General features: G+C 46.9%; 2 protein-coding genes and 2 long non-coding RNA genes across 4 annotated transcripts; 3 read left to right on the top strand and 1 right to left on the bottom strand.

Moving 5' to 3' along the window:
* Positions 1-9,553: 9,553 nt before the first annotated feature.
* LOC129636275 (uncharacterized) lies at positions 9,554-17,828 on the top strand. Its single transcript, XR_008706847.1, has 3 exons — positions 9,554-9,664; positions 14,663-14,781; positions 17,471-17,828. It is a non-coding gene; the product is annotated as an uncharacterized LOC129636275 (long non-coding RNA).
* Positions 17,829-21,349: 3,521 nt separating this feature from the next.
* Positions 21,350-75,071, top strand: ZCCHC2 (zinc finger CCHC-type containing 2). The gene is made up of 14 exons (XM_055559738.1): positions 21,350-22,681; positions 46,444-46,555; positions 49,061-49,137; positions 51,356-51,427; positions 52,988-53,100; positions 54,993-55,087; positions 57,636-57,719; positions 59,257-59,314; positions 61,526-61,661; positions 62,739-62,803; positions 63,190-63,284; positions 67,454-67,582; positions 70,615-71,919; positions 72,983-75,071. The coding sequence occupies exons 1-14, from the start codon at positions 21,731-21,733 to the stop codon at positions 73,048-73,050; spliced, it is 3,360 nt and encodes a 1,119-aa protein (XP_055415713.1). The 5' UTR covers positions 21,350-21,730; the 3' UTR covers positions 73,051-75,071.
* Positions 75,072-81,313: 6,242 nt separating this feature from the next.
* Positions 81,314-83,205, bottom strand: LOC129635998 (Golgi apparatus membrane protein TVP23 homolog B-like). Its single transcript, XM_055559266.1, has one exon. It carries the CDS (start codon positions 83,039-83,041, stop codon positions 82,436-82,438), a length of 606 nt encoding a protein of 201 aa, XP_055415241.1. The 5' UTR covers positions 83,042-83,205; the 3' UTR covers positions 81,314-82,435.
* A 3,059-nt stretch (positions 83,206-86,264) lies between these two features.
* LOC129636219 (uncharacterized) lies at positions 86,265-88,658 on the top strand. The gene is made up of 3 exons (XR_008706812.1): positions 86,265-86,387; positions 86,676-86,756; positions 88,532-88,658. It is a non-coding gene; the product is annotated as an uncharacterized LOC129636219 (long non-coding RNA).
* Positions 88,659-109,652: the final 20,994 nt, after the last annotated feature.

A 109,652-nucleotide genomic window follows, 5' to 3' on the forward strand; every position in this document is an offset into this window, starting at 1 on the left:
TTGCTTTATTTTATCTATCTATTGGTCACGCTGCACGGCTTGTCAGATCTTAGTTCCCCAACCAAAGATGGAACCTGGGCCCCCAGCAAAGAAAACAGAGTCCTAACCTCAAGACCGCCAGGGAGGTCCCTGAACTCTATGTTTTCACATGGTTACTTTTTTGTTATGTGAATTTTACTTCAATAAAATAAAGGGAAAAGGTGACAACACCCGGGCCCTCCCTCGCCACTCTCCCAGACTCCTCTGTGGAGCTGCCTCTGTGGGAGCAAGCCCCCGGCCCCACAGACTCTCCACTCAGTCCTCCCGGTGCTGAGCTGTCCTCGGGCGTGGGCAGCACAGGGCGGCCCTGTCCCGACGTTTCCTGGCGCTCGGGGAAAAGTCACTCCCTGCCGGGTAGTGCCCCGTCTCCCTGCATCCCCGTCTTGGTGTCCCCCAGCTCTCTGCTGAGCAGATCTTGGAAGCCATCTAAGGATTTGCTACATTGTTTGGGGAGCCCAGGGCAAAGGGAAATTGCTGTGCAAAGATGAAGAATTTCAAGATGGGGACAGAGCGTCCAGACAAACTAAGGGCTCTTCATTCGTGAGCAGGGTGTTCCGTCTGCCCAGGTCCCACGCTCTGGCGGTTCCCCATCACGGCTCCTGTTTCTGGCTCTGTCGTCGCCCTATAAGCATCATAACAGAGTCCCTCTCTGACAATGATGACTGCTGTACCCTGTGCGAGCGGCCTGGGACCACTCAGCCAGCGCGACAGGACCGGCTTCCAAAGCCACGTCAGTGTAACGTCTGCCTGGGCTTTCTCCTGCCACCCTCTCCTGCACATTACTGGGCACCCACTTCGCCTCAGCCTTCAGTGAGCCCAGCAGAAACCTCAGTTGTCTCCAGAACTCACTATCGGAACAGGAGAGATGGGCCCTGAATGTGAGGGGCCTGGGGGGACGCATGGCAAGACAAGACTGGGGCCCTGCCCCAGTGCAGGGGGTGGGCTTGGTGGTCTCTAGTCCTCTTCAAGTCCTAAGAGTCTATATTGAATCTCAGTCAGTCAGTCAGTTCAGTCGCTCAGCCGTGTCTGACTCTGCAGCCCCATGGACTGTAGCATGCCAGGCCTCCCTGTCCACCACCAACTCCCAGAGTTTACTCAAACTCATGTCCATTGAGTCAGTGATGCCATCCAATCATCTTATCCTCTGTCATCCCCTTGTTCTCCTGCCTTCAATCTTTCCCAGCATCAGGGTCTTTCCCAGTGAGTCAGTTCTTTGCATCAGGTGGACTAAGTATTGGAGTTTCAGCTTCAGCATCAGTCCTTCCAATGAATATTCAGGACTGATCTCCTTTAGGATGGACTGGTTGGATCTCCTTGCAGTCCAAGGGACTCTCAAGAGTCTTCTCCAGCACCTCAATTCTTTGGCGCTCAGATTTCTTTATAGTCCAACTCTCACATCCATAAGACTACTGGAAAAACCATAGCCTTGACTAGATGGACCTTTGTTGGCAAAGTAATGTCTCTGCTTTTTAATATGCTGTCTAGGTTGCTCATAGATTTTCTTCCAAGGAGTAAGTGTCTTTTAATTTCATGGCTGCAGTCATCATCTGCCGTGATTTTGGAGCCCAGAAAAATAAAGTCTGACACTGTTTCCCCATCTAGTTCCCATGAAGTGGTGGGACCGGATGCCATGATCTTCGTTTTCTGAATGTTGAGCTTTAAGCCAACTTTTTCACTCTCCACTTTCACTTTCATCAAGAGGCTTTTTGGTTCCTCTTCACTTTCTGCCATAAGGGTGGTGTCATCTGCGTATCTGAGGTTATTGATATTCCTCCCAGCAATCTTGATTCCAGCTTGTGCTTCTTCCAGCCCAGCGTTTCTCATGATGTACTCTGCATATAAGTTAAATAAGCAGGGTGACAATATACAGCCTTGACATGCTTGTTTCTCATATGGAACCAGTCTGTTGTTCCGTGTCCAGTTCTAACTCGACCTGCATACAGGTTTCTCAAGAGGCATGTCAGGTGGCCTGGTATTCCCATCTCTTGAAGAATTTTCCACAGTTTATTGTGATCCATACAGTCAAAGGCTTTGACATAGTCAATAAAGCAGAAGTAGATGTTTTTATGGAACTCTCTTGCTTTTTCAGTGATCCAACAGATGTTGGCAATTTGATCTCTGGTTTCTTAGCCTTTTATAAATCCAGCTTAACATCTGGAAGTTCTCAGTTCATGTAATGTTGAAACCTGGCTTGGAGAATATTGAGCTTTACTTTGCTAGCCTGTGAGATGAGTGCAATTGTGCAGTAGTTTGAGCATTCTTTGGCATTGCCTTTCTTTGGGATTGGAATGAAAACTGCCCTTTTCCAGTCCTATGGCCACTTCTGAGTGTTCCAAATTTGCTGGCATATTGAGTGCATCACTTTCACAGCATCATCTTTTAAGATTTGAAATAGCTCCACTGGAATTCCATCACCTCCACTAGCTTTGTGGTGATGCTTCCTAAGGCCCATTTGATGATGTCTGGCTCTAGGTGAGTGATCACACCATTGTGATTATCTGGGTCATGAAGATCTTTTTTGTATAGTTCTGTGTATTCTTGCCACCTCTTCTTAATATCTTCTGCTTCTGTTAGGTCCATACCATTTCTGTCCTTTATTGAGCCCATCTTTGCATGAAAATTTCCCTTGGTATCTCTAATTTTCTTGAGGAAATCTCTAGTCTTTTCCATTCTACTGTTTTCCTCTATTTCTTTGCATTGATCACTGAGGAAGGCTTTCTTATCTCTCCTTGCTATTCTTTGGAACTCTGCATTCAAATGGATATATCTTTTCTTTTCTCCTTTATCTTTCACTTCTCTTCTTTTCACAGCTATTTGTAAGGCCTCTTCAGACAGCCATTTTGCTTTTTTGCATTTCTTTTTCTTGATGATGTTCTTGATCCCTGCCTCCTGTACAATGTCATGAACCTCTGTCCATAGTGCTTCAGGTACTCTATCAGATCTAATCCCTTAAATCTATTTCTCACTTCCACTGTACAGTCATAAGGGATTTGATTTAGGTTATAAGTGAATGGTCTAGTGCTTTTCCCTACTTTCAATTTAAGTCTGAATTTGGCAATAAGGAGTTCATGATCTGAGCCATAGTCAGCTCCCAGTCTTCTTTTTGCTGACTGTGTAGAGCTTCTCCATCTTTGGGTGCAAAGAATATAATCAATCTGGTTTCAGTGTTGACCATCTGGTGATGTCCATGTGTAGAGTTTTCTCTTGTGTTGTTGGAAGAGGGTGTTTGCTATGACCAGTGCGTTCTCTTGGCAAAACTCTGTTAGCCTTTGCCCTGCTTTATTCTTTGCCCAGCTTCATTCTGTACTCCAAGGCCAAATCTGCCTCTTACTCCGGGTATTTCTTGACTTCCTACTTTTGCATTCCAGTCCCCTATAATGCAAAGGACATCGTTTTGGGGTGTTAGTTCCAAAAGGTCTTGTAGATCTTCATAGAATCGTTCAGCTTCAGCTTCTTCAGGGTTACTGGTTGGGGCATAGACTTGGGTTACTGTGATATTGAATGGTTTGCCTTGGAAACGAACAGAGATCATTCTGTCGTTTTTGAGATTGCATCTGAGATGTCTGAGAGTCCTGAGAGTCTATATTGAATTTCGGCTGGCATGAATTGTTATCCCTATTTTCACAGATGAGTAAACTGAGACTCAGAGAGGTTAAATGACTTCAGCAAGGTCACAAGCTGGTGACAAGTTTCATTTTTAGTCTAAATGTAACCTAGGAAAACTAAAGACATTCATTTCTTTTACTTTTGGTAATACTGGCTCATGTATAGTTACCTGCTAGAACTCTGTTAAGATCAGGAATTCCTTTTTTTTTTTTTTTAATAGCTTTGCTGGCTAAGTTTCAGTTTCGTTTCACTTTCTATCATTTAGGTTTCAGTTCTGTTCTCAGAATATCCTCTTTTCCTTTGTAGTGATCTGATCCTGTTTATTATAATTGTACCTTTGTGCCCTTGAACTTAATTAAGACACAACAGTTATTCTATGGCAGAAATTCCTAAACAAAGAGTTGCAACAGATTAAAAGCTTAGTACCATGCACATTTATTCTAACCCTGAGAAAAATGCATCTTCTTTATTAATACCATAAGTTGACCCAATAGCTGCTTTGGTATCTATGCATTCATGGCTTAACTTGTCCCATCTGTACATTCCTTGATGTGAAAAGGCCACCCAGAATCCCTGCCGCCCTAATCAGTCTATGGTGAATGAACCATAGCCGGGGTTTCTGCCTTTGCCAGAAAAAGAACATAAGGAGAACTTCCTGAACTCGCTGGTATTCTGGCCGCAAAGTGGAGGAAAGCGCATCTGCTCTTCCTCATTCACAGCTTATCCTCAAATCTTTCCAAGCCAAACAGCCCAGGGGCTCCGCCGGACAGAATATGAGGAAACAACTCAAAATAGTGACCGCCTGCTTAGAAAGTTCTTCAGACTTGACAGCACTTAAGGAAAAAAAAGATCGGACTTCTACTGAAACCACCACACATACTTCAGACACTGAATCACTAAGGTATTTAAACTTTAAAAAGTTTCTGCTTTAAACTTAAATCCTTGATGGCCCTGTATTTGGAAGTACATTGTTTCCCTCTCCAAAATTAGTGCATGCTCCATTTTGACAACGTGGAAAACAGGAAAAAGTAGGAGGAGAAAAAAATTCAAATTTCAATTTCATCTTTGAAAGAGAACTCCTCAATATTTTGGGGTATTCTGTATTTCTTTTTTTGACTCGTATTTTTTGGTGTCTTATTCTGACTATGCTACATATAAAATTTTATAGTATATATGTATATTATCCATATATATATTTATATATGTATACTGTTTTTTTTTTCACTTAACGTTATATTATAGCATTTGTCTGTGTTGGTGCAAATTTTACCAACCCCATTTTTAGTTGATTACATAATATTCTCACTGGCTCAATGGACATGAACCTGAGCAGACTCCAGGAGATAGTGCAGGACAGGGGAGCCTGGCGTGCTGCAGTTTATGGGGTTGCAAAGAGTCAGACATGACTGAGCAACTGAACACCAGCAACCACAATATCCTCTCATTTGTATGTAATGCATTTATCCATTTACTTATTTTTATACACTAATATTACAAATTATTCTATTATGAATTTGTTTACATATAAATTGCATACCTGTGCATGCATGCTCAGTCGTGTCTAACTCTTTTGTGACCCCATGGACTGTGGCCCACCAACTTCCCTTGTAGCTCAGTTGGTAAAGAGTCTGCCTGCAATGCTGGAGACCTAGGTTCCATCCCTGGGTTGGGAAGATCCTCTGGGGAAGGAAATGGCAACCCACTCCAGTATTCTTGCCTGGAGAATCCCAGGGACAGAGGAGCCTGGTGGGCTACTGTTCATGGGGTCACAAGAGTTGGACACGAGTTAGTGACTAAACCACCACACATATAAAGGTTGCTTTTTTTTTTTTAAGAAATTATTTCCTTAGGAATTGTTCCCAGCAACAGGTATAATAAGGCACTCCCTATCTGCAGGTTCCGCGTGCACAATTCAACCGACCCCCTCAATCAAAAACATTCAGAAAAAATAAATTCCAGAAAGTTCCAAAAAAGTAAAACTTGAATTTGCCATAGGCAACTGTTTACATAGAATTAACGTTGCATTGAGGCTTCCCTCAGCTCAGTCAGTAAAGAATCTTCCTTCAATGCAGGAGACCTGGGTTTGATTCCTGGGTTGGGAAGATCCTCTGGGGAAGGAAATGGCAACCCACTCCAGTATTCTTGCCTGGAGAATCCCATGGACAGAGAAGCCTGGCGGACTACAGCCTGTGAGGTCACAAGAGTAGGACACGACTGAGCGACTAAGCATGCATTGCACACAGCACTGCGTTAGGTATTCTAAGGGTTTAGAGGTGGCTCAAACAGTGGACAGTGCAGGAAACCTGGGTTTGATCCCTGGGTCGGGACACTCCCCTGGAGAAGAGAATGGCAACCCAATCCCAGTATTCTTGCCTGGGAAATCCCATGGACAGAGGAGCCTGGTGGGCTACAGTCCATGGGGTCACAAAGAGTCAGACACGACTGAGCAACTAGCACTTTCCCTTTCTTTGCAGAAGTGATTTAAAGTATACGAGAGGATATACGTAGGTTATAGGCGAACAGTGTGCCACTTTATATAAGGGAACTGGGCATTCTGAGATTTTTAGTATCCGAGAGCATTCTGGAACCTGTCCTAAATGGGACAAAAAATATTAAGATTCTTGACACATATTGTCAAGTTGCTTTACAAAATGATTGTAGTAGTTTACACTCTCAAGCAACCCATTTGATGTCAATATTCCTAGCAAAATAAACTACTTAAAATTGTTTAAGGCAAATCATCCCTTAAAAGAAGTTTGCCCCACATCTAATGTCTACAAAAATGTCCTTTATTTTGCCTATGCCTTTGAAAGGTTTTTTGGCAGTTCACTAATTTGAAGCAGCACAAGCTGGAATCAAGATTGCCGGGAGAAATATCAATAACCTCAGATATGCAGATGACACCACCCTATGGCAGAAAGTGAAGAAGAACTAAAGAGCACCTTGATGAAAGTGAAAGAGGAGAATGAAAACATTGGCTTAAAGCTCAACATTCAGAAAACTAAGATCATGGCATCTGGTCCCATCATTCCATGGCAAACAGATGGGGAAACAATGGAAACAGTGGCTAACTTTATGTTTTTGGGCTCCAAAATCACTGCAGATGGTGATTGCAGCCATGAAATTAAAAGACGCTTATTCCTTGGAAGGAAAGTTATGACCAACCTAGATAGCATATTCAAAAGCAGAAACATTACTTTGCCAACAAAGGTCCATCTAGTCAAGGCTATGGTTTTTCCAGTAGTCATGTATGGATGTGAGAGTTGGACTATAAAGAAAGCTGAGCACCAAAGAATTGATGTTTTTGAACTGTGGTGTTGAAGAAGACTCTTGAGAGTCCCTTGGACTGCAAGGAGATCCAACCAGTCCATCTAAAGGAGACCAGTCCTGAATATTCATTGGAAAGACTAATGTTGAAGCTGAGACTTCAATACTTTGGCCACCTGATGCAAAGAACTGACTCACTGGGAAAGACCCTGATTCTGGGAAAGATTGAGGGCAGGAGGAGAAGGGGATGACAGAGGATGAGATGGTTGGATGGCATCACCGACTCAATGGACATGAGTTTGGGTGGACTTTGGGAGTTGGTGATGGACAGGGAGGCCTGGCATGCTGCAGTTCATGGGGTCGCAAAGAGTCAGACACAACTGAGCAACTAAACTGAACTGAATGTGACTGTATTTGAATTTAAAAACCAAGCTTTAATCAATTTATTTATGTGACAGAGAGACATAAAGTGGCAAATAAATTTGGTCCATGTCCCATTGGATAGACAAGAATTACATACAGAAATAAAGGGGGGAGGGACTTCCCTGGTGGTCCAGTGGCTAAGATTTGGAGTTCCCAGTGCAGGGGCCCCCGGTCCAATCCCTGGTCCAGGATGGAAATGAGACTCAGCAGGAAAACATGGTGAGTCATTTCTCTCTGGAGCTGGTGTAATCTTACACCGAAGGATGGTGAGGCCTAGAGAAGTACTGTCAAATTGCTTTACAAAATGATTGTAGTAGTTTATACTCTCAAGCAACCTTGAGGAGGGCCTTCTAGACTGGGGAAACAGGATTTGCAAAGAAGGTTTGTCATAATAGGAAATAAGGAGACAGTTGGCTATAATTAACAAGTGATGGAAGCTACATTTGTACACTAAATTCTGATGTTCCATCCCTTGATTTGTATTCAAAGAAGTCAGTCCACGGAAGCACACCTGATTTTAGAGCAAGAGAGACCTTAGCTCAGCCCAATATCTTTCCTATTCTATATTTTTCAAAGGAGGAAGTGGAAAAGAGTAAAGGATTGGAAGGTTTATGTCCTAATTCCTAGGACAGTGCTCTTTCTATGGGGTCCTGCACTCAGGCATACACATCAGATGAAAATCTGACAGAGACCAGTTTTATTTATTGCCTTATATTTACATGTTTAAACACACATATACACATGGCATTCTTACAGAGCCTGGGAAAATAACTGGGGGGAAGGGTCCCACGTAGGCATGATTATATAGATGTGAAGAGGAGACTGAGTTTTGAAAAACTTTTAAGTTTAGTTTCATACCTGTATTAGAATATTTTGTGTGGAATGATTAAATAGTATAACTAACTATTGGAACTATTGATGTCTTGCATACTTAAGTATCTTTAAAGAAAATCTAAAAATATCTCCACCATACAAATTAAACTTTTCCTTTAACTCTTTTGGGCCATCTGCCCAGCTTGTGTGATCTTTGTTCCCCAATCAGGGATCGAACCCGTATTCCCTGAAGGGGAAGCCTGGAGTCCTAACCACTGGACCACCAGGGAATTCCCTTCCTTGAAGTCTCAATAGAAGTCACTCTGCTAAATTTTTTGAGGAATGGAGTAAGTAATAAGATTGAGGGTGTAGCCCCAAGTAATTCACAATTTAACTGAGAAAATAAGATTTAGAAGCATGTATCTACAAGTGTGCAAAACTATTTGATGTAGATAACTTTTACTTATCTTCTATTACCTAATCAGTGTCTTAGAGAGAGTGGGTACTCCATAAATATTTGCTGAACAAATAAATGAAGGAAGGAGAAAAGACCATTTCCAGGTGAGATGGCCATGGGCGAGTCCCTGAAAGAGGGAAGGTTTGCGCTTGGTCCTTGAGAGTGTTTAAGATTGAGAAGAATTAGGAGATAAGATGCTCCACAGACAGGAAGTGAGGCAGAGCTCTCATGTGCCTGTTCTTGGCAGTTTTTTAGATAAGCGTGCTTTCTGATCACTAAAAACTAACATTCCAAAATAGATCAATGTGATATAACCAGGCATGTGAACACACAAATAGCGTAATATCAACAGTACACCTCACCAAGACATAAGCTTTAGGGCTAGGGGAGATAATGTATTTTAAACTATAGAAAAGAGAAAGAAAAGAAACAAACAAAAAAAAGAAACAAAAACACACCTTAAAACTTTTCCTCAATTAAATTGCTATGAACTAGAACAGTCTGTAATGGAAAATATACCATTTCCTGCACAGTCTAAGGGATAGTAATGATCAGTGATCACATAGTCACAAAACACTGCTGGATGCTGACCCTCTCTGAGTATAAGAGTCACGTCGGTTCAGTTCTGTGTGACTGCACAGGGCAAAGGTGTTACAAACACGCAGATCAGGTCGCTCGCTGCACACACGACCTTTGCTCCAAATCACCCTTTGCGCCTTTTACCCAGTGAAAGAATTAGCCCTCGTTCCCAAAGTATAAAGGGTTTCTTTCCTCTTTGAAGAAATTTAAACTCTAAGAAAAGACACATACTGTTTATAGATCCAGGACACAGGTAAAGAGTTTTTGTTATAACATTTTTTCTCCACTGAAAGCATTTACACTATTTTGAGTGAAAGGGGGTTAATAGTTATTTAATCTAAATCCTGAAAGTTGTTTCTACATGTATGTAGATATATGATAACACAATGTAAAGGAGATGGGAAGTGTTTCCAGTCTCTAAATGGTACATGAATCTGCATGTTACGAGATAAATGAAACTGTATGTGAACCTGAGCAGTGGTAAGTCAACCTATATATAACAAGGTTTCTGCATTTGGCACGATGGGGAAACATTAACTGAAGTAGAATGGCAAGTTAAGGGTGTATATTGCACCCGTATAGAAGAACTGGGGGCGGGAGGCGGGGCGCGGTGCTCAGACAGGGGCACGATCGCCAGGGTGACTCAGGGAGAAGCACTGCAAATCTTTTTCCCAAAAGTCAACATTGAAATTGGACAAAACTGCCAAAAAACAACCATCTCAATACTCTCTAAATACAAAAAGCTGAGACAAGTTTATTTGAGACAAGTACTGAATTTCAGTAAGATCAGTGAGGTCTGTGGCGGTTTAGTGGGGACTCCCCATCCACCCCCGTCCTCGGCTACAGTTCTACTCAGTTCTACTCAGGCTGAGGATGGGACGGGAGGCAGCTGCCCGCACAGGGCAGCATCCAGCAACGCAGAGAAAGGATGATACAGTAGGGCCAAGCGGGGTTTATCCAGAGAACACCAGACTGGTTCAAGATCTCAGTGTCATTTAACATAATGCCCCATACAATAGAATCAAGTACATAAAACACATGACCACCTTTAAAAGACCCAGAAAAAGCATGCTATCCATGTCTATCCATGTTTATCTATTCATGATAAAACAAAGAAACAAAAAAAACCCGACTCTCACCAAACAAGGACTAGAAAGGAATTTCTGCAATCTATCAGAGGGCCTTTGTGAAAAGTGCACAACTAACTTCATACTCAATGATCAAAGTCTGAATTTTTTCCCACTGAAGTGGGAATAAGGTAAGGATGTCTACCTCACCACTTCTATTCAACACGGTACTAGAAATTCTAGCCAGCGCAAACAAGGAGGAAAAAAAGGCATATGGATCAGAAAGGAAATATAGAACTTGTCTTTATTTAGATTCATGATTATGACGTATTCTGATTCTAAAAATGCACATGCACACAAGTACTAGAATGAACAAGTCAGGAAGGTACGGAATACAAGTTCAACCTACAAAAACCAATTTTATTTCCATATATTAGCAATGAACAATTCAAAAACAAAATTAAGAAATCAACATAGTCTTAAGTTAAAAATGCACCCCAGAACCACAGTGTATAACATATACACCCTGAACAAATACACACACATATATTTGTGCATACTCAAATCCATACAATCATGGGAAAATATTGGAAATAAATTGTATAATAGTCACCTATAAGCTTATTTAGTGTTTAATAATACTATTTAGTGTTTTAATTTTAATCCAATTTATTTTATTAATAAAAAATTGAACAGTGAACATGCGTGGCTGTTATAGTCAGGGAACACATGGTAAATTATTCATTATTTAAATGGTGTTGTTAAGTCACCCAGTCGTGTCTGACTCTGCGACCCCATGGACTGCAGCATGCCAAGCCTCCCTGTCCCTCACCATCTCCCGGAGTTTGCCCAAGTTCGTGTTCATTGCATCAGTGATGCCATCCAGCCATCTCATCCTCTGATGCCCTCTTTTTCTGCCCTCAATCTTTCCCAGTATCAGGGACTTTTCCAATGAGTTGTCTGTTCATATTAGATGACCAAAATACTGGAGCTTCAGCTTTAGCATCAGTCCTTCCAGTGAGTATTCAGGGTTGATCTCCCTTAAGATTGACTGGTTTGTTCTCCTTGCTGTCCGAGGGACTTTCAGGAGTCTTCTCCAGCACCACAGTTCAAAGGCATCAATTCTTTGGCGTTCTGCCTTCTTTACGGTCCAGCTCTCACAACCAAACGTGACCACTGGGAAGACCACAGCCTTGACTATACGGACCTTTGTCGGCAGAGCAGCGTCTCTGTTTTTCGGCACGCTGTCCAGGTTTGCCATTGCTTTCCTGCCAGGAAGCAATCGTCTTATGATTTCATGGCTGCAGGTACCGTCCACAGTGGATTTGGAACCCAAGAAGGGGAAATCTGTCGCTACTTGCAACTTTTCCCCTTCTATTTGCCACGCAGTAATGGAGGCGGATGCCATGATCCTAGTTTTTTTTAATATTTAGTCTTAAACTGGCTTTTTCATTCCCTTCTTCACTCTCATCAAGAGGCTCTTTAGTTCCTCTTCTCTTAAAATGGTTGAAAACACTGTTGGGTGGCCAAGCAGGATTTGAATCCTGTCTCAGTCACCTTCTAACACGAGACCTTGAGAAAATATCTTAACCTTCTAGTCTCAATTTCCTCATCTATAAAATGGCATATATCTGAAGAATGTTATGGAGATTAATAGAAACTTTGTATAAAGTGGTTAATAGAATAGCACAGTGCGTGTTCAGTCACTAAGTCATGTCTGACTCTTTGCGACCCTATGAACCATAGACTGCCAGTCTCCTCCATCCATGGGGATTTTCCAGTCAAGAATACTGGAGTGAGTTGCCATTTCCTTCTGCTGGGGATCTTCCCAAACAAAGAATCACACCTGTGTCCCTTGCCTCAGAAGGCGGATTCTTTACCACTGATCCAGCAGGGAAGAAGCCCCAGTAGAACAGCACATGATTCAATTATATTCAATTCAATAAATGGTCTTTATTACTGTTGTTGTAGCTCTGCTTAGAGAGACTTATTATACTTTGCTGTTGGGACATGATTTTTTTCTCCTGGCTATTATTTCTTTGCTCTGCCTGACCTTTTCAAGTAATTATTAATATGATAGGGAACACACTGGCCAATAGAATTAGGTGCCATTGCAGATAACCATGGTAACTCTTTGCATTACTGTAGCAGCTCTGTGTTTTGCTCATTCCAGTCTTAAAGTCACTGCTCAGGTTCACAGGAGGATGTGCCAGAAGTGAGCTCTGATGCAGATGCTGCCAGAGTGTCCCAGGGAGGGATCAGAGCTAAGGTGGACCTGTAGTGCGGTCTCCTTTCTTGCCCCTGGACGGTTACAGCTGGTGAGAACTTGCAGCCAGAGGGCTAGTCGTAGAGCAGAAAGGGTGCTGGGGAGGGATGTTAAGAACTTGATGGTGTGTCTGTGAATCTTAATGTAGCACCCTGCAGTCACTTCCTCCAATAAGGCTGACTGCCTGAGCCACCAGCTCCAGCCCAAGGCTCTTCAGAGGTTAGAAGTCAGGCAACAGGAATATAGTCAAATATTTCTATCATTTCTAATCCTTCTATTATTATCACCCAAAGCGGATAAAACTGAAATGGTTCTGTAGGTTATCCAAATTTCAATAGCGACGATGGCATACATCATAAGCTCGCTGATCTTACACAAGCAGTTAGACCTGAGAAAGTGATAATGAATATTTTACAGAAAAAGCTTACATTTTTATAAAATAAAACTGTTCTTATGCCTTTTTAAATAGTGAGATATGAGACTTATGATGGAAAAAAGCTTTAAAGTTGTAAATGTTGATGGAACATTTAAAATACAAATTGCATTCAAAAAATTTTTTTGACTTGAGGTTTAAGAGCAAAATAAATATTTTGGAATATTTCAAGTAAGACTATAAAACCAGTGTTCTGATGTACAGATATGCTCTGAGATAAATATGGCAAGGATACTGTTTAATTTAGGTTATATTTGCTTAACTAGTATCCACATAGTTTCATCATAATCAGTTGGAAAATTGCAAAATAAAACAAATATTTTTCTACATTGTAAACAAATTGGTTGGTTTTTAACTGAGTAGTATTGAAATGAACTCTTGAGAGTCCCTTGGACTGCAAGATCAAACCAGTCAATCCAACAGGAAGTCAACCCTGAATATCTATTGGAAGGACTGATGCTGAAGCTCCAATGCTTTGAACACGTGAAGAGAAGAGCTGACTCATTGGAAAGGATCCTGATGCGGGAAAGATTGAAGGCAGGAGGGGAAGAGGATGACAGGGGACAAGATGGTTAGATAGCATCACTGATTCAATGGATGAATTGGAGCAAACTCTGAGAGACAGGGAAGGACAGGGGAGCCTGGTGTGTTGCAGTCCAGGGGTCGCAGAGTCAGATGTGACTCAGCAGCTGAACAATAACAACACAAAATGAACTAAAGAAATGTATCACTTATTTTAGCAAAATTTAAGCTTAATTTTTGTTTCTAAAGTAAATTTTTTAATGTTATATAAAAGGGTAAGAATGGCAGGGTGTTCAAGTCACCATATCTAGGCCAGAATCCAAGAAATCGATGATATTTGTTTGCTTAATATTGATAAGATTCAGGGGGAGTGCCCCCTTTAACCAAGCTTACAAGGCGCTGGTAAACCAGACTGCCGCTCTGTTCACTTTAATGTGGGGTACTCTTTTCTTGGCAGTGAGTTCTGTGTCTCCATTTTCCAGGGTATTTTGCTTCCCAGCACTGAATCAAGGGGAGACCGAATTGTTAATCAAAATCACCTTGTGAAAGTTGCTTATCAGAATTACAGTGAGAGAACCGCTTGGTCTCAGAGACTTTCTGTAAGGATGGGCGAAAAGCCCAAAGAACTAAGTCTTCTCCGGGACAGAGTCTCTTTCTATTGATGGAAAAGTCATATCTACTGGATATGATTGCTACTGATATTGAAAGTTCTGCACCAGCTTTAACAAATACATGTGCTAAGTACTAAGTCACTTCAGTTGTGTCTGACTCTTTGAGACCCCATGGACTGCAGCCCACCAGGCTCCTCTGTCCATGGGATTCTCTAGGCAAGAACACTGGAGTGGGTTGCCATTTCCTTCTCTAGGGGATCTTCCCAATCCAGGGATTGAACCCTGGTCTCTTATGTCTCCTGCACTGGCAGGCAGATTCTTTACCACTACCGCCCCCCGGGAAGCCCATTTCCCCTATTTTGAGATTACGAGCAGCCCTCTTAAATCATGTTCGAAAGAAGGCAGATGATACAACATAATTAACTAGTTAAGATTAATCATAATACACTCCACACCGAAAACCATCCTCCTCCTGCTTCCTCCTGACTCCCTGTAGTTCGGTCCAGTGTGATCGCTTTGCACTCTTGTTCAGGAACGTTTGTCTAAAGATGACCTTGCTTGCCTTTGGCTGCGCCACAGGTTTCCTTCAGATCGCACTGATAGACTGACTCTGACGACACCTCATGACTCGGCAAGCCATTTCGAGTTGATTCTAACCAGCTTCACGCTCCAATTTTTTGAAAGATCAACATACTGAGGTAACAAATTCAGAAAAGCCATTCTCTGTTAAGTTTCTGTGTTCCTTTTACAAATCTTATTATTCTATTTCAGATATAGTTTTAAAGGGACTTTAATGTTTTGTCCCATTGACAAAACCAGTTAATTAGGCAACTTTAAGTGTGCTGAACTCCATTCATAAGTTTAGCAAATTTTTTTGTTTACTCATCCTGTGGATGTATATTTGCAATTGCTGTTTTGTTTTGTTTTTTTTTTCCAAATAAAATAGGTGAAATTTTACAATGTTCACCTATATACCCTTCACCTAGATTGGTCTGTTGTTGATATTTTGTCACGTTTGCTTCATTTTTCTATATACAATTTTTTAACAAAAATTAAGTTGTAGACATGATGACATTTCCACCTTCAGTACTTTGGCATGAACCAACTGAAAACATTTTTCTATACAATTACAATGTCATTATCTCACCCCAGAAAGTTAGCATTGACACAGTAACCCTATCTAATAAGAAGTCCATATTCAAATTTATCTAACTGTTCTCAGAATGTCTTTTTGAGTTTTTTATTTTTTAAATCATGATCCCATCATAGATCGTGAGTTGCGTTTGGTTGTTAAGTCTGTCTCGTTTTCTCTAGGATGCAGCAGCACCTGCCTGGGTTTGCTTTCGTGACATTGCTATTGTGGGTGATTCAGGCCAGTGTCTTCTGCGAACAGTGAGTGTTAGTCGTTCAGTCAAGTCAGACTCTGCAACCCTATAGACTGAAGCCCACCAGGCTCCTCTGTCCATGGAATTCTCCAGCCAAGAAGACTGCAGTGGGTAGCCATTCCCTTCTCCAGGGGGTCTTCCTGACCTAGGGATTGAACCCAGGTCGAACCCCAGTCTTCTGCATTGCAGGCAGATTCTTTACCATCTGAGCCACCAGGGAAGCCTGGTGGTGTCTGTAAGGTCCCCCAGTCCAGATTTTGTCTCATTTCCCCATGATTAGGTTCAGTGTAGACATTTTGGGAAGAATACTGCGAATAGTGTGCACTTTCAATGACATCCATGACATGAGGAGCAACGTTAGGCGGTCTCATTACTGGCGATGCTAATTGTGGCCACAAGGTTAAGGCGGCAGCCATCAGCTCTATCAGTGGAAAGTACCATTCCTCCCTTGTAATTAAGTAAGGTGTTACTTTGAGGACCTGTGAATGTTTTGCTTCCTAACATCTTTGCACCTAGTGGTGCAAATACCTGGATCAGTTATTGCTTTTGGTGGTTGCAAAACAATACTGTCCATCTAGGGCTTCCCTGGTGGCTCAATAGTAAAGAACACATCTGCCAACGCAGGAGACGTGAATTCAATCCCTGGATCAGGAAGATCCCCTGGAGAATGAAATGGCAACCCACTCCAATATTCTTGCCTGGGAAATCCCATGGACAGAGGAACTTTGTGGGCTCATCAATAATATGATGTCACCCTATAAGAAGTCATAAATTCAGCAAATTCTATTCCAGAGAAAACTGCGGGAGCAGAGGTTATTTTTCTATCTAGCAAGTCAACCTTCCAAGAATTCAGTTCTACCTTTCCACAGGTCCCTTGAAGGCAGTGTTCTGTTTTTTCTTTTTTGGTGGGGTTGGGAGAGGGACTTCCCTCATAGCTCAGTTGGTAAAGAATCCGCCTGCAATGCAGGAGACCCCAGTTCGATTCCTGCGCCATGAAGATCCACTGGAGAAGGGATAGGCTACCTACTCCAGTATGCTTAGGCTTCCCTTGTGGCTCAGCTGGTGAAGAATCCGCCTGTAATGTGAGAGACCTGGGTTTGATCCCTGGGTTGGGAAGATTCCCTGGAGAAGGGAAAAGCTACCCACTCCAGTATTCTGGCCTGGAGAATCCCATGGACTGTAGTCCATGGGATCAGAAAGAGCTGGACACAACTGAGTGACTCTCACTTGACTTCACTGGGGGAGGGACAGCCCTTTCCTTTTTGAGCTATTGGGCAAAGGGTCTATTTGCCAAGTTACCAAAGAACCGCACGATGCCTCAGGTCATCCAGTTCCTTAATTTCTAACACAAATCAGCAGCCTGAGGATTTTCCAAACCAAGCCACTTTAGAATCAAATTTATGTCTGGACAGGCCCCAAAGATGGTTGGATTTCAGGGTTTCTTCAAAAGTTTTGATGTACAAGTGGGAGAACTTAGGCCACCTGGTCAATCTAAGGTCCTAAGAAGCTGACAAGTGGAACCGTAACTCCAGGGAGACTCTGAATTCTACCCAATGCTGGTCTTCCAGAAAAGGCATCATACACCCTGTGTTGGGCATGGACTTCCAGCTGTCACAGCATCAACACTGAGGATTTCTTTTTATCTCAAATCTGTCATATTGGGTATTTTTTATAAACCTTACCAAAAACTTATCCTTTTAAATATGCACTCATTTTTTCCCTTAAGTCAAATGTCAATGATTTACCCGTGTTGCTTGCAAGACCTATAGACCAGCTTAACTGTCATCTCTAAAGACAATTTAATATTTAATCTCTTAAAATAAATGCGTGATGTAACAAAAGGAAAACATGTAGCCTAACTAAACAGAAGTTTGTTTTTGAGGTGCCCTAAAGCCGTGACGACTGATGTGATCAAAACAACAGATTGTGAGTATACTGACACGGGGCTCGTGCTGGGTGGCCTCCCCAGCACCCATGTTTCCCTTCTTTCCAACGGCCCTAGGCTTCTTTTGGGTGATCCGCATGGTTCTGAAGAAGCTGCCTCCACTTCTCTGGTTCCAGGACTGATCAGGAACAGACGTGTAACCTCAGCCAGTTCAGTTAGAAGAACTCTCAGGACGAGCCTGGCAATGTTGGAATGCCGATGTTTTCTCTTCCTTGCTAGAGATGAAAGGGGTTCAGGTGACCCCAGGAGCTGTGAGTGGTTACTTTTGGTTCCTGGAGCATTATCCATTCATTGTTTGCTCAACAAACATTTAGTAACCACTACTGAGTGCCAGATGTGAAAATAGAAAACTGAATACGACATGGTCACTGACGTTAAGGTGCTTATACTGTAGGGGAGGAGACGGGAAGGCATAAAGGGCGGGGGGGGCAAAGCAGCCAGAATTCACAAAAAGAGAGCACAGATTTCTGGTCTGGATCCAGTTAGCTGTCGCAGGATACCATCCGAGGTGTCCTCAGATGTCAGAAGTGGCTGTATCTGGGCATTCTGTATGTGGGGCTGATATCTTTTCAGTCTGCCTTGAACCATCCAGTTAACTGTGGTTTTAGTGAAATTTCTTGCAGTAACCAAATTGCAAAAGCATTGCAAAGTTTCCTCAATCTTCAACCACTGGCTGGTGTCTTAATCCAAAGTATAACCTTAACTGGAAACCAGTTTTCTGGGTACATATAAATATTTGGACAATAATGTCAGTAACGTCATCTTTCATTATTAATGAGGCAAATAAATCAGAGTATTTTTTTCTTTTTTGGCCGAGCAGTGGCATGTGGGCTCTTAGTTCCCCAAACAGGGATTGAACCCATGCCTGCTGCAGTAGACGCTCAGTGGTAACACTGGACCAGCACAGAAGCCCCACAAAGTATAGTGAATATGCATTAAATCCACCACAGAAGCCCCAACAAAGTATAGTGAATATGCATTAAATCCACCACAGAAGCCCCAACAAAGTATAGTGAATATGCATTAAATCCACCACAGAAGCCCCAACAAAGTATAGTGAATATGCATTAAATCCACCACAGAAGCCCCAACAAAGTATAGTGAATATGCATTAAATCCACCACAGAAGCCCCAACAAAGTATAGTGAATATGCATTAAATATCATCTAGGAACAAGACACAATAGCACTTTATGTCCTTAAAGATGTCTTTTACAGGATGTATTCCTCTGAAAGATCTGGATACAAACACACAACCATTATTACCACAGTAATGTTATTTGGCCCATCTAAATGATTATATAGGGAATATATATAAATATATATTTAAGAGGGATTGGGGGCAGGAGGAGAAGGGGACCAGAGGATGAGATGGCTGGATGGCATCACTGACTTGATGGCCGTGAGTCTGAGTGAACTCCGGGAGTTGGTGATGGACAGGGAGGCCTGTCGTGCTGTGATTCATGGAGTCGCAAAGAGTCAGACACGACTGAGGGACTGAACTGAACTGAACTGATAAAATATATATATAATTAAATATAAAACACTAGAGAATCTGGAGCAAGTGTTCCCAATAGGTAGGCCCTGGTGGGAGGAATATCTTCCCAGCATGTCATATTAGAATTATCTGGATAGTTTTTTTTTTCTAATAAATACACCTACACCTCATCCTGGGATTTCCATCTGGGCTCCTCCCTGTTGTAATACATCACTCTATTTTTTTATAAACTACTTCATTATTTTTTAAAACTTTATTTTTGGCTGCGCTGGGTCTTCGTTGCTGTGCTTAAGCTTTCTCTAGTTGCACCAGCAGGGGTTACGCTGTAGTTGCGCTACGTGGGCTTCTCATTGCCGGGGAGGGGTGCTTCTCTTGCTACAGAGCATGGGCTAAGTGCATGGGCTCAGCAGTTTAGACTGGACGGCTTAGTTGCTGCGCCCCGTATGTGGAGTCTTCCCAGACCAGGGGTTGAATCTGTGTCCCCTGCATTGACAGGTGGATTCTTAATCACTGGACCCCCAGGGAAGTCCCTAGTACAACACTCTTCACTGAAGATGTATTCTCACTATATGCTGGGAAAAAAACACTGTGGCCCACTCTAAAGAGCGGCAGCATGGACAGCGAGCTCTGAAACAAAGTACTGGGCCCTAAGTGGCAAACTGTCCAGCCAATGGATGATAACCAGAACCATTAAAGCACAGTGCATGTTGCTGCATTTTCTAATATGGGCCAAAGATAGAAGAACGAAAGTAATCATTACTGATTATAAACCTGAACTCAGACCCAAATTTATGGATCAAGTATTATGGAGAGTTCATACCAAATGGCTTCTTGTTGCCAAGGAAAATGTAAAGATCATATGCCTGGATCACATGTAAAAATCATCTCCAAGGATCTAGACAGGTGACTCACTATGGATCTGTGAATATCTAGCAAGGTTATTATTGGTTGCCTAAAGTATGTCACCCTAAGCTTCACAAATGATAAGACAGAAAACTCCAAGACACTTGAAGTTGACAGCAAAGGGGCAAGGATTGTAATAAATGTTCCTGCAAAGTTTTCTCCTGATCATGATTTTAGATGACACCTAAAGAACACAAGGAAATAGCAAAGTACAGGAAGAATGGCTTTTATATATTTGACATATTCTCAAGTGTGTTGACAACTGAGCGACTTCACTTTCATGCATTGGAGAAGGAAATAGCAACCCACTCCAGTGTTCTTGCCTGGAGATTCCCAGGGACGAGGGAGCCTGGTGGGCTGCCGTCTATCGGGTCGCACAGAGTCGGAGACGACTGAAGCGACTTAGCAGCAGTAGCAGCAAGTGTGTTGAAAACAACTGTCTCCCCATTTTATCGCTGAAGCTGATTCAGGCTTCAGTTCAACCTTTTATTGAATTATAAATTAGCTTCTTAGGGCATAAAATTGTAAAGAGGGCTCAGCATATGCTCTACCAACAGATGTTCAAATATTTTCAGGAAGAGTTTCGGAAAAAGTGATTTTTTTTTTTTTAACATCCTGCCATTACACAGCTGTAGTAGGACTTCCTAATTTAAAACCTGAAGGGATTTTTAGTCCCACCTTTTAAAAATTAACCCTCAAAAGATCCAGCTGGGTGTTAAATTATAGACTTTATTTTTTTTTAAAGCAACAGTGAGAAGAAAGGTCTTGCAACCTTAAAAACGTAACAAAAACATAAAAAAAAAAAGTCAGTTCCTCAAGTGACAGAGAATTCTCAGGGGCACAGGAATTCAAAATGCTAGCGTCAGGCACAGAAACGTCATGTAGCTAATAGGACAGGCCCCCGAAGATGGTGGCTCCAACGGGGCTTTGGTAACTGTCGCGGCAATAATTCCCAAAGACCGTTACAGAACGTTGAGCCCGGGGCCTCCCGGGTCAGGGGGTCCCTGAGCCCGGGGCCGCCTTCCGCGTGGGCGCCCGCCCGCGGAGCAGACCGTACACGGGGCGGCAGAGCCGCGGCGGCAGGGCCCGCGCACTGACCTCCTGACACCCGCGGAGGTCGGGCCGGCGCGCCCCCTCCGGAGGGAGCCCGGCTCCGGGACGCGTCCCGCGCGGCCGCGACGGGAGCCGAGCGGCGCCAGGGGCGGCGGCCCGCCCGGGGCGGCGGCACTGCGTCGGGAATCAGAAGCCGCGCCGGAGCCCGGAGAAGGTGCGGCCCCCTAAAGGGCCCCGCGCCGTAGGCCGCGCGCGCCTCTCGCGGGTCGCTCCACGGCCGGCCCCGACCCCGGGTCACCGCCAGACGCCGGGACCGCGCGGGAGCCGCCGGCAGGGAAGGCGGCCGCAGGGCGGTTGGGCGTGGCCTCCCGGAGGGGGCGTGCCTTGGGGGCGGGGAGACTCGCGCAACCAGCCGTTCGGGCTGCTGATTGGCTGAAGCGCCTGCGCGGAGCCCGCAAGCGTCTCCGCCCGCCCGGCCGCTCCTCCTCTTGTCGCCGCCGCCCGGTCCGCATCGGCTCGCGAGGGGACCGCTCAGGCGCCGCCGGCCCGGCCCAGCGCGGACGACCAGAGAGAGGGAGGCGGACGGAGGACACGCTCGCTAGCTCGCTCCCGACCGCGCCCGGGCTCCCAGAGGCTGTGTGGAGCCCGGGGGGAGGAGCCGCCGCGGGCAGCCCCGCCCCCGGCCGGGGACGACACCGCCCGCGGCCGCCCGCGCCGGCCGAGACCCGCCCCCGGCCCGGCCCGGCCCCGGCGGCATGGAGGGGCCCTGCTCCTGACGGCCGCCCGCCGCTGCCGCGGCCCCCGCCCCGCCCCCGGCCCCGCCCTCCTGCCCCCGCTCGCATGTCCGCGCCGCCGTAGCCGAGGATGCTGAGGATGAAGCTGCCGCTGAAACCGACGCACCCCGCGGAGCCGCCGCCCGAGGCTGAGGAGCCAGAGGCAGACGCGCGGCCGGGCGCGAAGGCGCCTCCGCGTCGCCGCCGCGACTGCCGCCTCCCGCCGCCGCCGCCGCCTTCGGGCGCGCCGCGGGGCACCCCGCTGCCGCCGCCGCCGCCGCCGCCGTCTCGGGGGCTCGGGCCGCCTGTTGCTGGCGTGGCGGCGGCGGGGGTGGGCATGCCGGGCGGCGGCGCGGGGCCCGCGGCGGCGGCGGCGCTGCGCGAGCAGGAGCGGGTGTACGAGTGGTTCGGGATGGTGCTGGGCTCAGCGCAGCGTCTGGAGTTCATGTGCGGGCTGCTGGACCTGTGTAACCCGCTGGAGCTGCGCTTCCTCGGCTCGTGCCTGGAGGACCTGGCGCGCAAGGACTACCACTACCTGCGCGACTCGGAGGCCAAGGCCAACGGCCTCTCGGACCCGGGCCCGCTGGCCGACTTCCGAGAGCCCGCCGTGCGCTCGCGCCTGATCGTTTACCTGGCGCTTCTGGGCTCGGAGAACCGCGAGGCCGCCGGCCGCCTGCACCGCCTCCTGCCCCAGGTGGACGTGGTGCTCCGGAGCCTGCGCGCGGCCCGGGGCGAGGGCTCGCGGGGCGGCGCGGAGGACCAGCGCGGTGAGGAGGACGGCGGCGGCGAGGAGGAGGACGCCAAGAAGGACGGCTCCGGCCCGGAAGGCGGCGGCGCCGCGCCCCGGCCGGGCGGCGGGCTGGGGCTCAGGGCCCAGGAGGAACTGCTGCTACTCTTCACCATGGCCTCGCTGCACCCGGCCTTCTCCTTCCACCAGCGCGTCACCCTGAGGGAGCACCTGGAGAGGCTCCGCGCCGCGCTCCGCGGGGGCCCCGAGGACGTAGAGGCGGCGCCGAGCCACTTGGCCGGCGCCCTGGCCCAGGTAAGGCTCGCCGGCCTCCCCGCGCCCGCGCGGCGGTCCCCGCGGCCTCCGCGCCCGGCTCCCGGACGCCCCCCTGCCGGGCCGACCCTGACTGCGGCCCCGGACTCATGTGCGTTCGGCCGGGCCGCTCAGCCCCGCTCCCCTCACACACACACACACACACACACACACACGAGCACCCGCCATAACAGAATGCTCGGGAAGTCTCGTCCCGCCGGGGTTGCCCCGGAAGCCCGGCGCTCAGCCCGGCCCTCGGACGCGGGCTCTCGGGACCTTTCGGCCCCGACACCTCCGTCGGGGCTGCGGAGCCCGGGCCGGCCGCCGCCCCGCCGCCTGGCGCTCCGCCCGCGCGTCCCGAGGCCCAGCTCGGCCCCCGGGGGAGGCGGCCCCAGACGCGCTCCCGGCGCGCTCCGCGGTGGCCTGAGGTAAAGCGGGTCGTTGGCTCTCTGGGCTCCTGCTCAGAGAACTTGAGGTTCTCAGAAAAAGAGGTGCGAAATGACTCAATCAGTTAGGTCGTCGCGCAGGTTGTCTGGGTGGGGAAATGTGCGCTCGGGCGGTTCAGGCGCCCTTTACCCCCGGCTAGTCCGGCTTCTAACGGGTTTGAGTCGTGTCTACACGCTTGGGTCCAGGGATGTTTGTGGGGCCTTTACTGAAAGCATAAATGGTTTCTAAAAAGTTACTGAACGCCAAAATGTAGTAGATGAGACTAAAAGTAAGTCCCTTGTCGCAAACATGAAAGAAAATTTTATAAGGCCACGAAAGCAATTTAATAGTCTAGGCCCAATATAAAGCCCTTGAGTGTGACAATTTAATGGAGCACATAGCTTTCATTTAAAGACTGTACAGTAAGTTTATTTTCGTGGTTCGCGATTATTTAAAAAGTATTTATTTGGATGCCATGTTTTTCAGTTTAGGAGATCTCCAGGATGATATATTGGAAAGCGAGATTTTTTTCACTCCTTGCTTGAAAGTTCTTTCAGCTTATACATCTGCTGGCATTCAGACTAAAACTGGGCATTATAGCTCTGCAATGGCTGTGTGGACTCAATACCCATAGAATCAAAGGAACCTGGGAGCTGGAAAGGATTTAGTGATAATCTAGGCTGAGCCCCTCCTCTTAAAAAGGAGGCTTCAGTGAAGTGACTAACCCACTTTAGGACAAACTGGATCAAACTGGGACGTAGTAATACTAGTATCCAGAATTTTGGCGAGCATGAAATATTCCAGTGTCTATTTACATAGCATGCAACTGTGTATACTGCACTCTTCAGCCTACTTAGTAATTCCAAGAAAATCCTATGTGCCCATCAGGTTTAAAGAAGCAAGCCTGAACTCCAAAGCAGTACTTAAAGATCTTACCCCCAAAAATTCCTGTATACATTGTAAAGATAACTTTAGCGTGTAGATATAATGAAAATGTCTCATAGTGGAGCAGTTTATATTATTCCTTTCTTACCATTCCAACATGGGTAACCGACTAATGGTTTTAACTGCAGTGTTGTTTTTTCCCCCTTTAAATTTTGCTTATAATGCGAGTGTTGTAAGGGGACGAGAAAAGGGGAGAGATGCGTTCAGAGCACAGCAGTGAAATTTTTATGTTGACCGCGGCGTGTGGCCTTTTCTGGCCACCAGTGAGTGCCGGAAAGAGTGGACCGTGAGGCTGGGCGTGCTGCCGCGAGTTTGAGCGCATCGTTACTTCTCAGACGGCGCCTGTGTCGTGGCCGTCCGCAGGAGCGGGGGTCGATCGCGGGGCACACGCCGACAGGTGACACTGGACGCCATTTGTGGACGGCGGTGGCCTGGTGAGCGTCTTCTCTCCCGTGGTTGAGGGTTGCCGTGACAGATCACCCCGTCTTACTCGGCTGCTGCTGCCCCACACTTCGCTTGTCAGCGGGACTCCGAGCCCCTCAGCCGTGGCCGCTTCTGGCCCTGAGGACGTGCCGGTGGGTCTTCCTGCTGCCAGGCTGCCCCGAGAGGCGGCTCGCGGCGGGTCTCTACACTTCAGCCCCGCCGCTCGCGGTCTTGGCCGCGGTTGCCTGAGGAGGGAGGGCCCACCCGGGAGTCCGCAGGGAGGCGCCGGGGCTCGCGCCCGAGGGCCGCGCGGGCACGCGCCGCCGGGGACCGGCGGGGGCGGGGGGGGGGGGGGCGTCCGCGGGGCCCCGCCCCTCCCCCGCCCTGCAAGATGGCGGGCGCGCGCCGCCCACGTGACCGGCGCTGGCCCCGCCCCCGGAGGTGCGCTGCGCCACCTTGCGGGGGCGCTGGGGGTTCCCTTTGGCGTCAGCCGGGCGAGGTGGGGACCGGGGTCGGCCAAGAGCCGTGGGGAGGGTTTGCTCTGGGACTGGCAGAGGCGGATATCCTGGCAGCTTTTGCCCGGAAGTAACCTTTTAGGCCTATCCTTGTAACTTTTTAATTGCCCAGTAATAATTCTATTTCTCTACTTTCTTAAATGTCATCCATACTATCAGTAAATGGATGAAGTAGAACTAATTTTCTTTTATCTTTCTCTTAGAGCATACTAGCCCAGAATAGTGTTCCTGGCTCTTTCAGGATTTGTATCCAATTCATAATATGCTGCAGTTTCTCGTTAAAATTTTAAAAACTAAAGACATTTACCGGTAGAACTTGTATTTCAGTGCGGATTTTAATTCTAGTCGTATGCTTTCAAGCTGACCCAGGCTCAGCAACTGTTGGTTTAGTGGCATAAGGTAGTCACGATGTCAGTAAAAGTGGCAAGGTCACAAACACTACTAGAACTTACTACTAAGTAGGTCATTTTAGAATAATAGAGATTTAACAAGTGTATTTTTATTTTTAAAAGAAACATTTCTAGAGTTTTCCTACATGATTTGGACGTTTTCAGAGTAAATGTTACATGGGATTACAACTTAAATGTTGGCCTTGCTTTTAGGAGACTTATGGGTGAAGTTCATGTTCATCACAGCTGCAGTGAATTGCCAATCACTGGCATAAAATTCAACAACTAGCCCAGTTGGCAGTAGTGAAAATTACTCACAAAAATGTCCTAGGAAATTTGTGTGATTGATGCATGTCATTGTTAATGAAATGAAGTACTGCATGTATAGCATAGCTGAAAAAAACTGGTATTAAAATGGGCCCTTTACTATTAGGAACACAAGGTATAAATGATGTGTTAGCAATAGCAGCAAAAAACGAATGTGTTTTTAAGTTACATACTTAATGATTAAGTTTTTGTTTTTTTGGCTGTGCTGGATTTCCCTTGAGGCGCAGGCTTTCTGCGGAGCAGTGAGCAGGCGCTGCTCTAGCTGTGGTGCGTGGGCTTCTCTTGGGGCAGAGCGGATGCTCTGGGCTGGAGGCTCAGTAGTTGTGGCGCACAGGCTTAGTTGCTCCACTGCATGTGGGATCTTCCCGGATCACGGATGGAGCCCATGTCCCCTGAATTGGCAGTCAGATACTACCAGGGAAGTCCATGATCAAGTGTTTTTAAAAGATACTGGTCTTGTTACTGTTTCATTGAAAAGATGAAAGACAGCCCCTATCTTTGTTTCCTATCTTTGCATACTTACTAAAGACCCTCTGTTTATGAAAATGGATCCTCTAGTTCTGGAGGTTTAGCCCCCAGTTAGTGACACAAAGATGAAAAGAGCTAAAATTACCATGAAAGAGGAGAGTGAAAAAGTTGGCTTAAAGCTCAACATTCAGAAAACTAAGATCATGGCATCTGGTCCCATCATTTCATGGGAAATGGATGGAGAAACAGTGACAGACTTTATTTTTTGGGGCTCCAAAATCACCTCAGGTGGTGATTGCAGGAAAGGTATGACCAACCTAGATAGCATATTAAAAAGCACAGACATTACTTTGCCAACAAAGGTCCGTCTGGTCAAGGCTATGGTTTTCCGGCTGTCATGTATGGATGCGAGAGTTGGACTGTGAAGAAAGCTGAGCGTCGAAGAATTGATGCTTTTGAACTGTGGTGTTGGAGAAGACTCTTGAGAGTCCCTTGGACTGCAAGGAGTCCTGGGTGTTGAGATTGTTTTCAGTATCCTCAAAAGTTAATTGTTTGGCAAATAGTGCTAATATTTGAATTAAAGATAGAAACTGAACATTTATGTTAGTAGTAGTATAGCAGATAGCGTTTAGTGTTATTTGAACTCAGACACAAAAATGTGACTATGTGTCCTTTAAAAAAAGATCAGTGAAGATACTTAAAAGGAAAACTTGGCAAAATTGTTACTTTTTTATAGCATAGGTTAATTAGATATATTGTACTTGACAAAACAAGTACCTCAACTAATTTTAATAATATAGATCACATACTGGTAGTGTTAGGACATAAAAAAGAAAACTCTTTTGGAAAGAGTGCTTTTTTTGGAAATAAGTGCTCCTGTCCTGGATAACGTGTCTGTGGCAGTCAGAATCCTAGTGAGAGCTCTGAACTGAAATGAGACCGGGGAGGTTCGTGTCCAGATGTCAGCTGTTGTTGGATTAGGCCCTAAAAAGATGCTTTCCAAAAATGACATTTGAAAAGAACAACTCCACTGCTCACAGTAATAAAACCTTTATTTAATTTGTTGTCCACTGCTGGGAGCTCTTACAGTGACTCGGGTCCCTGAGCAGTGGGCACTGTCTGAGAAGGCTTTTTTCACTCCTATTGGAGGGATAATAATAGTACTTACGGTAGATTGCAAGGTTTAAATGAATGAGTACTTGTGGAATGATGTCTAGTACATGATTTTCAATAAGTGTTAGCAATTATTAATGAAAGTTAAACTTTGTTTGGAAGGTGCTGAAGAGAAGTGAGTGTAGCATCTACAAACTGAGAGTAGGGAGTAGAGCTAGTCATGACTTTTTACAGGAAATTTTAGGTTGTTTTGGCTGCATCGAGGAATAAAAGCAGTTCAGCTAATAAATGCCTTCTGGGAGAGGCTTTTAGAAGATCACAGTTAAGCAGTAATTATTTTCATAGCAAATGGCAGCTATTGGGTATCCACCCCCAGTTACTTAATTTTTTTCAGCGGTGGTTTTCTGAGGCAAGAAGAATTCGGGAAAATCTCACTTACACTGTAAGTTAATATACCATTAGTTCAGTTCAGTTGCTCAGTTGTGTCCGACTCTTTGTGACCCCATGAATTGCAGCATGCCAGGCCTCCCTGTCCATCACCAACTCCCGGAGTTCACTCAAACTTATGTCCATTGATTCGGTGATGCCATTCAGCCATCTCGTCCTCTGTTGTCCCCTTCTCCTCCTGCCCCTAATCCCTCCCAGCATCAGAGTCTTTTCCAATGAGTCAACTCTTCGCATGAGGTGGCCAAAGTATTGGAGTTTCAGCTTCAACATCACTCCTTACAATGAACACCTAGGACTGATTTCCTTTAGGATGGACTGGTTGGCTCTCCTTGCAGTCCAAGGGACTCTCAAGAGTCTTCTCCAACACCACAGTTCAAAAGCATCAATTCTTCGGTGCTCAGCTTTCTTTATAGTCCAACTCTCACATGCATACATGACTACTGGAAAAACCATAGGCTTGACTAGACGGACCTTTGTTGGCAAAGCAATATCTAAGCTTTTCAATATACTATCTAGGTTGGTCATAACTTTCCTTCCAAGGAGTAAGCGTCTTTTAATTTCATGGCTGCAGTCACCATCTGCAGTGATTTTGGAACCCCAAAAAATAAAGTCTGACACTGTTTCCACTGTTTCCCCATCTATTTCCCATGAAGTGATGGGACCAGATGCCATGATCTTCGTTTTCTGAATGTTGAGCTTTAAGCCAACTTTTTCACTCTCCTCTTTCACTTTCATCAACAGGCTTTTTAGTTCCTCTTCAATTTCTGCCATAAGAATTCTGCAAATTAGCTAATGTAATATATATATATATATATATATTTTTTTAATTGACCTTTTGTCAATTTTTGTGGGTTTTGTGAGGGGGGGGGGATGGGGCAGGAATTGTGTTCACTTCAGTCGCTCAGTCGTGTCCAAGTCTTTGCGACCCCATGGACTGCAGCACGCCAGGCCTCCCTGTCCATCACCAACTTCCAAAGTTTGCTCAAACTCATGTCCATCAATTTGTTGATGCTGTCCAACCATCTCATCCTCTTTCATCCCCTTCTTCTCCTGCCTTCAATCTTCCCCAGCTTCAGGGTCTTTTCCACTGAATCAGTTCTTCACATCAGGTGGCCAAAGTATTGGAGATTCAGCATCAGTGCTTCCAATGAATATTCAGGACTGATTTCCTTTATGATGGACTGGTTTGATCTCCTTGCTGTGCAAGGGACTCTCAATAGTCTTCTCCAACACCACAGTTCAAAAACATTACTTCTTTGGCACTCAGTTTTCTTTATGGTCCAGCTCTCACATCCATACGTGAATACTGGGAAAACCATCACTTTGATTAGACTTTGTTGGCAAAGTAATGTCTCTGCTTTTTAATATGCTGTCTAGGTTGGTCATAGCTTTTCTTCCAAGGAGCAAGCATCTTTGAATTTCATGGCTGAGCCTCAGTCTTATCTGTGAAATGGGAACAACAACATCTCTTTAAGGTTGTGGTGTTTGCATTAGGGAGACAAAATGATTCAAATTGTCTTGAGCACAAATTCTTTGAGAATGATATTCAGTGCCTTTTCTTTTCCACTAAGATGCAGCCATTCAGATTGCTACATAAATTGTTTTCAGGAATAGGTTTTCTTTTTTTTTTCCTTAATAAAAAGTCTATATGGTATAGTATAGAAAATACTATGCTGCTGCTGCTGCTAAGTCACTTCAGTCATGTCCGACTCTGTGCAACCCCATCGACGGCAGCCATCCCTGGGATTCTCCAAGGCAAGAACACTGGAGTGGGTTGCCATTTCCTTCTCCAGTGCATGAAAGTGAAAAGTGAAAGTGAAGTCGCTCAGTCGTGTGCTCAGACTGTTAGCAGCCTCATGGACTGCAGCCTACCAGGCTCCTCCATCCATGGGATTTTCCAGGCAAGAGTACTGGAGTGGGGTGCCATTGCCTTCTCCGAGAAAATACTATAGACTATAGTAATACAGAAAATATTCTCTATTACCATATCTCTAAATTGGTGTTCCAAGAAGGTAATTAATTAAGCTGGTGTGTGAGACACATTTCAGACAACTTTGTTAGTTCTTAATGTTGTTAAGATCTGATAAGCTACAGATAAGCCCAAAGGAAGCATTTCTCTGGGTCACAGATCATTAAAATATGTATTTTCCCCGTATTGGATTTGGGGATGGGAATGGAGAAAATACATAGTTTGAATTTGGGTTATCATGAACTCCCTTGCAAACGTAATCTACTTAAATTTTTTTCACATTTAGTTAGGGTAATGTAAAGGGCTCAGACGGTAAAGAATCCTCCTGCTATGCGAGACTTGGGTTCCATCCCTGGGTTAGGAAGATGCCCTGGGGAAGGGAATGGCTACCAACTCCAGTATTCTTTCCTGGAGAATTCTGTGGACAGAGGAGCCTGATGGGCTACAGTCCATAGGGTTGTGAAGAGTCTGACAGGACTGAGTGATTAACTCTTCAAAGATACTTTGCAATTCTTTTAAGTTATATAATTTTTTCATTTACTTCAGGGTACAGACTGGAATCCATAAATAATTTAACTTTTTTATACTTTTTTAAAGAAGCTATACATTGGCTGGTTTTTAAAACTATTTAATATTTTTGATCTTCCTGAGTAATAGTAGCTTAATTTTTTTTTTTTTTAACAAAAGCAAATAAAGCCTGCACTACCCTCAAAGCAGACTGAGCTTCACTTTTATCAACTCTCTCTTCCATCATGGAGGACCATGTCGTCACAGGGCTCCTGTTCCTCACAGAGTGCTTTGTCACACAAGTCACCATCATCCGGGCTGTGTAAACAGTCACTCCAGAGGGGCAGTGCCTAGGCGGGTGTTTGTGTTTCAGGTGCGACAGTTGCTGGGCGCACAGTCGTCCTTCTCCTTGTGTTCTTCCTGTGCTCCAGAGAACACTTGGTTTGATGCCCTTCGAAATGTCTCAGTTCATTAGGCATGTTTAATGCTCATTCAGGAAATAATTTGAGATCACTCTGGCAAGTTGTTTGGTCTTTCCAAGTTTCAGACTTCTCTGAATAGAACAGGGATCCCCTCACCATTTATTGTAAAGAACTGCTTGAAGATGAACACAACAACCTACATGAAACACTTGGTGAACACACGGGAGATAGGTCATCTCATCTGTGGGTGGTTCCAAGAGTGGATAGCGCAGTTTGATTGCAGTGGATGAACAGAAATACAGAAGCTTTAAGAGAAAACAGGGGTTGGGTTGCATAGGAGCTTGAAGGTCAGATCAAAGAAACTGGTTTGCAGTGAGAGCAGGTGAGAATTTGTATGTCTTCCTGAAATGTTAACTGTCCCTTTACATTCATATGTGTGAAAAGAATGTATCACTGATTTGTTTAAAAAAATAAATAAAAGACATCTTCCAAACGCATCCAGTTTTCTCAGTGGTTCCATTACATTTCTGGTCACTCTTATTTGCTTGGTAACCTTAATCCTCTATCCTTCATAAGCTGAATCTACCCTTTTCGCATCCTTGTTGACACCATTCTCTTTGAGGACTTGACCTCCGATTCCCTTTCAGCCTCCCACCTCTTAGCTGCTGACATCACTGCCAGGCCCCCCTTCCTGAAGCAGTGTCCCTCACACCACGTGTGCTTGCGGCGACCGGTGGGGCCTGGTCTCTAGTGGGTCTCGGGACTCAAACGCCGCCTCCAGCTCCTCCTGCTCACCCTGGTCTCCAGTGGGTCTCGGGGCTCACGCCGTCTCCCGCTCCTCCTGCTCACCCTGGTCTCCAGTGGGTCTCGGGACTCACACGCCGTCTCCCGCTCCTCCTGCTCATGGTCTGTGGTTTTATTCAAGGCTGACTCATGCCGTCACCTCTTGTGTGGTGGTGTTTGGAATTGTCCTTGTGGTAATCTTGGAAGTCTTTGCTGCCTCTGCCTTCCAATAGCCTGTATATTCTCTGTTACGATTTTGGTACTTATCCTGTGATTTTTTTTTTCTGTTTTTTTTTTTTTTTTTAATTTTACTTTGAATTATTTTTAACTTAAAATCCAGGAGGGAAGGTCAATCTTACAGGTTCCACAAAGACTTATGTATCACATTTCATTTTTTTTTTTTGGTCAGCGTTGCATATATCATAAGTGCTCATTCAAAATGTCCTATCCTTAGAATATTTCAAATAGTGCTCTGAAAAATACCATTATGATTAATTACTGTAAGACAGAGTGCATCAGGCAGTGATTTTTTTTTTTCCCTTGGTCTTGATGAAGTATCAGCTACTTTGCTATTTGCAGCCATACAGTATATGTGCACAATATAGATAGGCACAGTTGTTTTGGAAATAGTACAAGGAATTGTTTGTTTAGATAGAAAGCATGGACCAGTATAGATTTGAACTGAAGCTTCAGTGAGTGAATGCTGAATAGTTGTGCTTATTATTCTTTCAAAATCAGGTCATGCTTACTCTACTCCATAAGTTAACTAAGCTTTTGTGTGTAACGGTGGTGCACGTTTTGCAAACCTATGGGTGATGTTTTGATAGGATGAAAAAAGTCACAAGTTACAGGCTGTTGTCTTCTTATTGGGGTTGTTGTAGTTATTGCTGTCTAGTGCTGCTCTCCAGTTTGTGATTCGCTTGAGGGGTGGTGGGAGCCTGATAGGGAATTGAAGTACAGTACCTTGCTTATGGGGCTTCCCAGGTGGCACAGTGATCAAGAATCTGCCTGTCAGTGCAGGAGACAAAAGAGACGCAGGTTCGATCCCTGGGTCGAGAAGATCCCCAGAGGGGAACGGCAACCCACTCCAGTGTTCTTACCTGGAAAATCCCATGGATAGAGGAGCCTGGCGGGCTACAGTCCAAGAGTCACAGAGTCAGACACAACAGAGCACACACGTGATCTTGCTTATGATCTGAAAGTTAAAAACTTTTTGGTCACTCAAGTGAACAATTTTATAATCTAAAAAGTATGGAGTTTTTATGTTTCTTGTTAGGAATGTTTAAATTGGGATAGTTAAGAAACATAATGTTTCCTCAGTATGATTGATTTTTGTTTTGGTATCAGATGATTTTAAGTTGTCTAGTGGTCCTGGGAGGAAGAACGTGATCGTGCGTGAGCCGAAGTGTTTGGAGAAGACATCCTCGGGGAAGAGGCCATCTGCTGACGGGGGGTGGTGGTGGTTTGGGGAAGGTGTCATTTGTACTTGGTGGGGTTAAACACAAGGCCTGATTGAGTATTTCCTGACACTAATCATCATTGACCTTTCTGTCACTTTCTGTCAAGGATCCTTCATAGGCTTTGTGAGCATTTCGGTGGAGAACCCTTCTCTGGGGATGAAGTTCAGTTAGGAGTCCCTGCAGTGCCGTTGGCTGTCGGGGTCCTGGGCTCACCTCCCAGCAAGACACGCTGGTGTCTCCTGTGGGGAGGGGTTGTAAAGGAGAGGGCAGCTCACTTCTACGCAGGCTGGGAAGGCGAGACACAGCCTCACTAGATCCTTTGGGTCTCATGCTCACGGGTGTGTGCTTCTCAACTCACCCAGAAACATTCTTGCAAAGTGGGGATCTAAAGGTCTGGGAGCTGCCAGCCCAGGGATGCAGCAGTTCCTGATTCAGCCTCCTTGTTGTTGTTCAGACTCTTAAGTCGTGTCTGACCCTGCAACCCCACGGACTGTAGCCTGCCAGGCTCCTCCTTCCATGGGATTTCCCAGGCAAGAACACAGGAGTGGGTTGCCATTTCCTCCTCCAGGGGGTCTTCCCCACCCAGGGGTCGAACTTGTGTCTCTTACGTCTCCTTTCTTGGCAGGCGGATTCTTTGCCACTGTGTCCGGAAACACACCGGGCACTTCATGAGGGAAACATCAGGCTGTTTCTGGGTAAAAGGGCTGCCTGTCTTCTTTACTTCTCCACTCCCTGCCTCCCTGGTCAGCTTCCGCATCAGCATTCTTTCTGCTAGTTCTTCCCCAGTTGTGCATCATGCAAGTTCAGTTCTCTAGAAAAGACAATGACATCGACAATATTAATGTTTGGTTTTTGTTTTTTGTAATAAATTCAGAGTTCCCCCAAACACACATAAAGTTGCAGTGAATCAAGTTTCCCCCTTCCATCCTATTCGACCACCCAGCTCCAGCCATGCCTGCTGTGGTCACACAGGTGCCGGCCCTCAGCTCACCCGATCGTCGTGGGAAGAACTGGGAGCTGGGGCTGGGCTGTGGGCTGTGGTGGCCGGGTGTGGACACGGGGTCAGTGCATAGCTTAGTCCTTCCCCCACTTTCAGTGACTAGAGCACATTTACCCATACTTTTAACATAGTGAATCTGCCACACTTGTCTTGCTGAATCATCTTTCCCACACATTTCTAGTTAAACAGTAAGTTACATAGGGAGTGAGTCCACGGTCATAGCAGAAATCATGGCAAACTGTTTCTAAGCTGCTGACTCACTGGTCTCCCTCCTTTCTGTCCTGTTGGGTCGATTTTGTTCTTTGCGACATAACTTGAGTACATTTGGCATCCACATTTCTCTCCCACCAGAATTTACCCTTTATCAGATGCTCTAGGTTGATTCAGGACTTTCCTTTGGGTTGGGTTACACTGTTTTCACTGAGGAAAGATGAGACAGATGTCTGCCTTTCCCCCACATCCTCTCAATTGAAAAGACAGACAGTAAATAGTTCATGTCTTCGCCTGAGCGTCTTCCCTCTTCTACCAAAATAGATGAAATTTGACATCTCAGTAGTGTTTCTAATAGTGAATCATATTCTGACATTCAAAGAAAGACTTTCTATGAATCTTGCTTAGATAATAGCATATACTTTAGGTACAACCCTGGTTATTTAAAGAGAATTTACCATGTAGAACTGTAACAGATTACCTCCAAACTTAGTGACTTAAAGCAACAATAACACTTTTTTTCTTAGTGTTATGTCTCATAATTCTGTGGGCCAGGAATTCAGACAGGGAGCTAACAGCAAGAGTGACTTGTGTCTGCTGCAGAATGTCTGGACACACAGCTGGCGGCTGTGGGCCTCTCTCGCCTTGCCTCTCTCTGCGTGTCTATGGTGCGGCGTCTCCGGGGAACCACTGTTCCTATAGGCCTGGGGTCCCAGAGCAAGTGTTCCCAGAGGTCCAGCGGCAAGACTTCTATGACCTATCTCGGCCATTCCAGAATGGCTCTCCATCCCATCCTCCTGGTTAGGCCTGTCTCTGAAGTCAGTCCAGATCCACTGGCTGGGGAATTATACCCACATATCAGCAGGAGGAGTAGGCACAGTATTTTGGGCTGTCTTTACCCCAGAAACTTCCTAGGGTGTTGTCATATACTAATGTTAAATTCTCAGTCTGATTTGATAAATGTAAAAATTTGACATTAGTAAGTTTAGTATAAAAACAATTTCTGCGCTTTTTTTTTTTTTTGCCTTTTTTCTTAGAATGTCTTGGTATTTTAAGATGTGCAGTCTGCATCAAAGGATGAGAGAAAACGTATAGAACATTGGTAGATGTGCTAGGATAAAGTCTGTCCAGTTAGACCTTTGTTAAAGTAACCTGAGACCCGCGTGATCTTTGCTCTAATGATGTGTTCTCGGAGAAGGGTCTTGGGACTGCGCAGTCGACTTGACTGTTTCACAGACTTTCCTCACATTTAAGAGATCTCCAGTAATTGTGATGGATCTGCATGTGTAAAAGTGAAGTCTGAGCAGTCTTTTAGAATAACCGAGATATGTTACATGACACATGGATTTGAGTTAACCAGGAGCATGCCACGGGTCAGAGGAAGCTTTCTGAACTCAAATGAGCTACCTCAGTAGGAAGGAGAAGGGCACACACATGCCAGGGCTCTTTTTGTTCCTGCGCATATTTTTGCCAGCTTAGGGTTTTTAAAATTTGTCGTCATCTTCCAAGCAGAGAAAAATTCTCCCATTTTCCACTTGGTCCTGACCCTTTTTCTAAAATGCTGATTCTGATGTCATCTGCATCGCATTTGCATAGGAATCTGAACTTAATAGAGAACATGGGCACTATTCCTTCCTGCAGGATCCCATTAAGCCAGTGGTTCTCGGGTTTTATGGTGCCTTTCCCTGCACATAGTAAAGGCACATGTGCCGGGGGAGAGGAGACGGTGGAGCCAGGAGCTGTTCCTGCTGGGGCCGGAAGGCCCCATGATTCTGATCTCTGTAGCTCCTGAGATGTTAAATTCAGTTTTGGTTAAATTAATAAAATAAAAAATTTTCTAGTTTTTAAAACGTAGTCTAAATGACTGTATAGCAGTGATACATGCTGGGATTCAGTGTTGGGAGGAGGGGCAGAAAGCTTAATTAGTAGACATTTCATGGGTCGATGAACTTTGGTCCTTGGTTAGAAATTCAGATTCCATTTTTCTGCCTACCTTATTAAACTAGGAGGCTTTTGACTTGGTTCTTAAATTATGTGCTTCAAAGTAACTTCAGACTTTAAAAATGATTCCATACAGCTGTTTCAAAATTTATGGAGGCAATGTGATACAACTATTCTTATTTTTTTTTTATTGTGGTGAAATATATATGCGTCCTAAGTCACTTCAGTCGTGTCCAAGTCTCTGCGACCCTTTGGACTGTAGTCCACCAGGCTTCTCTGTCCATGGATTCTCTAGGCAAGGATACTGGAGTGGTTGCCATGTTCTCCCCAGGGGATCTTCCCCACCCAGGGTTCAAACCCAAGTCTCCTGCGTCAGTAGGCAGGTTCTTTACCACTATAGGTAACAAAGTGTACTGTTTTCACATTTTTTGAGTATACATTTAAGTGGCATTCACGTTGTGCAACCACCACCACCATCTGTCTCTGGAATGTTTCTTTTATCCCAAACTGAGACTGTATCCGTTAAGCCGCTACTCCCATCTTGAACTCTCTGAAGCCCCTGGTTAGAATCACCATGCTGTCCACGAATTTTACTACTCCAGGGTGCCTCATATAAGTGGAATCATACAGAATCTGCCCTTTTGTGCCTGGCCTATTTCACTTAGCATAATGCCCTCAAGATTGACCCATGTGTCAATTTTATGCCTTCTTAAGGCTGAGTAATACTCAGTTGTACATATACCTCATTTTGTTTATCTGTTCATCCATGGACTTTTGAATAGTCCACCTTTCAGCTGCAGTGAACACTGGAGTACTAATTACCTGCTTGGGTGTCTGCTTTCAGTTCTTCTGGGTATATGGCTAGGAGTGGAATTGCTGGATCATATGATAATTTTGTTTATTTTTTTTTTTTTTTAGTAACTTTTACTGTGGCTGCATTGTATACACTCCTACCAGCAAGGCAGAAGGGCTCCAATTTCTCCCCATATTCACCAATACTTATTGTCTGTTTTTGGATAATAGCCTTTCTAATGGGTATGAAGTGGTATCTCATTGTAGTTGTGCTTTGCACTTCCCTAATGAAAACTGTTCTTTCTTGTATAGTTTTGCATTCATTTATTTTTAATGGTGAGTGTTATTTTTAATTTATGAACCACATATGAACAATATGGAATATACCCTTAAGAAATGGTGGAGTTGGGGGGGGGGGGCGGCGGTCCTAAGATGGCTGAGGAATAGGACGGGAAGACCACTTTCTCCTCCACAAATTCATCCAAAGAACATTTGAACACTGAGTGAATTCCACAAAACAACTTCTGAATGCCAGCGGAGGACATCAGGCACCCAGAAAAGCAGCCCATTGTCTTCGAAAGGAGGTAGGAAAAAATATAAAAGACAGAAAGAGAGACAAAAGAGGTAGGGACGGAGCTCCATCCTGGGAAGGGAGTCTTAAAAAAGAAGTTTCCAAACACCAGGAAACACTCTCACTGCCGAGTCTGTGGCGAGCCTTGGAACCACAGAGGGCAACATAACTGGGAGGAAAAATAAATAATTAAAACCCACAGATTACGTGCCCAACAGTAACTCCCCCCAGCGGAGAAGCAGCACAGACGCCTGCATCCGCCACTAGCAAAGTGGGGGTTGGGCAGGGAGGCGTGGGCTACATTGCGTAGAGTAAGGACCGGGCCTGAATGCCCCAAGGGCAATCTGAAGGAACTAACTTGGGATGGCAAACTAGACTGTGGGATAGCTACCACAGGAAAAACCCTAACCTAAGACACTGCCAGGCCCGCTCACAGAACAAAGGACTGAACAGAGCTAGCCAGCTGCCTGCCGGCCCATCTTCCTCCTGAGACAGGCAGCCAGATCCAGAAGGGGGCAGTCACGGCCCCAGAGAGGCATTATCTACCAAACTGCAAGCAGGCTTCATTGCTAACCGAGACTTCTTGGGGGTTCTGGACGGTCAACATCTGTCTGAGAAGGTGCGCCAGGTGTACACCCAGAAAACTGAGCGGCAGGGATGGGGGAGGTGATGAGTCGCAGTGACTGCGCTCACCAAACACCTGATCACCTGAGCTGCTCGGACCTGGGAAGGGCACAAAATGCAGGCCCAACCGAGTCTGCGCCTCTGAGGACTACTTGAGTGCCTAAACCTGAGCAGCTTAGACCTGGGAGGTGCATGCAGCCCAGGGCCGGCCTCGGACGATTCCCAGTGGAGCAACCTAGAGCCTGAGCAGTGTGGGCAGAGAGGGCACACGTGCTGTGAGTGGGGGCAGGCCCAGTGTGGCTGAGACAGTGCAAGCACATGCCAGTGTTATTTATTTGCAGTGTCCCTCCCTCCCCACAGCACAACTGAACAAGTGAGCCTAAAAGAAAGTGTCCACCACCGCCCGCCTAGTGTCAGGGCTGAAATCAGACACTGAAGAGACCAGCAAACAGAAGAAGCTAAAACAGAGGGAACCGCCTGGGGACTGACAGGTAGTACTGACTACATAGGAAGGGGCCTATAGATGTTGAGAAATATAAGCCAGATCAAGGAACTATCCGAAAATGAACTGACCCCATACTGCCCACAACACCAGAGAAAGTCCTGGATATATTTTGACTATCATTCTTTAAATTTTTTAAAAAAAATTTTAATTTTAAGTCCTCTATTACTCCTTTAATTTTCATTTTTATAACCTATTACTTTGCAAAAAAAAAGGGACCCTATTTTTTAAAGCAAACTTTATATATATATATATATATTTATAATTTTTGTGACTTTGTTTTTTTCTTTAATACTGTATTTTTGAAAATCCAACCTCTACTCTAGATTTTTAATCTTCGCGTTTTGGAATTTGTTATCAATTTTGTACCTTTAAGAACCCAATCTTCAGTACCCATTTTTACTTGGGAGTGAGATTACTGGCTTGACTGCTTTCTCCCACTTTGGACTCTCCTTTTTCTCCACCAGGTTGCCTGTATCTCCTCCCTCCCCCTTCTCTTCTCTACCCAACTCTGTGAATCTCTGTGTGTGTTCCAGATGGTGGAGAACTGATTACTGGCTGGATCTCTCTCTCTTCTTTTGATTTCCCCCTTTATTCCCCTGGCCACCTCTGTCTCCTTCCTCCCTCTTCTCTTCTCTGTATAACCCTGTGAACATCTCTGAGCGGTCCAGACTGTGGAGATCACATAAGGAAGTGATTACTGGCTAGCTTGCTCTCGCCTCTTTTGATCCCCCCTCTTCTCATCCTGGTCACCTCTATCTCCCTCCTCCCTCTTCTCCATGTAACTTGGTGAACTTCTCTGGGTGTCCCTCACTGTGGAGAAACTTTTCATCTTTAATCTAGATGTTTTATCAGTGGTGCTATATAGATGGAGAAGTCTTGAGGCGACTATAAAAATAAGACTGAAAACCAGAAGCAGGAGGCTTAAGTCCAAATCCTGAGAACACCAGAGAACTCCTGACTCCAGGGAACATTAATCGACAGGAGCTCATCAAATGCCTCCATACCTACACTGAAACCAAGCACCACCCAAGGGCCAACAAGTTCCAAAGCAAGAAATACCACGCAAATTCTCCAGCAGCACAGAAACACAGCCCTGAGCTTCAATATACAGGCTGCCCAAAGTCACTCCAAACCCACTGACATCTCATAACTCATTACTAGACACTTCATTGCACTCCAGAGAGAAGAAATCCAGCTCCACCCTCCAGAACACCGACACAGGCTTCCCTAACCAGGAAACCTTGACAAGCCACCCGTACAACCCCACCCACAGTGAGGACACTCCACAATAAAGAGAACTCCACAAACTGCCAGAATGCAGAATGGCCACCCCAAACACAGCAATATAAACAAGATGAAGAGACAGAGGAATACCCAGCAGGTAAAGGAACAGGATAAATGCCCACCAAACCAAACAAAAGAGAAAGAGATATGGAATCTACCTGATAAAGAATTCTGAATAATGATAGTGAAAATGATCCAAAATCTTGAAAACAAAATGGAATCATAGATAAATAGCCTGGAGACAAGGATTGAGAAGATGCAAGAAAGTTTTAACAAGGACCTAGAAGAAATAAAAAAGAGTCAATATAAAATGAATAATGCAATAAATGAGATCAAAACCACTCTGGAGGGAACAAATAGTAGAATACAGAAGACAGGATTAGTGAGGTAGAAGATAGAATGGTAGAAATAAATGAATCAGAGAGGAAAAAAGAAAAATGAATTAAAAGAAATGAAGACAATCTCAGAGACCTCTGGGACAATGTTAAATGCCTCAACATTCGAATCATAGGAGTCCCAGAAGAAGACAAAAAGGAAGACCATGAGAAAATTCTTGAGGAGACAATAGTTGAAAACTTCCCTAAAATGGAAAAGGAAATAATCACCCACGTCCAAGAAACCCAGAGAGTCCCAAACAGGATAAACCCACAGTGAAACACCCCAAGACACATATTAATCAAATTAACAAAGATCAAACACAAAAAACAAATATTAAAAGCAGCAAGGGGAAAACAACAAATAACACACAAGGGGATTCCCATAAGGATAACATCTGATCTTTGAATAGGAACTCTTCAGGCCAGGAGGGAATGGCAAGACATACTTAAAGTGATGAAAGAAAATAACCTACAGCCCAGATTACTGTACCCAGCAAGGATCTCATTCACATATGAAGGAGAAATCAAAAGCTTTACAGACAAGCAAAAGCTGAGAGAATTCAGCACCACCAAACCAGCTCTCCAACAAATGCTAAAGGATATTCTCTAGACGGGAGACACAAAAAGAGTGTATAAACTCGAACCCCAAACAATAAAGCAAATGGCAACGGGATCATACTTATCAATAATTACCTTAAACGTAAATGGGTTGAATGCCCCAACCAAAAGACAAAGACTGGCTGAATGGATACAAAAACAAGACCCTTATATATGTTGTCTACAAGAGACCCACCTGAAAACAGGGGACACATACAGACTGAAAGTGAAGGACTGGAAAAAGATATTCCATGGAAACAGAGATCAAAATAAAGCAGGAGTAGCAATACTCCTATCAGATTAAATAGACTTTAAAACAAAGGCTGTGAAAAGTGACAAAGAAGGACACTACATAATGATCAAAGGATCAATCCAAGAAGAAGATATAACAATTATAAATATATATGCACCCAATATAGGAGCACCACAATATGTAAGACAAATGCTAACAAGTATGAAAGGGGAAATTAACAATAACACAATAATAGTGGGAGACTTTAATACCCCACTCACACCTATGGATGGATCAACTAAACAGAAAATTAACAAGGAAACACAAACGTTAAATGATACAATAGACCAGTTAGACCTAATTGATATATCTATAGGACATTTCACCCCAAAACAATGAATTTCACCTTTTTCTCAAGTGCACATGGAACCTTCTCCAGGATAGATCATATCCTGGGCCATAAATCTAGCTGTGGAAAATTCAAAAAAATTGAAATCATTCCAGGCATCTTTTCTGACCACAATGCAGTAAGATTAGATCTCAATTACAGGAGAAAAACTATTAAAAATTCCAACATATGGAGGCTGAACAACACACTGCTGAATAACCAACAAATCACAGAAGAAATCAAAAAAGAAAATGCATAGGAATGAATGAAAATGAAAACACAACAACTCAAAACCTGTGGGACACTGTAAAAGCAGTGCTAAGAGGAAGGTTCATAGCAATACAGGCATACCTCAAGAAACAAGAAAGAAGTCAAATAACCTAACTCTACACCTAAAGCAACTAGAAAAGGAAGAAATGAAGAACCCCAGGGTCAGTAGAAGGAAAGAAATCTTAAAGATTAGGGCAGAAATAAATGCAAAAGAAACAAAAGAGACCATAGCAAAAATCAACAAAGCCAAAAGCTGGTTCTTTGAGAGGATAAATAAAATTGACAAACCATTAGCCAGACTCATCAAGAAACAAAGGGAAAAAACTCAAATCAATAAAATGAGAAATGAAAACGGAGAGATCACAACAGACAACACAGAAAGACAAAGGATCATAAGAGACTACTATCAGCAATTATATGCCAATAAAATGGACAACGTGGAAGAAATGGACAAATTCTTAGAAAAGTACAACTTTCCAAAACTGAACCAGGAAGAAATAGAAAATCTTAACGGACCCATCACAAGCACAGAAATTGAAACTATAATCAGAAATCTTCCAGCAAACAAAAGCCCAGGTCCAGACAGCTTCACAGCTGAATTCTACCAAAAATTTAGAGAAGAGCTAACACCTATCCTACTCAAACTCTTCCAGAAAATTGCAGAGGAAGGTAAACTTCCAAACTCATTCTATGAGGCCACCATCACCCTAATACCAAAACCTGATAAAGATGCCACAAAAAAAGAAAACTACAGGTCAATATCACTGATGAACATAGATGCAAAAATCCTTAACAAAATTCTAGCAATCAGAATCCAACAACACATTAAAAAGATCATACATCATGACCAAGTGGTCTTTATCCCAGGGATGCAAGGATTCTTCATTATCCGCAAATCAATCAGTGTAATATACCACATTAACAAATTGAAAAATAAAAGCCATATGATTATCTCAATAGATGCAGAGAAAGCCTTTGACAAAATTCAACATTCGTTTATGATAAAAACTCTCCAGAAAGCAGGAATAGAAGGAATATACCTCAACATAATAAAAGCTATAAATGACAAACCCACAGCAAACATTATCCTCAATGGTGAAAAATTGAAAGCATTTCCCCTAAAGTCAGGAACAAGACAAGGGTGCCCACTTTCATCACTACTATTCAACATAGTTTTGGAAGTTTTGGCCACAGCAATCAGAGCAGAAAAAGAAATGAATCCAAATTGGAAAAGAAGACGTAAAACTCTCACTGTTTGCAGATGACATGATCCTCTACATAGAAAACCCTAAAGACTCCACCAGAAAATTACTAGAGCTAATCAATGAATATAGTAAAGTTGCAGGATTTAAAATCAACACACAGAAATCCCTTGCATTCCTATACACTAATAATGAGAAAATAGAGAAATTAAGGAAAAAATTCCATTCACCATTGCAATGAAAAGAATAAAATACTTAGGAATATATCTACCTAAAGAAACAAAAGACCTTTATATAGAATACTATAAAACACTGGTGAAAGAAATCAAAGAGGACCCTAAAAGATGGAGAAATATACCGTGTTCATGGATCAGAAGAATCAATATAGTGAAAATGAGTATACTACCCAAAGCAATCTATAGATTCAATGCAATCCCCATCAAGCTACCAACGGTATTTTTCACAGAGCTAGAACAAATAATTTCACAATTTGTATGGAAATACAAAAAACTTTGAATAGCCAAAGCAATCTTGAGAAGAATGGAACTGGAGAAATCAACCTGCCTGATTTCAGGCTCTACTACAAAGCCACAGTCATCAAGACAGTATGGTACTGGCACAAAGACAGAAATATAGATCAATGGAACAAAATAGAAAGCCCAGAGATAAATCCACGCACCTATGGTCACCTTATCTTTGACAAAGGAGGCAAGAATATACAATGGATTAAAGACAATCTCTTTAACAAATGGTGCTGGGAAAGCTGGTCAACCACTTGTAAAAGAATGAAACTAGAACACTTTCTAACACCATACACAAAAATAAACTTAAAATGGATTAAAGATCTAAACGTAAGACCAGAAACTAAAAAACTCCTAGAGGAGAACATAGGCAAAACACTCTCCGACATAAATCACAGCAGGATCCTCTATGACCCACCTCCCAGAATATTGGAAATAAAAGCAAAAATAAACAAATGGGACCTAATTAAAATTAAAAGCTTCTGCACAACAAAGGAAACTACTAGCAAGGTGAAAAGACAGCCTTCAGAGTGGGAGAAAATAATAGCAAATGAAGCAACTGACAAAGAATTAATCTCAAAAATATACAAGCAACTCCTGCAGCTCAATTCCAGAAAAATAAACGACCCAATCAAAAAATGGCCCAAGGAACTAAACAGACATTTCTCCAAAGAAGACATACAGATGGCTAACAAATACATGAAAAGATGTTCAACGTCACTCATTATCAGAGAAATGCAAATCAAAGCCACAGTGAGGTACCATTTCACGCCAGTTAGAATGGCTGTGATCCAAAAGTCTACAAGCAATAATGCTGGAGAGGGTGTGGAGAAAAGGGAACCCTCTTACACTGTTGGTGGGAATGCAAACTAGTACAGCCACTATGGAGAACAGTGTGGAGATTCCTTAAAAAACTGGAAATAGAACTGCCACACGACCCAGGAATCCCACTGCTGGGCATACACACCAAGGAAACCAGAATTGAAAGAGACACGTGTACCCCAGTGTTCATTGCAGCACTGTTTATAATAGCCAGGGCATGGAAGCAACCTAGATGTCCATCAGCAGACGAATGGATAAGAAAGCTGTGGTACATATACACAAGGGAATATACTCAGCCATTAAAAAGAATACATTTGGATCAGTTCTAATGAGGTAGATGAAACTGGAGCTTATTATACAGAGTGAAGTAAGCCAGAAAGAAAAACACCAATACAGTATACTAATGCATATATATAGAATTTAAAAAGATGGTAATGATAACCCTGTACGCGAGACAGCAAAAGAGATACAGATGTATAGAATAGTCTTTTGGACTCTGGGAAAGGGCGAGGGTGGGATGATTTGGGAGAATGGCATTGAAACATATATAATATCATATGTGAAACGAATCGCCAGTCCAGGTTCGATGCATGATACAGGATGCTCGGGCTGGTGCACTGGGATGACCCAGAGGGATGGGATGGGCCAGGGAGGTGGGAGGGGGGTTCAGGATGGGGAACACGTGTACACCCATGGTGGATTTATGTTGATGTATGGCAAAACCAATACAATATTGTAATTAGCCTCCAATTAAATAAATTTATATTAAAAAAAAAGAAAATGGTTGACCCGTTCAGCTAAACTTCCAATTAACACAAGTATTTAAGAGGATTACAGTGCTTTATTTATATTGATTTTTGAAGTATTTATAGCAGTTTAGGCCAATGTGGTTGTATTATTTTGTAGTAAATGATTATATGGTTTGGGTTGGGAAATACATGATTTTGTTACTGTTAGAAGAATTCTTATGCCTGCCTTTTTTTTATTCAATAATATTGAAAGTTGGTGAGTGCCATTCAAAAGTTGGTTGCTGACTTAAGAGGTCGATGCTCTCCTTCTTCTTAAGTGTTTCTGTGTAGACAGCCTTTATTTCCTTGGGTTTCTAGAAGACGACACACCATGAGGCTGAAGCTTAGCTCCCAGGGGTATCTGGTATGATGCCTTATTCCTAGGAATAGAGCCATCAACTGACAGCTCATACTCACTGACAGGTCAAGAGGCATGGTCAGACTATAGAACAAAATATTTTAAATTAGAATTCTTGGAAAGTTTAAGGTCTTCTGTTGACTTCATTTTTATATACAATTAAAAAATTAATGTGTATTATTTATTGCAGATTTGTAATATTATAATTAGCTCCTGTAACTGAGATAATTTTGGTCTGAATAGTGTTTTGAGATTCTGAACATGAAGTGGGGGAGGATAAGGTATGAATTCTGATATAGATCCATTATAAAGCTATTTTAATTTTTGGCTTACCCAGTGGGTTAGAGTAACAATATATTGGGTTGATCAAAAGATTTGTTCATATTTTTCCATAACAACTTAACAGAAAAATTGAACTTTTTGGCCAACCCAATCCATGACAGTGTTTGAATTCTGAGAGCCATGTATAAGATTGGCAAGCTCTTCATGACTCCCAAGTAGTGTTTGTAGGGATAAAACTTAACTCTAGGTCACTAATGGTAGAGCACCTAGTTGATATTAGATGGTTTAGCATTAATGTAAACTCATTGTCCACACACATTCTTGTTTAGATTTGTGTATTGATGATAGTCTTAAAAATTTTTTTCCTAACAAAGCGTCTTGTTAGACTGTCACTAAGACCAAGTAGTGAATTAAAAAACTGCATGAAAACATAAAAAATACAGATGCCCTTACATCTGGGGAATAACATAAAGGGTACCGTCTTTTTATATGTGATCATGGTTCACTTGGGTAAGGAATTGACATCATTGGCGATTCTGAATAGCAGTATGCTGTGTGTGCCCCCCAAACTGGGACAATTAAATAATTGATAGAATATTGCTGTTAAATGAAGATAAATATGGCTATCTCTTTCCTGCTCTGGCACTGTGCCTTTCTGCTCTAAATGTGTAATCACCTATTTTATCTCTAAAATTGCTGTTGAAATTACTGCTGTTAAAAGTATCACTTTAATCTAGTTTATTTTTGTGGCGTTCATTGTTCTTAGTCTCAGATGTAGATTAACCTGTGCCCCCCTCTCTCCTCTAGAATGACTCTTCTCATGGTGATCATATGCAAAGTAACGAGGCCAGTTTAATAGAACAAGCCCCAATACCTCATGATGGACTTACTGTGACACCTCACAGAACCCAGCGAGAAGGTATGTTGTATTTTTCCTAAACTGTAAACCGTCTGGACACAAGGTTGCAGAGTGCTACTGACGCTGACTAATTCACCCCCTTTCCCCTTTGTGGAATACAGAGCTCTGTGGGTCCTGGGTTTGGCTCAAATGCTGGTTCTCTCACTTCCTTGAGTCTGCATCTGGGCTCCAATTCTGCAGCCCCCTGGCCCGTCCCAGCCCACGCTTACTCGGTTCTGCCTTTCTTAAATCAGGCTGCATACTTCTGGAGGGCAAAGACTTTAACCTCCCCCCAGAGTATTAGTACAGTGCTTTAGCTGTAGAATGTGCTCAAGGTCTGCTGGAAAAGTCAATTTTACTGAAGTGCACTGTAAGAGAGAAGAGATTTCTTACAAGCACGTGCTTCCTGCAGTGATGCAGTTTTCCAGAGGTCTGGGTGGGGGAATGGAAGGACATTGCCACCCGAAGAGAAACAGGTTCACATGTTCTCTTCCCTTTACATTTGGGGGTCCATTAACCTGCTGAGGGAAAATTTGGGAAGGGTGAAAGATAGGCGGTAAGCATCATACTCAGTTATAACAGCTTTGAATTGATGTCTTTCTGTTTCCTTTTAGTTCCAATAATAATCCTTTTCATGTAATGCATTTTTCTTCACGGAGGAAAAATAGATGTGAATGTTTAAGGTTTAGAAAATGTTTACATAATTAACTGCTTCTGTTCAAGATTACTGAATCTTGAACGGTAATCTGGAATCCTGCCTGGTCTGCTTCAGCCAGGCTCAGTGAAGCAGAGTTTGGGTTTACAGTGAAGGTCCGTTGTGGTTTTGTTTTGTTTTTTTTTCTTTAAGAGAGTTAAAAAAAAATAAAAAGACTTCATCAAAATGATAATAATTAACTGTAAGGTGGTACTTATAGATGGTTTTTCCTATATCTTTAACTTTTAAACAAATGTCCATAGTCATGCTCTGCAGTTCTTTAATTTGAGAGTTGCAGGGCCTCCCATTATCAGCCATCCCTCACCCCGTGCCCTCTGTCTCCCTCACCTCGATTCTGATAGATCACAGCAGGTAGAAGGGAAATGGAGCCGAAGCCACAGCCATGCTCCTGTGCCACACTGCTCTGCGGCCCCCTCTCAGCCTGCTTTCAGAAGTAAAGCTGCTTCATATTTTGGAACATTGATTAGTTCAGATCATTTTTATTGAATAGCACCATCCTTCCCATAATTGAATAGAGCAGCTTTTGGAAACAGCAGGCCCCTCCCCTCCTCCAGCCTTCGTCGTGTGCAGCAGTGCTCAGCCACTGCAGGCTTCTCACCCCACCTGGCGTCTGCGGTTGTTTCGTCTCCATCCTCAACGTTCTCATCCACCAAGGGAAACTGGCCCAGAAGCAGGCCACCAAACACTAGACATTTGGAAAGTTAACACAAAATTCTGGTAATGGTGTCTCCTAATGTCTGTTTACCAGCAGATTTCTGTAATCTTAGGATTCCTGCTTTCTCAGTGCCCACCTTCTGTGATCTATAGCAATCTTACTTCTTCCTGCACACTTTTGTTCCTTTGTATATTCTACTTCACCTGTTTTAACTTCTTCCTTTAAGGCAAAGTCCTTCCCTTTTCTTTTCCATCTCCTGTCCCCTGTGACTCGAGCGGTGACCTTGTGTTGAGTCCCTTTCCTAACTTCTTCCCTGTGACCTTTATCATCTTCATTACGATTTCTTCTACTTACACCTGAGCAGCAAATTTTTTTTTCCTTAAGTCCTTATATTATGCTTAGTAGACTGGCTCTTTTTACTTTGTAAAGAGATTTACTTGCTAAGGTGGTAACTTCTATTGAAGGATGTATGAAATGAGGACTTTGGGGGTTTGCACTTTGACTTACTTCATGAGTGAGCTGATCATCTTACCTAGTTCAGTTCAGTGTAATTGTTCTTAAGCCACCAGTGTAATTGATGACCACTATTGTATAATAAATTGTGAGGAGTTTTACTACAGTGAACCATCATAATTCATTATAATGTTAAGTTGTGTTACCATTGTATGATATTAAGGGTCACACTTGAGGGAAACAGTTTTTAAATTCTGAATTGGAAAGAAGTCTTTATCGCTTTCCTATTACTTTTGAAGAGTTCCCCACCTCATTTAAGAATTTTTTCTAGTTTATACCTAATCTGCCTAAATAACTGAAAGACTCTAAAGTGCTGTATTTGTGGTAATGTGAATTAACAGTTTTGAAGATTCCTCTAGATAAGCAATCTTCACTGCAGGCACCTCTTATTATTTATCTTTGGTGCTTAGCAGAGTGCTTGAAACGACTTTAGGCACTCAGCATACTCATAGATGTAGAAAGAAATTACTTGATGGATAGACAGCACATTGCTGTGCTTCTGGGGTTTTTGGTTTTATTCCATGATTAAGGCCAGTAGTAAAGATGAAGATAAATAGCTTAACCATTTGGCTGTGTCAGGTTGAATAACTGAAATGTGTATCTAGTCTCTGTAGAACAAGTCAGCATGTTTTCTTTCTTTCAGCTGTACACATTGAGAAGATAATGTTGAAAGGAGTCCAGAGAAAAAGGGCTGACAAATATTGGGAGTACACCTTCAAAGTAAGCTACTCTCACCCAAAAAAGATACCTCACACTGTGTTCACTGATCTTTTGGAAGGAATGAAAATTAATCTTTGGAAAAACTAAATGGCAGGTTTGCTAACTTAAGAAAAGCTGTGCACATATCTGTGTTTGTCTTAATTAAGGGGATGTGCTGTTTCCAGTATATACTGCATGGTTTGCCCAGTTTAAAAGATGTATCACATTAAGATTGCTCTGCCAGTTTGATTAAAAAGAAATAAGAGGCTTAGATTTAAGGTGTAAACAAACCTTTAGAAAGTGAAAGTAACCATTCAGCAGTGTTGAGTGTCGGGAAGACAGGCGTAGCCTTCCGTGGCAGTCTTCCCCGGTGTCTCTCCTCTTCCTCCGAGGCTGCTGTTTCCTGGCCCTCGTTGCCTGCTCTGGTCTCTGGTTGCTCTGCTGCCCTTCTGTCCGTCACACGGTGTCTGACTGAGCGCAGAGCCCAGCGCGGTCGGTCCCCGCGGCTCCTCTCTGCCTGTGGCCTGGGCTGTGGACCCTTGCCCGCGTCTCCCTCCTCCCTGCCGGGCCGCACCGGCCAGCGCTGCTCTTCAGGCGGGCCGCCTGTGCTGGAGCTGCAGGGCGGAGGCATCTCTGTGCGCCCGCCCCTCACTTCCTTCTGAAGGAGCTGTCCGCCAGACGTCAGCGGCCCTGCCTCACGAAGTCACTTCTGATCCTGCAGCAGAAGGTCTTTTCCTTCATCCCGGGTGTACCGCCATCATCCCTTTCCCAGGTTCTTGTACTTGGGTTACATGGTATTTCTTTCCAGAAGGCTGTCATCTCCGAGAGAGCAGGAATCATCATCCTCTGCATCTCACCGTGTCTGACTTGCCTTGTTTTGTTGAATAAGTTTTGGGACTAGCCTCTGCCTTCTGTAGAAGTATCCTCAGTTTTCAAATTTTAAGTCCTTATCTCCACATCTCATCTACATTTGACACCAGCCATTCTGCGCTCTTTACTCAGCTAGTCCAGCTCTCCTTGCGTTGCTGGAGCTCTTAGCTCGTTCATTCGATAAGGCCTTTGTGTTCTCTGGCTGGAATCATCTATCGGCCCCAGATTGAGCCGCCACTACCCTCCCCGCCCCTGCCCAGGTCGTTCTTGGCGCCTGTCTCACGTGCTGCTCGCAGCCCCTGCTCCGTGCCTAGTGCACTGTCTGTGGAGCCCTGGTCACTTATGGAAGACTCTCTCTGCTCACGGGCTCTGGTCTGATTCCTGCACTGGGCTCTGCCCTCAGCCCACAGAGCCTTCACTGTCTTGCCCTCTCCGTACCCTTTCATAAGAACAGTGTCTGACTCCAGTAGCTGCTCAACGACCATTTGAATAATTAGACGTCATTTAAAAATTTGCCCCCTTAATAAGGATATTTGTTTGAGGGTTGCTGGGTAAAATGCTGAAGGTATTGTTAAGTATTTGGTTAATTGTGGCTTGACTAGTTGCTAAGGCTTATGTGTTACATAGTTCAAGTATTTACTCAGCTCAGATAATTGTGAAGTAGAAATGATTAGTGGGCCACCATTGAGTCCACTGAATTAAAAGTATCCAAGAAGTAAGTAGGTAATCAATTTTAGTTGTGGCTCTTCTGCTTGCTTAGAGTTTGAATCTGTCAGCCTTTTTGAGTTTTAGTTTCTCCATCTGCAAATGGAAGTAGTCATATCTGCCTCATCCACCTTCATAGGACTTTAAAGCATTAAGATAAAGATGATGAAATCTTTTCCTAAACTATAAATTCCCATAAAAGCACAATACACTACCAAAGAGGGGCAGTGAACCCGGTATTTCTCTTAAGAATGTGTATTTAATAAGTTTAAGGAGATAGAATTTTTCTTTTTCTTGGGGCTTATATATCTATACTCTCCAAGTGTCATTTTAGAGTCCTACAACTTCTCCAAAAGGAATGTAACACATTTCCCTTTCTGAAAAATTACTAAAATGTAGTCACATTTATAGAAGACAGCTTGTTTTGAAAACCATGCAATTTGAAAGGAGTTACTAAAATTTTTAAGTAACATGTCAATATACAGTTAATTTTAACAATTTTGAAGAAATTATGATAACAGATTAACTTTATATTTGTAATTTGTTGATACTGATAAAGTTTAAGTAAGGTCATCTGTTTTACACATGGCTTTTTTCCAGTCAGTTCTTGCCTGAGAAATAACTGTATAGTATGTGTTGTTGTTTTTTTTTCTTTTTAAATCAGGTAAATTGGTCTGATCTTTCAGTCACAACAGTAACAAAAACCCACCAAGAACTACAGGAATTTCTACTGAAGGTAAAAATACAGATTCTATTGTTAAAATGATTTTGATATAATACACAGAATCCAAAAACTTTAGCACCAAAGTAAACACTATGTAAGAGGTTGACTTACAACTATTCATGAACATGAGCTGTAGAAAATGTCATATTATTCTAAGCATAGATTTTCTTACGTTATATTGCTAATATAAGGAATTGAAGGCTTTCCACATTAAAAAAAAAAAAAAAAAGGAACAGTATCATTCCTAGCTTCTTGGTGAGACGTATGTTGCTGGTGGCGATGTGCCCAGCACCCAGCAAGGTCTCTCCTCTGGGTTTCCTAAGCTTTGACTGTTCTTTTTCTTGACAGATTTCATTTTTTAGTAATACAACTTCTCTAAAGCTTAGATTTTAAAAAAATATATATATATAATTATTAGTCCCAAATAGATAGCTTATCCTTCAGAATCACAGTAATTAATGACCCCTGTTTAGCCAACATTTGAATATAGTGTTTTTTTCTGTAAGACCAATGCCTTATCAAGTTATATGAAATAAGTGGCAACATAATGTACTTCTAGGAATGAATTTCCTATTATAAAATACCCTTTCAAGTTTACCATATGTCTTTTTTAAACTGTTTACCTTCCTTTTAAAATCATCTGCAAAATGTAAGAGTAAAAACTGTTTCCTTCACAACCTGTGCTCCCTAACACTCTCTAACTTTTGCGGAGGCTGATGGACGGCACTTACAGTTGGCTGAAATGTGCAAGAGTGAGGTCCGGCCTTCCAGCCCCTTTTCCGGTTCAGTGGCCGCCTCCCCGCTGCTCCGTGGCAGCTGTGTCTGGCCCCTGTGTTGTTCCTCCACCCCAGAAACGCAGCTCCATGGAGGCCAGGTGTAGGTTTCCTCCTCGGTGCTGTATTCACAGCGCCAGACAGAGTACTTAGGACACAGTCGGAGTTTGAACTGTGTGTTGACTGCACGAATGAACTAATAATTCATGAGAAGAGTTACAAAAACTAAATCGTTACGAGGTTTTGTAGATGGTTATCCATCAGGCCTCACTGTTTTTAAAGAAGAGCTTCTAGCACACTGAGCTCGGCCAGGGCTGAGCTGAGGCTCCAGAGGGTGGGGACTGTTTGTGTAAAACTTGGGGTTTTGCCCCGTCGTTCCCACCTAGCTCTTCACTAGGAGCGTAGCATTGGCAGTCTGAGGTGGCCTGAGGTTCACGTGTGAGACAGGAGCCACAGAGGTGGTAACGACAAAGACAGGCCACACTTTGCAGAATGCTATATGAGCTCTGGGAAATGCTCCATTTAACTGAAGCTCCTCGCTGTGGGTGTCCGGGAGTGGGAGGGAAGCGGGGTGAGCGCTGCGGGTCCCACCCCCCCCCAACCCCGCGGGGATGCCCCCGGGGACCCCACCCTGCTCGGCGGCTGCTCCAGGCTGCGGCCCTGTATCGGGAAAGTCTAGAAAGGGGACGGCTTTGGGGTGATGTCTGAGCAGGAGGCACTTACGTTCCTTTTATGCCCCTGGTTTGTGCCCCCAGTGAGTGAGAGACGTGACGCTGGCCGTGCGGTTTTTGTTTCCTAGCTTCCCAAAGAGTTGTCTTCAGAGACATTTGACAAGACCATCCTCCGAGCCCTGAATCAGGGCTCGCTGAAGAGAGAGGAGCGGCGGCACCCCGACCTGGAGCCCGTGCTGAGGTGAGTTCTGCGCACCGCGCGCTCCCGAGGCGGGGGTCTGCGCCTAGGGCTCCTGAGGCGCGCTCCCGAGGCGGGGTCTGCGCCTAGGGCTCCTGAGGCGCGCTCCCGAGGCGGGGTCTGCGCGCACCCAGGGCGCCTCAGGCTGCACGTGGTCGGCCGGGGCTGAGAACCGGGGCGACATCTCTGCAAAATTTATATTAAAGAAGTGATTTTTTTCTTATACTTCCCTTTAAAAACACCCTTGGTGGTTCTCTGAGGCTAGGCTGTGGTCTCAGGACCATGAACCGGATTCGGGGCCCTGACTCCCAGTTTGTGGGCTTTGGGTTAGTGTCACTGTCATTCATGCCGTTAGGAAATGCAGCAGTTGTAAAGGAGGGGGAAGACGAAAGAGGGAGGAAATGAGTGTGTAAGTGAGGGAGGAAAGTGTGTAAAGAGGGAGGAAATGAGTGTGTAAGTGAGGCGGCAATGGGGCCGGTACAGGGCCTGGTGTCTGCATTCCCTTCCGCCTGCGCTATGGATTAGGAAGATGACGGTGTGGTACGGAAAGATGCATTTGGGGTTGGATGACGTCATGTCAGATGCAATCTTGTTTTTCTTAATTGCGCGAGTAGTTGATGGCCACTTTGTGTCCTGTTTGGGTGTAATTGTTCTCTGGTGGCCCTGCAGCAGTGAATCTGACGAGCCTGTATACTGATTACAAGTCCCTGCCTTGTACTCAACAGGACTGTACTTCTGACCAATTGGTTTGTAAACATAACTGGATAAATAGAAGCCTTTGGATTTTAATCCCCAGCCTTTGGTAATGTGTTCAGACCTGGAAGTTTAGATGAGCGCCATACGTGGTGTCTGTTTCTCGCCCATCTCTCCCTTTCCCGCTTTGTCTTCCTGTCGAATGTTTACCTCCACATTTTGAGTTCCAAGAAGAAGTTTTGTCTAATGCATTAGAAAGCTTCGGTCCATAAGGGTCAGCTCTTGGTATGGTATTGGATGATTTTGTAACTAATCAGAATGGTAGGTCTGAACCCTTGGGGAGTCAATAAGAACTAAATTTTTGAATGAGCACTTAAAGTATTCAAAAGCAATGAAAAGGGATTTGTATGTTGAGTAGGGTGACAGTTTAATGTGTATGTACTACTTGAGTATCATAACCTTGAAGAATGTTGAAATTTCCTAAGAGGAAATTGGAGCCAAAAGGCCACATGCCTTGTTTAGGGTGATTCAGCTTGTAAGTGACTGAGCTGGTGTTCACATCCCAATTAAACTTTCCATCAACTTTCCATCAGACTGTGCTGTAATTCTGCCCCTTTTGTAGGGAAGACCTCCACTTGGAATCCCCTAATGACATTAATACAACACGAGGAAAGCTGTTTTTAAAGATAACAGCTTAGACTCATGGTGTGATGCATACCGAGGTGACTCATCAGCCACGCGTGCCTGAGTCTGCAGCGGTACTTGTGACCAGCCTAGCGGCGTCTTGTAGCTTCCGGAACTCCCGCGCTCCAAACTTCCCAGTGTCTGTATTTTCAGGGGGTGGGACAGTTCCTTCATGGCGCCGCCAAACAGTGAAAAGTAACACCCGTGAAGAAGGGTGAAGAACCTGCAGTTGTTTTTCTGAGCAGAAAGGTGACTGTTAGTAATACGTGTTGGGTCAGAATTGAAACCTTATCACTAGATTATATAAAGTTGAAAATAAGCCTGTTTATTAGATTCTTGTAGATAAGTCTTTTATTCATTTCCTCCTATGGGAAATACATTAGCAAACAAATATTCTCTTCCTTAGGAAAACAGTTTTTTGTACCTGAATTAAACTGCCACGTGGTTTGTTTACCAGCTCACCTATCTTATGGGTTTATTGCATGAAATTAACCAGTCTCTTTTCTTTTTACATGCAGGCAGCTATTTTCAACTTCATCACAAGCTTTTCTACAGAGTCAGAAAGTACACAGCTTTTTTCAGTCCATATCATCTGACCCTCTACACAGCCTCAGTAAGTGTCTCTGCTCCTCCGTAGAAATCTGACATTTTTCTGGCCTGGATTTCTTGCTTTACCATGCCATCCTGTATATGGGATTGCCATTTTAGTTAAGGTCAAGTAGCATACAAATTAGAAACATTGGTAGTATTTAGTGAATTTTCACTGCAGTTTTAAAGAAAGTAACTTATAAAAGCTAATGTCACAAAACAGTAATGATCTGTATGTGAAAAAAATTTATAAAAGAGTGGATATATGTATATGTATAACTGATTCACTTTGCTGTACAGCAAAAACTAACAGCTAAATCAGCTGTACTGTAATGAAAATTTTAAAAGAAAAAAACGCTAACATCACAAAACAGGGGCCAAGTATCTCAAACCCATGGGCCTTCTGGATCCTCAGGCCCCTTGATAGACCTGACTCACAGGTTGCCAAGACACTCTAGTGCAGCCTGGATGATGGATAACCTCTGACCTCTGCCCCTGTTCCCATAAGGACCTCCCCAGCCTCCCAGGCTGGAAGCTCGGGCCTCACCCTCTTCACGTTTCCCTCTTCATATCCAGTCGTTTAAGGACCAAGCCACGCCAGACAGAGGACGTCTTCCTTCTTACCTTCTCATCAGTCCCATTGCCGGGCCTGTTTTTCATGCACAGACTGTACAAAGCCTCACTTTTCTCTGACTCTAGTTTCTTGCTCCACTGTAACCTGCCCCAGGATTGTCTTGGGGATCAGTTTGTTAATCCTCTTGTTGTTGTTCAGTCATTAAGTTGTGTCCAGCTCTGTGACACCATGGACTGCAGCACGCTAGGCTCCCCTGTCTTTCACTGTCTTCTGGGGTTTGCTCAAATTCATGTCCATTGAGTCAGTGACGCTGTCTAACCATCTCATCCTCTGTTTTCCCCTTCTCCTTTTGCCTTCAATCTTTCCCAGCATCAGAGTCTTCCATGAGTCAGCTCTTTGCACCAGGTGGCCAAAGTACTGGAGCTTCCATCCACCCTCTATTCAGAGCGTTAAACACCTGCTGTGAAGCTCAGGCCCTGTCCTGAGCATCCTTGAGCCTCCTCTCCCTGGCTTAAAGGATTGGCAGCCACTCAGTACACCTGGCCATTTCCTATTCCAGGGTCTTGCTCTTTTGCACCCTTTTGTCACAGTCTGTTAAGATCACACCTGTTTTTTGGAACCCAACTGGAATAACCACCTCACAAGGATATTTCCTGCCTCCTTGTATGTTCCTGTGGTCTGATTCACCCTCACGTTTCAGCATCCATCACAGTCTGCTTTGCTTTTGGTTTTGTACACATCTATCTCAGCTGCCTTTTCTAACAAATATTTTGCCAGTAACATCAAAATAGTCAGTGCTTTCTTCTTGAACCAAGTGTGATTTTTTTAAATGAATATCTATAAATAGCATCTGTTTAGTTCTGAAGAAGCATTGAAGCCTGAAGTTAAGCTTTTAATTCAGATTTTAGCAAGGCTGCCTAGGAAAATGTGCTCAAGTGAGTAGTACACACATAAATAAGAGGAAACTCATCTGGAGAGTTCGGCAGTTTGTAAATTACATGAGCAATGCTAAAGAGGCTGGTGGGTTTTTAAGATCTCCAATTGTATGAAATCAAGATAGTGTATTAAAAGACATGTTTTGAAATTGTGGAAAATCGCAAGTTATTTCACCAAAGAACATATTGTTGGCAAAGTTCATTTTGCAGCCACTCGTTTAAGAAAGGGCTTCTCTAGTAGCTCAGACGGTAAAGCATTCACCTGCAACGCAGGAGACCTAGGTTCTATCCCTGGGTTGGGAAGATCCCCTGGAGAAGGAAATGACAACCACTCTAGGATTCTTGGCTGGAGAATTTCATGGACAGAGGAGCCTGGCGGGCTACAGTCTGTGGGGTTGTACAGAGTCAGACATGACTGAGTGACTAACACACACACTTCTAAGAAACAACAGTTCCATACTCCTCCTGCCTCCCTGCAATAGCAATATTCCACATTCTGACATCCGAGAAAACAGATGTTAGACACCCAAATAAATGACTTAAAATGGTAACCTCTGCAAGCCCACTGCTCTGTCTGTAACGGAGAAGCGATCCGGCTCGTACAGTGTGTTCCGAGGGCCCGGGCTGGCCCGCGAGCACTGAGCACGCATCTGGAGGAGGAGCAGGAGCGGGAGCTGTTGTGCGCTGCTGTGGCAGCCTGACGTCACCACACTGTCCTGTCATTCATAAAAAGGGCACGAAACTGACACAGCACAGACGCTTAGAAGCGCCAGCCAGCCCATCTCCTCATTGTGCACCGGGCACACGGGCAGGCAGACTCGCCCAGTTGCTCCAGTCCTGTGGCTTCTGGGGGGAGAGCTGGCTGCGTGGCTCAGGGCCCCCACTCCCAGCCCGAGGCTCTGTGCCAGGTCCCCTTGCTTTCTTCAGAGTCCCAACTACTGGAGACGCTCTCTGTACCATTAACTCCAACTCTCAGCTTCTGTGGGAGAAAAGTAATCATTACACTGGTTTATCTCACTATGATAATTTCCCTAAAAGTTAATGATATTTAATACTTCCTGCAGATAACTTACAGTCCTCTCTGAAGACCTCCAAGATACTAGAACACTTGAAAGAAGACAGCTCGGAAGCATCAAGTCAAGAAGAAGGTAAGCGTTGATTCCCTGGGATGAGTCATTCTGCACGGTGTTGTTGCAGGGGTAGGTAAACAGGCCGTCAGCACAGACCAAGGATCTGAGAGACAGACGTGTGGGGACTTGGTGTGTGAAAGGTGGTGTTTCAGAGAACAGCGAAAGTGTGTGTGAGCAGTGGTACCGGCTGGCTTTCCAGTTGGGAAAAATTATATAATTAGATCCCTACTTCTATTGCACACAGAACATTTCAAGTGAATAGCACATTATATGTAACATATGTAAACTTAATGTAAAATATAAAACTTGAGTTTTTAAAGGTTAGTACTCTGGGACAAGAAGGCTTTCCAGACAAGACAGAGCAGCATGGCCATAGGGGAGATCTTTCTGTTCTAAGTCAAAGCTTAACATGTGACAGAAAGCCACACTGAAGACATTTGCTGGGTATTTACAGGTGAAGACTCCAGCCAAGACTATACAGTCTTCAAAAATCCTTGAGAAAATCAGTCTGGTCAACAACAAAGGGAAAGATAAAAATAGGCAATTCACAGAAGAACCTTGAATGGTTCCGCCCCCTGAGTAGTCCAGAAAATGCAAATGAAAAACAATGAGAGGTTTTTCTCATTGTCATCTCATTATCATCAAAGAGATATCCAGAGATATCCAGATTTCATACCCATCAGACTGGCAGACCTTTTTCAAGTTTGGGAATTATCAAGGATATGAAGTAAGGGGAATTCTCACCCACTGTCAGTGGAGTTTAAAGTGTTTTGGACAGAATTCGACGCTGTCGTGCAGTGGGAGGCGGTTCCTGCTGCTCCCCAGCATTTCTGCTTCTGTGAACATTGTCGCCTGTGGGCTCAGGGGCCAGGACTCGGGCCGTCCCGGCAGCCTGTGGGGGAACAGCAGAGCCCTGAATGTGACCCGAACGTTTCAAATGTTGATAAAGTCATGAATAGATTGAGGCACGTTCATGCTCGGTGGCAGTTAAAATAAAGGATATTTAGAGTATATTCAAACATGTGGCACCACTGTGTGTGTGTGAATACACGGATGGGTGGTTAAACACACGCGCCTCAGCTAACCTCTGGGGGGAGGGACTGGATGCAATGGAGGGAGGCATGTAATTGTTCCCGGATGTTTCCTTTCTTAATAAAAAGAGGAAAATACAGAGATATCCAGGAGGTGGGTACATGGGTGTTGGTTTTATTAATATGTATTTTTATGATATATGAGGCACTTCATTTGTCTTAATGGTTAAAAAAAAAAGGCCTGAAATTCAATGTTGTGGTTTTACAGTTTAATGCTTATAGTCAACTTTTGTAGTTTTGGACAAATTTGATCTGCTGTTAGGTGGAACGTGTTTGAGAGGCTATTTAAGGACGTTCGTCACTGATTGTGTCTTTGCAAATTGTCTCTTTGAGGAATTTTCCGTGAGCTTGGAAGCGCTCTGGGTGGTCTGTGAACACTGTCATGCTCATAAATCAGCTGTGGCCTCCGTTTGCGTTTTGCAGAAGGGTGTGGTGTAATAAAGTGTTTTTTTCCTCCACTCTAGATGTGTTACAGCACACCGTAATCCACAAGAAACACGCCGGCAAAGGCCCCCTCGTGCAGTAGGTATCCTCTCCTAAGCCCTGAAGGCTGTTGCGCGTTTGTGAATCGCTGTCCTGTTTGCTTACTGAGATTCAGTTACCGTTCTGCCACTTGACTGCTTGCTCGTTATTTGTATCAGCTTTAGCTCGCTCTCCTTGCTTTCGGGTGTTTTTTTTGTTCTGCTCTTCTCTCGTATCAGCCGCGATGGTTGTGCGTGCGCTGTTTCTCGATCCTTGCGGTGGTTACCTGGGGTTTTGTTCTGCGTTGGCCGCTTATGAAGGCCTGACACCAGCTGTGCTTGTACCACTTCCCACGTGAGGACCTTGCATCACTATCTTCACTTACCTCCTCCTAGCTTACAGACTGTGCCTGTCATGTGTCTTAATTCTCTTTTAAACCTCATGAAGCCTTTTTTTCATTCATCATTTAGATACTACCATTCCATTGTTCTTCATTCCTTCAGTGTGTCTGAGCATTCTTCTAACTAAAGAACACTTGAAAATCTCCTATTTCATTGTCTGCCAGTGATGAGTTCACTTTGTTTTTCTCAAGAAGAAATGTCCCTCTCGCCTTCCTTTTTGAAAGACAGTTCGCAGATAGGACATAGGACTGCAGGCGGGTAATCACTTCCTGCAGCTCCGAGCGCCTGGGTCACCATCTCCAGGCCTGTGCTTTTGGTCCCTCACTTCATCTCCTCTCAGCCTGGTTTGATTTCTGCCTCAAAGCACCTAAAATCGTCTGTGTGACTTCTGACCCCCTCCCACAGCCGTGGTCCTCTCCAGGCTCCTGCCATGAGCCTGTTGCCTCTTGGCCCAGGGTTCTGTGTGGGTGCTCTGGGTCTGCGTAGCCCTGGAACCGGCCAGCTCAGAGCGGGAAGTTCCTTCACCCAGGGCTGTGCCCTCACTGGTGGGGAGCTCTGGTTCCTGCCCCTGGGGAGGTAGCTGTGGGAGTCCCAGGGGGCTTGAGCCTCTGCAGCTCGTGGCGGTGGCCCCAGTGACAGCCCCGCAGGCTGGCTTCTTCTCCTCCCATCTGACTTGCCCCTCTCCTTCCTTGCTCCTGCTTCCCAGATGCCTGGCCATGTCAACCACGTCACCCAGACTGTGCTTCTAGGGGGAGCTTAAGACCACAGGTAGCCATTGTCTCCACCCTGTTACTCTCTGAAGGTTAGGGTGCTTCTCCAAACCCGGACTGTGTGTTTGAATTTTCCCATTGTCTGGTTTTCAGCAGTTCCCTGTGATGAGTTTGCAGCTTTCTTTGAGTGAGCCCCTCCTCTGCGGCCCTGGGCGCCCACAGGCCAGGCTTTCTGCCACATCCTGCGTGCTCTCTCAAGCTTCTTCTGCTGCTGCATTTTTCCCCTTTCCACGCCCCAGTCTATTTTCTCATGACCAGATTTCCTCTTCACTGAGTTTTTTCATCTGTTTCCATCCATTGAATTCCTGCTGCTAAGTCGCTTCAGTCGTGTCTGACTCTGTGCGACCCCATAGATGGCAGCCCACCAGGCTCCCCCGTCCCTGGGATTCTCCAGGCAAGAACACTGGAGTGGGTTGCCATTTCCTTCTGCAATGCATGAAAGTGAAAAGTGAAAGTGAAGTCGCTCAGTCGTGCCCGACTCTTAGCGACCCCATGGACTGCAGCCTACCAGGCTCCTCTGTCCATGGATTTTCCAGGCAAGAGTACTGGAGTGGGGTGCCATTGCCGTTCCTAATTTGTTTATTTTATAGTTCTAGAATTTAAATTTGATTCCTCTTTCTATTTTCCAGTATTCTTCCAAAGTTCTGTCATCCTGTAGCTCTTAACCAGTGTTGAGCACTGTTAGTTTAGAGTCCATGTCCAGTAATTCTCTGGATTCTCTGAGTCTGTTTCTGTGGCCTGTTCCTCTTGATTTCCAGTCACATTATGCTGTCCCTTCCCTTGCCTTAGACACACACAGTCCATAGCGATTCTCTCAAGATCAGGGTTAGTACCCCAGCTGTGAGCCATGTGGAATGAGTCCAGAGATAGACTGTGCCTTTGTCAGGCTCTTCAGAGACAGGTATTAATTAATAAATAGGTAAGAATGCTATGTACTGGCTTATTTTCATAGTTTACTTTTTTCCTTAGAGCTATTGCAAAGCATTCTATAAAAAACTAACGTACTGAAGGGAGGGTTGCCGTCGCTCTTCATTGTGTGCTCAGTAGTTGGGGCTCTGAGGACAGAGCTTCATGCTGGCGCGGGCTCTCTCTCTCGCTAGCACTGGCAGTGCAGGTTGCTCCCCGGTGGACGCGCTCCCCGTGCAGTATGCTGAGCAGAATGGAGTCGTGGATTGGAGGAAGCCCACCTGTGCCACCGTTCAGCACCAGGAGCAGTGTGTGGCCTTAGTTGACCAGGTACGGGGGTGGTTTTGTCTTCTGCCATGCTGATCAGGCGGTGTTACTGCATGCGAGTCAAGTTCCTTAAGCACTGTGAGGTCCGCTAGTGTATCTGGTAGGAAGAAATGAAGGAACATTTCAATGTAAGACTTTGAAGTTAATTGGTATACATGACCTAAGCTCCTCTGGCACCTGAAGAAGTGTATTTATATCAGTTTTATTACTCAGAAATACTAATACATTTTATTGTGATGATGCCGGAAATGAGTCACTAGGGATACACCGTTATGCCATGTTTTTTGCTTTGAAAGAATGATTCACATTTTGGTCCCTTTCTCGCTGTGGAGATGTGAACTTTGAAAAGTCTCTTCCCTCGTGACTTGTTGGGCCAGTTCCCCAGCACTCCCAAACGCGATTAGGAAGCACTCGCTTTGCAGCGCTGTGTCGTCAGAGAGCCGCATGCTCCCCAGTGAGTTTAGGGCCACGGCACTGCGAGTACAGGGGCGATGCTTACTGGGACCGCTCTGGAGAGAACCACCTTCTCTAGAAAATGCATCTGTATTACTGGCTAACACTCAGGTCCAGATGTGAACCTTTATTGGGATGTGTTTTAATGAACTAAAGCACTAAAACATACTTTGAGAAATTGTGTTATTAAAGTCATGCTCACTGATGGCCGATTCTCAGGTCCACCTGACTGTCGTGTGTCTTCATCTGCCTCAGGGCCTGTACCTTTTCTTCTTAGAGTCGACACAATCATGTGTTCTACCGACCTGAGCTTGACGAGAAAGACGAGTAAACCTGTAGCAAATACCAGTTACTTGATTGTATTTTTTTAGTGACAAAAAGAAAACAATCCATTTTATTAATAAAAGCAAAATACAGAATAGGTATTTTCCTCATGATTGAGTATTTGTCAGAAAATATGCAAATTTTAGTGGACCAAGTAGGTAACTTCAAAAAAGATAGAAAATAAAACTGTGTTAGATACACAGCTGGGCTTGCGTCATTTTAGTGTCTTGTATCGGAATACGAGGATGCCTCCTTGAGCATGGCTGTGCTTTGGTCCAGTTACTTTTTTATTCTTTCCCGTAGCATTCAACTGAAAAACGAAGTTTATCTTCAATAAGTAAGAAGAAAGGAAAGCCACAAATAGAAAAGTAGGTTTAATTTAATGTTTCTAGTAATAGAAATTGGTCAGAGAAGACAACATCTGATAATAGACCTGTTTAGTTTATGTAGTATAAATAGTATTTTTATATTAGTTTTCTTTTTATTTTTACTCTGGACTTCTTTTTTTTAGTTCTAGATAATCAACACATGTACATAATAAAAACAAGGCTGTTGTCATGTATCATATTCAGTTTGGAGGGGCAGAGTTTCCAGTCCTGCACACTGAAGGGGTAGATCTTGTATTCACATATACCTTACTAAACTTTTTTTTTAATTATTAAAAAAATTGAGGGGAATTTTATTAGTATTGTACTTAATGTGTTCTCTAGGGACTGTTAAAAAAATGTTGGTAACATGTATACTTTTGGCTTAGGGAGAAAATTAAGAAAACTGACAGTAGATTGAATAGTAGAATAAATGGTATTCGAATCTCTGCTCTTCCGCACACCCACGGTGGTTCTGTGAAAGGTAAGGGAGTTTTTCTTTCAATTACACATCACCTAAATATATTTAGCAGGGTACCTATTAGAGTGGGTGTTGAGCTGTTGTGTCAAAGCCTCACACACATTTTCCCTGCATTGATGTGAGTAGTAATTTCTGAATTAACTCCATGAATACTTCAGACGTATTTAATGCAGGAAATCTGGTCTGGCCTCGGAGGTGAAGGGACCTCTGCCGCAGCTACACTCTGGCCCCTTTCCCTCCCCGCCCCCGGCAGCAGTGGTCTCGTCATGGGTTTCCTCTTCAGCTACTCCCTGCTCCAGAGCAGAGGCCACAAGACCTGAGGGGTCTATCCAGCCTCACAGAAGCCTGTACTCTTGTGTTAAAGTCATCGTAAAAAATCTTATTGACTCTTTCAAGCTTTAATGATTGTCCTTTGTGGAGGTTTATGGGAATCACAAGCTGAAGTCAAGATTTTCGGCAGAAGTATCAGCAACCTCAGATATGCAGATGATACTACTCTTAGGGCAGAAAGTGAAGAGGAACTAAAGAGCATCTAGATTGAAAGAGGGGAGTGAAAAACCTGGCTTGAAACTCAGCATTCAAAACATGAGATCATGGCATCCTGTCCAATCACTTCATGGCAGACAGAAGGGGAAAAAGTGGAATCAGTGACAGGTTTTCTTTTCTTGGGCTCCAAAATCACTGCAGATGGTGACTGCAGCCATGAAATGAAAAGACACTTGCTCCTTGGGAGAAAAGCTGTGAAAAACCTAGACAGCATATTAAAAACCAGAGACATCGCTTTGCTAGCAAAGGTCTGTCTAGTCAAGGCTGTGGTTTTTCCAGTGGTCATTTATGGGTGTGAGAGCTGGACCATAAGAAGGACCTTGAGAAGACTGAGCACTGAAGTATTGATGCTTTCAAACCATGGTGTTAGAGAAGACTCTTGAGAGTCCCTGGGACTGCAGGGAGAGCAGAGAAACGTGGGGGGCCAACTCATTGGAGTAACTTTTCGTGTTGTAACACTGCAGTGTCTGAGATTGCCGTGGTGATGGCAGCTGAAACAAGGGGCAGGAGTCCCCGGTGGATGACTAGACACGGCCCTGCCAGGGCTCCCTGTCCGTCTGCCCCTGGTTCGCTCTCTGTGCTGCCTTCTAAGCCACGTGCTAGATCAGGCCATCTCGAGCTAAGATTCCCGTCAGGTATACACCACCCTCGTAACATCACTCTGGTCTCATATGATGTGGGAACTACATCCAAAAAGTTAGTAACACTTTCTTCCCTTTTAGCTTCATATTTTCAGAGATGCATGTGGACTTTGATCTTAGACAGGTGTAGGTTTGCATCTATACCACCCTCCTAGTTTCTTAAATTTGTAAAAGAAGAATAATATCCACCTCATCAGATTGTAAGACTTAAATGTGACAACATATGAAAAGCATTTGGCTTGCATCAACTACCAAGGTGTTCGTTCAGTCATGTAATTCCTTTTGCCTCTTATAATAAGTTAGAAGAAAACATATGCTGTCTAGGTTAAGAACTTTGGATAACCGATCAGACTCTTAATTCCTTTCTTTATTTTCAAATATTATGAAAGTACAACCTCAGGATTTTTAATTCAAAATTAACCTTATTCTATCTTTCTTGTTCTCTCTCTATGCCACTGATTCATATGTGTGTGTATATATATTTTTTTATTTATAGAGTAAACTATAAATAAAAAATACTTTCTGAAACTATTGTCAGGTGTAGCTGAGATGTTTGCTGACCGCAGGTTAGAGATAAAACCCTCTGTTTATTAATCCCTTTGAAATACCAAGGAATTACCTTTAAGGGTTTTTAACAGAACAAGCACACAGTTAGTAAATGTAGATGCCATATTGACGCTGAAAATATTGGGTCCTTTGATTCATGGATTGTCCAGATTTTTAAATAACTCAGTTTGAGATAAGTGTTTGTAACTTAAAATTTAACTTCTATTTTGGGTAAAATACATTTATGTAGTTCAAAATTCTGAAGGTACAAAAGGGAACAAAATAAGTCCCCCCGTCCCCCTGTATGTTGTCTTCTCCCCGAAACAGTCAGTGCTGTTCATCATCTGTGTTTTCACAATATTTGCTTTTAAAATCTCAAGCTTTAAATCTTTCTACTAAAGAGAAGGATGCCTTACCTCACTTACAATATGAAGAACTTTATCCGATTGCATCACCCATGTTTCTTCCACCCCATTTTTCTGTTGGCTGATTGTGGCACCAAAAATTTGGGGTTGACCTCTCAATTTATTTTAGATTATAATGATTTAAAGACCTTCATCTTCCTTTAACAACTCATTGTGGGCCTGTCGTCTGATGCGTCTAAATGGTTCTTAAGTCTGTCTAGCTTCTTTTTATCCATAAATACTAATAACTAGATTTTTATCATTAGAATAGTGGCTAGCCTAAGTTTTTTCCTCTTTGTTGTCTTAATAACATGGCACCCTGTCCCATCACTTCATGGCAAATAGAAGGGGAAAAGTGGAATCAGGGAAAACAATAAGTAAAAAAGTTTATCAGTTTAATTCAGTTGCTCAGTTGTGTTCGACTCTTTGCAACCCCACGGACTGCAGCATGCCAGGCTTCCCTTTCCATTACCAACTCCCAGAGCTTGCTCAAACTCATGTCCATCAAGTCAATGATGCCATCCAACTACCTCATCCTGTCGTCCCCTTCTCTTGCTGCCTTCAATATTTCCTACCATTGGAGTCTTTTCCAATGAATCACTCCTTTGCATCATGTGGCCAAAGTATCAGAACTTTAGCTTCAGCATCAGTCCTTCCAAAGAATATTCAGGACTGATTTCCTTTAGGATTGACTGGTTTGATCTCCTTTCAGTCCAAGAGGCTCAAGAGTCTTCTCCACCACCACAGTTCAAAAGCATCAATTCTTCGGCACTCAGCTTTCTTTATGGTCCAACTCTCACATCCATACATGACTACTGGAAAAACCATAAACTTTGACTAGATGGACCTTTGTTGGCAAAATAATGTCTCTGCTTTTTAATATGCTCTGTAGGTTGGTCATAGTTTTTCTTCCAAGGAACAAGTGTCTTTTAATTTCGTGGCTGCAGTCACCATCTGCAGTGATACTGAAGCCCAAGAAAATAGTCTGTCACAGTTTCTATTGTTTCCCCATCTATTTGCCATGAAGTGATGGATCGGATGCCATGATCTTAGTTTTTTGAATGTTGAGTTTTTTATATTTCTTTTTAAAAGGGCAGTTTGTGGAATAGCCTTTGGCATAGTTAATGATCCTTACCTTCCTCACCTTCTGAATTCAGAGGATCACATTTCTTTTTTATTATAAAAATTCCAAAGAATCCACACAATTCTAAAGCACCTGGATTATCAAAAACAGGAAATTATGTTCACTATAGATTTAGATTTATGTATGTATTTCTTTGAAAATTGCAAATTAATCTATGACAGTTGAGTGATTAAAATATTTACTAGCTATATAATGTAAAGAAATTAATGGAATAAATTATTTCATTCTGAGAACTAGCTGCCTCACCTCCTTTTTTTTTTTAAGCATTCTGAAGCTTACCCTGTGAAGTATCAAAGGCTTCACTGCCTGATAGTGAGCTCACTCTACCCAAGTGGTTTGGTGGTGGTGGCGTTTTTTTTTTTTTTTATTCCCAGTCCATCATTTATTTCTGCTTAGAACTCAGGGGCTACTCAGTCTACTTCATGGGAAGCAATTTAATCTTTTCAAATATTTCAGGCATGGAAATTTTAACTGAAAGCCATTTTTGGCAGTCAGTTGTATTCTTGAGTTGTTGTTTTATTTTGTGTTTTTTTTTTTGTTGTTGTTTTTTAAGAAAGAATTTTATAGTATACTCTGAGGAGTTTTTATTTAACTTAAGAAGTGGTTCGATGTGGTAATATTAGGCAGACCCTACAAAGAACGTTAATTCTGATTTTTAAAGTCAATAAGATTGACTATTTTCTCTGCCTTTGTTTTACAAATGTATTTGTCAATTATTTTCAGTTAAAATTGTGTTTCAGTAATGGATTTTTACCTTGGTCAAGGGCCAGTTTTTATTACATAATTATAGAAAAACTGGAAAAAAAATTACAACTGTAATTTCTGATGGTTCAGTTCAGAAATGTATTTAACTGAACAATTCTACTTTTTATAAAATCATGTAATTTTCAGATGTGAGTTTGGACATTGGATCTGGACATGACACGTGTGGAGAAACATCTTCAGAGAGTTACAGCTCTCCTTCCAGCCCCCGACATGATGGAAGAGAGAGTTTTGAAAGTGAAGAAGAAAAAGACAGAGGTTTGCTCTTTGGAAGGGTGTGGGGGAGGCAGAGGGAAATGTGTGCTCTTAAAATCTGTCAAACAACTATTTTTATGGTACTGAAAATGTCATTATTGACTTTAAATTTAATTGGTATAACAGGTGTCTTAAAGACCATTAACTTAGCAGTTTCTAGTAATGTTGATTTTTTAAACCTGTTTCACTGGAAATGATATTAAAGAGAAAGAAGACAGAGTCATAACAAAATACAGAGTCGGTGTAGAAAGATTGAAAATTGCATATTGTTAGATGGACATATAATTTTTATGTCTTCCTGATTGACCATTTTTATCATTATAAATATCCTTTGTCTCTAGTGGCAGATTTTGCCGTAACGTCTGTTTTATCAGATGATAATACTGTAGCCACTTTAGCTCTCTCTTGGGTGTTTGCAGGATACCTCTTTTTCCATCTTTTTACCCTAAACGTTATTTGTGTCTTTGATTCTAAAGTATGTCTCTTAAAGACATCTTATAGTTGGATTATGGTTTTTTTAAGCCATTCTGCCCATCTCTGGCATTTGGCTGACTTGTTTATGTATTTAAATTTACTGTAATTAATGATAAGGTAGGATTTATATCTGCCATTTTGTTTTCTGTATGTACTGCATCTTCAAATTCTCCTTACATGAAAGCTCAGAGTCAGCCAGAAGTAAGAACTGAGAGCCACCTTAGGTCTTTACTGGACGGGCCCACAGCCCTGCATATGAGCGTGGCCTTCTAAATTCTCAGGGATATATCCAAGCCACCTTAGGTCTTACTGGACGGGCCCACAGCCCTGCGTATGAGCATGGCCTTCTAGATTCCCAGGGATGTATCTAAGCTTTTCAGAGCTTCCTGTGGACATCTCATTCTTCAGTTTTTTCTTTTAAGTTTTTTGGTCAGACTCTTGTTAGTCCCAACTAGTAACGCTACCTCAGGCAGCCATATTGTTGAACATGTGCCGCCGATGGTGACAAATGCCATGGGTCAGCAGTTGCTAACCTGGCAGATTCAGCTGCTAGTCACTCAGTCGTGTCTGACTCTTTGCCGCCTCATGGACTGTAGCCCACCAGGCTCCTCTGTGCATGGGATTTCCCAGGCAAGAATGCTGGAGTGGGTTGCCCTTCCTTCTCTGGGGGGTCTTCCCCACCCAGGGACTGGACTTGGGCCTCCTGCACTGCAGGTGGCTTTGTTGGTGGTGGTGGTCATAATGGGGTTTTGTTAATGAGACGTTATACTTTTCAAAGTCATCTCAGAAAAGGAAAACCTATCTCTAAATTGCTAGATGAGTCCTTCTAATGAATGCTCAGAAAACCATTTGAGATCAGTTAAAATCATGGGGCCATTTGCTATGACTTAAGATGATTTAAACAAAGCCCAGTTCATTTAGAAATTTAACTGATCATCTGAAAAATGTTAACAGCTTCTTTGGAACTTAAATATTATTTTTAACTCCTACTCATGTGAAGGTACAGATATAGATATAATGCCTTAAGTAAGTTACTAATTGAATACTTTTTGTTTTGCAGAGTTTAACAAGGAACTCCTCAGTTATTAAGGGGAGTCTATATTAGAACCATTTATTCATAAGTTGAATCTCTTCTAATAAAAATTGAGTTACTAGTATTGTTGTTTACATTCTAGGTCACGAAATAGGTTCTATTTAACCTTTCTCCAGGAAGCATAGTATGATTTGTTTTTAGAATTGTTTCTAAAAGTTTGAGCTTCTTAGCTGAATATAGCTAGTTACTACCTTAATAAATATAAGCATTTTAACTACATAATGCAATTCTGCTTATATTTGTGAGCAAAAAAAATGTTAAATCAGGTGCTGCATTTAATTGGGTGGTCTCCATACACAGCACTGCAGGATCTGGGTTATGAGAGTTAAAACTGAATTAAATCTTGCACTTTGCCCCCTTTACACCAAAAATCAAGAAACCCAGGGGAAGTCTATATTGAATTTATTTCTGTTTACAAGCATAAGAGTGCGTAAGAAGGATGCAGTAATAAAAAGAACTGTGATACAGTTTTGTATCTGCCACTTGGCTGTTCGCTTTTAGAAGGAACTGCAGCGCTCTCGTGTGTTTCTTGCCTCTTGTGCTCTAGCCTCTACTTGATGACCGCACTGGCAGTTTCACATGCTCTTTCTCCACCGAAGTGTTTAAAAGGGAGACTCGTCCACTCTAGGAAAACTGTCTTCCCTTCTCTACGTCTAGATGTTTAAATTAAATATAGTCTTGATTGAACTCCTTTAAATTGTATAATTTATGAGAGACAAATGTGAAGACCTCACGTTTGGCAGGCAGTACAGCATATAAATCAAATGAATTGCCTAAAATTGATTAAAGGTAAAAGATACCTGATCCCTTGTAATAAAGGTCTGTGTTTATACTGTGCTTCATCCAGGCGCCATTAACCTTTTGTTTCTTACCTGTCCAAGGGTTTTTTTGAGATTTCATTTTTTTAGAGCGGTTTTGGATTTACAATGAAACTGAGAGACAGACACAGAAATTTCCTGTGTAGCCCCTCTTCTCACACGGTATGAACATCACTGACTGGAATGGCACATTTGTTTACCAAGGATGGAACCAACTTTGACACAAAACTGACTTTGACACGTGATATGTCTAAGGGCACAGTCTTGGTGGTGTACCTTCAGTGGCTCTGGTCAGATGTGTAAGGATACAGATTCACCTTCACGACATCATACGGTGTTTCCACTGCCCTGAAAATCCTCTGTGCTCTGCCTCCTCATCTTTCCTTCCCGGGCTCCACCCCTGGCAACCACCAATCTTTTTATTGTCTCCTTGGTGTCTTGCCTTTTCCAGAATCTCCATAGTTTTCAAATAAAGTCCATAGAAAGCCGAAAATTAAAAGAAGGTTAGCTCAATAGTCAGGACACTGAGGGGGATACATTTATTGGTTTTAAAAGTCAGGATATATTTTTAGGTATACTTAAATTTTATTTCTAGCAGGATGGACGGGAGAGGATGCTTGTGTTAACATCTGTTGACATGTTTCCCTCAGACACGGACAGCAATTCCGAGGACTCTGGAAATCCCTCGACAACCAGGTTTACAAGTTACGGTTCTGTCGGCCAGACGGTCACGGTCAAGCCACCTGTTCAAATCGCTTCCTTAGGAAACGACAGTGCAGACCTTTTGGAAGATCCCTTAAGCTCAGCCAAGTATCAGCATATTTCTTTCATGCCAACTCTACACTGTGTCATGCACAATGGTGCCCAGAAGTCTGAGGTCGTGGTGCCTCCGCCCAAGTCTGCTGATGGCAAGACGATCGGGATGCTGGTCCCCGGCCCTGTGGCGCTCTCCGCCCTCCGGGAGCCTGCGGACCCCGCGCCCCTGGGCGCGCTCGGGCCGGCGACGTCCGCCGGGGACTCGGAGAAGCCACTGGAGCTGCTGGCGGCCCCGCTGCCGCTGCCCTCCGGCTTCCTCCCGCACGGCGGCGGCCCCGCGCTGCACCTCACCATCCAGAGGCTGAAGCTGCCGCCGGGCCCCCCCGAGGGCTGCGCCCTGAACTTGGCGCCGCCGCCCGCCGCGGGCCTGGGCGCGGGCTCTGCGAGCGCCGCCTTCGGCCCCGGCCCCGGGCCCTTCCCGGGCTCCCCCGTCGCTGCCACGGACCCCGTCCCGAAGGCCGCCTCACCGGCGGCGGGACTCTCTCCAATGGTGCCTCAGCTGGAGGGCGGCGCGGCAGCCGCGGCCCCGCCCGCCGGCGTGAAGGTGGTGGTCCCCGCGGCCTCACCCGCCGCCTTCCCCGGGCCGGCCGCCACGAGCGCGCCGTCGGGCGCCCCGAGCCCCGCGCCCAGCGCGAGCCCCGCGCCCAGCACGGCGCAGGGCGACGGCGCCGCCTTCCTGGGCGCGGGCGCGCTGCTGGCCCCGGCGGGCGCCTGCGGCTCGTGCGGTCGGCGCTGCGGCTGCGGGGCCGGGCTGCCACTCGGCGGCTACTACTACCCGGGGCCGGCGCCCGGGCCGCTGTACCGCGTCTCGCCCTTCTTCAGCCTGCCCTCCCTCTGCAACGGCAGCTACCTCAGCCAGGCGCCCCAGGGCAGCGGCGGCCAGCTCCCCTTCTTCCTGCCTCAGGCCCCGTACGCCAGCGGGCTGGTGCATGACCCGGTGCTGGGCGGCCAGGCCGGCTACGGCGTGCAGCCGGTGGCGGGCTTCGGCCGGTTCTACCCCGCGTACGCGCACAGCGTGGTGGCCGGCTCGGGCGGCACGGCGCCCAAGAAGAGCGGGAGCGCCTCGTGCTACAACTGTGGCGTGAGCGGACACCATGCGCAGGAGTGCAAGCAGTCGTCCATGGAGGCCGGCCCACAAGGTAATCACGAGAGTGCCCGAAGGACTTGTTTTTGAGGGGCCGGAGGCGTGCGGCTCCGTGGGAGCAGCAGGAGCCGCGGTGTGTCCGCAGGCTGCGCGCGCAGCGACAGCCGAGAGGTGCAGGCGGCCAGACAGCGTAGACACAGGCCCCGCAGCTCAGGGCAGTTCAGAGGAATCCAGTTGCCAGGGAAGGAGGAAACCGGAAAGGCACTTTTTAAGGGATATAATGGGAATTTGCAAAATCTCTTTGCTAGCAGCACTTTTTTTTTTTTTTTTTTTAACAACAATCCCGTTTCATAGAGTAAGCGAAAGTTTTAAATACTGAAAAATTAGGAAGTGGCAGTCACCTGACTCGGGAGATCCTTCGTTACTTGGGTCTGCCTGTGCGCAGGCGGATGACCTCAGGCGTGCGCCCTTCTTTCCCAGCCGACGGTAGTTTCCAGTGCTGTCACGTTTTAAGGAACAGAACAGTTAAGCACTGCGCTTTCCTGGTGGCTAAGAGGGTAAAGAATCTGCCTGCAATGCAAGAGACCCGGGTTCCATCCCTGAGTCAGGAGGATCCCCTGGAGAAGGGAATGGCAACCCACTCCAGTGTTCTTGCCTGGAGAATCCATGGATGGAGGAGCCTATGGGGGTATAGTCCATAGAATGGCAGAGTCAGACACGACTGAGCAACTAACACTTTCACTTGGGAATAAGAAAATTACAACTTTCTTGTGTTACCACCACAATAAAGAAATTCTTCTTAAATAAGTACAAGTAGGATACCAAATTCAATGGAGGCCTCAAACTGTTATGTTTCAGCTCACACGAAGCTTTTGAATTTTGCCAGATCTCAATACAGGAAAAGGGTCTTGAATTGGGAGTGTTTGCTTGGAGTTTTTAAGGGAAAGTTGAGTTTGATAGCTTTAGGTTGAACTTAAAGCGCAAACTTCCCGTTGCTAGGACTGTTGTGGGTCACGGCAGTGCAGAAGGCGCTGCCTGGACGCAGGGGCAGCCCGTCTGATGTCGTGGGTGATGCCTTACAGTGCGCAGTGACTTAGCAGCTCTCTTTCCCGTTTTAGGCTCTTTCAGACTGAGATACGCACCTCCCCTCCCCCCTTCTAGTGACACGTTGGATTCTGCAGACTGAAACAAGTAAAGCTTGCCTCCCTAATACACTGAAGCGTGGGCAGTCGTGGTGGGGTGTGGAGGGGAGGGAAAGGAAAGGTGTGTGTTTGTGTTTCTCTGTCTGCACATCTCCTAGACTTCTATGCAGTTGAGGTTTCTCATTTCTCTTGTACGGATGGCCAAAACAAAACAAGAATGCATTGCTTTTGAGCCTCTGGTCTCCTGGTTCAACAACAGGCTTATCTGTATGATACGTGTAATTTAAACCTTCAAACAATCAAAAGGAAAATCTTGATGTGTGCTTTTTTTTTTTTTTAACACTGAATACTTGCTGTGTGCAATGTTTACTGAATCTTTGAAACTGTGTATTTGACCTTTTTTCATAACACTGGTGACGGTCATATGGTTTTGGGGGAAAAAAACAAAAAAAAACAAAAAAATTTGCTTCTTCCCCAGCTTTTCTCACTTTGGCCCTAATCGCCACGTTTTCGTCCCGCCTCCGCTCTTGACAGTGGCTGCCGGAGCGGCTGGGCCTGCACCGTCCACACTCTGAACCGCTCTGCGTAGTATCATTCACTGGTAAAAGGTTTCACCTTCACAGTAAGAGAGAATCCGATTCCCCAAGCAGTGTGTATATATGTAATAAACACTTCCACACACCACTTCCACACACTAACGCAGCGCTTGTCCAAATAAAAATCAGAGTGGAAGAGAGAGGAAGAGGTAAAACCATATGAAACTGAGAAAATGTGACATACAAAGTGGACAAAGAGCTTTTTCTTTAAAAACAGAAACTTTTTTACTCCATCATACGTTTTTAGCCTGTTGCTTCAGAGAGACATAAAGTGAACAAACTTGTGTGAGTGTGGTTCTCCTGTGTGTTTGTGTTTGTAACGAAAGCCAACAGCCAATTTTACATGTAGTCTACCACAGTCTACCACTGTGTCACATAAAAGACACTTAAGTCAAGATTTCTTTTCCTTACACCAACTGTCAGTGTTCTGTCATGTTTGAAATGTATACGGTTTATTGCGATCTGAACAGAAGCTCTGCATTTCTACAAAAGTCAGGTATTTGTTCCCTATCCTGTCTCTCGTAGCAAAGTCACTTTGGTAACAGTTTACCACTATGTTTGATTATAATGTGAAAGACTGAATTCTGAGTGTGTTATGATGGTGTTAATCATGTCAGTGTCCCGTCACTAAGTTTAATGCTGCTGTTTAAAACGACTGTTTGTTTTTAAAGCCGATCTATGTACTAAATTGCTTCCAGGTAATTTTTGATTTCCTAAAGTGCACTGAGGTTATCTGGAAGATGGGGTGTGGGTTTGGACCGCTGCCGTTGGCGGCACGGAGCAGCCCCCAGTGTTGAGCCGTGGGTGTGAAGGCTGGGGGTTGGGTGTGCTACGCCCCACCGTCAGTACAGAGCAGAGACGGCGGGTGTTTCTGTGGGGTCACGTTGGTGTGCGGCAGAGGAACTTAAATATCTGGCCTTGGTTCAGAAACCTAACAGATTGCCAGACAAAAGGAAACACTTGAAGTAAGAAGCTTCCTGTAAAGCTTCATAGGTAGAATTTATATTTATAGCACCAATGTACATTTTGAAACCTTCTTTCAGGGGTGGGAGTAAAAGGGGAAGAAAGGTGGGGTGGGAGAAGGGGTAGGCGAAAGCTTTAATTTAAAAAGAAAGTTCAACGAAAGGAAATTATTTTGATTAAATATATTTTATTTGGGTATTTTTGGACCATATTATTAAATTAATTGTTAAGCTGCAATCGAGCTGTGGAAGTGAGAGTTTTGATAAGCCCTGTATGGACCGCATTGTGAATCACTTGCCAGTTGTACTTTATGGAGCTTATTTTATGATTTAAAAGACTGTACTGTATATAGGAGGTATGTTACCTTCTCCTTATTTGTATGTTTACCATATACTTTGATATTTGAAATGTATGTACTGGAAAGGCCACTTATATTTCTAGAAAAGATTGGATTTTATGCAACCTTTTTTCCTTGAATTAACAGCAATAAAAAAATGAAAAATGGCTTCAGAATTGTGCTTTATTGCAAATGTTGTAGCAGTGAAGAGAGGGGGACATCATACCTGGTGGGTTTGGAGTTTTTCCTTTTTAAAGAATCAACCAGTTATTTCCCTGTAATGTGGGCCGTGAATCCCCTAGTTATTTACCATCTGGGAATCCCAGCCACCCCAAGCAGCCTGCCTGACTGTACAGGTCACCTGCGTGCCCACTGCGAGCAGAGCCTTGCCCAGCCCCGCAGGTGGTCCCGCGCTCAGAGTGCGTGTCTGGAGCCACTCGTGGAGGCTCCCTCTGTGGCCGCCGGGCGGGCCACGGGTTTGGAGAGAGCACGGCGCCCCCTGGTGGTCCGCAGGCGCCCGCTCCGTTAGCCGGCGGGCAGGCGCCTCACGCCTCGCGCGGCAGTTCGCCCCAAGGTGGAACTGCCCGTCGAGGTGACGCCCGTCTCCGGGTCGTCTGCTGCGTCCCTGCGCTCCTTCCGCCGCGCGAGGTCCCCGCTCTCAGTGCCACTGTCCTCTCGCTGCTCCGCTTTGCGTCCTCCTTCCCCAGCACGCAGTGTATTCTTCCTTGGCTCGAGCTTTAGAGAAAGGGTGCCCTTTACTTCGGTTTTTGAGACTGCGTCTTCTCATCCGGTGTCAAGCAGACACCTGGGTGGTTTTCACTGCTCTGCTGTCGTTAACAGCAGCATTTTTGCCCCTGTCTCCCGGTTTCCACGTGCAGGAGCGCCCTTGGGAGACACATCCAGGCACGCAGGTGCGGGGCCGTAGGCCGTCCTCCCAGACTGGCCGGCGGTTTTCCAAGTGGCTGGCGCTCGGTCCGTGTCCTGGCCGCTCCTGAGACCTGGTGACAGTGTCCCGGGCGCCTTGGCGGGGGTGACTTCGTGTGAGGCTTCGTGGAGGAGTGCCTGACTGCACGGGCGGGCGCGGACGGCCCTGCCAGGGCCGGGGCGCGCTGCGGGCACCTCTGGGTGACAGGCGGTGTGGTTAGGAAGTCGGGGAGGGGGCAGACACGGCCCACTGTTGTGGGAAACGTCCTGAAAGAGTTACTGGATTTGTGGTTCAGTTAGTAAAACAGCCAGACTGCAGAATTGGGAGTTGTTGAAGGAAAAATTGGAAGTTGCCAGGTTTTAAATAGAGACAAAAAGAAAAAAATGTGTTGACATGGTTTTTGAAACTGTCAGATGGTTGAGAGAAAGCCTGGAAGTTGAGAGATGGGTTAGGGTGAGGGCAGGACAAGAGGGGGATGGTAGAGGCGGGCGGAAGGACCCCTGGGCTGCAGAGCTGCGTTTTACCACGGGGATGACAAGCTTAAGTTATGGCTCCGAGGATTAAATAATAATGGGCAGGGTCCAGCATCATGAAATAGCACCAAGGAGGCACTCAGATGTTAGCAGAATTCTGTTTCCATGAACAGAATTGTCTGCCTGAAGGCAGCGGTTGGTTGTGGCGGTGAGGAGGTTAGGAATGTAGTTCTTCCTTATGTTAAGCTTAGTTGTTTGAGCTCTCTCCATTGATAAAAGATAAAATATTGCTTGTCCTCAAAAATTATTTGGGATTTCCCCAGCTGGTCTAGTGGCTGACTCTGTGCCCCCAATGGAGGGGGCCCAGGTTCGATCCCTGGTCAGATCCCACATGCTATAACTAAGACCCAATGCAACCAAATTAAGTATATATTAAAAATTATTTGGAGGCAACTCGGGGGTATAATATCCATGGGCTAAGTCTTGCAGAACCGAAGTAGAATAAGGTCTTACAAGGCAAATCCACATTGTAGGTTTTTTTAAGTGCTAAATACCTAAACTTTCTGAAGGTTCCCTAAAGATTAAAGCACAATGCAAAATAATCTCTCTCTTTTTTTTTTAACAGGGAGCATCTAGTACTCAGGAGCACCACCCATTAGAGCCTGGAAAACACCTGTTTTCAGTTCTATGTATTGATTACAAAAGCATTCTAAGGTTAAGGCAGTGAAAGCAAATGGAGGCAAGCTGTGGTAGCAGTTAACCCCATAACACTTCCATCTCTCCTCTCGAAGGAATGAAGAAAAATACTGACACCCCACCTACCGCACCCACAAAAAGGATGCACTTATTTCTGGAGAAATGAATTGAGGTCTGGGGGATGGAGGAAGAGAGGGTGCGCTTTTAAACATGGTTGCTGCATTTCTGGTCGTTCCTGTGGGGCTGGAGGAAAGTCTGCAGCGGGTCCTGTTTGGCGAATGAAGGGCCCTGGAGTCCAGGCTGAGAGTCCGGTGTCACCGCAGGTGAGGGTGTTTCCCCTACAGTGCCCGCGCTCTCCTGCAGAGGGCAGCACTGTCCTTTTCCGGAGCGTGCACGGTTTTAACACCTGAGGTCCATCTAACATCAGTATTTCAGTTTATCGCTACTTACGGGTCACGTTGTGCCCATATGTGCAAAAGTAACTGTGCCGTATCTCCAGAGAAACTGACCTAGTTGTTAAATGCTGTCCTCTTTTGGAAACTTGGCCCCTTTGGAGCATGGGCACCCATGGCGTGACCTCTGTGTGTATCCAACTGTCGGTCCACCTTGGAAGCAGGGTGGCTTTAGGCTCCCTATTCCTGCCCTGGAAAACGGGGCCCATCACAGTGGAGACGAGGAAAAGCCTTCCTGCCGTCGCAGCTCGGCTGCACTGACCGCTGGCCTCAGCCTCCAGAGCTGCTAGTCCCGAGGTCCTGGTTTGCTACTTGAGACCCGGGGGTAGGGGTGAGGCGTGTGTGTGTGTTGACGGGGGTCCTTCATTGTGCTTCTTTGTCCTCTTGCAGCTCCAACGCAGTCCACTGGAAACGGTCTCACCCGCCTCGAGACCAAGAGATTGCTCGTTGGGCAGCAGCGCCACCTGGTGGGGAGAGGACACCGCCAGCGAGTGGCCGCTGGCGGCGGGGGGCGGGGCGGGGTGGGGCGGGACGGAAGGCGCGAGGCATTTCGGGTGGTGACCTGAGCTCAGGGCCTTAAAGCATGCCGGCGGCTGTCCGCGGAAGCAGTGTGAGCAGCCTCCCCTTTCAGCCTCCGCAGTCTCAGTAGGGCATACACATCTTACACGCACCGATGGTGCTTCACAGTCTCCCGTGCGAAGGGGTGCTTCTCCCTGCCCCTCCCCCCCTCACCGTTGCTCAGGGGGCTTCAGGGCCACCGGCGGTGAAGGCCCGGCCCCAGGTTCAGAGGAGGCTGCCCCTGCTCGTCCACGGCCCACAGCGCCTCCCGGCTGAGCCCAAGGCCACGGCCTTTGAAGCCGCATAAAACGGTGGATACCCGTGGTCTTAGGAGCCTGGGGCTTCTGGACTCCCTGCAGGAGCAGAGGGCCGGCTCTGGGGGGCCCGAATGTCTCTTCGCTGCGTCTTTGTTGAAGGATTTGAAGACGCGGGGTGAGTGGAGGCGTGTAGAGGTGGACGCCTCAGGACTTCTGGATGAGGCTTTAAGTGTTCTGTCTCCGATGAATTCAAGGAGCGGCATTTCTCGCCTACACCCAGGGTTTTAAACAGGCGCCACTATCCTCCGCTGAAACACCGACTTTTGCTCTGCAGAGGTTTTTATGATCCCCCAGATGTCTCGGTAAATCGAGCATTTAGTGACTCGTCAAGACTTAGGAACTTCGGAAACGCAGCGGCAGGGCACACACAAGACACCTGACTGCTGACGCTGGAAAAGCTCTGAGAGTGACATGTGGATGGTCGCAAGCACTACCCCTCAGCCCGCGCGGCTCAGACTCCCCAGGCCGGAAAACGGCAGCAGCAAAGGCACCTTCAGGCAGACACAGAGGCGGCCACACCCACCGCGGAAGCCCCTCTGGATGCTCTAGGGAGGCCGCCCGCTCACCAGGGGCCTGGGGCTCATTCGTGCTCGGGTATCAAGGACTGGACTCGGGACGTGGTCATCCCGCGTGCCTCGTACGCCTTCATCAGACGAACTTGTGCAAGAGAGGAAGTCTTGTTCCAGCACCACCCCCGATTCACACCACCTTTCTCGGGCTCATCTACAGAGTGGGGATAACGGTCACTTTGTTAGAATAGTTACAAGACTTAACTCCGGTGAAATGAATGAAGAACTCAATATCAGATACACAGCAGGCGCTCTGTAAGTTCGTGAAGGTGGCAAACACCTGAGTGCCCATTGGGGCGGACTGGTCACAGCCACACCACCGCCCCTGGAGGCGGGTGCGCTGCGTCGGCTTACAGCTGGGGAAACTGAGGCACGAAGGCGCCCCCCCCCCCCCCACGCGTCCGAGGGCGCAGAGCAGGTCAGCAGACAGGCTGGGACTGGCCCCCGAGCCCCCCCCCCCAGCCCCCCACCCAGTTCTCTGTGCCGGGGTCCCGGGATGCCGCAGGCGGGGCGTGGACGTCCAGGGCGCCCCGCGCGGGGCCCAGGCCAGCTCTGCTGTGAGCCCTGCCGTCTGGGACACCTGGCCCTCCTGGACCTTCATCTCTCACCCAAAAGCTGAGTGCTTTCTTGGAAGAAGGTGGTAGACACTGAGCAGAATGACCGCAGAATTCTGACTGGAAGCTTGCCTTTTCTCTTTAAGTGATTTATCAGGTTTCTGTAGTTCTCTTTGATTTCACCGATGTGCGGTCCTTCGGGGGCGTGGCTAGGCGCACGAAGCCCAGCTGCGCCCACGTGCTGATGGAGGGCACGTGGCACTCGGGAGAGGAGAGGAGGCGCTTGTGGGACCGGCCGGGCACCCGGGGCAGCGCCGAGCAGGCGGTGCCTCCTGTCGTCAGAGTTCTAGGCTCTTCTCTCCTTGTACCGATAAGGTTTTCACCTGGGGGGCCTTCCAGTCAAAGAAGCGAAGCTCACGTCCCAAGTCCTGTGCTGAAGGACACAGGGTCAGCCGTGGTCAGCAACACGACCCACAGCCAACCATGCTTTTACATCTTTCAGTGGTTGAGAAGAATACTTATATCACGACACACAAAAATCATCCAGAATTCGTGTGTCAGTGTTCACAAAGTTTCTTGGAGTCCAGCCGCTCTCGTTCCTCTCGTGAAGGCTGCTTTTGCCAGAAAGTTGAGGAGTTATGAGAGACACCACATGACTATCAGAGCCCGAGATACTATCTGTGTTTTTATGGAAAAAGCTTGCTGAGCCCAGATGCCTATCAACTTTCTCTGAGTAAAGACGCACTGTCCGGTGCCTTTGAGGTCCTCTGTGTGAGTAGGAATCTCTCTCTCCTTTTTGCTGCAGAGTCGTCTTAGCACAGCGAGAGGGCCTCTGGCGTGCCGGTTCTGTGGGCCATGCAGCAAACATCTCTCGGCTGGGAGCTCAGTGTCACGGGGGGCGTAGCCATGGGGTCCCAGGGGTGGACGGGTGAACTCCGCCTGCTGAGAACTGGGGAACGATTTGCAAAGGACACAACATTTCCAGGGCGGAGGGGCAGAAAGGAAGAAGTGAGACATTCTTAGTGAAGAGGCAGAGAGAGGACAGAGAGTGTCATGGAAGACGGGCTTCAGAGAACGCCCTGGGACGCGGGGAGGTGCGGGCGCGGGGCTGGCGCGGACTCCAGCGAGACAGACACGGCCTGAACCACGCAGAAGCCAGGACGGGCAGCTGCCTGGAGGAGAAAAGCGGACTCTTCTGCTCTTGCTGAGTCTGAGTGACACCTGGTTGTCCAGGCCCCAGAGGGCAGCCTCGCCCCACCTGCAGCAGAATCATCCGAAGGCTCGACTGAAAGCACAGACGTCTCAACCCTTCCCCATTCCCGGAACACCCCCCTAGAGAAGGGAGCTCCCCGGGGTTCACTGGGTGGGGGCCGGGAGGACGCAGCAACCCACCAAAGAAGGCTGAGGAGGAGGCCGTACGGGAGGAGGTACCCTGGAGACACCGGGACTGAGATGGTGGTCACCGACACATGCAAGAGACCAGGAGTCACGGCTGCGAGCTTGCCAGTCATGAGGTCCTGGCTACTCTAAATGACAGTTTCAGAGGAATGGTGGGGTGGGGCGGGGGCAGCGGGCAGAGCCGGAGGAAGATGGGAGACCCGGGATCCATCCCTGGGTTGGGAAGATGCCCTGGAGGAGGGCATGGAACCCACTGCAGTGTTCTCACCTGGAGAACCCCACCGACAGAGGAGCCTGGCAGGCTACAGTCCACCAGGTGGCAAAGAGTCAGACACGACTGAGCAATTAACACTACTACTATCTTTAAAGTATTCCTTAAATGAATGTAACTAGTGTTAAAAAACTATTTTTAATATTTCAGATTTTTAACATTTTAAAAATAGTTCAAGGCTATTTTTAACACTACTACTTTTTTTTTTTGTAAACAGTAGAGTTTTATACAAATATAAAGTTTTGCACCTTCAAAGCTCTCACTCCAATAAAGACACGCATTCAATTAAACAAAACATCTTCAAAAAATTTTTAACAATGTATAAATAGTCACAAAATAATCCATTGATTAAAACAAAGTTTACAGTACCTACGACAGAATTCACAGATGCCTACAGTATTTTGCAGATTGTTACATATGATGTTTTAAGAAATACCGTTAATACAAATGCATGATTTACAATATCCCCATTACAGCAAGACAAAAAAATAGATTCGTAAAATAAAATGTCTTTTAGGCATTTACAATGCCAAGTATCGAAATAATTATTCTCACTATTATATAAGAATAATACTCTTTTAGTGGAGAAAGACTTCATTAGGCCGAGGACCACTGAAGAGCTTCTGGGGGCTTCAAAGTAAAATCTGGCTATTCTCCCCCAAAAATAAATAGAACAGTAGGAATCCCATGAAAATACACTATGAATGTTCCTGTTATGTTAACTGGGTCTTAAGTACAAGACTCATCAATAAACCAAATTTTAGAAACTAGTTAACATCAACAGCCCAAGTGTGGTTTTTACCTGCCTGTGAATGCCTAGGATAAGAAGTTTCACCATGAAAGTATATATTAAGTGTAAAATTAACCATTATTTCTAACGTATACATTAGCCAAAGTGCTCACTCTTACCATGGAAGCAAAAACTTCTAAAATAATCTACAGAAACAGTACGTAAACACAGAGAGTTTTGCGATCGACTAAGAACATCCTTCTGTGTTCTATGGACCAAGATGCAAAGGTCTCCATTTACATGGACGTGAACACAGACACTTTAACTTAACACACAGGGATCTCACAAGACTATGGACAGACACCTATGTATACCATAAACCAAATGCTGACAATGTTTCTAGCCATACCACACCTTCAAGGCCCAAGTGCTAGAAAGAAGACAATATGAAAACTACTTTTCCTTTTTCTTAAAGTAAATTTTTAAATGGAAAAACAAACCCCACACTCCTCTTTGCAATAGCTTCTGAGTTCTGAAGGTTCAGTCAAGACCCCCCTGGGCGGTTCCCCTTGAAAAAAGCACGCAGGCTTTCACTCTCCTGAGGAGGTCTGAGTGTTGCCCGTGGTTTGTCTTAAAAACTGCCTCCCAAGGTACGTGGTGGCCATGCTGGTTAGGTTCTTCCTGCTGCCCACTTTGCACCTGATGTAGCCATACAGGTTGGCCCCTTGCAGCACCACACCCATGATAACCACCGCCAACCACTTTACTCTGAAAGAGAAGAGGGCACTGAAGGCAAAGACCACCCACAGCACGGGACAGGCAACGAGTCCCAACCAGAAGATCCTTGATTCAGCCTCGGAGACGGTTTTACCCTCTTGAGGGGAGGCCTCTCGGGACTCAAACACCCAATGGCTTTTTCCGTCTTCATCAATATGATTCCACCAGCGCAGGCCAACCATTAGTCTACCTGTGACGTTCTGATTCTGGGTTTTTTTCGGTCTGTTAGTTGTCTCCTCTTCCGCGTCAAACAGTGAAACATCTTCAGCATCGTCATTACTGTCCTGCTGCAACATGACGGCTAGGCGCCAGCCCCACTTCCGGGAGCCACGTCTGCGCCGCAGCCTCGGGGAGCGACCGGCCAGACGCGGAAAGCACTCCACCAGCCAAGAGCTACTACTTATTTTTAAAGGCAGCATATATAATGCAGTATTTTGAATCCCAAGGCTGTCCCACTTGAACTGGGGCCCCTGAGCAAGTTCCCTGACTGTAAACAAAAGTTTACAAGAGTGTCCACCTCTTAGGGTTTTCGTGCGGGTTAAAACGTTCCAGGGTGGTGCGAGGCGTACAGGGAGCACTAACACGGTGTTCTACTTCCTTTAAAAATACTTTCTTATTCAGAACCTGCCCTCCTATTTCAGGGCCTGTCAAAATTAGGGATGCCTCCCTTCTTTGAATTATGACTGCATTGTTCTCTTGTTTGTGTCAGCTACTGCTTTTGCTTTACATCACTGCAATCATCCTATACACACATTTTCTTTTTTTTTTAATATATATAGTTGGTGAGCCAGTGTCGATCCTTTACTATTAACTAAAGCCCATAGTTAACGTCAGGGTTTACTCCTGGTCTTGCGCGTTCTGTGGGTTTTGACTGATGCATAATGACACGTCTCGCACAGAGTAAGCTTCACTCCCCTAGAGATCCCACGCTCTGTATACTCACCCCTCCCTCCCAGCCCTGGCAGCCACTCATCTTTTTACTGTCTCTGAAGGTTCGCCTTTTCCAGATTGTCGTATAGTTGGAACCACACGGTATGCAGCCTTTTCAAATCGGCTTCTTTCACCCAGTAATGTGCATGGAAGTTTCCTCCTGTCTTTTCATGGCTCAATAACTTATTTTTTTACCGCCCCCCCACCCCCCAAATATTCTACTATCTGATGTGCCAGTTGTTTCTCCACTCACCTACCAAAGGACATCTTGGTTGCTTCTAGGTTTTGGCAATTATGAATAAAGCTGCTCTAAACACCCGCGTGTGGGTTTTTGTGTGGATATAAGTTTTCATCTTAGTTGGGTAAATACCAAAGAGTGCAATTGCTGGATCATATGCTAAGATATGTTTAGTTGTCTAAGGATCTGCCAAACTGTCTTCCAGAGGGCCTGTCCCGCCTTCATCCCCGCCAGCAGTGAATGGGGCTTTCTGTCGCTCCACAGCCTCACAGCGTGTGCTGCTCTCCTGGGTTGGGTTTGCGCCATTACAGGAGTGCGCAGCACCTTATCGCGTGAATTCACAGTTCTCCAGTGACACATGCCGCGGAGCGTTTTTTTCAGGTGTCTATTGGGCATCTGTTTTGGTAGGGTGTCCAGATCTGCTGATTTTTTAAGTTGTGTTGTCTGTTTTCTTATTGTTGAATTCTAAGCATTCTTTGTACATTTCGCATCCCTGTCCTTTGTGTTTTGCAGACGTTTTCTCCTTGTCCTTTCATTCTTTCAATGCTTCGTTCTTTTTATTGCGATGAAATGGGGGTGTGGAGACACCGAGGGACAGAGAGGAGCCAGAGGCCCCCTGTCTTCATCCTCCTTAGATGCAACACCAGGTGTCTCCAGTGGCACCTGCTGTGTGTCCGGTAACAGTGTCAGAAACGGGGTCCCCAGTGGTGGCCAGGCCCTCAACCCTGTGGGGGGGTGGTCAAGTGGCTGCTGGAGTGGGGCTAGGAGGCTGTCAAGCCCCTCTCTGAAGGGACAGGCGGGCAGGCAGGCTGAGCCGCTTCAGCTGGGCCAACTGTGCGATCCCATGGACTTAGTCCTCCGTCCGTGGGGCTCTCCACTCGAGGATACTGGCTGGGTGGCCATGCCCTTCTCCAGGGGATCTCCCTGTAGGGACAACCTGGCACAGTTGGGCGGCTGGGACACCACTGGCCGTTTGTGTCACTTGCCCAGAGGATAGAAATTGTGGGCCTACAACGACATCCCCTCATAACTTGTTCAACCTTATTTGGGACACAGGACCGCGTTCCTCCCCAGTGTACAGAGACACACAGGGAGAGGAAGCAGACCGTTTCCCACGGGGCCTCCAGCAAGGCTGCCTGCGCTCCTCCGGGCTGGGCCTCATTCTGCAGGACACACACAGACCTCATGGGGCCTCGGGGGAGCAAAAGACAATAGTGCTTCCCGGGATGGGAAGCGGTCCTACCGTGGGGACCGGAAGTAGCTCCTCGGAGGGCGGGGCCTGCGGTTGTCAGAGCGGCCCTCCCACCCCACCCACCTCGGGAGAAATGGATGCGAAGTGAACGCTGCCAAATAGCCAAGGATCTTCTCTGGAGTCCAGTATGAAAATAGGCATATTTTTGGCTACAATGAAAGCCTGGGGAGGAGGAAGTGAACTGCCCTAGAGAGCATGATCCCCGTAGAGATAAGCCATTGTGCCCAGCTCGTCCTGAATCCCAGTTTCCTCTTAAGTCAGATTTTCCACTTAATGGAAAGTGAAGGTGTGTTTACTCAGGCAAAGATGGTTGTCATTCTTGACCGAAAACACTTGGAGGGAAATCGGTGCAGTGCCGCCTGGGAAGCCCCTGGGGGCCTCCAGCGTCCAGGTCCCCCGACCCCTGCACTGAATGCTGGGCAGAAGGCCCAGAGGGTGCCCCTCAGGCTTTCCAATGCAAAGTACCATCAAGCTAAAAGCAGGGCTTCCCAGGAGACCCTGGTGGTAAAGAACCCGCCTGCCAGGGCAGGAGATGTAAGAGACGCGGGTTTAATCGCCAGGTCGAGAAGATCCCTGGAGGAGGGCCTGGCCACCCGCTCCAAGATTCCTGCCTGGAGAATCCCATGGACAACGGAGCCTGAAGGGCCACAGTCCATGGGGTCACAGAGTCGGACACCACTGAAGTGACTTAGCATACAAGTTGAAAGCAGAAACTTGAGAAGCCTAAAAAGCTGGACTTAGATCTTCACACCCTCACCCAGTAGCCGTGTGACTTTGGCTTCATTCTTATCTGTAAAGTCGAAATAGTAACAATGGGGCTGTGCAGACCACTCACTGCCTGCACAGCTGCTAGAAGCTAAAGTACTTGAAACCCAGCCTGAAACACACTGGAGGCCCTCAGAGAGGAGGCTGGCTTCACAAAGTGTAGGAGGTGCCCGCTCCATGCGCTTCACGTGAGGAATGATGACTAGCTTTTATGGAGTCTTATCCTGCAGCACACATATCCTAAACTCCTCTGTGTATTGTTAAGCCAATCCCATGATATAGGGTAATTGCGACACCTGTTTTACAGACGGAGAATCGGAGGCAAGGACAGCCTAAGGAACTCACCGGCTAAGTGGCCAGGCTGGGATCTGAACGCGGGACCGCGGAGCCTGGATCGCTGTCTTCTCCGTGGGCCTCCGGCCAGTAGGGCCCTGATGGTAAACTGACAGAGAGGCATGAAGCCCACTGACCGGGAAACGGCGAAGTCCATCGGCTCTTCACGACCACACGGCTCCAGTGACCCCGCTGTGGCTCCAAGACGGACGGTCCCGACGAGCCTACGCGGCATCCTCGAGACGCTGTGAGTCCCACGTCCGGTCTGCGGCCAGAGGGTCACCAGGGTCACATCAGTCTGTCCCACACAGGCTGATTTTAGACAAAGGGCCCAGGGCAGAGAGGCTGCAGGGCCCGGCGCAGGCCAGGGCCCTCCCTGCGACCCCCACCCCGGCCGCGTGGACACCGCTCTGCACTTCTCCGAAGCCGTTTTAGGGCCGAGAGAGCCGCCCGGGGTCTGCCCCCTGCGCGCCAGCCCCAGGGGAGCTGTCCGGCCAGGCCTGGGGCTCACGTCCTGACGAGGCTCGCCCCCCAGGACCGTCTGCCCGGGAGGAAGCAGAGACCCCGCCCGCGCCCCCCGCCCGCCGGAGCGTCCGTGGGTGCCGCCTGGATGACGGTGAGCAAGGGGCCCCAGGCTCGGTCCAGAACGTGTCCCCGTCCCCCCGGGGTCCCTGCTCTGCAGCTCGAGCCGGCGGGCCGCAGGGCCAGGGGACTCTCCCTGGCCGCCCCCCCCCCCCCCCTCCTTTGTCCGCTTCTGCTCCAACCGACCGCACTCCCGAGCCTACTGCCTCCGGTTTAGGCTCCGAACAGGGAGAGACTTGCATCTGGGAGGACCAGGAGACCGAGCAGCGTCTGCGCCCAACACTCCCGGGGAGAGCGCCATGAGCGACCCCAGCGAGGAGCCGTCCCCCAAGCCGGCCGCGTGCGCTTTGTTCTCCCTGAACCCGGAACCGTGCGTGTGCTCTGAGAGGCCTTCTAGGACGCGGCCCTGATGAGGAAGATTCGGGGCTTTACACCCGTGTGCTTTTTCCTCTGGAGACAAGGAAGAGGGTATTCCAAGCCATTAACAAGCGGATAGGAAAGGCAGGAAGCAACACTTTGAAGGCAAAAGCAAATGGCCTCATTTACTTTTAAAAATGATACCTGGACTTACGTTTAGATCTTTAATCCATTTTGAGTTTATTTTTGTGTATGGTGTTAGAAAGTGTTCTAGTTTCATTCTTTTACAAGTGGTTGACCAGAGTTCCCAGCACCACTTGTTAAAGAGATTGTCTTTAATCCATTGTATATTCTTGCCTCCTTTGTCAAAGATAAGGTGTCCATATGTGCGTGGATTTATCTCTGGGCTTTCTATTTTGTTCCATTGATCTATATTTCTGTCTTTGTGCCAGTACCATACTGTCTTGATAACTGTGGCTTTGTAGTAGAGCCTGAAGTCAGGTAGGTTGATTCCTCCAGTTCCATTCTTCTTTCTCAAGATCGCTTTGGCTATTCGAGGTTTTTTGTTTTTGCATACAAATTGTGAAATTATTTGTTCTAGCTCTGTGAAGAATGCTGTTGGTAGCTTGATAGGGATTGCATTGAATCTATAGATTGCTTTGGGTAGTATAGAGTGAAGTAAACCAGAAAGAAAAACACCAATACAGTATACTAATGCATATATATGGAATTTAGAAAGATGGTAACAATAACCCTGTGTACGAGACAGCAAAAGAGACACTGATGTATAGAACAGTCTTATGGACTCTGTGGGAAAGGGAGAGGGCAGGAAGATTTGGGAGAATGGCATTGAAACATGTAAAATATCATGTATGAAATGAGTTGCCAGTCCAGGTTCGATGCACGATACTGGATGCTAGGGGCTGGTGCACTGGGACAACCCAGAGGGATGGTATGGGGAGGGAGGAGGGAGGAGGGTTCAGGATGGGGAACACATGTATACCTGTGGCGGATTCATTTTGATATTTGGCAAAACTAATACAGTTATGTAAAGTTTAAAAATAAAATTAAATTAAAAAAAAATGATACCTGGAAAACAACAGTGTGCTCAAAAACAATATGTGTTTTTAAAGCATGAACAGTTAGAAGTCCCTGGTCCCGAAGCCCCAGTCTCGAGTCTCTGCAGCGGTGAGCAGTTGACGCGACTGGGTGTCCGGCTCAGCCCCGGGGGAGGGCGGAGGCCGGGCACTGTCCTCGCCCAGGGCGCCCCCTGCAGGCCCCCTGCTCGAGAGCCCCTGCACCCGGAACGCCACCCCTGTTGTTTCCCTTCGTGGGGAGAAGGGTATTTAATTCCGTTTTTAAGGTATAACATTCATATAGTAAAGGGCACAAACCTTGAAGTGTGCCACCGGAGGAATTTTTCCATCTCTTTCTGCATACGTATTCACCCAGGCCAAGACGCTTACTGTTTGCAGCCCGAGAAGCCTGCCGGAGCCTGCCGAGGTCAGCACCCAAACCCGGGTAAGCACTGTTCTGACCTGGTTATCGCAGATTCCTGTTGTCGGGTCCTGTAAATGACCCAAGGCTTCCCTAGGGGGCTCAGTGGCAAAGAGTCCACCTGCCAAGCAGGAGACATGGGTTCCATCCCTGGGTCGGGAGGATCCCCTGCAGGAGGGCATGGCAACCACTCCAGCATTCTTGGCGGAATAATCCCATGGGAGGAGGAGCCTGGTGGGGGGACCCGACTTAGAGACAACGGTGAATGACCTAAGGCTCCTTGGTGTCTCCAGCACTTTCTGTGGGAGCTCACTGCACCCTCCAGTCAGCTCAGGTGTCGCCTCCTTTCCTGTGCCTTTCCGTAGCATCATCCTTTCCTTTCCTTCAGAGTCATGATTTGCAGTTGACTTGTTTGCTGTTTGCTCCCACCTAGAAGGTGGGTGTCCTCTCCCGTTCACCGCTGTCTCCTGAACCCCTAGTCCAGTGTCTAGCATATGTAGACAATCAAATATTTATTCAATAAACGAATACGTTTGTGAATGAAAGGAAGAAACACCCAGGTATCGATTTATATGGCCCTGAATCCAAAACTAATTATAGTCATCCAAACTCCACTCCTGAGGCCTCTGCACTTCTGGGGTCAAAGACAATATTCACCAAATTCAAATGTGAAGATTTAGAAAGAAATACTGGAGTTGTTCCTGCTTCCTGCCTGGAAGCAACAAGTGGGCTGATTCTCCCCTTCTGTAAGAGGATCGCTTTCTCACCAAGACTGGCTTTCACTTTGTAGTGTTGAATCAATGTTCTATAAAACAGCTCCATTTTGGCAACTAAAAAGACTCTCTCTAGAGCAGTAAACTTGACTGGAGCAGTCAAGGACGATGTTCTTCAAACTTCCTTCATATTTTGTGATGTTTTAAAAATGAGCACATAATACTTAAAAAATTTAAGTGGCGATAAAATACACAGAAGAGGAAATTTACCACCTTAACCACAGCATCTTCACGTTGTGCAACCACCTCCAGAACTCATTTCAGCAAAACTGAAACTGAAGCTGTTAAACAAGTCCCCCATCCCCTCTCCCCACAGTCCTTGGCAATCATGAGTCTACCTTATGTCTCCATGAATTTGACTACTCTGGGACCCTTATGTCAGTGAGCTGTGTCGTACGGTATTTGTGCTAGCAACTGGTTTATTTCACTTAGCATAATGTCTTCAAGGTTCATTCATGTTACAGCATGTGTCAGAATTTCCTGACTTGTCCTGGCTTGATGATATTCCGTTGTATGTGAAACCACATCTCGTTTATCTGTTTATCCATCCCTCCATGGATGGACACTTGAGTTGCTTCCAGCCTTTGGCCGTTGTAAGGAATGTTGCTGTGAGCAGGTGTGTCGGGTGTATCTTTGAGGTTCTGCTTTCAGTTCTTGTGGGTATTTAACTAGCACTGCACTCGCTGGCTCATATGGTAATTCCGTGTTTCATTTTTCGAGGGCTGCCTTGCCATTTTCACAGCATCTGCGTCATTTTACGTTCCCAGAAGCAGTGCCCAAGCATTCCAACTCCTCTATATCCTTGCCAACACTTGATGTTTTCTAATTTCTTTTACTATAGCCATCCTGATGGGTGTGAAATGGTGTCTCATTGTGTTTTATTTGTGTTTCCCTAACGAAAATTTATGTCAAGAGCATTTTTCATGTGCTTGTTGACCATTTGTGTTATCTTCTTTGGAGAAATGTCTAGTCAAGTCCTATGCCCATTTTTTTTTATCAGCTTCTTTGTTGGTGGTGTTTCTGGGCACATTCGTCTTAAAATAAGAAAAGAATTTTATTTTATGAAAAAATAGGGAAATACATACAGAAAGCCATTTAAGAGATTGTGGTAGTTAGGAACTCGGACTCTGGAATCGACAACATTCAGTCACCGTAATTATTGAGCACTTAGTCAGGGTTAGCTAATATTCTAACACACAACCCTTAAAGTGACCTAGTGCAAGAAGAGTTGCTCGTTTACTGCAAGTCCCTGGCGGTCCAAGGCAGATGTGGGAAGGGCAGAAGTTATGGAGGAACTGTGTCTCTTGGGGACTCTGAGTCTCAGTCATTCAGGGGTCGTGGCTGCATGCGTCCTGCGGCCCTGACGTCCCGAACCTGTGGCCTCTGGGGTCCCCAAGGGACAGGATCAAAGGGAGGATCGCACCAGGGGGTCTTCCTCCGACCAGGCAGCCTCACCTTGTGACACAGCCCTGCCCACTGCACAGGGCACTGGGAGATGCCCCCTTCCCGCACGCCCAGGACAGGAAATGGCCTGGCCTCTGGTTGGAGAACAGGACTGCAAGGAGACCCAACCAGTCCCTCCTAAAGGAGATCAGCCCTGGGTGTTCACTGGAAGGACTGATGCTGAAGCTGAAACTCCAATGCTTTGGCCACCTGATGCGAAGAGCTGACTCATTTGGAAAAACCCTGATGCTGGGCAAGATTGAGAGCAGGAGGAGAAGGGGACGACAGAGGATGAGATGGTTGGATGGCATCACCGACTCAATGGACATGGGTCTGGGTGGACTCCGGGAGTTGGTGATGGACAGGGAGGCCTGGCGTGCTGCAGTCCATGGGGTCGCAAAGAGACACGACTGAGCGGCTGTCTCAGTCTTCCTCCCTCCACACAGTCTCACCCGCTTCTCTCCAGAGACAGCTCGCCTCCAGGATCTCTGCTCGCGTGTTCTTCTCCCTCAAGACTAGGCTTCAGTCTTACTTTCTTGTGACCAGTGAGGTCTGCCTCCCACTCCAACACCCAGCATGCAGAGCTGAAGTAGAGGTGACTGGTTCCCAATGGGCGTCCCAGGGGTGCAGTGGCCAAGAGCCCACCTGCTGACCAGGAGACATAAGAGATGCAGGTTCCTTCCCTGGGTTGGGAAGAGCCCCTGGAGGAGGGCATGGCAACACACCCCAGTATTCTTGCCTGGAGAATCCCAGGGACAGAGGAGCCTGCGGGCTACGGTCCATGGCGTTACAAGTCAGATGTGATTATACGACCAACTGACCCTGTCCGGGGTCTGCGGGGGGCACGATTACACGACCGACTGACCCTGTCCGGGGTCTGCGGGGGGCACGATTATACGACCGACTGACCCTGTCCGGGGTCTGCGGGGAGCCCCCAGCTTTCTCTGTCTTTTGTTTGATGCTGCAGAGATGGAGCCCTCATGTCACGCGCGACTCTCTCCCTGGAAAGGAGCTCCATTTGCTTTCTCCCCGCTCCTCCTATCCGCCCCCGTTTTCACCTGAGAAAATGTGAAAGCTGACCATACGGTCACCATAGTAAAAGCAGCCCTTAATCTTATTAATGATAGCAAGAACTTGTTGTTGTTGTTCTGTTGCCCAGTCGTGCCTGACTCTTTGTGACCCCATGGACCGCAGCGCGCCAGGCTCCTCTGTCCCTCACCACCTCCTGGAGTTTGCTCAGATTCCTGTCCATTGAGTCAGTGATGCCATCTAGTCCTCTCATCCTCTGCTACCTCTTCTCCTTTTGCCTTCAATCTTGCCCAGCATCAGGGTCTTTTCTAGTGAGTAGAGTAAAGCAGGTATCCTAGTCATTAGGTGTTAAAATGTCCTTGAGTTGAAGGTGCTGAGAAACCAGGGCTAGTGATCCAAAGATGAGATCAAAGCCTAATTTCCAGGCAGCTGCCATGTCGCCAGGTTCCTAGCTCCCACGTGGGACAGATCATTCCTGGCCCAGGAGGCTCCATGCTGTGTGCTCTCATTAGGCTTTCTTTTAAAGCAAGTGTCTTAAGTTATTAAAAAAAAATATATATATATATATATATTTAATTTTTAAAAGGTTTATTTTAAGCCTGCCCGTGACGAATGGGCACGGTGGCCTGGCCCCTCTGGGGGGGGTCTTCGGGGTGGCCGCAGGGGCTGCTCCCCGTGGATCTCTCCCGCCTCCCCTGCTGGCGTCCGCTCCCCTCCACCAGCGGCCTGGACTGTTGGCGGGTCCGCTTCCTCAGGCACCCTTCTCGCTGCCCCCACCGACCTCCTGAGTCATGGCTTGGATTCCCCTTCCAGCGCCAACGGCCGCTCAGCTCGCGCTCCCAAGAGCCAGACGGGCAGACCAGCCCTTGGGTTAGTTTGCCGGGTCTGCCAGGGGGCCAGGCTGCCTCTGCCCCCAATGGCGGCGGGTACGCGTCTCATGTGACACAGCGCGGGGAAAGGAGGTCCAGCTTCTCCCAAGAAAGGCGGGCGCTGGGGCCCCGCGACACGCCTTGCAGCATGTAGTTTCAACGACCCCCTCTCTCTAGTCACACGGTCCAGCTGTCAAAACACGCCTCCTCGAAAGCCACGTCTCGTCACTGCCGTAGAAGCAGGAGGGCAGAGCCATCTCAGAAATCACCTGCTCACCAGAGTCCTTTCGGCCCTGCTTGTGTGGAGATCCCTTCAAGATCGATGTTTTCCACTCCGTATCCACGGACTGAATGGCCCGTGCAACCGCAGCCGATGCAGCTCTGCGTGACGGCGGTGCGGGAGTGGGGTGATTGCCAAGGGCAGCCCCTCCTCCCCTTGACGGCCACACACCCAGCGAGGCGGGGTCCGCACTGCCATCCTGACTCGTCCCCAGATGGCCCTGGGCCTGCAGAGCCATCCGAGCCTCGTGCTGGGGGCTCCACGGCCAGACTGGCCCCGTGGGTGCTGGGAGGGCCTGGCGGCCTCGCTTCACTGCCCTGCGGGCCGCACGGTGCTCCGTGACTCCTGGGCTCCATCTGTGGGAGGGCTGCGCCACCTCACACATCGCACGGAGAGCTGCCTGGCTTCCTAGCCCTGTTCGGAGGTCTCAGATTAACTGAGGGGCCAAGACTCCCTGAGATGTTTGAGTGAGATGTACCCCTTTTATTTTATTGGGCTTCCCTGGTGACTGAGATGGTAAAGAATCCTCCTGGAATGCAGGAGACCCGGCTTCCATCCCTGAGTCGGGAAGGTGCCCTGGAGGAGGGCATGGCAACCCACTCCAGTATTCTTGTCTGGAGAATCCCATGCACAGAGGAACGTGGTGGGCTGCAGTTCATGGGGTCACAAAGAGTTGGACACAATAGAAGGTTGGGGATATTTTTAATTTCTTTTATATTTTAGATTATGAAAGTATGATAACACATTTACAGGAGACTTGAAAAATACAGAACAAGGTTATATATAGTTCTAGGCTGTATATTGTCACCCTACTTATTTAACTTATATGTAGAGTACATCATGAGAAACGCTGGGCTGGGGGAAGCACAAGCTGGAATCAAGATTGCAGGGAGAAATATCAATAACCTCAGATATGCAGATGACACCACCCTATGGCAGAAAGTGAAGAAGAACTAAAGAGCCTCTTGATGAAAGTGAAAGAGGAGAGTGAAAAAGTTGGCTTAAAGCTCAACATTCAGAAAATGAAGATCATGGCATCTGGTCCCATCACTTCATGGGAAATAGATGGGGAAATGGTGGAAACAGTGGCTGACTTTATTTTGGGGGGCTCCAAAATCACTGCAGATGGTGACTGCAGCCATGAAATTAAAAGACGCTTACTCCTTGGAAGGAAAGTTATGACCAACCTAGACAGCATATTCAAAAGCAGAGACATTACTTTGCCAACAAAGGTCCGTCTAGTCAAGGCTATGGTTTTTCCAGTAGTCATGTATGGATGTGAGAGTTGGACTGTGAAGAAAGCTGAGCACCAAAGAATTGATGCTTTTGAACTGTGGTGTTGGAGAAGACTCTAGAGAGTCCCTTGGATTGCAAGGAGATCCAACCAGTCCATCCTAAAGGAGATCAGTCCCGAGTGTTCATTGGAAGGACTGATGTTGAGGCTGAAACTCCAAAACTTTGGCCACCTCATGCAGAGAGCCATCAGGGTCTTTTTCATTTGAAAAGATCCTGATGCTGGGAAAGATTGAAGGCAGGAGGAGAAGGGGACGACAGAGGATGAGGTGGCTGGATGGCATCACTGACTCGATGGACATGGGTTTGGGTAAGCTCTGGGAGTTGGTGATGGACAGGGAGGCCTGGCGTGCTGTGGTCCACGGGGTCGCAAAGAGTGTAACACGACTGAGCGACTGAACTGATATATTACAATGATTATTTTAAGTAGATAAATTAAGATTTTTACATGAAGTCTCAATATCAAACTCTCAAACATTAGTAGAATGAATAGACAGAAAAGTAAGATATAATAGACCTTGAAAAGCACTATGAACCAGTTCAACATAATTAAGCTTTACACAATTCTCACACAACAGCAGGATACACATTCTATTCACGTTCCCATAGACTGTAAACCAGGAGACCCTGGAACATATCCAGGGTCGTAAAACAAGGCACAAATGTTTCATGGTGCAAAGGTGTGGAAATGATGCCGCATCTGTGCCCCACTGCAAGTCACTGTGGGATTAATTTGGAAATCAATGCCACAGACATTTGAAAAGAACCCACATATTCTCAAGGTGCCCTCAATGCCCCCGGTGCCCTCCCTGGCATCTCTCAGCTTATAGATGAATGATTTTGCTTCTCCAGGTGTTTGGATCACCACCCCCTTGGGAGCCCTCCGCTGTTATAGCTGCAATCGGGCCCCAGAGACCGCTGTCCTGAGGCCTTCGTGGCTCCCCGGGATGCTGGACTGCCCTCCCCTTTTAGTGGCTCAGGGTGGGGTGGGGGGTGGTCATAAGAGCCTGGCAATCGAAGTGCTTTTCCTCCTGGCTCTGACTCTGACCCCGCTGCAAGACCGTCAGCTGGACAGAGGTTGTGGGCCGGCCCGGCACTGTGCATGCGGTGCCCACACCGTCATTACATTCTGGGGGATAGTTCTGGGAGATACCACGTCATTTAAAACAACTCAGTCCCTCGGGCAAGCTGCCAGGGGGTGCCAATTCCATCTGTGGTGCCACCCCTCCCTCCCGAGGGCCCCTGCAGCCTACACCCTGCTTTCCTTACTGCGATCTCACACGATCCTCACGCCACCTCCACACCATGCTCTTAGGATTCTGTAGCCTATAAATGGGGAAACTGAGGCAGAGACCATTCAAGTGATTCATTCAGAGTAGCAGGGCAGGAATAAGGACTTTAACGTCCTAGGTTCTAGCCCTATTCTGGGCCTTGAGTTGGATGGGAGCAGTTCTTACGATGTTAGCAGGGGGATGTGTCCACAAGGGATGCTTCTCAGGAAGGGGGCACCTGGTAGATGTTAAGAGGTCACCCCACGTCTGTCCAGGTCTGGCCAGTCTTGGCTTCCTCGTCATCTCAGGGAGAAGCTCCCTTTGCTCTCTGCCGTGCTCATAACACATGTTGGCTCAGGAACGAACGACCCACGCCCGGGCCTGGCCCCCCTTTATCCCCAGCGCTTCTCATCCTCCGTGACTTTCTCTGGAGACCAAACTCTTTTATCCCTGTCTCTAGCTTCCTTTGATGCCAGCCTTCATGGCTGCAAGGCTGTGCTTGTCAGTCGCTGTTTTAACGGCTCAGAGGTCATTCCAGTCCCTGCTTCCATAGAAAGGATGGGTTTGGAGGGAGGCAGCCCAGCTTCTCCCCACTTCCTCCCCTCCGTTTGTTCGTGTCCGCATCATCTCTTTTTGGCTGTCGTTGTCCTGTATATGGAAACAGGAACCTTATTTTGACGGTTGGCGGTGTCTTTGATCTTGGGAGATGTCATTCGGAAAAGCGGGGATGCGAGCAGATGGGCCGTGGCTGGTGAGCCCATGGTCGCCCTGGGGTGCCGCCGTGGGGGCTAGAGTGGGGCTTGGTGTGGGGGTGGGGGTGTGCCTTTGTCTGTGTTTCGTGTTTTGCCAGATTCCCTGGGATGGACTCATCGGGCCGCAGCAGCTCCATCTCATCAGAACCAGGTGCCAGGGAGCGAGCAGGGCAGCAAGGAGTCCCGCAGGCGGGGTCCAGGTGACCTCGGGGGTCCTGGAGGAGGAAGGGGAGACGAGCAGGTGGGCATGGGCCGCTGGTGCTGGGAGGGGCTGATTGCCCAGGGTGGGCTTTGTCTTGGTCCATTTATAATAAACCTCCAGGGACCAGGTGGCTGGTAAACAGTGGAAATTCCTTTCTCCCCATTCTGGACGCTGGGAGTCCAAGGTCGGGGTGCCAGGCTGGCCCGCTCCTGGTGAAGGCCTGGCCCAGGACGAAGGCCCCGGCTGTGTCCTCAGGGTGGGAGGAGGGAGCCCCGTGAGGACACAGCTTTGGGGGTGCCTCCCGTCCATGGGGGGCTGCCCTCAGGACCCAGGCCTCCCCGAGGCCTGCCCCGCCAGCATCGCCTGGAGGGCCAGGGTCTCAGTGGGTGAGTCTCCGGATACACCTTCTATGAGCAGCCCGCTCTTTCCCGAGACCTGGGACTGACCGGCACCACGGGAGACACCAGCCTTGGCACCTGGAGAGGGGGGCCTTTAGGGCCCAAGGCCGTCCTTGAGGCTGTGGTGGGGGCCCTGGGGGGTCAGGCTGCCCCCGCCAGTGAAGGGCAGAAACAGAAAGCCTGCGCTGCGGGCGCCTGCCCACACCCTGACCCTCCAGATGTGGGGAGTGGCTGTGCAGCTCTCTCGGGGCCGGGCAGCCGTGAATGCTCGGGAAGGCGGCGCTGCCCTGCGGTGCTCTGAGGTGGAGCTGCTGCCCCCTCCCCACTGCTCAGCTCCGGGCTGGGTGTTTCCTCGTGGCCACCAGCAGCCAGTCCCGCTGGAGGCGCACAGCGGCCAGGGCTGCGTAGGGAGGTCTGGCCCAGCTCCGTCCCTGGGGTTCAAGGGTCACGGCAGCAATCTGGAGGCAGGCGTCTGGGTTACTGCTCGCGTGGAGGGCCAGCAGTGCAGACCAGCGGGCTGCGCCTCAACCTCGGGAAGAGGCCCTGGCCGGGCCCTGCCCACAGCTGCGGGGCTGCCCCTTCAAGCCCAGGTTTCCCTCGCACCCAGGGCAGAGTCCCAGCCCAGGCGCGAGGCGGTCAGAGGTCGGCCGTGTGCCCCCGTGGACGGTGAGCCGGGAACCCCCGCCCCCCGGCGGCTCCTGGAGCCCCGAGTGACAGCCACTTGTGATCCTGAGGAGACGGGAGAGGAGGCTGGGAGGAAGCCTTGCTGTCCACTCACACAGCTGATAGACGCTGAGTGGTTCCACGGGGGTTTCTGGCACTTTCTTCAGAGGGTCCCGGCTACAGAGAGGACTGTCCGAGGCCCTGCTCTCAGTCCTGTCCCCTTGGCCGGATGAGGGCTTCCCTGGTGGCTCAGCGGCAGGGAGACCCGGGTTTGATCCCTGGGTCAGGAAGATCCCCTGGAGGGGGGCATGGACGCCCACTCAGGACTGGGAGGGATGAGGGGACAGGATGGTGGGAGGAGACCCGGGTCGGGGCTGGCGCATCCATGGGCGCCCTGCCCTTGGGGCCCCCTGGAGTCAGGCGTCTCCTGGAGCATTGTCACCTGTGGTGGCCCAGTGGGGTTGGAGCGGGGGTCCCGGGCTGAGCTGCGGGGAGGCGGCCCCCAGGGTCTGAGGCTCAGCTGGCAGTGGGGGTCGCAGGCCAGCCAGTGAGCCCCTCCGTGGAGCCCCTGACCAGCTGGTCCTCTGGGCGGCTCCTCCCAGGGCCCGCAAGTCAGCCGTTCGCTGAGCTGGGAGAGCTTCAGGGAGGCCAGTGGCCCCGGCATCCAGCCTTGGGGAGGCTCAGGGCTGTGCTTCCCGCGTCGCCACACCGGGAGTCCCTACGACAGAGACTGTAGACAGAAGCTGCTGCGGCTCCTCGGGGCGTCTTGGCCGAGAAGGCATGACGTAGGCAAAAGGGACAGGAGGGAGCCCGGTGAAGGCATCTGAATGAGAAGAAAGAGGAAGTGTGGCTCTTTTTAAGACTGCAGTCATCGGGAAGTGCTAGATGCCTGTATGTGGTAACAGGACTGTCATGGGCGTCACCGCAGTTCAGCACTTCCTGCCTGCCTCTGGAGACAGCCGACATTCACGAGCGACACACTCTGGTCCAGGAGCTGACACTGAGCTGGGGAGTGACGTGTGAACTTGTCCCTCTGTGCGAGAGAAGTCCTCTCAAAACACATGCGGGAGTGACTTCACAGAATGGGCTTGAGTCACCTCTAAAATTATTATTGAAATATTGTAATAAACCAAAGACTGTTACTTTAACTAAATAACCAAAGACTGTCCGGCTCTTTGCAACCTCCTGGACTGTAGCCCCCCAGGCTCCTCTGTCCATGGGATTCTCCAGGCAAGAACACTGGAGTGGGTTGCCATTTCCTTCTCCAGGGGATCTTCCAGACCCAGGGATCAAATCAGGGTCTCCCGCATTGCAGGCAGACGCTTTACCGTCTGAGCCACCAGGGAAATCCTCTATTTTAACTGTTGGTATTAATAACAAATTACCTGTAACAGGTGTCTCAGTAACATCATCTTATGAGAAGCCTGTGCGTGCATGTCTGCTATAAGTTGTTTCAGTCGTGCCTGGCTCTTTGAGACCCCATGGACTGTAGCCCTCCAGGCTCTTCTGTCCATGGGATTCCCCAGGCAATAATACTGCAGTGGGTTGCCATTCCCTTCTCCAGGGGATCTTCCCAACCCAGGGATCGAACCCTCACTTGCTACCTTGGCAGGCGGGTTCTTTATCGCTGAGCCACCGGATGCCCCCTTAGTAGCATTAGCAATTTATTAATTACCCATTTCTCTTTGGGCTTAATGGAGTTTTTCCTTTCTTTTTTTTCCCTTCTTGTTGCTGGTGGACCCTGCCCCCTGCTTCCTTTCTTCTGCCCGTCTCCTTTTCGTTTAATAGATAGAGAATATTGCATTAAAGAATTGTTTTAAATCTGTATTTCTTGAAGTTAAAAAAAGGGGGTATAGCCAGTGCTTTTGATGGCACCGTGGCAGCATAACAGCCTCACAGCCCATGTGTGTTTGATCCCAAAGAATGAGGTCTCTTCAAGACCCACGCCAGACCTGCACGGGGATGCCTGACCAGTCAGAGGGGAGTGTGTGGCGGGCCCGGGGTGCTTCCACCCCAGCCCTTAACTCAGTTCCCAGCAGAGAGCAGCCAGTCAGGAGGCCGGGGGTTAAGGAGAGAGTGGCCCCTGGGCCTTTTCTCCCGGAAGCTACGTGGGCTCCACGTGGACTCCTAAACAGCTTTCCTTCCTTGGTCTTCTGTCCTAAGTATGGCAACCACGTGTCTTAAATCCGCTGACATTTCAAACATTCGGTCCACTTGTCCCCATAAAAGGCACCCCTTCTTTTCAGGCCATGTGTCCCCAGTTTGAATTTAGAAAGGATGGTCACTACTATTTTGGAATAGCGGGCCCACCCCCACCACTGGAATGCTAGCCAATTAAGAGCAAAGACTGTGTCTTATTCATCCTTTCAAGCCTGTGTCATCTTGTCCCTCCTACCTACCCATCCTTTCATTCTAAAATTGGTTCTGCTTGCTTTCTCATCATTTAGCTGCTGTTCTTTGAAAGGACAGATCCCAAAATAGCACCCGTCTCTTTCCTCTCTTCCAAACACTGTGTGTGTGTCAAAATGGGTTCAGAAAATATACTTTGCCTTAATGTTTTATGTGCAGCAGCACAGAGGCTACAAGCAGTAATGTATCCAGTAAGTATTGCCTGTCATATTAATGTTTCTGAATACTTCATTGTGCTGCGGGCAACCAAGTGGTACTTGAAAGTCACAGACTTCACTGCTTTTGCTTAATATACAAATTAAAGTTAGCCTGGCCAACAGACGATATTAAGCTCCATGTTAGGAGGTCAATCATAAAAGAAACTTCCAGTACAGTGCTATGAATTCATAGTTTTCAGTAAATATTATAAAATGAAAATGATACACTCTTAGAATTTATGTGTCTCATACCCACACAGCAAATCCTCCGGGGTTTCAGGAGAAGAATTCCAGCAAATGCTTTGCCTCTAAACGCTTTGCATTCCACCCTTTATTGCAGACCCAGCCCTTAACATTTTCTTCCAGATTCCTTCTCCTAGTACTGTCTCCAGTGTAAGTCTCCAGGAGGCAGTCTTGAATTAGCACAGAGTTCACTATGTCAGGACACTATGGCCATCCTTTGCCTTATAGCTCAAATATCAAACTTTTGTTATGGATAGAAGCATCTAGATGGAGTATGGTGAATGGGAGTATGAAATGACGAACTTAAACTGTCAGGAATTATCTTTCCACTATCCTCTAGAATTTTTAATTCCCCACCAAAGAACTTGAACTACAAATTCAAGGTAACTGAAGAAGCAACCTTTGGTAAACGTTATCTGTACATTAGTAGGCTCCCCAGACATTAGTCTGAGCGGCCGATGAGAACCCAGAGTCCTGCAAAACGCCCTCCTCCCCCACCATCTCCTGATTCTACCACACCTGCCCCAGGTGTGGCTTCTCCGTCCGGCTGACTTTGTATGTCACGGCTGCCCTCTGCCGCCCAGAAGTCAGCCTGGACTCCCGTGGCCGGCAACCGGCGGGTGGTTCTCCCGCCTTTCTTCAGGACCTGAGCTCCAGACCTCATACTGAGCAGGCGGGGGACTCAGCCTGTGTGGACTTTGAGTCACAGCTCCCAGGGGCCAAAGGGACGGCCAAGCAGGAACCCCACCGTTGCTGGGGCAGGAGGCAGGGGTGTGAGTCAGAAGTCTGAAAAGCTCCCACTGGGCGGCAGTCCGCATAGAACCCCAGCTAACCGTTGGGACCAGGGAACACGTCTGAATATTAACAAGAAAAGACTGGGCCTTTAGAGGAAGACCCTGGTGGTGCAGATGGTAGAGAATCTGCCTGCAAGATAGGAGATGCAGGTTCGATTCCCAGGTGGGGAAGATCCCCTGGACAAAGGAATGGCAACCCACTCCAGTATTCTTGCCTGGAGAATCCCATGGACAGAGGAGCCTGGTGGCCTACAGCCCACGGGGTCACAAAGAGTCGGACACGACGGAGCAACTAACGCTTTCACACTTTGGCCCCTGGAGAGACCTGGCGTCCAGGCTGGACTGCGCGTGTGGCAGCATGAGCCGCAGGGCTGAGGTGAGAGCTGGTCCTGACCCGGGGGCAGGACAGAGACCCGGTGACCCGGGAGTCGCTCCTGGCCCACAGGCCCTGGTTTGGTCCACTATTGGCATCTTCTCTGAGCTCCTGTTCGTGGCTGGACCGCATCCTGGGGGCTGGGGACACCGCCGCAACTCAGGAAGACGCATCCCCTGTCCTTGTGGAAGAAGTACTGTGTGAGGGAGGGCTTTCAGGAGGAAGAGTTGGGCTCCCGCGTGAGATACAGTGGCTGTCCCGGGGCCCCAGAACCCACGCCCGAGGCAGTGCCTTCCTGCTCCACCACCAGGTTATGACCCAGTTCCTGCCTTTGCCGAGTTGGGCTCCGGGACAAGACGGGACAGTCTGCAGGCGGGAGAGCCTCACTGGGCCCAGTGGGGGAGGCTGGGTGGATGCCCGCATGGGTTCTGAATACGCGTGTGTTTACGGTGGCACGATCCACGGCAGGCACAGAGGGAAACAGCCCAACTGCCCGCTGACGCGGGAGGAGCTAAACAGAACGTGTCCTGCAGGGGGATACTAGCCTGACAGAGGAAGGAAATTCTGACACAGGCTGCGGCTTGCGTGAGCCCCGAGGACACGAAGCTGGGGGATAAGCCAGTCACAGAGGGACACGTACCACCTGATTCTGCTCGTATGAAGTACCTGCAACAGTCAGATTCATAGAAGCAGAGAGCAAATGGTGGCTGCCTGGGGCTTGGAGGGAAGGGCAGATGGAGGAGAAGTGCTCAGTGGGGACCGCGGTTCTGTTGTTGTTGTTTCCTCACTAAGTCACGTCCGACTCTTTGCGACCCCGTGGGCTGTTGTCCACCAGGCTCCTCTGTCCATGGGATTCTCCAGGCAAGAATACTGGAGTGGGTTGCCATTTCCTCCCCCGGGGGTCCTCCCCACCCAAGGATCAAGCCTGCGTCTCCTGCCTGGCAGGCTGATTCTTTACCGCTGAGCCACCTGGGAAGCCCGAGTCTCAGTTTAGGTGGTGGAAGGAGTCCTAGAGGCGCGGTGGTGAAGGGTGCACAGCGGTGTGCGTGTGCTTAGTGCCACTGGACTGTACACTTAGACGTGATCAAAATGGGAAATTTTATGTCTTAAAGTAAAAAAAATATTTAAAGTATGTTTTAAAGTAAAAAAAAAAAAATTTAACCCATAATGTGGTAGGTAAGGGCTTCCCTGGTGGCTCAGACAGTAAAGAATCTGCCTGAGAAATGGGAGACCTGGGTTCAATCCCTGGGTCGTAAGCTTCCTTCAAGCTCAGAAGTCTTTCCCAGGCCGTCTTCCCCACCTGGCCTGTCAACTCCTTGACGTTTAGGAACTTGCCAAATAATGAACTAATATGTTCTCTTGTGAAACAGAACAAAACTGGGAAAAAGCAGAAGCAGGGGAAGTAGTGAGAGATTGACGCTTTCTGTGCGCTCAGCCTGTGTCTGTGGCTCGAACGTCTTCTGCCTCAGAAGCCCTTGCAGGGCCTGTTGGAATGCGATGGCGAGGCTGCGATGATTTGAGAGAACAGCACTGAAACATGAATACTACCGTTTGTGAGACAGACGACCAGTCCAAGTTCGATGCATGAAGCAGGGCACTCAAAGCCAGTGCTCTGGGACAACCCAGAGGGATGGGGTGGGGAGGGAGGTGGGAGGGGGTTTGGGATGGGGACACATGTGCTCCCGTGGCTGATTCATGTCAATGTATGGCAAAACCCACCACACTATTAGAACAAAATTTTAAAAAGAAAAGAAAAACCCACGATGACGTTTGCATCTTTAACAAGCTCCCAGGTGGTGCTGACGCTGTTGGTTCAGGGACCACACACGCTGAGAACCACAGGCCTCAAACCCAAAGCTCTTTAAAGCGTCAAAACCACAGACCAAGGATTCTCAGATTTTAGCAAGAAGATTTCCGTGAAATGCTTGTTGCAGTGCCAGAGTCCTCAGCCCTGTAGATATTTGTACATTTTTAAGCTTCCCCAGCTGATTCTGATGCAGTAGGTTTTTATTCCATGGGGGAGTCGATGCAGATATTGGTCCAAGGGTTCTCAAAGTGTGGTCTGGATCAGCAGTCACAGAACCTGGGTACCAATTGTTCAGTTGCTCAGTCTTTTGGGACTCTTTGAGACCCCATGGACTGCAGCACACCAGGCTTCCCTATCCTTCACATCTCCTAGAGTTTGCTCAAACTCACGTCCATCGAGTCAATGATGCCATCCAACCATCTCATCCTCTGTTGCCCGCCTCTCCTCCTGCCTTCAATCTTTCCCAATGAGTCGGCTCTTCGTATCGGGTGGCCAAAGTATTGGAGTTTCAGCTTCAGAATCAGTCCTTCCAATGAACATTCAGGTTGATTTCCTTTAGGATGGACTGGTTTGATCTCCTTGCAGTCCAAGGGACTCTCAACAGTCTTCTCCAACATCACAGTTGAGAAGCATCAGTTCTTCGGCACTCAACCTTCTTTATGGTCCAACTCGCATGTCCGTACCTGACAACCCGAGCCCTTATGGCTGATTCACACTAAAGCCTCAGAACCAGTGAGCTAGACCTTCCGATAGTTCCTTGCTCACTGAAGTGCTGATAACTAAACCCGGGCTTTCTGACAATGAGATATGTAGTTTCCCTGTCCATGTAACCAATTACTGGAAAAACAAATTGTTTATTCTTTTTTTTAACAAAAATGTTGACCTGGAAATGTGATTTGTATATTACCAGGGTTGGAAATATACAACCCTTTGTTGTCCCTTTCCAGTTTCACAAAAGAGGATAGAAAAGTTAGATTCTAAAGGTTGGAAAATGAGGAAAAATGAAAGAATTCTCTCCTTCGATTAAGAAATGTACATTAAAACATAGTAAGGATGGTGGTGCTTTTAGCTCTAAGTTTATTAGTGTTAGTCACTCAGTCGTGTCTGACTCTTTGTGACCCCATGGACTGTAGCCCATCAGGCTCCTCTGTCCATGGGATTCTCCAGGAAGGAATACTGCAGTGGGTTGCCATTTCATTCTCCAGGGAGTCTTCCCCACCCAGGGATCAAACCCGGGTCTCCCGCATTGTGGGCAGATTCTTTACCCTTTGAGCTACTAGGGAAACCCTTTTTGGCTCTAAGGACACCCGTAAGAGACAAGTTCACAGGAGAAAGGATTTGTATTAAAGAAAGAATAATTTCTTAGCAAAGATAATTATTAAACTTTGGATGAGCTGAAAGAGTTGATCGTGGAAGATTCTCCTCTGGAGATTTCCAAAGCTCAGAGGACATCTCCCCCATCTGGAACAATGGTGGGGATCGTTTACACTCCCCTCCAGCCCTGATGCTGATGTTCTGATTTGCACAGCAGGATAGTAAACCAGTACAGACTGTTTCCCTCAGGCTTCTAGAAGAGCCATAATGAAAGCGTCCCTCATTATTAGATTGTTAATAAAAGATAATCACGATGGTGTGATCACTCACCTAGAGCCAGACATCCTGGAATGTGAAGTCAAGTGGGCCTTAGAAAGCATCACTATGAACAAAGCTAGTGGAGGTGATGGAATTCCAGTGGAGCTATTTCAAATCCTGAATGATGATGCTGTGAAAGTGCTGCACTCAATATGCCAGCAAATTTGGAAAACTCAGCAGTGGCCACAGGACTGGAAAAGGTCAGTTTTCATTCCAATCCCAAAGAAAGGCAATGCTAAAGAATGCTCAAACTACTGCATGATTGCACTCATCTCACACGCTAGTAAAGTAATGCTCAAAATTCTCCAAGCCAGGCTTCAGTAATATGTGAACTGTGAACTTCCAGATGTTCAAGCTGATTTTAGAAAAGGCAGAGGAACCAGAGACCAAATTGCCAACATCCTCTGGATCATGGAAAAAGGAAGAGAGTTCCAGAAAAACATCTATTTCTGCTTTATTGACTATGCCAAAGCCTTTGACTGTGTGGATCACAATAAACTGTGGAAAATTCTGAAAGAGATGGGAATACCAGACCACCTGACCTGCCTCTTGAGAAACCTATATGCAGGTCAGGAAGCAACAGTTAGAACTGGACATGGAACAACAGACTGGTTCCAAACAGGAAAAGGAGTACGTCAAGGCTGTATATTGTCACCCTGCTTATTTAACTTATATGCAGAGTACATCATGAGAAACACTGGGCTGGAAGAAGCACATGCTGGAATCAAGATTGCCAGGAGAAATATCAATAACCTCAGATATGCAGATGACACCACCCTTATGGCAGAAAGTAAAGAGGAACTAAAAAGCCTCTTGATGAGAGTGAAAAAGATGGCTTAAAGCTCAACATTCGTAAAACGAAGATAATGGCATCCGGTCCCATCACTTCATGGGAAATAGATGGGGAAACAGTGGAAACAGTGTCAGACTTTATTTTGGGGGGCTCCAAAATCACTGCAGATGGTGATTGCAGCCGTAAAATTAAAAGACGCTTCCTCCTTGGAAGGAAAGTTATGACCAACCTAGACAGCAGAGACATTACTTTGCCAACAAAGGTCTGTCTAGCCAAGGCTGTGGTTTTTCCAGTGGTCATGTATGGATGTGAGAGTTGGACTGTGAAGAAAGCTCAGCACCAAAGAATTGATGCTTTTGAACGGTGGTGTTGGAGAATACTCTTGAGAGTCCCTTGGACTGCAAGGAGATCCAACCAGTCCATTCTGAAGGAGATCAGTCCTGGGATTTCTTTGGAAGGACTGATGCTGAAGCTGAAATTCCAGTACTTTGGCCACCTCATGCGAAGAGTTGACTCATTGGAAAAGACCCTGATGCTGGGAGGGATTGGGGGCAGGAGGAGAAGGGGACGACAGAGGATGAGATGGCTGGATGGCATCACTGACTCGATGGACGTGAGTCTGAGTGAACTCCGGGAGTTGGTGATGGACAGTGAGGCCTGGAGTGCTGTGATTCATGGGGTCACAAAGAGTAAAACACGACTGAGTGACTGAACTGAACTGAATAAAAGAGACTCCGCAAGTGGTGGACAGATAAAGTCCTCCCGCCCTCGTCACCCTGAGTTTGAGCAGGAGGCCAGTCCAGCCTCTCACTGGCCTGTCACTCAGTCCCCCCGGGCTCCTGCAACCTTTATATGAGCACTCAGGCTGTGGGCACCAGTCTCCAACGTGGAAAAACGAGAAACGTCCCCCTGACACGCTCTTCCTGTGGCTCTGATTTTAAGGTGCAGCTGGAGTGAGATGTCAAGGGCAGCACTGCTGAAAAGGGAAGATCTTAAGGTGAAAAGGGAGGCAGGAAGGAAGGCCCTGAACAAATAGAGATATGAATAGCAGCGGGCTATTCCTATTCCGCCGGGAGGACAGGCCCCACCCTGGAAGAAGAAGGAGCCGCTGAGAGGCCGGGACGTCGGGCCAGGCAGGGGCGGCGCTGGCGGCTCTCAGGCCTCCTGAGAATTTCTGCTTCGAGAAAGAGTTGCAGGGAGACCCTTGTGGTTTCTCAGTTGGAGGCCCTAGCAACACTGATGTCCAGCTTGTGAAAACTCTCCAAGGTTATCCAAAAGGTTCAGAGGACTCCCTCCATCAGGGAGCACATTTACCAACCGCGGCATCATGGTTGAAAACAGGGGACCCAACCTCCGGAGAGAAGGTGAAAAGACAAGAAGGCGGCAGATGATGAAACCGTTGCGCAGCATCGCCTCCTCTGTGGACAGGAGTGTGAAGTGGCAGACGATGAAACGGTTGCACAGCGTTGCCGCCTCGGTGGACAGGAGGGTGAGCCAGCTCCAGGAGGTGGCGAGGGGCAGGGACGCCTGGCGGGCTGCAGGCCATGGGGTCCGAAAAGCAGGACGTGGCTTAGCGACTGAACAACAACCCTGCCCTATGATTCTAATGCCTGATGATCTAAGAAGGAGCTGGTGTAATAATAAGAAATAAAGTGCACAATAAATGTGACGAGCCTGAATCATCCCCAAGCCGCCTCCCACCCTGGTCTGTGGAAAAATTGTCTTCCGCAAAACTGGTCCCTGGGGCCAGAGACACTGGGGACCTCTGGAAGGTGCTGGCTGTGGAGTCAGGTGACTTGGGTTAAGTCCCTCCTCTACCGCTTGACCGTGAACAAGTTTCTCGACACTTCCAGGCTGCGATTTCCTTATTTGGAACATGAGGAAAGTACATATGACTGGACCACTGATGCAGTTTCACAGATAATGATGACTGAGCGCAGGGCCTGGCACATAAATGCTCCATAAACGTTAGCTCTCAGCACCTTTCTAAACAAGGGCAGGGCTGACCTTAGATCCATGAAGGCGATGCCTCCCGAGGGCCGGCGGACCCCTGGCACCTGCCTGGGGCAGAGTTCTCAGCATCCCTTGGCAGAATGGGAGACGCATGTCTGACACGTGTGTGTTGGCCCTTGGTTGCCCAGGAGCTTTCTTCTCTGCTCCAAGAATGCACAGTGCCGCTTGGTTTTGGAGATGACGAGTATAGAGGAACCTTTAGTTTCGTGTTCTTTTCCACCTTATTTGTTTGTTTGTTTTCTGGTCTATGAGATACTAAGAATGGGAACCATTCCTGTAAAAGTTAAGGGAGACAGAGAAGGGGTGGGGAGGCTCTCACGTCTCCCACCAACACAGGCTTCTCACGCTCTTGCTGCTTGTGTGTGTGTGGGTGTGGGTGTGGGTGTGTGTGGCGTGTGTCTCAGTCGTGTCTTACTCTTTGTGACCCCATGGTCTGCAGCCTGCCAGGCTCCTCTGTCCATGGGATTCTCCATGCAAGGACCTGAAGTGGGTTGCCATTTCCTCCTCCCGGGGATCTTCCCGACCCAGGGATCAAACCTGAGTCTCCTGCATTGCAGGCAGGCTCTTTACCACTAGCGCCTCCTGGGAAGCCAGCCTAGGAGGTGAGAGGGGGGAAGAAAAGAAGTTAACTTTTTCCTCTCCTGTACTCTTTAGGCTGTACTCTTTCACACCCCTCCCTGATCCCCGTTTCTGTGTTCTCCCTGCCGTGTTCCTGCCCCGGCCTCGCGCTCGTCTTTCTGTTTCTGAGTTTGCTCCTGGCTCGTCTGTCGTAGGAGCCGCCCCCGTGTGTGCTCAGCCCCGCTGCCTGGGGACAGGCGCCTCCCCGTCCCCTGGATGGAGGTCTGTCTGTGCCGAGGACAGCAGAGCGAGTGAGGACCTCAGGACCGACCTCTCTGCCTCTCGGAGTGCTGTGCCGTGCAGTGAGGCGTTGTCTTAGCACTGGAAGACAGTTTTTACCCACAAGGCTTCCAACACGAGGGGCATGTTCAGGGCGATGAATCCGAGGGCAAGAAGCCTGGCTCTGCACAGACTCCGAAGATGGGAGCCAAGGCACAGAATCAAAGCTGTGGTTTTCACGGTTTCCTTGAGATTTGGGGCGGGGACAGTTCTCCACTTCAGAGATCCAAGTCGGCCAGCATGTCCTGGTCTGCCTGGGACTTTCCTGGTTTCAGCTCTGAAAGTCCCGTGTCCTGGGAAGGCCCTGGCCAACTGGGCAGTTGGTCCCTGGAGAGGCAACAGTAACAAACCCTCTACTGCAGTGGGCCCCGAGCTTTCTGACACCGGGGACCCTTTTCCATGGATCCGGCAGGGGGGATGGTTTCGGGATGATTCAAGGGCATCACATTTACTGTGAACATTATTTCTATTGTTAGGGCCTCAGCTCCACCTCAGATCATCAGGCATTAGACCCTGGAGGTTGGGGACCACTGCTCTCCTGGACCGTTTGTCCAAGATTCTGTTTAGGCAGGTCAGGAAGATCCCCTGGAGAAGGGAATGGCAACCCACTCCAGTATGCCTGCCTGGAGAATCCCATGGACAGAGGAGCCCGGCGGGCTGCAGACCACGGGGTCGGAAAGAGTCAGACCTGACTGAGCAACTGACACTTTTAACTTTCAAATCCAGAGAAGGAAACCACAGAGAAGATATTAAAGGAGCTGGAGTCATTCCACCCAGAGAAGAGGAGGCTGATGGTGGGGGTGGGCAGGGCTGTGCTGGTGACCACCCATGTGTCCGGACTAGACTGTGTACCCGGAGTCCCTCTCCACCCGAGCTCAGAGCGGGAGGAAATGGGTGTGAGCGGAGCCCAAACTTAACTCACAACGGCGAACTTCCTGGAAGCAA

The sequence above is a fragment of the Bubalus kerabau genome, chromosome 21 (assembly GCF_029407905.1).
Source record: "Bubalus kerabau isolate K-KA32 ecotype Philippines breed swamp buffalo chromosome 21, PCC_UOA_SB_1v2, whole genome shotgun sequence".
NCBI lineage: Eukaryota > Metazoa > Chordata > Mammalia > Artiodactyla > Bovidae > Bubalus > Bubalus kerabau.

Bases quoted from the DNA above. Each gene is read 5' to 3' on its own strand.
- ZCCHC2 (XM_055559738.1), top strand. From the start codon at position 21,731: ATGCTGAGGATGAAGCTGCCGCTGAAACCGACGCACCCCGCGGAGCCG. The intron at 46,556-49,060 runs GTATGTTGTATT...TCTTTCTTTCAG, and splicing joins TCACAGAACCCAGCGAGAAG to CTGTACACATTGAGAAGATA. The intron at 53,101-54,992 runs GTGAGTTCTGCG...TTTTACATGCAG, and splicing joins GACCTGGAGCCCGTGCTGAG to GCAGCTATTTTCAACTTCAT.
- LOC129635998 (XM_055559266.1), bottom strand. From the start codon at position 83,041: ATGCTGCCTTTAAAAATAAGTAGTAGCTCTTGGCTGGTGGAGTGCTTT.